Source organism: Loxodonta africana, chromosome 1, assembly GCF_030014295.1.
Source record: "Loxodonta africana isolate mLoxAfr1 chromosome 1, mLoxAfr1.hap2, whole genome shotgun sequence".
NCBI classification, from domain to species: Eukaryota; Metazoa; Chordata; class Mammalia; order Proboscidea; family Elephantidae; genus Loxodonta; species Loxodonta africana.
Genome location: NC_087342.1, coordinates 153,187,977 through 153,332,155, shown reverse-complemented (window position 1 = coordinate 153,332,155; position 144,179 = coordinate 153,187,977).

Below are 144,179 nucleotides of genomic sequence, written 5' to 3'. Positions count from 1 at the left end.
CTGTAATCTTTATGGAAGCAGACTGCCACATCTTTCCCCTGTGGAGCAACTGGTGAGTTCAAACTGCCAAACTTTCAGTTAGAGGCCAAACCTTTAGCCACTGAAGGAGACTAATCCATACTTATTTACATGGCAGGCTCAGGATAAGGATAAAGACAAGGCCTGAGTTTTGAGGCCTAGGCTCAAAATTTCTATGTTGTTACTTGTGCCAAGTCCCAAGTCCAGCTGAATTGAAAGAGGGTGGCAAGATAGAGTTCATCTTTACACGGAAAGGCTAGAAAAGCCATTTCACAAAGGAGTGGAATAGACTGATGGGAGATATTTGTGGCCATTTTTTGCAAACCACTACTATCCTCTTTGGGAAGACAGTCCTGGGTCTGAAATTCAGGAAGTGCCTGATTGTGGGCAAATCTCATGACTTCAGTATTATAACAAATTTTGAGGACCTATTACCTGCCAAACACTGTGCTAGAACTTGGACATATTAAGATGGCTGAGGCATGCTCTCTTCCCTAAAGAAACTTGACTGTAAAACTTGGGTAACATTTATCTTAAAGGATTAGTATGAATATGAAAAAGGCAAAGTATATGAAGTATTAGCATGGCACTTAGCAGTATCTGACACATAGGAGGCACTCAGCAAATGAGAGCTACCATCATTATTCAATTTTCACAAGAATGTCCACATTTCACTTATGAATGAGTATGGCAGACACGCAATCCAAGGCCTTTCATCTTTTAGGCCCATGGGGTAAAAAGCTGGGATGTGCACTCTCTGGTGGCCTGGAATTGATTTCACAGCATTGAATCAGAGCCATCTTTTAAGTAAACATTCATAATCAAAACTAAAAGTGTGTGTTCAACCTCAGATTTGTTCTATAAATACAATAGTATGCATAGGGTGCAATTACCAGAGCTATAAACACATAATGCACTAATTCAGTCTTAAACAAGGACAGGTGTTTAAATGCCTTTCACTGTCCAGGGAGTGGCAAAGCCTGGATAATAACTTCAGTCTCAGACACAGCTTATTTTTTTGTTCAAAGGCTTATTGCAAATCCTGGGTGTCAGAACCAGGCACTATGAAAAGAGAATGGAACTGGGAAGCAGACCACCTGGCTTAGAGACTCAGTATTAGCACTAACAAGCTCTGTGACCTAAAGTAAGCTATTTAACCTCTCACAGCCTCAGTCTCTTTTGTGCACAATGAGATGGAAGGATTGGCTTAGTGTCTTTGCACTGTATTCTGTAGTGCTCTAGAGTAACATGGGCCTGCAGCAGAGATGGGAGACCTGGACAGCTTGAAAGCCCTCAACATTCACATCAGTCCAGCATCCCTGCCTTGTCTAACCCTTGCAGAAATCATTTCAATGAAGGATAGACTATAGGAAAAAAATTTTAATGGGTGCAGGTCAGTGGATTAGAAAAAAGATTCCCAGGCTTATAAATCAACTGAGGATCTTGTTAAAATTTAGATTCTGAGTCAGGAGACCTGGGTTGGGGCATTTCTAAGACGCTCCCAGGTGGCTCTGGTGCTGCCAGTCCCTAGATAACATTCTGTGGAGTAACGGGACTAGGTTATACTATCAACCTTTAAGTCCAAGTTTTTCACTTAAGAGAACACTTCTAGTTCAGATGCAGGAGCATCAAACAAAATAAGTAAATGAAGCTTTATAATCTTATGGGTGCTCCCATAGATCTCGTATCCAAAAAGCTTTCCATCAGGAAAGAGCTGGTCCGAACCACATTTAGAGGAACAGGTACACCTGGATTGATGTAGGTGAGGCTTGTAGGTGCCTCAGCCTTCAGGTGGGATTCAAAGCAAATCTCTTCGAGGGTTCAGTGCAATTCTATTACCTTTTCCATTGTTCTTTTCATTTTCTCACTTCTCTGCACTGCCTGTTTCCAGGTGAGATGGGAAATAGAAGGACCAAAATACCAATAATAAGAAAGGATTTTCTTGCAGTATTTGCAGTCCAGTTGGAATTGGGAAGTAACAAAAAGTCTCACAAGCAAAGCAAATCTTGAGGCCATCCAATTTGGCAGAGTCCTGAACGGCTGACTACGAATCTAATGGGGAGGATATCTAAAGTTTCAGACCTCTAAAGGCACCCATCACTCATTTCAATGCCAGGAATTTCCAGTCCCATAGCTCTGGTTCCCCAACAAGTTGGGTAATTAGTTTGCTATCTGCCCCAACAGGGAACTACTCTTAGTGCTATTTGTGTTCAGAGGCACAAACCTCCCTGATGAACTATGTTATTAGGGGTTGCAAAGATAATCCAGAGGCGAATAGCCTGGAAATCCACATGAAAACTGCAAAGATGAATTAAATTGCATTCCGGAGACTAAAGAATAAATTGGAAATAAGGCGATTTCTTATTCAGGAAGACTTCCTCCCAGTTCTCTCTGAATGTAAACACAGGGCTCTCAGCAGAGGATGGGGTCACCCACTGCCTGGGGAAAGCAGCTTGAATTTTATTACCTTGGTGATCCCTGGCAGCATACACACTTCAGGAGGCAGAAGCCCTGCTCCCCTCTACTTTGTCTCATGTGCTGGTTTCTAGCTCTCATAACACTTTAATTAAATTTGGGCTTGTCTTTCTCTCTCACCTTACTCTCTGCATCAAAGGAGAGACTTTACACATGCCGTTTGGCTGGGGTCCCTGCAATTTTTCCATTCCAAAAGCGAGCTGCTTTGCCATACAAGGAGAGCAGCAATTAAATCAAAGCTGGGGTAACCTGGAGCTTCTCTGAGAGATAACTGCAATGTAATTTCAATGTGACTTATATATAGGGTAATGAATTCTATAATGCAAATTTACATATAGGTCAAATAAAAATGTCTTTTCATTTGATAGTACACTAGGTATTAGGCAGTTGTCACACAATAAATAATTCATCTTGCATAGCCACTTGCAATGTAAATGATAGTCTATGTATATTAATGCATTTAGCACTTTGAATAAAATGGACAGCTGGGCCAAATGAATCTCTCTCAGGACATATTACCATTACTGCTCCCCTGTGAGCTTAACTCTTCACTTCTGAGGATGGTAATGAGGATATTCATTGAATTAGGCATGGGATTCATTTTGATGAAGCCAAGTTTATACAAAAACTAGTGACTATTCTAAAACATCTGGATGGGATTGGCTTTGGCACAGTCTAGGTTAACAGAAACAACTCACAAATCAATATGGTGGAGATTTAGTGAAATTCAGGAAAATGGCAAAGGTTAGCTATTTTCACACGTCAAAACTCTGTTTACATTCACCTGCTTGAAGTACCGACTGGGCACATGAAAACACATCTAGCCTTCTGATCATCCATCCAGATTTCTTGGTTTCTCCTAAAGGAGTTATTTATGGATCTTCCACACAAGGATTTACTGTCTATTGGATACTAAATCTATGCCCAGGTTTTCAAATATTTGTGAAATTCCAACAACAACAAAAAAATGTTTCTCACCTGTGGAACTAGGCATTACTAACTGAGATTCTTTAAGATATGTATATCTCAAGGAATTTATTGTGAGGAATTAACTTATGCAATTGGCAGGGGCTGGAGGGGCTAGATAAGCAAGTACATAGGGCAGACAGTCAGGAAGCGAGTCATGAGCAAGCAGGGTCCCCCCAGGCATAAGCAGAAGCTTATTATCTATAACAGTCAGGATGGAGATCTGGGGGAAGGGAGACGAATTACAGACTCAACTACTGTTTGGAGTCTCTAAGCTCAGAGATGGCCTACCCTCTTTCAGAGGCCTTGCAGCTGATTAAGTCAGGCTCACCTTTACCCAGTGTAATCTCCCTTTTGATTACCTTAAAGTCAACTGATTGGAGACTACAATCACATTTACAGTATCACTTCATAGCAACATTTATATTGAGTTACATTGAGTTATATTGAGTAACAGGGAGAAGTGGTGTGTCTGCTACAAAACGGCCACTGCCTCCTCCCTCCAATTATCCTGAGAGAATATCTCTTGTAGCTCATGCTAACCAAAATCATACTAGAAATAGAATTCTGAGGATTGTAGTTCAGCCCAGCCAAGATGACAAATCAAAATGCCATCACACAACTGATATCAAAATTTGTCTAAATCCATCAACCCTGATAACATGTGTCTTCTGGGGAGAATTTAGCAATTGTATAAATGGAAAAGTTGTGTTACTAAATGCTATAATACTTTGGAGCTCAAACAACTTTAATCTGGAACTCTGTCCTACATTTACCTCTTGAGGATTACACAGAAGGACATTTCCTTCTACCATTGAAAGAGAAATGCCACAGAAGCAGGGCCATAAAATTTCAGCTCTCCTGCCACTGACTGAGCTTCAGTTCAGATACAGGTGATGGTAGTAGCAACAGGAGCAGGAAATGATTCTCCTCCCATCGTGGTTCCACTGAAGAACTAATTAGGCTTGAGGACTTAGCCACACTGGTGAGCAACAATGACAGGCTCGTGAGCATATGTAAGGATCTCTGAGGTATTGAGTGTACATCATAAAAGGCTGGACATGCTGGAGTCAATTACATAGGATGGCAGGTGAATCCATCAGGGTTAATGTAAAGGGGACTAGAGTTGTATTCTTCAGTATTAACACCTCAGATATGGACCTGAAAGATGCATATTCATATTTATATATCAAGTGTCTGTGGAATGGCCTAGCGATCTACCTGTTGGGTCACTATGAAACTAAGTCAGGATCCAGTCTACAGTCTGAAAGACTAGAGCTGATGCACAAGCAATCAGAATCAGGTTGTCAAGTTGGAATAAAAAAATATAATAGAAACCTCAGGAGAAGTAAACAAAGGAAACAGGAAGTTATGTCAGAGTCACAGTAATATTTTGAAACCCCATTAAGAAGTGAATACTTAGGAACAGACAAGCAACTCAACAGCCAACGAGCTGCCCCTGAAAGTCCAGAAACCATGCTACACATGCTTATATCCCTTTGGCTATAAACTAAACCCATGCCTGTCTAGTCCACCCGGTTTCCTTAGAGAATTCTAACCTCAGTTGACTATTAACCACAGGTATTCCTTATGTAAGAGGAAACAAGAGTTCTTACTGGAAATTTCAGAGATAAATAAGATGTCTTAGTTATTTAGTGCTATATAACAGAAATATCACAAGCGAATGACTTTAACAAACAGTTTATTCTCTCACAGTCTAATAGGCTAGAAGTCCGAATTCAGGGCACCAGCTCCAGGAGAAGGCTTTCTTTCTCTGTCTGCTCTGGAGAAAGGTCCTGCTTCTCAATGCAGGAATCTCAGGTCCAAAGGATGCGCTCTGCTCCTGGCACTGCTTTCTTGGTGGTATGAGGTCCCCATGTGTCTCTACTCGCTTCTCTTTTTTACGTCTCAAAAGAGATTGGCTTAAAACAGAATGTAATCTTGTAGATTGAGTCCTGCCTCATTAACATCACAGAGGTAGGATTTACAACACAAAGGAAAATCACATCAGATGACAAAACGGTGGACAATCACACAATACTGGGAATCATGGTCTAGCCAAGATGATATAGGTTTTTAGGAGACACAATTCAATCCATGACACAAGGGATAACAATAATTTCAAAAAGAAGGTAACTCTAATTTGTCATCACTTGGGGGAAAAAATATCATTTGGCTAATTTAAGTAGATTTGAAAACTACTCCAAATCTTAAAATCAACATAATGTTCCCCTCTACCCTTCCTCTGTTTAATACTATATCATGGTTAATCACAAATTCAAATCCCAAGCAATATAAAGCATCAATTAAATGAAAATAAAATAATTCACTGCTACATCATTAAGATGAGAATGAGAAATCCAGAATCCTTTAAATTTCTTTGGAGGAAAGTAGGCAGAATAGATGGAGAAACCCAAAATATAAATGAAGTTTTTATTAAAATGGGGGGTTACGAAAATTCCACTTAGAACTCAACAAAGTTATTTATGTGACATAGGCAGTCAGCATTTATTCTATATATATCAAACCAAACCCGCTACCCTCAGGTCAATTCTGACTTACAGCAACCCTATAGACAGAGTAAAACTGCCTCACAGGGTTTCTAGGAATGTAAACCTTTACAGAAGCAAACTGCCACATCTTTGTCCTACAAAGCTGCTGGTGAGTTCAAGCCACCAACCTTTTGATTGGTAGCTGAGGTCTTTAACTGCTGCTCTACCAGGGCTCCATACAATATACATGTATATATATCTCTGTATACATAAGTATGTGTGTGTTTAAGTATATATGTATGTTTAAACGTACGTAAACTTGTTATACATATATAAAACTCGTTGCCCTCGAGTCGATTCTGACTCATAGCAACCCTATAGAGCAGAGTAGAACTGCCTGTAAGGGTTTCCTATGAGCTGCTGGTGGATTCAAACTGCCAACCTTTTGGTTAGCAGCTGAACTCAACCACCGTCCTATCAGGGCTCCAATACATACATACATACGTACGTATATATATATATATATATATATATATATATATATATATATATATATATATATATATACACACAAATCTGTAGTCTGTAATATGCATTAGTTTTTTCTTTTGTTAGTTACCTCATTGGAGTCTCTAGGTGATGTAAACAGTTAATGTGCTCAACTGCTAACTGAAAGTTAGGGGGTTCAAGCCCATCCAGGGGCTCTTCAGAAGAAAGGCCTCATGATTATCCATTGATATTGAGTTGATTCTAACTAATAGTGACCCATGGCTCTTTCCAAGGCTGATGGAAGCAGCTGAGCACCTAATGATCGCACCACCAGGGCTCTTTACCTCGAGATATACTTCTGAAAAATCCGCCATTGAAAACCTTAAGGAGAAGAGTTCTCTGACACACACAGGGTTGATAAGTCAAAGTCAGTTCAGTGGCAACTGGTTTAGTTACCTCATAGCTGCAGCTGTCCCTAGAATGGGGAAAGAGAAAGCAGAAGATAGGATCAAGAGACAGAGATGGGGGAAAAAAGAAAAACAGAGAAGCTGTGAGCAAATGGGATGGAGGGAAGGGGACGAGGAAAGAGAATGAGAAGGAAAAACACATGCAGATGCCAACCAAAGCAAGTAAGAAAAAGAGAAAAATAAAAACGACAAGAGTTATAACATGGCTGAAAACATTTGCAAAGAGCTTCATTGCATGAATGACTTGCTCTGTATGCCTGAAGCAGGAACCAGAGCCTAATAAGAAAAAAAAAAAGATAAATGGGGGAGAGAAATAAAATGGATCATAATTAAGGTTAAGACACTCCAGTCATAGGCTTAATATTAATGAAAAATAATAATAGGCTCCTTACTGACCTCTTTAGATCTTTGATTTAATTAGAAAGAAGCTGAAGAAAGTTTCTTGAGTTGAACAGAGAAAATGGGAGATCTTTAGAGTTAGAAGGAGCCCTGAGTACAGTGGTTAAGAGCTCAGCCGCTAACCAAAAGCTTGGCAGTTCGAATCCACCAGCTGCTCCTTGGAAACCCTATGGGCAGTTCTACTCCATCTTATAGGGTTGCAATTATTGGAATCGAATCAATGGCAGTGGATTTCTTTTGGTTTTAGAGGTAAAATGATCTGTACCTACAGTCGTTTTCCCCTTCTTCTGCCTTGTGGCCAAAATAAACCATCCTATCTCCTATCTATAGGGTTGCTATGAGTCGGAATCGACTCCACGGCACTGGGTTTGGTTTTTTTGGTTTTATCTTCTGTCTCTAGGGAACGATTTCCTTCCTTCTCAGGGCCCTCACTTTACGGATGTTGTCTCTTTCCTGCATTTTCAACATCCCTTTCTACCAGATCCTTCGCTTCAGCTGTCAAACTTGTTCTCTCACCTTCCATTTCCCACATTGCCCTCCAGCTATTGCTATATCTCTCTACTCTTTAGCAGTAAGTAAATCAGAGGGTTTTTTTTTTTAAGTACACCTAATCATGTTACTCTTTCTCTCACAATCCCTCCTAAGTTTCCATTTTTTTCTCCATGTCTTTAATATTTCTTCTACAAAGTGTTGCCTGATCCAGCCCCCACCTACCAGTACCACTACCAGTTGTTGTCAAGTCAACTCTGACTTATTGCAATCCCATATGTGTCCGGAATATACTCAAGGTCATATTTTGGCTCTCGTGGACTTGCTATGATTTTCTTCAGTTTCAGCTTGAACTTGCATATGAGCAATTGATGGTCTGTTCCACAGTCAGCCCCTGGCCTTGTTCTGGCTGATGATATTGAGCTTTTCCATCTTCTCTTTCCACAGATGTAGTCAATTTGATTTCTGTGTGTTCCATCTGGTGAGGTCCATGTGTATAGTCGCCGTTTATGTTGGTGAAAGAAGGTATTTGCAATGAAGAAATTGTTGGTCTTGCAAAATTCTATCATTAGATCTCTGGCATTGTTTCTATCACCAAGGCCATATTTTCCAACTACCAATCCTTCTTTGTTTCCAACTTTCGCATTTCAATCGCCAGTAATTATCAATGCATTTTGATTGCATGTTCGATCAATTTCAGACTTCAGCAGCTGATAAAAATCTTCTATTCATCTTTGGCCCTAGCGGTTGGTGCGTAAATTTGAATAACAGTCATATTAACTGGTCTTCCTTGTAGGTGTATGGATATTATCCTATCACTGACAGCGCTGTACTTCAGGATAGATCTTGAAACGTTCTTTTTGACGATGAATGCAACACCATTCCTCTTCATTCAAGCCTCGAGTTGCAGTAGTGAAGGATTCCATGGGGAAAATATTAAATGATGCAGGAAACATCAAAAGAAGCTGGAAGGAATACACAGAGTCATTATACCAAAAAGAATTAGTCGATATTCAACCATTTCAAGAGGTGGCATATGATCAGGAACCGATGGTACTGAAGGAAGAAGTCCAAGCTGCTCTGAAGGCATTGGCGAAAAACAAGGCTCCAGGAATTGATGGAATATCAGTTGAGATGTTTCAACAAACAGATGCAGCGCTGGAGAGGCTCACTCGTCTATGCCAAGAAATATGGAAAGAAAGCTTCCTGGCCAACTAACTGGAAGAGATCCATATTTATGCCTATTCCCAAGAAAGGTGATCCAACCAAATGTGGAAATTATAGAACAATATCATTAACATCACACGCAAGGAAAATTCTGCTAAAGATCATTCAAAAATGGCTGCAGCAGTATATTGATTGGGAACTGCCAGGTATTCAGTCTGGTTTCAGAAGAGGACATGGAACCAGGGATATCATTACTGATGTCAGATGGATCCTGGCTGAAAGCAGAGAATACCAGAAGGATGTTTACCTGTGTTTTATTGACTATGCAAAGGCATTCGACTGTGTGGATCATAACAAACTATGGATAACACTGCGAAGAATGGGAATTCCAGAACACTTAATTGTGCTCATGAGGAACCTTTACATAGATCAAGAAGCAGTGTTCAGACAGTTTAAAGTCAGGAAAGGTGTGCATCACGGTTGTATTCTTTCACCATACCTATTTAATCTGTATGCTGAACAAATAATCTGAGAAGCTGGACTGTATGAAGAAGAACGGGGCATCAGTATTGGAGGAAGACTCATTAACAACCCGCGTTATGCAGATGACACAACCTTGCTTGCTGAAAGTGAAGAGGACTTGAAGCACTTACTAATGAAGATCAAAAACCACAGCCTTCAGTATGGGTTACACCTCAACATAAAGAGAACAAAAATCCTCACAACTGGACCAATGAGCAACATCATGATAAACAGAGAAAAGATTGAAGTTGCCAAGGATTTCATTTTACTTGGATCCACAATCAATAGCCATGGAAGCAGCAGTCAAGAAATCAAAAGACACACTACATTGGGCAAATCTGCTGCAAAGGACCTCTTCAAATTGTTGAAGAGCAAAGATGTCACCCTGAAGACTAAAGTGCACCTGACCCAGGCCATGGTATTTTCAATCGCATCATATGCATGTGAAAGCCGGACAATGAATAAGGAAGACCGAAGAAGAGTTGACGCTTTGAATTTGTGGTGTTGGCAAAGAATATTGAATATACCATGGGCTGCCAAAAGAACGAACAAATCTGTCTTGGAAGAAGTGCAGCCAGAATGCTCCTTAGAGGCAAGGATGGAGAAACTGTGTCTTACGTACTTTGGACGTGTTGTCAGGAGGGATCAGTCCCTGGAGAAAGACATCATGCTTGACAGAGCACAGGGTCAGCGGAAAAGAGGAAGACCTTCAGTGAGGTGGACTGACACAGTGGCTGCAACAATGAGCTCAAGAATAACAACGATTGTAAGGATAGCTCAGGACTGGGCAGTGTTTCGTTCTGTTATGCATAGGGTCGCTATGAGTTGGAACCGACTCAATGGCACCTAACAACAACATGTGTCAGGGTAGAACTATGACCCATATGGTTTTCATGGCTGGTTTTTCAGAAGTAGATCACCAGGCCTTTCTTCTGAGGCACCTCTAGGTAGACTCAAACCTCCAACCTTTGGGTTAGCAGCCATGAATGTTAAGTTTTTGTACGACCTAGGTTCTCTAGCCCTTACCTAGCCTCAGTCATTCACTATGCTTTAGCTACATGGCCTTCTTTAAGCTCCTTGAACATATCCAGCATCCAGTTCAGTCCTGCCTACACATGTTATTCCCTCTGTTTAAAAGTTTCACCAATATTTTCCCACCATTATTTAACTTAAATGTAATGTCTTCACAGAGGCCTTCCCTGTTGCTAGGAAATAAATTATGCTCAATCACAGCTCCCTCTACTGCTATTCTTACACTTTTTAAATATAAATTATTGTGTATATACAGATATTTGTTGAATGTATACCTTTCCCACCAGAGTGTAAGAACAGACACTGCACATTTTGCTTACCTCAGTATTTGTAAACAAATGTATCATTTAGCCAAGAAGCAGAAATTATAAGGATAGAGGTAGATGTTTCTACCCTTTGTCTAGGAGTTCTTATGTTGTGAAGTTTAGAAATATCTTCAAAATTCATTATCTGTGTGTCTTAGTCATCTAGTGCTGCTATAACAGAAATACCACAAGTGGATGGCTTTAACAAAAAGAAATTTATTTTCTCACAGTGTGGTAGGCTGGAAGTCTAAATTCAGGACATCAACTTCAGGGGAAGGCTTTCTCTCTCTGTCGCTCTAAAGGAATGTCCTTGTCATCAATCTTCCCCTGGACTATGAGCTTCTCCACGCAGGAATCCCAGGTACAAAGGACATGCTCTGATCCTGGCCCTGTTTTCTTGTTGGTATGAGGTCCCCCCTCTCTGCTTGCTTCCTTTTCCTTTTAACTCTTGTAAGATGAAAGGTGATGCAGCCCATGCTCCAGGGAAACTCCCCTTTACATTGGATCAGGGATGTGACCTTAGTAAGGGTGTTACAATCCCACTCTAATCTTCTTTAACATAAAATTACAACCACAAAATGGAGGACAATCACACAATACTGGGAATCAGGGCCTAACCAAGTTGACACATATTTTCAGGGACACAATTCAATCCATGACACTGTGTCAAACTTTTCCTATAAAAGCCCAGATAAGAAGTGTCTAAGGCTGTTCAGGCCACAAGTCTCTGTTGCAATGAATAAGTCTTTGCCTGTGGGGGCAAAAGCAGACACAGATAATACACAAACAAATGAGCATGATTGCATTCCAATAAAACTTTATTTATAGACACTGAAATTTGAGTTTCACATAATTTTCACATGCCATGAAATATTATTCTCTTTTAGATTCTTTTTCAAATTTAAAAGGGTAAAAACCATTCTTACAGTGGGAATATACAAAAACAGGCAAAGGGCCAGACCCTGATATGTTATAACCATTTGTTATCATGCACTTTTTCCTTTTCCCTTCTTTTCCTTTCTCCTGATTGTAAAACAACAAACCAAAACACCAAGAACAACAACCAAAAACTCACACATGACAAAATCTCCTTCCTAGAGAGATTAAAAATAAGTAACCTGATCATGTCTCTCATCCTCCTTAAATTCTTTCAATGGCTTTCCATTTCTCTTAGAACGAAGTCAAAAGTCCTGAAAAGGCCTTAGGAAGTCCCTGAAGAAGTGGGTTGAGCTTAAAGTCCCCCAGTCTCTGAAATAGCCATATTGCTCTTTCCCGTTGTTGCCTGCTCAGGACTGTTCCGCCTCCTGGCCTCTACTCATACTGCTTCCACTGCCCTCACTGCAGTTTTCACCCTGTGCATCTGAGACAGATGGGGTTAACTGTTCCGGTGGAACAAAAGAGCTGTTAAAAAATTACCATCTAGAAGTTGGGTAAACAGGAACCACACCTTGCCAACATGAGATAAGGCTGAAACAACTGCTGAATCACTATCTCCTTTTTTCTTAGTATTTTTCTAGTCTCTTCCCCCTTTACAGGCTCCTGCATGTGCAGAACAACGTGTGACCGCTGTTTAACCTTCCTTAGCCCTCTAAAGATGGTGATGTAGTGCCAAAGATCAGTGAGCTTACGCTATATCCCATAATAAGTGATGCCAAGGACTGCCAAGGGGACTCCATCTTGAACATCAGTGGGTTCTATCTTGGATTCCAGATGCCCACACAAGCTAATTAACATGCACCACCATCCTGAAAACTACCCGCCCCTCGAAAGAATCCCAGTAAATATTCATTACTCTATTGTCTCCGCCAAACCTATATAAGCCCTAGCCTTGCTTCCCATTTCGAGTCAGTCTTTTTTTTTATTTTATTTTATTATTTTTTTAATAATATTTATTGAGCTTTAAGTGAACCTTTACAAATCAAGTCAGTCTGTCACATATAAGCTTATATACACCTTACTCCATGCTCCCACTTACTCTCCCCCTAATGAGTCAGCCCTTCTAGTCTCTCCTTATGTGACAATTTTGCCAGCTTCTAACCCTCTCCACCCTCCCATCTCCCCTCCAGACAGGAGTTGCCAACACAGTCTCAAGTGTCCACCTGATACAAGTAGCTCACTCTTCATCAGCTTCTCTCTCCTACCCATTGTCCAGTCCCTTCCATGTCCGATGAGTTGTCTTCGGGAATGGTTCTGTCTTGGGCCAACAGAAGGTTTGGGGATCATGACCGCCGGGATTCCTCTAGTCTCAGTCAGACCATTAAGTCTGGTCTTTTTATGAGAATTTGGGGTCTGCATCCCACTGATCTCCTGCTCCCTCAGGGGTTCTCTGTTGTGCTCCCTGTCAGGGCAGTCATCGGTTGTGGCCGGGCACCATCTAGTTCTTCTGGCCTCAGGATGATGTAAGTCTCTGGTTCATGTGGCCCTTTCTGTCTCTTGGGCTCATAGTTATCATGTGACCTTGGTGTTCTTCATTCTCCTTTGATCCAGGTGGGTTGAGACCAATTGATGTATCTTAGACGGCCGCTTGTTAGCATTTAAGATCCCAGACACCACATTTCAAAGTGGGATGCAGAATGTTTTCATAATAGAATCATTTTGCCAATTGTCGAGTCAGTCTTTTGGAGAGGCTTAGATCCCCGCTGACTCCTTTTGCTTGACTCAAGCGAACTAAAGCTTGCTGAAGATAAAGTTTGTCTTTTGCGTGTATTCTTACTTGGGAAAAGACAAGGACCCTTTGTGTCAGATTGGCAATTGGTAACACTTCCATAGCTAATGATCACTAGCAACTTTGGGAAACCTTCCTTTCAGGTGAGTTGTTAGGCTCCTTTTCTATGCTCCATGGCACCTATTTTTACCATATGTGGGAGACAGCCTGGCTTACCCAGTAGCTACTGCCTCCCACCTCCTCTTACCTCTCTCTTACCTGGCAGGGGTTAGCCTCCATGGAATGGTCAGCAACTCTTCTCCCAGCCACCCTAATTACTAGTCTGTGTCCATGTGACTCAGGTGAGGCCAAGGAGGTGTGTTAAGCAAAAGCTTCCCAACTTGCAGTTTTAGTGCTACTGACTCTTATTCCTAAACTTGAAAAATTAGATGATAACACATAGAATTGATATAGTGATAAGTTTTAAAGTATCATATAACTATAGGGTTGCTATGAGTTGGAATCGACTCGATGGCACTGGATTTTGTTCTGGTTATAACATTTGAGCTTCAGAATAACCTCAAGATACAGACAGAAAAGGTAATCTTTTCCTCCCTTTGAAATTAAGAAAACATGTTCTAAAATTTTAAGTGTCTTCCGACGAATACTTAAACCAGTAAGTGATTAAAGTCTGTCTTGTAGCTTTCAACCTAGGGCCTCTCCTGGTCCCCTCTGCCCCTGACAACCACTAATTTTGACTGGCTAATGGTGAACTAAACTAGCCATTCATCTTTAGCTGTTAAATGTGATAACATATGAAGAAATTCTCTGATACATATCTATCTACCCACCTGTCTATCTATCAAGGCATTACTTTTATATCTGTTACCATATATAAAAAGGATATAAATGTAATGCTTTGATAGATAAATACATATTAGAGAGTTTCTGCAAGCGTTATCACATTATATAGAGAGAGAAACAGTGAAGAATTACTTAAAGGTAACAGATATAAATGTAATGCTATTAGTAATAGAAATAAAAATAGGCTCAAATATGCCAATGATTGTAAGGATGGTGCAGGACCTGGTGATGTTTCATTCTGTTATACATAAGACTGCCATGAGTTCGAGCACAGGCTATGGCAACTAACAACAACAAAATAACAATAATTTTTTTTAAATGTGGAGCGAAAGTATTTGTGAACCATTTAGATTTTGAGAACTGAAAATTTTGATAAGTTAGAAAGTTCCCAGAAATTCCTTGTATTTACGAAGAATTTATGTAATTCAATTTAATGAATGTTAAATCACTTTGAAACCCAACATTCATTTATTTTACTATAGATGTTATTTGCATGTGTGGGTGTAGGTGAACTAAATTTTTAGAAGACCTACATGAACATTGAAGTGAATGCTGAAGTGCTTCACCCATATCCCAGAGGTTAGGAAGATCCAGATTCCCTGCCCCTGGCACTACTGAGCCCTCACTGGGAGTTGCCCTCAGCAATCAGAGAACTTCCTCCCCAAGGGTTAGGAGCCCTCCCCAGAGGCAGTGAGTGACCTATGACTGATACTGGGACAAGGCATCACAACGTCAATTCAGGACAATTTTCCTCAATTCAGGACAATTTTTAATGTCACTCAAGCTCCAGAGCTTTCTGAAGTATTGTCTGAGCCTCAGTTGCAACCAAATTGCAGAGCAAGGCAGTTCCCCCTTCCTCACTTGCTTATAAAGGTATCTCCAGAGAGCACTCCCCAATAAGCCTCGGTATGCAGTTCTCCATCTCAAAGTGTGTTTCCAGGGCACCCAATCTAAGACAAAGGTTAATTCTGAAAAAGTAGAGCATATATACATATATATGAACTTTTTTATTTCTCAGGAGATGAATAAAACAATACAATAAGGGGGAACTATTAAACTTTTTTTTTTTTTATTAAACTTAGCTTATTTATGAATAAACTTTGAGAAAGAAACTGGTTGTTGCTGTAGAAGGTTATGAAAATGTGGAGAAATATAAGCTTCTATCAGAGATTTTAAATAGTGATTTTCAAAACAGTAATACAGAAAAGGGATGAATACATCATTTATTCTGAAAATACCCAAAAGCCAAACCCACTGCTGTCAGATCGATTCCAACCTATAGTGACCCTATAGGACAGAGTAGAACTGCCTATACGGTTCCCAAGGCTGTAAATCTTTACAGAAGCAGACTGCCACGTCCTTCTCCTGCATTGTGGCTGGTGGGCTCAAACCACTGATCTTTTAGTTAGTAGGCGAGTGCTTAACCACCCTGCCACCAGGGCTCCTAAAGTCCAGAATAGTAACAAATAATCCCCATTAAGAATAAAATGTTAAGTGAAAACAAAGTTGTTTCACAAAGAACTATGATGATTTTATCTTTATAAAATATATGTTGACAAAGAAGAGGATCATGCTCTAAAGGGACGTAAAATGAAACCAGAAAGGGCGAAGCTGAGACACATAAAAGAAAGATCAAAACAAAACAAAAACCTAAAGGTTTGTGCTTTTAATTTTTCTTACTAGCTTTGGAAACAAGAGACAGACCACTCCAGTGTTCCCTTTATCAGCTCCTTCTCCTACATTTATTCAGTCCCTGAAATCTAATAAAACTAATAATAATAATAAAAACGTCAGTTGCCTTCAAGTCAATTCCGACTCATGGCCAAGACTTTCTTCTCAGACACGTGTGGGTACGCTCAAAATTCCAACTTTTGTTTAGCAGTCGAGCGTGTTAACATTTTGTACCACTCATTGGGCAAATAAAGAAAGGATGGAAAGAGAATGAAATGGGATAAACGCTGTAATATGAAAAGACAACAAAGAGAAAGCAACATTGCTTAATTCGGTTTTGTTTTCACTTCTTCTGTTTAGGAGAATGATATTTAATATGAAACAAATAATGTTAAAGACAAATTGAAGCCCAACAGAGACAGCATAATGGGGAAAAAAAAAAATCTAGGTTTTTTTTTTTGGAGTCAAACTACATTCAAGTCATAGCTCTATCACGGAGCAAGTTGCATAAAAATATTTTACATATCTTTTCATGAATGGCTTGGTGGGTTTAAAAATTATAAAATACAAAATTATTTATAATTATTATAATATTTTAATTCTATATACTTAGCTAGGTATCTCCCATCATTTATTCATCCAGCCAGCCATTCTGTTCATTACTTAAACCAGCCTTTCTATCTGGTATGTGTCCCTCCCCATCCTTGCTTTAGAATCTGTTGTTCTTCTGTGCCATCAAGTCAATTCCAACTAATAGTGACCCGATAGGGCAGTTTTACTCTGTCCTAAAGGGTCACTGGGAACCCTGGTGACATAGTGGTTAAGAGCAATTGGAACCTACCAGGTTCTCCTTGGAAACTCTATGGAGCAGTTCTATTCTGTCCTATAAGGCTGCTATGAGTCAGTATCTACTAGACGGCAATGGGTTTATAGGACAGAGTAGAACTGCTCCAAAAGGTTTTCTAGGATGTAATCTTTATTATTATTATTTTTTAAATCTTTATGGGGAAACCCTGGTGGCATAGTGGTTAAGTGCTACGGCTGCTAACCAAAGGGTCGGCAGTTCGAATCTGCCAGGCTCTCCTTGGAAACTCTATGGGGCAGTTCTACTCTGTTCTATAAAATCGCTATGAGTTGGAATCGATTCAACGGCACTGGGTTTTTTTTTTTTTTTTTTGGTTAATCTTTATGGAAGCAGTTCACCAGGTCTTTTCTCCTGTGAAATGGCTTAACCATTGCACCACCAGGCCTCCTTTGTAGAATCTACACCCTATCAAAGTGATGTCAATTCATCAAGACAAATCCTGTCTTTCTTGATATCTTCTATTGGATATGATCCTTTCCTACTTTTACTTAAATTTTTGTTTGTATTCATGTTATAATATTTTGCCTTGTACCTAACCCCCAAAACTCTGCATCTTTTGCTTTTTGTATCTTCAAAACATCTAGAAAGTCCCTATAAATACTAGTACCTCTATAAATTTATTGATTAGGTAAACAAAAAAAAAATGTTCTGTGTACAACAGGTATATTTAGAAAGTAAAATATTCTTTCCTTAAATTTGTATAAGAAACTCATCAGAGATTGTGATATCTATGTGTTATGGACCAGCTCATGCTTATCTAAAATAATAATTTTTTTTTTTAGAGTGTTTTAGGTGAAAGTTTACAGCACAAATTTAGTTTTTCATTCAAAAGTTTATACACGAGTTGTTTTGTGATATTGCTTGTAATCCCAAAATGTGTCAGCACCTTCCCCTTTTCCCTTTCCACTCTGGGTTATCCTGGTCCATTTGTCCAGTTTTTCTGTCCCTTCCTGCCTTCTCATCTTCGCTTTTGGGAAGGTGTTGCTCATTTGGTCTGGTATACTTGACTGAACTAAGAGGCACATGCCTCATGTGTGTTATTGTTTGTTTTATAGGCCTGTCTAATCTTTGGCTGAAAGGTGGACTTTGGGAGTAGCTTCAGTTCTCACAGAGCAGGGTGTCCAGGGCCCATAGTCTTAGGGGTTCCTCCAGTCTCTGCCAGACCAGTACGTCTGGTCTTTTTTTGTGAATTGAATTTTGTTCTACATTTTTCTCCCCTCGATTGTGATCCTTGTCACTGGGGTTGGTGGTGGTAGCTCGGCACCATCCAGTTCTTCTGGGCTCAGGCTGCTGGAGGCTGTGGTTCATGCGGTCTATTAGTCCTTTGGACTAATTTTGTGTGTGTGTGTGTGTGTGTGTGTGTGTGTCTTTAGTTTTCTTTATTCTCCTTTTCTCCGAAAGGGATGGGACCAGTAGATGTATCATCAATGGCCGCTCGAAAGCTTTTAAGACCCCAGATGCTACTCACCAAAGTAGGATATAGAACATTTTCTTTATGAACTGTATTATGCCAATTGAGTTAGATATCCCCCAAGACCATGGTCCCCAGCCCTCAGCCCCAGTAACTCAGTCCCTCAAGGTGTTTGGGTATGTCCAGGGAGTTTCTATGATTTTTGTCTCAGTCAAGTTGTGCTGTCTCCCCCTACATTGTGTGTTGTCTTTCCCTTCACCAAAATTAACTTGTCTACTATATATCTAGTGATTTCCACTCCCCACCCCTCCCCGCCATTGTAAATATCAAATATTGTTTTTTTTTTCCTGTGTGTAAACCGTTTCTTGGGTTTTTATAGTAGTGGTCTCATATAATATCTGTCCTTTTGTGATTGACTTAGTTCACTCAGCATAACATCCTCTAGATTCATTAATGCTGTGAGATGTTTCATGGATTCTTCCTTGTTCTTTGTCATTGCCTAGTATTCTGTTGTGTGTATATATCATGATTCCTTTATCCATTCATCTCTTGATGAGCACTTAGGTTGTTTCCATCTTTTTGCTGTTATAAATAGTGCTGCAGCGAACTTGGGTGTGCAGATGTCTATTCGTGTGCTGGATCTTATTTCTCTAGGATATATTCCTAGGAGTGAGATTGGTGGATCATATAGTATTTTTATTTCTAGTTTTTTAAGGAGGTACCATATCATTTTCCACAGAAGTTGCACCCTTTTGCATACCCGCCTGTAGAGCATGAGTTTCAGTCTCCCCACACCTCTCCAACATTTGATATTTTCTTTTTTATTGTTGTTGTTTGTTTGTGTAATGTCAGTAATATTGGGATGAGATTGTATATCATTGTGGTTTTGATTTGCTTTTCTCTAATGGCTAATGACCATGAGCATTTCCTCATGTGTCTGTTAGCTGCCCGAATGTCTTCTTTGATGAAATATATGTTCATGTCCTTGGCCCATTTTTTAAATGGATTATTTCCCTTTTTGTTATTCACATGTGTAAGTATTCTACAGATTTTAGAGATTAGACTCTTGTTGGATACATATATCATAGCTAAAATCTTTTTCCCACTCTGTAGTTTTTCTCTCTAGCCTTTTAATGAAGTATTTAGTGAGTGTAAGTATTTAATTTTTAGAAGATCCTTGTTATCTAGTTTATCTTTTGGGGTCTGTGTATTGTTAACTATGATTTCTATCCTATTTATGCCATATATTAGGGGCCTAGCATTGACATTGTGGAGCCCTGGTGGTGAAGTGGTGAAGCGCTAGGCTGCTAACCAAAAGTTCAGCAGTTCAAATTCACCAGCCATTTGTTGGAAATCCTATAGGGGCGGTTTTACTTTGTCCTATAGGGCAAAGTCACTATGAGTCAGGATCGACCTGGCTGCAACTGATTTTTTTGGAACGATGACTATATTTTTTTTTTCCCATGATCCTTATTGTTTTTTTGTTTTGTATTTAGGTCTTTGATTCATTTTGAATTAGTTTGTGTGGTATGAGGGGTGGCTGCTATTTCATTTTTTTTACAGATAGACATCTGGTTTTGTCAGCACCATTTGTTAAAAAGACTGTCTTTTCCCCATTTGATGGACTTTGGGCCTTTGTCAAAGATCAAGCGGCCATAGATAGAGGATTTACATCTGGATTCTCAATTCTGTTCCGTGGGTCAGTGTGTCTGCCGTACCACTACCAGGCTGTTTTGACTGCTGTAGCTGTGTAGTAAGTTCTGAGGTCAGGTTTTGAGAAGCCTCCTACATCGTTCTTCTTCCATAATGCTTTACTTATCTGAGGCCTCTTTCCTTGCCCTATAAAGTTAATGATCAGTTTTTCTATCTCCTTAAAGAATGTAGTTGGTATTTGGATTGGAATTGAATTATATCCGTAGATCGTGTTTGGTAGGACTGACATTTTCACAATGTTGAGTTTTCCTACTCATGAGCATGGTATGTTTTCCCGTTTATGTAGGTCTCTTTTGGTTTCTTGCGAAAATGTTTTGTAGTTTTCTTTGTATAGGTCTTTTACATCCCTGGTTAGATTTATTCCTAAGTATTTTATTTTTTTAGGTGCTATGATGATGATCATCATCATTATAAACGATACTGTTTTTCTGATTTCCTTTTCGAAGTTCCCTTTGTTGGTACGTAGGAATCCATCTGATTTTTGTATGTTGATTTTGTGTCCTGCTACTCTGCTGAAACTCTCTATTAGTTCTAGTAGTTTTCTTGTAGAATCTTTGGGGTTCTTTATGTATAGGATCATGCTGTATGCTCATAGGGATAGTTTTACTTCTTTTCCAAATCGGATGCCCTTTATCTCTTTTTCCTGCCTTATTTGTCTAGTTAGGACTTCCAGCACAATGTTACATAGGAATGGTGATAAAGGGTATCCTTGTATTGTTCTCATTCTCTGGGGGAATGCTTTCAGCATCTCTCCAATGAGAATGATGTTGACTATTGGTTTTGTAGATCCCCTTTATTATGTTGATGAATTTCCCTTCTATACCTGTTCTATTAAGGGTTTTTATCAGGAGTGGGTGTTGGACTTTATCAAATGCCTTTTCTGCATCAGTTGATCGTGTAGTTCTTTTCTTTTGTTCTATTTATGTGGTGGATTATGTTCATTGATTTTCTAATGTCGAATCATCCTTGCGTACTTGATATGAATCCCACTTGGTTGAGATGTCTTATTTTTTTGAAATGATGAATCCTATTGGCTAGAAATTTTGTTGAGAATTTTTGCATCTATATTCATGGAAGATACTGGTCTGTAATTTTCTCTTTTTGTTGTGTTTTTGCCTGGCTTTGGTATCAAGGTTATGCTGTCTTCACAGAATGAATTCAGGAGTATTCCTTCCTTTTCTATGCTTTGAAATAACTTGAGTAGTATTGGTGCAAGCACTCCGCTGAAAGTTTGGTAGAATTCTTCAGTGAAGCTGTCTGAGCCAGGGCATTTTTTTGTTGGATTTTTTTTTTTTTTTTTTTATCTCTTCAATCTCTTCTCTTATCATGGGTCTGTTCAGATTTTCAATCTCAGCTTGTGTTAGTGTAAGTAGGTAGTGTGTTTCTAGAAATTTGTTCATTACCTTTATGTTCTCAAATTTGTTGGAGTACAATTTTTCATAGTATTCTCTTATGATCATTTTTATTTCAGTTGAGCCTGTTGTAATGTCCCCCATCTCATTTCTTACTTGAATTATTTGTTTCCTTTCCTCTTTTTCTTTTGTCATTTTGGCCAGTGATTTGTCAATTTTGTTGATCTTTTCAAAGAACCAACTTTTGGTCTTGTTGATTCTATTGTCTTTCTGTTCTCTATTTAATTTATTTCTGCTCTAATCTTTATTATTTCCTTTCTCCTGTTGCCTGTGGGCTCCTCTTTCTGTTCTCTTTCTATTTGTTTGCCTTGTACAGCTAACGTTTTGATTTTGGCCTGTACTTCTTTTTTGATGTGTGCATTTATTGCTGTAAATTGACCTCTGAGCACTACCTTTGCTGTGTCTCAAAGGTTTTGGTATGATGTGTTCTCTTTCTTATTTAATTCTAGAATTTTTTGTTTTTACTCCTTTGATTTCTTCTTTTACCCAGTTGTTTTTAAGCAAGGTGTTATTCAGTTTTCATATAATTGATTTTTTTTCCTTGCTTTTCCTGTTATTAATTTCTACTTTTATGGTATTGTGGTCAGAGAGAAAGCCTTGTATCATTTCGATGTTTGGGTTTTATTGAGGATTGCTTTGTGGCCTAAATTGTGGTCTGTTATGGAGAACATTTCCTGTGTGTTAGAAAAGAATGTATAATTTGCTGCTGTTGGGTGGCGTGTTCTATATATGTCTAGGAGGTCAAGTTAGTTGATTTTGGCCCTTAGATCTTCTGTATCTTTCTTGAATTTTTTTCTAGATGTTCTGTCCTTTACAAAGAGTGGTCTGTTGAATTCTCCTACTATTATTGTGGAATCATCTATTTTTCTTTTTTGTACTGTTATAGCTTGTTTTATGTATTTTTGAGTCATGTCATTGGGTGCTGTTTCTGATTAAATTGTGTCCCTCAAAAATGTGTGTTAACTTGGCTAAGCCATAATTCCCAGTACAACGTACTTGTCCTTCATTTTGTGATCTGATGTAATTTTTCAACGTGTTGTAAATGCTAACCTCTATGATATAAATGATGCAAGATTAGAGGCAGTTATGTTAATGAGGTATGACACAATCTAGAGGATTAAGTTGTATCTCGAGCTAATCTCTTTTGAGATATATAAGAAAGAAGAGAGCAGACAGGAGAGAGACCTCATTACAACCAAGGAAGAAGAGCCAGAATGGGAACAAATTTTTTTGGACCCAAGGTCCCTGCTCTGTGAAGCCCCTAGATCAGGGGAACCTAGACCAGGGGAAGATTGATGACATTTTCCTTCCCCAGAGTAAACAGAGAGAGAAAGCTTCCCCTGTGCCAAGTGGCACAGCATGCCACGTCAGGAAGGGGTGGGGGTTTCATATGGGATAGAGAGATGAGGGGTGGGAAGTGTGTTTCTCTGGTTACCAAATGCTCTGTCTCCTGGTGGAAGCTCTGTGAAGTTGCCTTCCAATACTCCTTGTCCGGGATACTGCTGGATCTGCTCCAAGATGATCACACTGTGCCGTATTAGTTGGCGGGGGACTTCTACTTCATATCTTTCCTTATTCTCTGTTTTCCTTTAGTTTCTTCTTCATTCAGTGTTTGATCTAATTCTGATTCTTAAAATACTAGGGCCTAAAACTTTCATAAGGCCACTAACCAAAAAAAAAAAAAGTTGCCTTCGAGTTGATTCTGACTCATAGTGACACGATAAGGCAGAGTAGAGCTGCCACAGAGGGTTTTCAGGGAGTAACTGGTGAGTTGAATCGCCGACCTTTTGGTTCACAGCCGAGCTCTTAACAACTGTGCAACCAGGGGTCCATAAAGGCCACTAATACAAAAGAAATACATTCTCTCTTTGAGAAATGTAGCTATCTTACCTGAAGATCATATGCAGACTGAAGTTATTGAATACTTATCATTAAGGAAGAATAATTATTTTTATTTCTGTTTGCACTGATACCGAAGACATATTTTTGTTTCCTAAAAACTTTAAAGTGTAATTAATACTTATAGTATAGGAGGAGAGCTCTTGTTTTTCTTTTTTTTAACAAATACGATGTTTAGAAATTCAAACTACTTGCAAAATGCAACAGACACTGGCAGACTATGGGCTCTTTATTTAATGATCAACTTTAGAATTAATAAAAAAAAAGTATATTAATTCCATAATTGTTCATTGTTAAGACATCATTAGCCAGTTGGGTCTCTAGCACAGATTTAGATTTAAAGGTCAAGAACACATCATTTAGTCCACTAGAAAGAATGATATCCTAAATGGCATCTTGATGACCTATAAGAGTTAATGTGTTTCCTAAGTAAGCACTTTAGACCATTGCTAGTGGTAGAAACAACCCTAATAATGTATAGCTAGCAGAGCATAAAAATTTTAAAGATGTGTGTTTTACTTGAAGCACTAAAGGTTAATTAAGTGAGGATCTATTGAACTAGAAGCAGGAAGCTTTCCTTTAAAAACAGTATAAAGTGTTAAATTGTTAGCATACAATTCCTAAGCAATGCCAGCAAATAATTGAGACCCCAAAACAACTTTCTGTTGAAATACCCAGCCCAGAAGAGTGATTTCTCAGGCATTTATGTTTCTTCATACAGGGATTTATGAGCTAGGGTCAGCACTTTGAATTATACTAACCAGCAATGGGGGCAGACTTCTGGATAATCTGAGGGCATAGACCTTGGTGTAATAATTACTCTGAACTTTCAACATGTAGTGAATCCAAACAAAAGACATGAAAATATGCAGCATGTAAAGAAGGCTGATGATAGCAAAATAATATAGCATAGACTCAGTGGAGTGCTAGTGTGAGAAATTTGACATAAAGAAAATTTACACAGTTCTGAACTTCAGGAGACAGAGGACCTAGTCCATTATGTTGCTGGGCCAATATTTCAGTCCCCTTGGCTATTGAATTTTGATTTGCTCTGTGTTATTAATATGTGTCTCCCATTCATTTCTTGCTTTACTTGTAATGTGTAGCTTTCATTTATCCTCTCTGTTTATCTATTTAAATCCTAGGTTTTAGACATGTTGCTCTGTATGATTTTTTTTTTTTTTATTAGTTTGGGTATAATTTTATCTCTACTTTCATGAATTCTGTTTTTATTTCATTTTCTCTAGTGTTTGTGTTCTCTACCCCAATAGCTAACTCTTCTGATGCCTTTTAAGGGCACTTCTTATCGATATAGTCTCACTGAAGTCTAGTGATAATGTTTTATTAAATGCTACACGGAGACTGAAATCCCCCACAGCAGGTAGCCCAGAATCATTACCAGTGTGAAGATTTTTTGTACCAAGATGATAATGACAAACACAAAGTCTCCGTAGGAGGCTTACCACTCATTACTTAATCCACGAACCCCCTGTGGGTATATTTTGGTGTCTTCAAATGCCCACCCAAGGGTTGTACAAAAGCCTAAAGCTAAAATACATAAAGAGTTTTCAAAAGGTCATATTATACAACATAAGCTTTTTGCTTTAGAGAGATTATCTTACTCACAAGAAGCCCAAAGTAACCCAAGTATTCAAAAAAATGTGCGCACCGTGAAGCCCCCCCTTAAGTATTTTGAAAACTCTTCCTAAAATATTTTTCTTATTTTGACTAAGAACCAACTGAAATACTTCAAATTGGCATTTAATGAAATGTTTAGATAAGGCCAATTAAAGTATTTTTGTAAGAAAAACTGTCTCCAGACACCATAAATTCCACAAGTCAAACTGGCTGAGCATTATTCAAGTCAGAACCAGGACTGCAAACTAGGCATAAAAGGCCAAAGGGCTTGAACATCACCCTAAGCAATAAAAAAAAAAATAGGATGGGCAAAACACAAAATGTATATGAGAGCAAGGCATTTGTATTCTTAGCAGCACTGGTATCTCTAAGCTGCAAAGTAACATTAAAATCCATTTCTCATAATACTGTGCAGACTTGTCAGGATTTTCTTTTGTTTAAAAAATATATATATTTGATAGGCAGATAGGCTTTAAGATCAAATCTAAGAGGTAAGAAGGTCTAACACAGATGTCCAGGGAAAGTTGCAGATTCCCAGTTCTCCTCACTGATGCCAAGGAGGATTTAAAGATAGCAATCCACAAAGTGAAAAATTTAATCGACAGAGAATTGGAAAACAAAATGCTTTCCCAATTAAATTCCATTTTCAGATTATTACACGAAGGAGGTTTCAAAAACTACCTTTTTTAAAGACAAAGCTTTAATTTCCAAGTAAAATGTTTATGCTGTTTTAGATAGGGCTTGCCTTATAATGATAGATATGCCCTTGCCCAGCTTATCCACAGGGAATCAGAGTGAGTTATGGGCAGTGACTAAGCACTTGATGCAAAATGGAACTGACCCGGACCAGGATCTGCTAGAATCATTCATTCTTACGGAAAATTCATTCAAAAATGCTAGGATGTGGCTGGTTCTGTGCTAGAGGTTATGCATGTCATAAGGAAGAATGAAATACAGTGCCTGTTCCCAAGGAACTGATGACATAAAAGGGAAGATTTTCTTGAAAAAAAAATAAATAATAAGAGTGGTTAGTTATGACTATGATGCAAACTAAAATCAACAAAAGTTCAAAGAAGAGTAAGTTCTCGAGTGACAAAAAAAGGCCAATAAGTGGAACAAATGGCATTTGATCTAGATATGGAAGCAATGAGTAAGAGATTTTTGTTTTGTTTTGTTTTTAATCTTTTTCTGTGTTTCCTAACCAAACAAATACACATTCATGGTAGGAACTTTAGAAAATATAAATAAGCAAGAAAGAAGAAAGCAAAAAATCTGACTCACATATACAGCCATTGCTAAAATTTTGGTGCATGTGCTTAGTGTGAAAGTTTAGTTAAATAAATCAGAAAACACTTGCACAGTTTAAAACATCGTACTGTTAAAACCATGAGTCACAATCAATTTGAGGGCAACTAACGATAATAACAACAACAACCATTAAAACTAGTAAGATGGGTACAGGTGCTGTAGAAAACAGTTTGCCAGTTCCTCAGAAAAGTTAAACATAGAATTACCATATGGCCCAGCAATTCCACTCCTCGGTATATACCCATGAGCCTTGAAAGCAGTCATCCAAACAGACTCATATATACCAGTGTTCATTGTAGCACTATTCACAATAGCCAGAAGGAGGAAACAACCGAAATACCCATCAACAGACGAATGGATAAACAAAATGTGGTGTATACATACAATGGAATATTACTCAGCCATAAACAGAAATGAAGTCCTGATACATGCTACAATATGAATGAGCCTTGAAAACATTATGCTAAGTAAGTCAGCCACAAAAGGACAAATATTGTATGATCTCACTTATGTAAAATATCTAGAATAGACAAATGTATAGAGATTAAAGTTTATTAGTGGTTACCAGGAGTGAGGAGGGAGAAAGGGGGGAAGCGTTGTTTGGGAATCACTGAGTTTCTGTTTATGGTGATGGAAAATTTGGCAATGGATATTAACCATAGTTACACAGCATGATTAATGTAATGTCACTACGTTGTACCTGTGAAAAATCTTGAATTTGCAAATATTGTATTATATATATCTTTACAACGATAAAAAGTTTTGTTTAGTTTTAAGAAAAGAAAAGACTAGCAATGAATTCAAAAATTCTAAAAAAAGAAAACTATGATAGGATGGAGGTTATTGACTTGGAAATATGTTCGTGAGATATTGTTGAGTGAAAAATAGATTATTGAATTGATTATACATATATGCACATAAATACATAAATACCCTTCTAGAGATATAAACAGAAACACACATACACAAATGGTATACATAGACACACATGGTCTTAAATGTAATCATATACACTGTGAAAAAATAAGATATGTGTTGTATTTTAAAATTAAAATTAAAAAATTAGAATGAAATGTCTTATTTTTTCTTCCTCTTAATAAAATACTTCATAGTGTTATATAACACTTCATACTCTATAGTTGTACCCTGACTGTTTAAATATAACATGATCAATAAAATAGTATCTGTTTGCTTATCACAAAGTTCCTAAGCAAATTTAACCACTTAGTTTAGAACCAACATGGTTTACAAATGGAAGTGGATAAGAGTACTCTACAACATTCTTACAAATGAAATTTCGTAAAAGAAATAAATGCAGTCGCAAGGTTATAAGTCAATAATTCTTGGTGAGAGGAAGCTATTAAAACAAAACTATGAATTTTACAGGAAAGTCTTTTGTCCTTTTTAGTAAACAGAAAATCAACTTTATGATAACAAAATACAGGAAAAAGTATAGATTTAACTTAATATTTATGTTACGCTAATGCAAATATTCTTTAACCTTCTTCATCTTTCTAAACAAAGGGCAGTAGCCAAGTCACTACTTTGCTTGTCAGAAACTGACAATATAAACAGATTCTTAAACCCAAAGTTTTCAAGGCCCCACTTGAAAATTGTAACACATGATTTCTGCTATAATTTTAATTAGGACTGAGTCACAGTATTTAGACTTTATAATTTTGTATTTCCATAATGCACATTATTGAATAAGCTGGTGTTCCATTTCATAATATAGCAAAATCATCAAGTGATTAACATAATATTTTTAATGGCTGCATTATAGTCCATCCTAGTGCTACATCTTAAAAAAAAAAAAAAAAAATTGTCGTCAAGTCTGCTCTGACTCAGCGACCCTGTAGGACAGAACAGAGCTCCCCCATAGAGTTTCCAAGGAGCGCCTGGTGGATTTGTACTGCCAGCCTTCTGGTTGGTAGCCATAGCTCTTAACCACTACGCCACCAGGGTTTCTACATAGAGCTGTTTAAATTAGCAATTATCATATTGTTAGACATTGTTAAGTTTTCTAATTTTTCATTAATACAAATGATACTTCTATGCCTATCTCGTTATGACATACCTTCTACACACAAACATACTTTTACTTTTTCTCATAGTTGTCTTAGGTATTCACTAAAAATGGGAATTTGGGGAACAATGGGTATACCCACCTTAAAAGTTTCATCCAAATACCTTCCGGAAAAGTTGTATAAACGTATTCATTGTAAATCCCGCCTGAAGGGTGTTATGTTGTCTATTTTTCCAAAATGACCTTTTAAACAGTAAATATTATTTTTCAAAATAGTTTCTCAACTTTTGGGTGAGAAGTGGCTTTCAATTTTGTTTTAATTTATATTTTATTTTTAATGAGGCTTCATATTTTTTGTCATTTGTATGTATATGTGACTTGCCTGTATTGGTAAATTGGATTGCAGTTGCCACATATTCAGTGTCTCTCTCTCAGGTGCTTCTCCCTGTAAAGGAGTATATATTCAACGCACCCCCCCCCAAAAGAAACCAAACCCATTGCCGTCAAGTAGATTCCTACTTATAGTGACCCTATAGGACAGAGTAGAACTGCCCCGTAGGGTTTTCAAGGAGCAGCCGGTGGATTCGAACTGCTGACCTTTTGCTTAGCAGCTTAAGGCTTAACCACTGTGCCACCATGGCTCCATATATCCCACCAGTGGGATACAATTAATATACATACACATATATATATATATTCACACACACACACACACATACATGTACATATATTACATTCACTCTGGGTGATGAAAAAGATTAAGTGCTGGAATACTAGCCAAAAGCTTGGTGGTTTGAACCCATGCAGAGACAGGCTGGTAATATACTTCTGAAAGGTCACAGCCTTGAAAACCCTACAGAGCAGTTCTACTCTGTACACATGGGGTTGCCACGAGTCTGAATTGACTCCATGGCAACAAAGGACAACGGCAACCAGGGCCAAGAAATAGCCTGAGAGTAAACTGTTATCATAGGTGAATGGCTGGTGATCCAGGTATGTTATGCTGAAGCAAAGTCAGAAATGGACCCAAGTTAAGTAAAAATGTGGCATAAGATAATGAAAGCCTTTCAAATCAGTGGGGGAGAAAGATTATTTCATAAACGGTTATCAACCACTGAGTAAGTTTCTGAATTTGCTCTTCTGCTCCACTTACCTGTCTTCCAGCTGCACAGTATTTTAATGTTTGTAAATTTATATCCATTTTTTGTATCTTGTAAAGCCAGACATCTTCACTGTTTCTATCATTACTCTGTTTTTGCAAAATTGTATTGGCCATTCTCATCCATTTATTCTTATAAATTAGCTTAATAATTATTTTTGTCAAGTTTGCTCCAAAATTCATCAAGAGGATTACTTTCCATGCAATTTATACATTAATTGGGAGAATTGACATCTTTAAATATTGAGATTTCTTGTCAAGGAAGATGGATGTCATTCTACTAACTCCTGTCATCTTTTATTGTCTTCCTTAGTAGGATGATCTATTTTTATGCATATGGGAAGTTTTCCAATGTTATTGTAAATTGGAATAATTTTGTCCATTATTTGTCAAAAAATTGAAAGAGATTTATATTTTTATATCCTATTTACTAAAATCTTCTGTGATTTTTGTAATTTTTTAACTAAATGTGTTGGATTTCCAACTAGGCAATTATATCATTTATAAATAATGATATTTTATATTAATTTATAAAGCTGATTCAACTAGAACTAACTAGAGCTTCCATGATAATGTCATATAATAGAGAGTGGACATCCTTGTTGCTATTTTAATGGTAATATTTCTTGTTTCTCAGTACTAAAAAGAACAGGGACTATTAGTTTCATATTGAAACTCCTTTTATAGTCTAAAGAAATATCTACCTAACCCTAGTATATACTGAGTTTTTATCACAAATGGATATTGAAATTTTCAACATTTGAGATGAGTATAAGATGATCATGTTATCACTCACTAAGTGATTATATTAATTTCATTAAGATATTTCCTAATGTCTTTGCATTTCAAGAATAAATCAAAGTGTTTATAACATTATTTGTTTAATATCCTACTGGATTCAATGTGCCATATTTTATTGATGATTTTTAAAAAAATTTGCTGGTGTATAAGCTCCATGAGGGCCAGGATCCACCACTGTATCTAGCATTTCTAGCAAGCAGCATTTGATAATTATTAGTAATGAATGGATAAGTTTATATCTTCACGTGATATTCTTCCTTTTTGTGTTTCCTCTCATTGTCCAGTTACATTATTCCAATAAGGGGATCTAAGGACCGTTGCTGAATCTAGTAGCTTAAGTTTACATAGATAATTCCACGTTCCACCCTTTGCTCCATAAATGAAAAAAATGATGGCTAAAATAAAACTTTTTTCTTTTTACAAAGAAATCTCATTCTGCTTAAACATATAATAATAACATCTTTGGTTCTAGGAATATGCAGAGGAGGCAAAGCCAATGTGGTAAACCTGAAAGCAAGTTACACAGCCCATCACAGAGCTTTTAAACACAGATGGAGGCCTCAGAGGCTGAGGGCTGGGCTCCGAAGCCCAATGGGATGAGGAGATTTGGCCTTTCGCCAATGAGAGCACAGGAGCCAGAAGTGATCCATTTATAAACCCAGGAGCCTACAAGTGCTGCCTCTTCTGTTACAAAAGTTTTAGAAGTAAGGAAGGGGTGAGGACACACTTCTGATATGAAGTTTTAGGTAAAAATAAAATCAAAGCCTCAGACTCACTAAGCTCATGTGTGAGGTCTGAATTTATGATACCTTTGTGACTTAACTCCAAGTAAAGAAATTAACGTTATGGACTAGCTCAGGCCCATTGTAACCTCACGAAACAAACACAAGCTAAACAGTGCTGTGAAGGCATGCTTTCACACCTCGGGGCCTGAGGAACTCCCACGGGAAAGGCAAATTAACAACATCAAAACGAAGATCTACAGATCAGGGGCTAACGAGAGAAAAGTTACAAATCACGTAAGAAAGAAATTAAAAGACAAAATCAGCAGATGCCACAAACAGGATAATTAGCATATCATGAACCTCAGATTATAGAAAAGTCAGAGAGAGACTGAAAATAATTATGACCAAAATTATAAAAATAAGAGAATTGAAACTATCATGAAGAACAGGGCACAATTAAGAAAATAAAAGGTGGATTTGTAAAATAATTACGTACAACTTCTAAAACTGGAGCTGTTGACTCTAAAAACTCAGTAGGTTGGTTAAATATCAGAATAGGCACTTCTAAAAAATAAAATTAGTAAAACTATATACATACATATGTATGTATATGTATTCTTATTATATTTTATTTCTAGATACTCTAATATTTATATTCATTTTTTATATATAAATCAATAATTCCTTTCAAAAGGATCAGCACAAAGCTGGTTCCTATGAGGCAGAGGTTAAAGATGCCCCGAACGTCCAGGTTTTCCAAACTGCTGTACCACTTCATCATCTCTGATGTCAGCTACTCCTCCTGCCATCAGTGCTCTCTGTCCAGTTTTTGGGTTCTGTCATCTGCTGCAATGTCTCACAGAATTCACAAACCGTATTGAGGAAATGGCTCACGCAGTTGTGGAGGCTCCCAAATCCATGGGTGAGGTGTAGGCTTCTCCTGACCCACATGGCTACAGGGGCTGACGAACCTAAACCGGCAGATCAGACCACAGGGTGCTGGCTCACAAGGCTGTACGTAGAAGCTGGAGAATCAGGTCAGGCCATAGGCTGCCAGCCCATGGGGCTGTGAAAGCCAATGAATCCCAGCGTAGGCAGGAAAGACAGGAGACCTCTGGCTCAAGTCCCAAGAACCAGAGGTCAGACAGTGACAAACTGGATGCAGAGTCCAAAATGAGAGAGCGCGAGAGCTCCTCCAGAGCACCTACATATATATACTAGATGCAGGCCACATCCCAGCGACGGGCGTAACTTGAATAAGGGTGGAACTTGAGTCACACCCTCCTGCAAGGCTATGACTCAAGATACACCCCACACTAATCCTGCCTCATTAACATATAAACCAAACTAAACCCATTGCCATCCAGTCAACGCCGACTCACAGCAAGCCAGTAGGACTGAGTAGAACCACTGCATACAATTTCCAAGGAGTGGCTGGTGGATTCAAACCGCTGATCTTTTGGTTAGCAGAGGAACTCTTAATCTCTGTGCCACCAGGGCTCCCATTAACATGTAGAGGTTAGGATTTACAACACTTGAAATGGAGGATAATTAGGACAAATACATCAAATCTCAAAATGGAGGACAGTCATACAATATTGGGATTTACGACCTACCAAGCTGACACGTAACCCCAACCATCACAGGTTCTGTACACCTTATTTGCATAGTCGCACTCAATCATTGTGTGTGAGTCACAAAGACCATGGCTAGAAGGGCCATATTAAGTAATTCATTGCACTGAACTATAAAAGTCACTTTAGTTAATAAAAATAGTTAACATTATGTGCCAAGTACTTAGCTAATATATGAAAAGTGCCTGACATTTGGAATGTGTTTTATAAACGTTTGCTATCATTATTTACATGAATTACCTAATTTAGTTCTCACAGCAATCTCATGAAATAGGAATAAATACTATTGCCATTTTCACAACTGAAGAACAGAAGGCACCAGAAGGCTAAGTGGCTTGCCTAAGGTCATATTGCTGGTAAGAAGTAGAGTCAGGTTCTCACCCAGGTTCCTAGATCCGGACTCCACACTCTTCACCCACCGGACAATTCTGCTCTTATTTGAGAAGAGTATTTTTTAATTACCAAGTAGCTCATGTTTTGTTATGTTTGTTTATGTTTTCCTTTAGATACTGTCTTAGTTATCTAGTGCTAATTTAACAGAAATATCACAAGTAACTGGTTTTAACAAACAAATTTATTTTCTCACAGTTCGGAAACTAGAAGTCTGAATTCAGAGTGCTGGCTCTAGTGGAAGGCTTTCTATCTCTGTCAGCTCTGAAGTAAGGTCCTTGTCTCTTTTCAGCTTCTGTTGCTTGGTGATCCTACTTCCTTAATCTGCTCTTTTATATCTCCAGAGAGATTGGTTTAAGACACAGCCTGCAACAATACTGCCTCGATAACATAACAAAGAAAACTCATTCCCGAATGGAATTATAACCTCAGATATAGAAGTTAGGATTTAAAACACATATTTTTGAGAGACATAATTCAATCCACAACAAATACTATACCCAAACTTTACCACATTGGAGTCTGAGAATACAGTTAGTTCAATTTCTACTATCGAAAATTTATTTCAATTTTTAAAATATGATTTCTATGATTATTTGGTATCAAACCCATAGCCATCAAGTCAATTTTGACCCATAGCCATCCTATAGAGCAGAGTAGAACTGGCCCATAGGGTTTCCAAGGCTGTAATCTTTACAGAAGCAGACTGCCATGTTTCTTGCATGGAGTGGCTGGTGGGTTCAAACTGCTGACCTTTTGGTTAACAGCCAAGCACTTAACCACTGTGTCACAAGGACTCTTTATTATTGGGTGTACATGCTGATATTGCTGTATTTGATTTCCTCAGGCAATTTTTCCAAAAGAACTTGTGAATGGTATGGAAAATGATTCTTTATATATCTAAAAAAAAATTTTTTGGGGTGTCATCAAGTGAATGATAATTGAGTAATGAATAGAATTTTGGGGAATCGGTCCTGTATCCTAAGAAAATCATTTGGACCACCTGTAGCTCAGAGTGCTATGTTTTTATCAAAACCCATTTCCATTCCTCCTGGGCACACCTTTACAAATTTCTCAGCAATTAATTGTGGCTATATAACAACGATCTGGGCAATGGAATGTAGGTCAAAGTGATGTATGTCACATCCATGTTTGCCCATAGAAACCTCTCACAGTTTCTCTATTCTCTCTTTCCCCATCTACAGACTGAACAGAGAGGAATCTGAGGGCCTAGAGGTGGTGGAGCCACAGAAAGGAGCCTGAGTCTCTGAATGAGCACAGGGCCCGCTGCTCAGAAACAGCCAGTGAGTGTTATATGAGCAAAAATACATTCACTTGTTAAGCTACTGACATGTGGGTTTTGTAACAGCGCCCTGTGTTATTTGCCATAACCGATCTAAGATAGTTTTCTAGGTTATAGTTTTTGGCCGAAGGTTTTCTTTCTTTTTATTGTATTTTAAGCAAAGATTTACAGAGCAAAGTAGTTTCTCATTAAACAATTAACACACATACTGTTTTGTGACATTGGTTGCCAACCCCACGACATGACCACACTCTCCCTTCTCGACCTTGGGTTCCCTATTACCAGCTTTCCTGTCTCCTCCTGCCTTCTAGTCCTTGCTCCTGGGCTGGTGTGTCCTTTTAGTCTCATTTTGTTTTATGGGTCAGTCTAATCTGTGGCTGAAGGGTGAACCTCAGGAGTGACTTCAGCGCTGAGTTGAAAGGGTGTCCAGGGCCATACTCTCCGGATTTCTCTAGTCTCTGTCAGACCATAAGTCTGGTCTTTTTTTGTGAGTTAGAATTTTGTTCTACATTTTTCTCCATCTCTGTCCAGGACCCTCTATTATGATCCCTGTCAGAGCAGTTGGTGGTAAGAGCCAGACACCATCTAGTGGTGCTGGACTCAGTCTGGTGGAGGCTGTGGTAGTGTGGCCCGTTAGTTCGTTGGATTAATCTTTCTCTTGTGCCTTTGGTTTTTTTTCATTCTCCCTTGCTCCAGACAGGGTGGGACCAGTGGAGTGTCTTAGATGGCTGGTCACAAGCTTTTAAAACCCCAGATGATACTCACTGAAGTAAGATGTAGAACATTTTCTTTATAAACTATGTTATGCCAATTGAGCTAGATGTCCCCCAAGACTATGGTCCCCAGCCCTCAGCCCAGTAATTCAGTCCGTCAGGGAGTTTGAATGTATCTATGAAGTTTCCATGACCTTGCCTTGGTCAAGTTGTGCTGACTTACCCAATAATTTTTTGTTTTTTAATTGTGCTTTTGGTGAAAGTTTACAGCTCAAGTTAATTTCTCATACAGAAATTTATATACATATTGTTACGCGACACTAGTTTCAGTCCTTATAATGTGACAGCACACTCCCCCTTTCCATCCTGGGTTTCCCGTGTTCATCCAACCAGCTGCTTTCTCTTCTTGTCTTCTCATCCTGCCTCAGGACAGGAGCAGCCCTTTTGGTCTCGTATATCTGCTTGAACTAAGAAGCACACTCCTCATGTGTATTATTTTATGTTTTATAGTCCAATCTAATCTTTGTCTGAAGAGTGGGCTTTGGGAATGGCTTTAGTGCTGGATTAACAGAGCATTTGGGGTCCATGGCTTCGGGGGTTTCTCCCATCTCAGTCAGACCATTAAGTCAGCTCATTTTACATGAGTTTGAGTTCTGTTCCATACTTTCTCCCACTCACTCAGGGACTCTCTGTTCCCTGTCAGGGCAGTCATTGGTGGTAGCCAGGCACCATCTAGTTCTTTTGGCCACAGGCTGATGGAGTCTCTGGTTTATGTGAACTTTTTGTATCTTGGGCTAATATTTTCCTTGTGTCTTTGGTGTTCTTCGTTCTCCTTTGCTCCAGACGGGTTGAGACCAATCAATGCATCTCAGATGGCTGCTCACCAAGGTGGGATGCAGACATTTTCTTAATAAACTTTGTTATGCCAATTGACCTAGATATCCCAAGAAACCATAGTCCCCAGACCCCAGCCCCAGGTACTCTGTTCCTCGAAGTGTATGGTTATGTTCAGGAAACTTCTTAGTTTTTTTTTTGGTTTAGTCCAGTTTTGCTGACTTCCACTGTATTTTGTGTTGTCCTTCTCTTCACCTAAGATAATTCTTGTCTGTTATCTAGATAGTGAATTCCGCTCTCCCTCCCTCCCCACCATCGTAACCATCAAAGAATATTTTTTTCTGTGTTTAAACCTTTTCTTGTGTTCTTACAATAGTGGTCTTATACAATGTTTGTCCTTTTGTGACTAATTTCACTCAGCATAATGCCTTCCAGATTCATCCCTGTTGTGAGATGTTTCACAGATTCGTCATTGTTCTTTATTATTGCATAGCATTCCATCGTGTGTATGTACCATTATTTGTTTATCTTTTCATCTGCTGATGGGCACCTGGATTGTTTCCATCATTTTGTTATTGTGAACATTGCTGCAGCAAACATGGGTGTGCATATGTCTACTCGTGTGAGACCTCCTATTTCTCAAGGTTATATTCCAAGGAGTGGGACTGCTGAATCATATGGCACTTCTATTTCTAGCTTTTTAAGGAAGCAACAAATCAATTTCCAAAGTGGTTTTACCATTTCACATTCCCACCAGCTGTGCATAAAAGTGTTCCAGTCTCTCCACAACCTCTCTACCATTTAATATTTTCTGTTTTTTGGATTAGTGCCAGCTTTGTTGGGATTTGCATTTCTCTAATGGTTCATGATCATGAGCATTTCCTCATGTATCTGTTAGCTGCCTGAATGTCTTCTTTGGTGAAGTGGCTGTTCATGTCCTTGCCCATTTTTTAATTGGGTTGTCTTTTTGTGGTTGAAGTTTTGCAGTAGATTTAGAGATTTAAACCCTTATCGGATATGCCGTAGCCAAATTTTTTTTTTCCCAGTTCGTAGGTTGTCTTTTTACTCTTTTGGTGAGGTCTTTTGATGAGCATTTAAGTGTTGGAATTTTAGGAGTTCTCAGTTATATAGTTTCCCTTCTGGAGTTTGTGCATTGTTAGTTATGGCTTGTATTGTTTATGCCATGTCTTAGGGCTCCCAGCATTGTCCCTATTTTTTTCTTCCATGATCTTTATTATTTTAGATTTCATATTTACATCTTTGATCCATTTTGAGTTAGTTTTTGTACATGGTGTGAGAGATGGGCCTTGTTTCTTTTTTTTTTTTTTAAGGTGGATATCCAATTACGCCAGCACCATTTGTTAAAGAGACAGTCTTTCCCCCATTTAATGGCCTTTGGGCCTTTGTCAAATATCACCTGTTCATAGGTGGATGAATTTACGGTTGGATTCTCAATTCTGTTCCTTTGGTCTATGTGTCTGTTGTTGACTACCATGGCAGTATAATAGGTTCTAAAATCAGGTAGTGTGAGGCCTCCCACTTTGTTCTTCTTCTTCAGTAATGCTTTACTTATCTGGGTCCTCTTCTCTTCTGAAGCTGGTTATTTGTTTCTCCATCTCATTAAAAAATGCTGTTGGAATTTGGATCAGGGTTGCATTGTATCTGTAGATTGCTTTAGGTAGAATTGACATTTTCACAATGTTGATTCTTCCTATCCATGAACATGGTATGTTTTTCACAAATATAGGTCTCTTGATTTCTTGCAGTAGTGACTTGTAGTTTTCTTTCTATAGGTCTTTTATGTCTCTGGTTAGATTTTTTCCTAAGTGTTTTATCTTCTTGGGGGCATTGTAAATGGTATTGATTTGGTGATTTCCTTTTCAAAGTTCTCTTTGTTGATGTAGAGGAACCCAACTGAATTTTGTATGTTTGCCTTCTACCCTGATACTTTGTGAAATCTTCTCTTAGTTCCAATTGATTTCTTGTGGATTCTTTGGGGTTTTCTTTGTATAAGATCATATCATCTGTAAATAGGGATACTTTTACTTCTTCCTTATCAACGTGCATGCCCTTTATTTCTTTTTCTTGCCTCATTGCTCTGACCGGGACCTACAGCACAATGTTGAATAAGAGCGGTGATAAAGGGCATCCTTGTCTGGTTCAAGAGGAATGCTTTCAGACTCTCTCTGTTTAGGATGAGGTTGTCTGTTGGCTTTATATAAACGCCGTTTATTATATCAAGGAATTTCCCTTCTATTCCTATTTTGCTGAGAGTTTTTATCATGAGTGCATATTGGGCTTTGTCAAATGCCTTTTCTGCATCGACTGATAAGATCATGTGGTTCTAATCCTTTGTTTTATTTATGTGATGGATTACATTGATAGTTTTCTAATGTTGAACCATCACTGTATACCTGGTGTGAATCCCACTTGGTCATGGTGAATTATTTTTTTGATATGTTGCTGAATTCTATTGTCTAGAATTTTGTTGGGGATATTTGCCCCTATGTTCTTGAGGGTATTGATCTGTAATTTTCTTAATAGGTATCTACCTGGTTTTGGTATCAGGCTTATGCTGGCTTCATAGAATGATTGCAAGAGTATTCCATCCTTTTCTATGCTCTGAAATACCTTAGTAGTACTGAAAGTTTTGTAGAATTCTTCAGTGAAGTCTCAGGGTCAGGGCTTTTGTTGTTGTTGTTGCTTCCCCAGTACTGAGTACGGTCTTACCCTTCACCAAAGTTACCACTTATCTATTCTGGCTGAAGGTTTTATGTTAATCTTATTTTCCTTTTACGGAAACCAGCTTTTAAAATCTGAATGCTCATTATGTGTTCTTTTTATCCTTGAAATTCAGGATATTTGTAGGTATGAGTGTATTTCATCAGTTCAGCCTGCCAGATGAATGTCCTTCATATGGAAATGCAGGTTATGGTAGTCAGAATAGTGGTACCTCAAAAACGTCCATATACTAATTCCCAAAACCCATGAATATGTTAACTTATATGGTAAAAAGGGACTTTGAAGATGTAATTAAGTTCTTGTTAGGTGCTCTCAAGCCAGTTCAGACACATAGCAAGCATATGTACAACAGAAAAAACACTGCCCTCTCTTTTGCCATGCTCACAATCATTGCTATGCTTTAGCCTATCGTTGCAGCCACTGTGCAGCCACAATCCGTCTCATTAAGGGTCTTCCTCTCTTTTACTGACCTGCTTTATCAAGTATGATGTCCTTCTCCAGGAATTGGTCCCTCCCAATAAAATGTCCAAAATACATGAGATGACGTATTGCATTCCTTGCTTCTAAGGAGCACTCTGGCTGTACTTCTTCCAAGACAGATTTGTTTGTTCTTCTGGCAGTCCAAGGTATATTCAATATTCTTTGTCAACACCATGATTCAAAGGTATCAATTCTTTGGTCTTTCTTATTTCTTGTCCGTCTTTCACATGCATATGAGGCAGTCGAAAATACTGGAGGGTGGGTCAGGTGCACCTCAGTCCTCCAAGTGACATATTTGCTTTTTAACACTTGAAAGGGATTTTTTGCAGCAGATTTGCTCAATGCAATACATCATTTGATTTCTTAACTGCTGCTCCCATAGGCATTGATTGTGGATGCAAATAAAATGAAATCTTAGACAATATTTTCTGTTTATCATGATTTTGTTTATCGATCCAGTTGTGAGTATCTTTGTTTTCTTTATGTTGTGATTTAATCCATATCGAAGGTTATAGTCTTTGATAATCATCAGTAAGTGCTTGAGTCCTGCTTTGCTTTCAGCAAACAAGTTTACATCGTCTGCATATGTTGTTAATGACTTTTCTTCCAATCCTGATGCTACATTCTTTTTCACATAGTCCAGCTTCTTGGACTATTTGCTCAGCATACATATTGAATAATTATTGTGAAAGGATATAACTTGACATGTCTTTCCTGATTTTAAACCACCCAGTATCCCCTTGTTCTGTTTGAATAACTGACTCTTGATCTATGTACTGGTTTCCAATAAGCATAATTAAGTGTTCTAGAATTCCCATTTTTTACAATGTTATCCATAATTTGTTATGACATACACAGTAGAGTGATTTTACATAGTCAATGAAACACAGGTAAACATTTTTCTGTTATTCTCTGCTTTCAGCCATGATACATCTGATATCAGCAATGATATTCCTCATTCCAAGCATTTTTCTCAATTCAGCCTGAATTTCTGGCAGTTCCCTGGCAACGTACTGTTGCGTTTGCTTCTGAATTACCTTCAGCAAAATTTTACCTTGTGTGATATTGATAATATTGTTTGATAATTTCCACATTCTGTTGGATTATCTTTCTTTGGAATGGTCACAGTTGGATGGCCAGGTAGCTGTCTTCCAAATTTCTTGGCATAGATGAGTGAGTGCTTCTATCATGGCATCCATTTGTTGAAACATTTCAGTTGGCATTCCATCAGTTCCAGGAGCCTTGTTTTTCACCGGTGCATTCAGTGCAGCTTGGATTTCTTCCTTCAGTGCCATTGGTTCTTAATCATATGCTACCTCCTAAAATGGTTGAATGTCAACCCATTCTTTTTTGGTACAGTGACACTGAGTATTCCTTTAATCTTCTTTTGGTGCTTTCTGTGTGGTTCAATATTTTGGCCACAGAATTTTTCAAAACTGCAACTCTAGGCTTGAATTTTTTCTTCAGTTTTTTCAGCTTGAGAATTGTTGAGCATGTTCTTCCCTTTTGGTTTTCTAACTCCAGGTCTTTGCACATGTCATCATAATACCTTACTTTGTCTTCTCAAGTTGCCCTTTGAAATCTTCTGTTCAGCTCTTCTATTCACTTTTTCTGATCTATGTTCAAGAAAAGTTTCAGAGTCTCTTCTGACATCCATTTTGGACTTTTCTTTCTTTCCTGTCTTTTTAATGACCTTTTGCTTTCTTCATGCGTGATGTCCTTTATGTCTTCACACAACTTATCTGATCTTTGTTCATTAATATTCAATGCATCAGATCTGTTCTTGAAATGGTTTCTTAATTCAGGTGGGATATACTCAAGGTCATGAATAAGTTAAGGACCTTGAAGTGGAGAGATAATCCTGAATTTTCCAAATGGCTGCAATCTAATCATACACGTTCTTAAAATTGGAGAACTTTTCCTAACCATGGTCTCACAGAAATGTGATGACCAAAGCAGTGTCAGAGAGATGTGACCTTGCTGGCCTTGGAGATGGAGGAAGGCGTCATGAGGCAAGGAATGGGTGTAGTCTTTAGAAGCTAGAAGGAACAAGGGAGTTGATTCGCCCCTATAGTTTCCAGAAAAAAATGCAGCCCTTATGATACTCTGATTTTAGCCCAGTGAGGCACATGTCAGACTTCTAATGTACATAACTGCAAAATAATAATCTGTGTTGTTTTAAGCCACTATGTTTACAGTAATTTGTTTTGACAGCAATAGAAAACCAATACATAAGACTTTTGTCATCTCAGAAAATTTTATTTTTTCTTTTATTGTTGCTTTTCTTCTGCAAATTCTATTTTCTCCTCCCAAACTCAAGTTACACATATATTGGACCATATAGAAATTTCATTAAGTTCCATCAATTTTTTTTTCTTCATCTGAGTTCTGGTCTTCTAATGTACTAAAATTTGGTTTTCCTGGTATTAAAAATGCTGTCTTTGTGATCAGTTGTTTTGGGTTTTTGTTTGTTTGTTTTTAGTTCAGCATTCACTTTTTTTTTTTTTAATTTCTAAAACTGTATCATTATATCTCTATCTTCTATTGTAAGTGCAAATTTTTTGATTCTCTCTTAGAATCTCCATAAACCAAAAAACCAAACCTGTTGCCTTTGAGTTGATTCCGATTCATAGCAACCCTATAAGAGAAAGTAAAGCTCCCTCGTAAGGTTTCCAAGGAGTGGCTGGTGGATTCAAACTGCTGACCTTTTGGTTAGCAGCTGAGCTCTTAACCACTGCACCGCCATGGCTCTGAGAATCTCCATCTGTTCTAAAAACTTATCTCCAATTTTCTGTAACAATTGTGATTCACTGGAGACCATGTATTGTGAGAGCTCAAAATGGTTCCCCTCTTTTGATCTACTAAGTGTTTTGATGTTGTTGTTAGTTGTCATTGAGTTGATTCCAACTCATGATTTTCTCTGCTTGCTCATTCTTATGAAAATGGGTATAATTATTCTTTTTAGTATCTAAACTAAATTAAAAAATGAGAAGACTGTATTAGATATATTGTGATTTTTCTTTAGTAGGGTCATTGTTGCTGTGTGCTCTCAAGTAGATTCTGATTCATAGTGGCCCTATAGGTCAGAATAGAATGGCCCCATGGGGTTTCCTAGTCTGTAATCTTTACAGGAGCAGATCACCAGGTCTTTTTGCCCACGGAGCTGCTTATTGATTTGAACCACCAATCTTTTGGTTAACAGCCTAGTGCTTAACAATTGCACAACCAGAGCTTCTTCTAACAAGGTAGTGGTCTGATATTTCCTACATGTTTGGGGTGGAGTTGTAAGCAATTGGAGGTAGCCAAGGGGGTGTGGAGATTCACCTTTGTTTAAAACCAGTTTACTCTTTTTGGCTCTCTCGACAGAATGCAGCCAAATAAACATTGCAGCACTCTTCACTGGCCACTTGGCAGGAGGTCACTTGTGTATTGCTCCATCCCTGCCCCTCAAGATCCATATGCCACCCACTCTCCTCATTTTAGTTTTAAAAATCATAAGCATTGGGTGTAATTGTATCATTTTGAACTGCAGACATTGGGGAGAAAGCATTGTCAGCAGCATGGGAAGCATAATGATTTTTGCAGCATGGAGGAGGAGCAGTAACAAGCCTGAGGTCTGATTGACATTGACGTTTCCTATCATCAACTTTGTACATCAACAGTCTATTTTAAGAAACATAAATTTTACTTTGGATTTCACAGATAACAATTATAGCAATCATTGTTGGTTAAAAAGAAAATAATACCAGTTAGTGAAATGGCATTTTAAGAAATACATCCTTTTCTCATTTACTATCTCATTATCTGACTTTTTGCATTTACGATAGTAAAATAGCTACTATCTGAATATTTTTCACATTGACAATGCACATCCGGCAATAATGAACACTGAGGTGCGAGGCGAGAGTAACATTGGCTGTGATGGTCAAGGTTATGTGTTAGCTTGGCTGGGCCATGATTCATAGTGGTTCGGCAGTTATGTAATGATGTAATTTGACAGTTATATAAAGATGAAGTCATCCTCCATTTTGTAACCTGATGTGGTCATCCTAAATTTTTGCATAATGGCAATTTTTGAATATCAACCTTGTTTTCAGAGCTCAACCATGTCAATAAGTGAGGAGAGGGTATACTTATTTCTCATAATCAAATTATATTATCAAAGACTTAGGTATTCATGGATAGAAGAATAATCACATTTAATGAACAGCAGTGTGATAAGTGCTTTTGCAAATATTATCTTATTTATTCTTGTTCAATTCTTTAAAAAATCCTACTGAATAAGCTTTATGATCCACATATTACAGAGGAGATAGCTGAAACTCAAAGGATTAAGTGCTATTTAAAACAACAGCTATAAATAACAGAGATTAGATTAGATTAGATCGGGATTCAAATGCAAATTGACCAACTTCAAATTCAGTTCTGAAATTAAAGAACAAATATATTTGTTAATAACAGTCCCAGGATTCCATGTTATGTCTGTGTATAGAGGAAACTCTATATGTCTCAACTGAGACATCAGAGGAATGAATGGCATCAATGGATCCTGACTGTCCCAGAACTTTCTAGTGGAGTGTAATGTAAGGCTATCTCTATCACAGGAGTAATGTGATCAATCAAGAATTTTTTGCACTTTTTAACATAAATTACATTTCTGTGATTTTCACAACGTAATTGCTTCTGTGTGTAGTTCTTTTTCATGCTAAATTTCACATTTCCTTGATGTGGTCAGTTTCTGTGAATTCAAATCAGTGGAATTCAAACAAGATTACATTTCTTTCATCTAAATAATTTATCTTAAGAAAATGGATGTGAAGAGAGTGGCTTAGGAATAGAAAGCATTGGATACACAGAATCTGCTTTTGGCTTCCAGGAGTATGGAGGAAATTGCACAATAAATCAATTTTTATGGATGCTATTGACTTGCAACATTTGCTGCCTTTAAAAATTAATAGGTGAAATAATGAACATTCAAAAAACTCTCTCTACTGCCAGTTTGATTAATTCCTAGATTTGAAGTACAGATGACAGACACAGTATTTATTTGACACTAGAATTTCTTGCGGTCGAATCAGAGAAAATCCAGAGAGAGACCACAGAGGCCAATACTGTCTTTTAATTTTTCTCAGTTAATTTGTGCAAAAAAAAAAAAAAAAACCCTTGCATGGACATGCACTATCTCATAGAATGAAAGCTTAATTATTTGTATAGATATTATTGTAAATGCATAGTAGCACCTCCACAGTCCAGGTGTCATCACTTACATTAATATTGCATTACAGTGAAACTGGTAATAAAATGCTGCTCTGAAGAAATTGTGCATGGGATTTTTAACATGGTGCTCAGCCAGTAGATGAGTTTATTAAAGCTACTGAATTATGTAGTGCAAAAAATGGACTTACTTAAATCCTACCCATGGAATCTGCAGCAAAACTGAGACAATGAAATGGTCACCAGAAATTAAGGGCCAAGCTTTGTAATTTTTACACTGATGTGAAATCCATGAATTGCTTCAGCTTTCTATAAACCACTCACAGCCATCCGAATTAGTTTCCAGTACATTCATGCAAACCATAAAAGCAAATGATAACATAAGGTGGAAAGTTACCAGAACAGCAAATGCAGTTGTAGCTATAGAAACAGGCAAGCAAAATACATGCAGGGCCCTCCTTGAGTATCTTAGAGAATCTCTTAGGCAGAAGGTAAAGACAAGGAAGTATGCAGTTGTCATTTGAATCTCATCAAAAGGGCACTTGTCATTCATCTCCTAGTATATAAACTTGAATGGCTGACATACCACTTTCTAAACCCTTGAACTTACAGTAAGGTTTGTATTTTGTAAATGGAAAGCATTCTTCTTAAGAGCATCCAGGCGAATGTGCATTTTATTAAAGTTAGGCTAGTATGTCATTTGGTGCATGTGAGTGCAAAGCATAGTGATTGAGAGTATGAGCCTTGGAGTCAGCCTAGCCTGGATTTGGAGAGAATTAGTGTCACTACCTTAGGGCCAGAAGTAGATGAAGTCAGTTGTGGTTTTGAAATAACGTTTGTTATTTTTTAATTCTTATAGGCAACAAAGCTACTTAATCAGGTTATTGAATTTGTTGGACTCAGTTGTGTGATAGGGAAGAGCAATGATACTTTGCCCCACAATGCCCTTCCAGTTGTGCTCATTAGAGTTGATTTTTCTCACACCTAGACAAAATCTCAAGAGGTTTTCAAAGTTTTTCTGGTCCTTTTCATAAAGAAGAATAATCTTGTTTCTAAAATTTAAAAATCTCATCGAATCTAAAATTAGAGCTTAATCTATTATTCAATTTAAATTGTCTTTGCCCAGCTGAGGCCTGCCTCAGCTGTACATCTGCAGTGAGCAAGAAGAGCTCAGTTGGTGTCTTTTTTCTTTTCAGTTCCATCCTCACCCACTGCACCTCCAAAAGAGTGAATTAAGAAAGGAGAGGTGTCAGGGATAAAAACAACTGAACCACCACCTAAATAGTATAGTTGACACATGCCTTCAGAGCTCTGTGGGCGCAGATGAACAGCTAATCTTTCTCTCTGGGGCTATTTTGGGTGCCTCTGAGATTCTCCTGTTGGAGACCCCCAACTCCAGCCACAACTCTCTTTACATAGGCAGCATCGCCTCTGGCTGGCCACACTCACGGGAGCCCATGGGCATTCAGCAGTCTGCCTTTTGCAGAATTAATATAAATATTATATTACAGCAACACTAGTGATAAAGTGCTGCTGAGGAAATTGTAGGGTGCAGCGCATTAATGGAGTGCACACCTATTATCTGGAGAAATTGATAGTCTTGTCCCATCATCGATGGATATGTAAACTGTTCTTCATGCAGGCTACTCTTGATCTCACTCCTTTGGCACCATGTAGTATGCCCCAGGTTTTAGAGAGTCATCCGTCCCTATGTCCTCAAATTCCAGGGACACTTGCAAACTTTCCAAATTATTTGATTCAAACATTCCTCTTTTGACTTGATGTCAGATACGTTCTCATGATCTCCCCCATAAGTGTCTAGAAAGGGGAAACACCTTAGCACTTCAATAAGTCTTTACAAAAGAATTTAGACTCTCTGTATTAGTTGGGGAATACCCAGATAGAGCAAACATTAATGGCTTGGCTACTAACTGAAGGGTTGGTGGTTCAAGCCCATCCAGAGGTCCCTTGGAAGAAAGGTCTGATGATTACTGTCAAAAAATCAGACACTGAAAACTCTATGCAGTACAGTTCTACTCTGACACATGACGTCACCATGAGTCAGAGCCAACTCAGTGGCAACTAGTTTTGTTTTTGGTATTAGGGAAGCTAGAAAACAATAACAAATGGAATGCCAGATTTTAATAGCTTGTGGTTGTTGTTAGATGCCGTCGAGTCAGTTCCGAATCATAGCGACACTATGCACAACAGAACGAAACACTGCCCAGTCCTGCGCCATCCTTACAATCGTTGTTATGCTTGAGCTCATCGTTGCAGCCACTGTGTCAATCCACCTCGATGAGGGTCTGCCTCTTTTCCGCTGACCCTGTACTCTGCCAAGCATGATGTCCTTCTCCAGGGACTGATCACTCCTGACAACATGTCCAAAGTATGTAAGATTCAATCTCTCCATCCTTGCCTCTAAGGAGCATTCTGGCCGCACTTCTTCCAGGACAGATTTGTTCGTTCTTTTGGCAGTCCATGGTATATTCAATATTCTTTGCCAGCACCACAAATTAAAGGCATCAACTCTTCTTCGGTCTTCCTTATTCATTGTCCAGCTTTCACATGCATATGATGCGATTGAAAATACCATGGCTTGGGTCAGGTGCACCTTAGTCTTCAGGGTGACATCTTTGCTCTTCAACAATTTGAAGAGGTCCTTTGCAGCAGGTTTGCCCAATGCAATGCGTCTTTTGATTTCTTGACTGCTGCTTCCATGGGTGTTGATTGTGGATCCAAGTAAAATGAAATCCTTGACAACTTGAATCTTTTCTCCATTTATCATGATGTTGCTCATTGGTCCAGTTGTGAGAATCTTTGTTTTCTTTATGTTGAGGTGTAATCCATACTGAAGGCTGTGGTCTTTGATCTTCATCAGTAAGTGCTTCAAGTCCTCTTCACTTTCAGCAAGCAAGGTTGTGTCATCTGCTTAGCGCAGGTTGTTAGTGAGTCTTTCTCCAATCCTGATGTCCCGTTCTTCTTCATATAGTCCAGCTTCTCGTATTATTTGTTCAGCATACAGATTGAATAAGTATGGTGAAAGAATGCAACTCTGACACACACCTTTCCTGACTTTAAACCACTCAGTATCCTCTTGTTCTGACCGAACAACTGCCTCTTGATCTATGTGACGCTTCCTCATGAGCACAATTAAGTGTTCTGGAATTCCCATTCTTCGCAGCGTTATCCATAGTTTGTTATGATCCACACAGTCAAATGTGTTTGCATAGTCAATAAAACACAGGTAAACATCCTTCTGGTATTCTCTGTTTTCAGCAAGGATCCACCTGACATCAGCAATGTTATCCCCGGTTCCACATCCTCTTCTGAAACCGGCCTGAATTTCTGGCAGTTCCCTGTTGATATACTGCTGCAGCCTTTTTTGAATGATCTTCAGGAAAATTTTGCTTGCAAGTGATATTGATGATATTGTTCTATAATTACCTTTCTTGGGAATAGGCATAAATATGGATCTCTTCCAGTCAATTGGCCAGGAAGCTGTCTCCCACATTTCTTGGCAAAGACGAGTGAGCACCTCCCGCGCTGCATCTGTTTGTTGAAACATCTCAGTTGATATTCCATCAATTCCTGGAGTCTTGTTTTTCACCAATGCCTTCAGAGCAGCTTGGACTTCTTCCTTCAGTACCATCAGTTCCTGATCATATGCCACCTCTTGAAATGGTTGAATATCGACTAATTCTTTTTTGTATAATGACTCTGTGTATTCCTTCCATTTTCTTTTGATGCTTCCTGCGTCATTTAATATTTTCCCCATGGAATCCTTCACTATTGCAACTCGAGCCTCGAATTTTTTCTTCAGTTCTTTCAGCTTGAGAAATGCTGAGTGTGTTCTTCCCTTTTGGTTTTCCATCTCCAGCTCTTTGCACATGTCATTATAATACTTTACTTTGTCTTCTCGACAGGCCCTTTGAAATCTTCGTTCAGTTCTTTTACTTCATCATTTCTTCCTTTTGCTTTAGCTGCTCAATGCTCAAGAGCAAGTTTCAGAGTCTCCTCTGACATCCATCTTCGTCTTTTCTTTCTTTTCTGTCTTTTCAGTGACCTCTTGGTTTCTTCATGGATGATGTCCTTGATGTCATTCCACAAGCCGTCTGGTCTGCAGTCACTAGTGTTAAATGCGTGAAGTCTATTCTTGAGGTGGTCTCTAAATTCGGGTAGGATATACTCAAGGTCATATTTTGGCTCTTGTGGACTTGCTCTGATTTTCTTCAGTTTCAGCTTGAACTTGCATATGAGCAATTGATGGCCTTTTCCACAGTCGGCCCCTGGCCTTGTTCTGACTGATGACATTGAGCTTTTCCATCATCTCTTTCCACAGATGTAGTCAATTTGATTTCTGTGTGTTCCATCTGGCAAGGTCCATGTGTATAGTCGCTGTTTATGTCAGTGAAAGAAGGTATTTGCAATGAAGAAGTCTTTGTTCTTGCAAAATCCTATCATTCGATCTCCAGCATTGTTTTGTATCACCAAGGCCATATTTTCCAACACCTGATCCTTCTTCTTTCTTTCCAACTTTCGCATTCCAATCGCCAGTAATTATAATGCATCTTGATTGCATGTTCGATCAATTTCAGACTGCAGCAGCTGATAAAAATCTTCTTTTTCTTCATCTTTGGCCCTAGTGGTTGGTGCTTAAATTTGAATAATAGTTGTATTAACTGGTCTTCCTTGTAGGCATATGGATATTATCCTATCACTGACAGTGTTGTACTTAAGGATAGATCTTGAAACTTTCTTTTTGACGATGAATGCAACACCATTCCTCTCTGAGTTGTCATTCCCAGCATAGTAGACTATATGATTGTCCAATTCAAAATGGCCAATACCAGTCCATTTCAGCTCACTAATGCCTAGGATATTGATTTTTATGCATTCCATTTCATTTTTGATGATTTCTAATTTTCCTAGATTCATACTTCGTACATTCCAGGTTCCAATTATTAATGGATGTTTGTAGCTGTTCCTTCTCATTTTGAGTCTTGCCACACCAGCAAATGAAGCTCCTGAAAGCTTGACTCCATCCACGTCATTAAGGTTGACTCTACTTTGAGGAGGCAGTTCTTCCCCTGTCATCTTTTAAGTGCCTTCCATCCTGGGGGGCTTATCTTCCAGCACTATATCAGACAATGCTCTGCTGCTATTCATAAGGTTTTCACTGGCTCATGCTTTTCAGAAGTAGACTGCCAGGCCCTTCTTCCTAGTCTGTCTTAGTCTGGAAGCTCAGCTGAAACCTGTCCTCCATGGGTGACCCTGCTGGTATCTGAATACCAGTGGCATAGCTTCCAGCATCACAGCAACACACAAGCCACACGCAAGCCCCCACAGTACGACAAACCGACAAACACTAGAAAAGCAAATTTGTTTATTGCTTTCATAACAGTCTTGTAATTGTTAAGGTTGTGTGTCAACTTGGCTAGGTCATGATTCTCAATGGTTTGGCAGTTATGATGCAGTTTGGCACTCATATAATGATACGATCACTTCCAGGATGATGTTTGATATAATGTGATCACCTTCATGATGGGATCTACTGTGAGTAGCCAGTCAGTTGAAAGTGGGTTTCCTTGGGGATGTGGCCTTCATCAAATATAGGTGGACTTTCTGGCAAGGCTCATGGGCTTTTGGTTTTTCTGGACACTGCAGCTGGCTCCTGTTCATCTGATCTCTGGTTCTTGGGACTTTCGCTATCAGCTTACCTGCCATCTTGCCTGCCAATCTTGGGATTCATCAGTCTTTGCAGCCTGAGAGCCAGAGCCTTGATGTCTGGCCTTCTGGTCTTGGGTTCACGGCCCCCAGAGGCTATGTAAATCAGGAGAAGCCTCCAGCCAGACCCATGGACTTAAGATGTTCCAGCCTCTCCAACCGCGTGAGCCATTTCCTTGATATAAATCCCAGCCTAAGACAAGTCCTAAGTGGGGGTTTGGTTGAGCAAGTTGATTCTCCTCCAATGGATTATTCAGTCTCAGACTCTTCCCATCTTCTACTACATGAAGACACAGATGGGCCTTATCATCATCTGCATCCAGAGAGGAAGAACCTGAAAGAGACGCATCCACTCTTTAGAAACCCTGAGCCTGAAAGTAACACAAATTTCTTCCACTAATCTTCCATTGGCTGTACCTATCTGCATGAAAGCTTAAGAAATATATTCCAGCCATGTGTCCAGCTACAGCTCTCTTTCTACAGAAGGAAAGTACAGATTGGTGTACAGCTGGAGTTCTCTGCTATAGTCGCTAGTAACTCTAATCTTCCCATGAGTCTTTTGCTTCCTCACGTAGTCTGTAAGGAAAATGGTGATAGACCAATGCTAGGAGAAATGGTTTCCTTGTGCCTTACAGTACGCCCCAAAGAAGGGTTGTGTTCCCCACTCTAGGATGTAGGGATACTTGTACTTATGTTTCTTTCTCTCTCTTTCTCAGCATTTTGAAACTCAATAGGAACTTGAGATGAAGTGTACCATTAAAACATTTTATCACTCAATTACTTATTGAACACCCACTACATACCATGTGCTTTATACGTGTCATCCCTTTTATGCTTACAATCTGTTGATATAGGTGTTAGAACTCAGAGAGGCTCTTCGTCTTCTTTTAAATTAATTAAAGCAACTAGTTAAAAAAGGAACTATGTTCAACTTCAGTTTTTCTGAAAACTTATGAGAAACTTATGATAAACTGCCTCCTGGCTACCTCTTTCAATCTTGATATTTTATAATATTTTCTTTGTCTATTTTAGCCACTTTTCATTTCTGATACATAGCCAAAATTAGACAATAGGTGTGTACACACACACATATATATGTATGCATGACTATAATTGAAGGAGCAGAGAAACAACGAATCTACTTGTGAAAACGAAATATTTTTAAGAAAAATTGTTTATTTCTAATTTATTTACTATTAATAAATATGTCTTAAATTTTACTATTGAAAGAGAAACTCTTAAAAAGGAGAACACTATCCTGAAAATATTAATTTGTCAATCAAAATAAAGCCAACTAAATCTGTATTAAAAATGTTGACCATTCAATTTTTCATATATTCAAACATTTGCAAAGCCTTTGGAATGATTTTGACTTAGAATATGACTTGGGGTTCAGCTTCCAATAACACCAGCTGGTTTAAAAAGAAGGCAATTTGAAACACAAAATTAGGTACTTCCAAAAAAATTGGAAGGTCTGGGAGAGCAGAGTGTAGACCGAACTTCAAGGAACAAATTCTAGAGCGACTCCAACAGGTCTGCAAGAGAACCACTGCCCCTGCTCTGAGGCAGAGGGACACATGGATCTGTGAGTGGCCGACATAACTCCTACCTCCAAGAAAACACCCCCGCCAGAGGGCAGAACAGAGGCCCAGGTCCCCTGACAACCATGCATTTAAGGTTGGCATTGGTACCCCTAAGAAATCCCTGGGTGGTGCAAATGGTTCTTGCGCTCGATTGATAACTGAAAGGTTGGAGATTTTAGTCCACCCAGAAGCACCTTGGAAGAAAGGCCTGGCAATCAAATTCTGAAAATCAGCCATTGAAAACTCTCTGAAGTACAGTTCAACTCTGACATGCATGGAATCACCATGAGTCAGAGTCAACTCGAAGGCAACTGTTTTGGAACTTTGGTTATTAGGACCTCTGCTGCAGCTGCTACCAAACATCCCCACCAAGGCACTTGTCAGCAGAAATAGCAGCCTCTGCCTCAGGACATTGCTATCGCCTTTCACATTTCACCATGGGTCCTTTGTTTAGCGAAAACTTGGTATGTTCAGAATCTAAGTTACAAGAGAGTCTGAAAATATAGTTTTGTTTCAACCTTTAGCCTGCATAACACTATGTTGTAAGGAATGGGAATGGAATAGGATGAATCAGTCCACTGTGTCTCCTACAAGTTGTAAGTCAGCTAGAGGAAACAACTAGTTGTAAAAATAAAAATTGGCTTGCATAGTTTTTTCATGTGGAAAAATAATAAATTATTACTAAATAATTGATAAGCAGACACTAGCATTCTGATTGTGTGTTTTAAATATGCCATCTTTCTTCGGATGACAGTATTACTCCTATTTGGAAAAGCCTTGACATGACAAATAAGGAGCTATCCAATGACTTCAATTACAGCTCTTTTCTCAAAAACCCTTGAATGAGTCAGGCTATGACTCATTATTTTTCCCATTTCAAACAAATAATGAGTTATATTCATTTGGGAATAGTATTGTCTGGGTGAATAGTATAACTGTATTCAGAAAGTCTATTTCCTCTTTTAACTGCATGTTAGGCATTAGGCTATCACTTTTAATCCTTGCAACAACTTTTAAAGGTAGGGTATATTAGCCCTATCTTACAGTTGAGAAATTGAAGCTCAGAAAGATTAATTTGTCTGGAGTTATACTGCTAGAAAAAAAAATCAGAGCTGGAATTTAAATCTGGTTTGCTGGATTCCATTATCCACACTCTTTAATATTAGGAGATTGCTATGCATGCGAAGCTACCCGATGCATTTAATAACTGATCCCTTGTGTTCTTTATGCCTGTGTACTTCACCAGCCTTCTATGTAGGCATAATCGCTTGTTATTTTCGTAGTTGGACATCTCAGCTGTTCCTGCCAGCCAATGAGGAAGAAACTCAGGGCTCTGCCATTTCATTAAGGAAACATTTAGACAGGGTGGTAACAGAGAAAGAGCTGAGAGAAGTTATCCCTAATGGTAGCATAAACTCTTGGCTGGTTGGGATCCAGGAAAACCAAGGCTGCCTGCGCGAGAGTTAGGACAGGTGTAAGCGGAGCTGCTAGAGCTAAGATCAAAAGAAATCTTGCACGGTGGCTAGAAAAAGAAGGACTTCTATGTAGAGTAGAGCTAATATTGCTATTGTTAGACGCATAAGGAGCACTGGTGGCACAGCAGTTAAAGCACTCATCCACTAACTGAAAGGTCAGCAGTTCAAACTCATCAGCAACTCCATGGTAGGAAGAGGTGTCCGTCTGCTTCCATAAAGATTTACAGCCTTGAAAACACTATGGGGCATTTCTACTCTGTCCTATAGTGTCACTATCAGTTGGAATCGACCCAACAGCAGGGATTTTGTTTGGTTAGTTAAATGCATAAGCCAGGAATATGGCCCATGTGGGTTGTGGTAAGCTTGTCCAACAGTAGAAAAAGTTAGTATGGGGAAGATAATTAAATCATGAGTTTGAATCCTTAGAGACTAATAATAATAATAAAATGGCCAAAGTCTATAATAATGTCTCAAGTTGCACATTTAATAACACTCTTAATAAAATCTATAGTTATGTAAATTTATGGAGAAACCACTTTGCATTAGGATAAGGTGAAAAACTGGGCTCTAAATGAGGCATAACTCATCCGATTTAAAGCTGCTTACAGCTTTAAATTACAGCAACTCAGGCGATCTCACAGTAGAATTTTGCTAGACCAATGACTTATTCACTGGAAATACCTTTTTCCAGCAACATAAGTGGTGGCTATACAATGTGGACCTTGCCAGATGGAATACACAGGAATCAAACTGACTACATCTGTGGAAAGAGATGATGGAGAAGCTCAATGTCATCAGTCAGAAGAAGGACGGGACTTACTGTGGAACAAATTATCAATTGCTCATTTACAGGTTCCAACTGAAGCAATTCCATGAGAGCCAAACTATAACTTTGAGTATATTCTGCCTGAATTTAGAGACCATCTCAAGAATAGATTTAACGCATTGAACACTAATGACTCTAGACCAGAGGAGTTGTGGGAAAACATCAGAATATCATACATGAAGAAAGTAAAAAGTCATGAAAAAAACAGAAGAGGAGAAAAACAAACAAACAAAAAAAGGCCAAAAGGTACATCAGAAGGGACTCCTAAACTTGCTCTTGAACATAGAACTGATAAAGCAACTGGAAGAAATGATGACATAAAAGAGGTGGACAGAAGGTTTCAAAGGGCAACTGGAGAAGACAAAGTAAAGTATTGTAATGAAATGTGCAAAGACCTGGAGTTAGAAAACCTAAAGGGAAAAACACACTTGGCATTTCTCAAGTTGAAAGCACTGAAAAAAAATCCAAGCCTCAAGTTGCAATATCGAAGGGCAAAAAATATTCTATGGGAAAAAAATTGAAGGATGCAGGAAGCAACAAAAGAAGATGGAAGAAATACACAGTCATTACACCAAAAAGAATTGGTTAATGTTTAACCATTTCAGGAGGTAACATATGATCAAGAACCAATGGTACTGAAGGAAGAAGTCCAAACTGCACTGAAGGTGTGGGCAAAAAAAACAGTTCCACGAATTGACAGAATGCCAAGGTGTGTGTCAGTGTTGTATCCTTTCACCATATTTATTCAAATAATCCTGTAAACCAGACTATATGAAGAAGAAGGTGGCATCAGAATTGAAGGAAGACTTATTAATAACCTGCAATATGCAGATTATACAACCTTGCTTGCTGAAAGTAAAGAGGACTTGAAGTACTTACTGATGAAGATCAAAGACTACAGCCTTCAGTATGGATTACACCCCAACATAAAGAAAACAAAAATCCCCACAACTGGACCAATAAGCAACATAATGATAAATGGAGAAACTTTGAAGTTGTCAAGAATTTCATTTTACTTGGATCCACAATCAATGACCGTGGAAGCAGTCATGAGGAACTCATAGGATGTATTTCATTGGGCAAATTTGCTGCAGAAGACCTCTTTCAAGTATTAAAAAGCAAAGAGGTCACCTTGAGGACTGAGGTGCACCTATCCCTAGCTGTGTTTTCAATTGCCTCATGTGCATGTGAAAGCTGGACTATGAATAAGGAAGACTGAACAAAAATTGGTGCATTTGAATTATGGTGTTGACGAAGCTTATTGAATATACCGTGGACTGCCAGAAGAAGGAATAAATCTGTTTTGGAAGAAGTGCAGCCAGCGTCCTCGTTAGAAGCAAGGTTGGTGAGACATGCTATCAGGAGGGACCATTCCCTGGAGAAGGGCATCATGCTTGGTAAAGTAGAGGGTCAGTGAAAAAAAAAGGAAGACCCTCAAGGAGATGGAGTGACACAGTGGATGCAACAATGGGCTCAAACATAGCAAGGATTGTGAGGATGGCACAGGACAGGGCATTGTTCCCTTCTGTTGTACATAGGGTTGCTATGAGTTGGAACTGACTTGACAGCACCTAACATATATGTAATAACACAGCATTCAGATTAGAAGTGATAAATGTTATCAAGCATAGAGATATTTAAAAATATTTTATAATTATAATTAATATGTATATATGTGGGGTTTTTATATGCATATTTATGAATACGTTATATATAAACATATATATACATATATTATATATATATACCCAACCCATCCCATTGCCATTGAATGGATTCTGGCTCAAAGTTACCCTACAGGACAGAGTAGAACTGCCCCCATAAGGTTTCCAAGGAGCGGCTGGTGAATTCGAAGTGTCAACGTTCTGGTTAAGTAGCCGAGCTCCTAACCACTGCACCACCATATATATATATAAATTATGTATATAATTTTTTGAGAAAATTATGGGTTTAATCTCTCCATGTTGATATTTTGACATTCTGACAACTACAGGCATTGTAAATAAGGGGAACTGTTCATCTGTTATGGTCAACAAATATATACATATATATATTTGAATTTATTAATTTCCAGTAATTTTATTTCTGGTTTCTGTTCATTGAATCAATAAATACTTATTGAATATCTTCTTTAAATAAGCCACTTTAAGTTATAGAGTAAAATCAATCAAAACATTTCAATCGGAAATTCATGCAGATCTATTCAGTCAGTGACTTTGATTTGAAAAGAGGATTTCCAGGTACTCTGGATTTTTACAATACACTTAGTATCTATGTGTAATAAAAAGTTAGAAGTGTATATCACACTAGTGTGACAGTGTAGACTTTTCAATCCACAGGGCCAAAAAATCGCACGTTCAGTACTTGAAATGCTCTTCATAGGTAGAGAGACCTGATCTTTTTTGCCTTTGTATTTTTGTTCAACATTATTAATGCAAATAAAATTATATTGCTACACTAAGCCAGTCTATCTGCATATAAACCCCAAAGGAACAAGAGATTCACCTACAGGAAGTATGAAATACTCAGTGGAGTTTAACTCTTGATTTAGTGAACAATTTGTTTAAAAAAAAAAAAAATTGGAGTGCTCGCCCTTTTACCGTGAAGCAATGAATCATTTAAAAGTTCCTTTATAACACCACAGTTTTTCAGAATCTTTTAAACTTCCTTTTTAATTTAAAATGATTTTATATTTTAAATCATTTATAATCACAAGTAATGGCAATCTTTATCTCAAATTTTCTATCAGTCTAATATCGGAATTATTCAAAGGTATTTTCTATTGACGTAGTTTTTTTAGCAAGTGTCTCATTCTATTGGTTTCTAAAATATTTGATAACTTTAGCCTCTTAATCTTTTCAGAGGAAAACAGTGAGTCCAAAATAACTACACATCTACACAGGAGTTTCTGGTGATAAACTAACCAAGACATAAACTGAAAAGATGTGAATAGTCAATCTGACTCTAGGGTGTTATTATCACGTCCCTGAAGGTCTCATCTATATGAATGCAAACTTCTTCCCAAACTATAATGAGACTCAGTGTAAACCTCTTCAGGGCCATGTTAAACAGTCTATGCCTATGGAAATCATGAGATTATCTGCAACACTGCCCTGTTTCTTTCTGTTTCTGGCTGAATTAATTCTGCTCTATTGCACAGCTGAGCATCTGAGTGATCTCTGAAACAATAAATATGGTGATTCACAGGCTCTGAGAGGCAGAATTTAACTTTCCTGAAACTTGGAAAAATAGTCTGTATTAATCAGAAGGGTAAAAATTCACTAGATATTTACTGCAATGGAAGGAAAATAAGTGAACATATTTACAAATCCTACTGTATATCCCATTGACTTGGCCTGGGTTCACAATATTCCACAAATATGAAGATTAAGAACTTAGCCATCTACAAAGCATCATTTGGCCTTTGCCTTTAGGTTGTTGTTGTTGTTAGGTGCTATCGAACGGGTTCCAACTCATAGCAACCTTATAGAACAGAGTAGAACTACCCCATAAGGTTTCTAAGGAGTAGGTGGTGGCATTTGCCATTGCCAACAAATGGAATCAGGGGTTTAAATTGTCTTCATTATTTTTTTTTCGATGAAATAATGTATTAATATCCTTATGCAGGCCATGTGTTAATATTCATAAATACACTTCTTGGAATATATCTCTCTTTTTTCTCTTAACCTTTTGGTTAACAGTCGAGCTCTCAAACGCTCTGCTACGAGGGCTTGTAGGTAAATTAAAGCTAATAAACGAGAAGGTAGAAAGTATGTTTACACCAATAATGAGATAGTGAAAGAAAGTAAATAAAAAAGGAAGGAATTATATTTTCTCCTCGAACTAAAATACAAATAGTTGTAAAGATAAAGAAATACAAAACAGGAAAGTCCTAGGTCTACCTCCTTTACTTACTATGAAAAACAGTACATGCAGTCAGCCTTAGCAGGTGACAGTGGAGAACCAAACAACTTGATTCAACATAATTAATAGAGCAAAAGAGTATATACCAGAAAGAAATATATATACATGTATGTATTAACAAGAGAAATTCAGTTAACAGAAACACAGAGGAACTATATTATGTTTAACAGAAGATCATAACTCCACACTGTGCCAATTTTTGAATAAGCAAAATTATTAATGGTATAAACATAGCATAAGAAATACATGTTAGGATTAGCTTTACAATCACTTATAACTTACTTAAATGAAACATTATAAATAGCAAAAATAACGTGCACAAATGAGAATTTTCTTTTTATTTTGTACCTTCTAAGTGGACTTATTTATGAAACATTTCAACGGACATAAGACGGAAGTAATTTCCAGAGAGGCAAAGTCTAGTTCATTCTGTAGCATGACTGTGATTCAAGTCACAACACCTCTCTTTCATGAAATACGTGCTATACTAATATCTATTTCCTCATCATGAGATTCAAAATACTACTACTGAACTTTTTCCAGCAGGTGGTCTAATGATAAACAGATGAAATGTTCTCTAAATAATGTCAAGAGGTTAAATCTAGGGTAATATAATTGCTGTATAGAAACTCATAGCTACAGTCAAGTTAGTAAAAACTGGTAGTTTTGTTTATTGATTTATTATTATTCACTTTTGGGTTTATAGTAAGGTGTAAGCTCTCACAGAAAACTATTTGGAAATATTTTAACTTTCCTTGAATATTTTATCTGATTTTTTTTTCCAACCCACTCATAGTTCTGGCACTTGTATGATACATTCATACGTTGAGTTTACAGAGAAAATGGTGGTAATTAATGACCTTGACATGAAAGGTCAGAGCAACAGGGAGGAAAGAGTGCTGGACTTGGAGCCATACTTCAAATTCACACTCTGACACCATTTGTTTGACTTTAAGCAAGTTTTTAGGTACCTGAGAGTCAGTCTTCTTTCTTGTCTCCAAAATGACAGTGCCAGTAGCTACGGCATAAAGTTGTTGTGAAGTAACTAGCACCAAAAAAACCAAAACACCAAACTCTTTGCCATAGAGTAGATCCCAATTCATGGTGAGCCCATGTGTTATGGAACAGAACTGCACTCCACAGGGTTTTCTTGGCTGTAATCTTTACTCCCACGACCGCACTGGGTGGGTCCAAACCTTTAGGTTAACAGCCACTTGCAAACCACTTGAGTCACCCAGGAACCTTGTAAAGTAGTGCAGGTGCTGAGGGTCAAGGCATTTACCATTGGCAACAAATGGAGTCAGGAGTTTAAATTTTCTTCACTATGAAAAAAAGTATTAATACCCATATGCAGGCCGTGTGTTAATATTCATAAATAGACGTCTTGGAATATATCTCTTTTTTCATCCTCCCTTCTGTTTTAAACTTTTGATAATTTTTTAATTGAAAAAATCTATGATAAAAATAGTAAATCAAAATACAATGTAAGCTAAATTACTATTCAGATAACACTTCAAATTTACATTAAGTTCTCATCTGGCAAAGTATTCTAGCTGAGATACCTATTTGTGAGCATAGCTCTCAAATAAAGAGGGGAAAGTGATGCATGAAAAGTGTGATCCAAAAGCTTTTATATTTGTTTATCAAAGAGCTTATTCATATTTAACCAGTTTTCAACGAGATGGACTATCTGGTCAGTACTAGTCTCAGGTTAATTTGCAAACATTGTAATTCTGATTTAACTGCTATTGTCCCTATGACAGTTGATAACAAATTAATAATTTCATATGGGAAAGTGTGAAAATCATGAAAGTGCAGATTGTATCTTGTGGGTGCTGCTAACCAAAAGGTCAGCAGTTCAAGTCCACCAACTGTTCCTTGGAAACCCTATGGGGCAGTTCTAATCTGTCCTCTAGGGCCACTATGGGTCAGAATTGAATGGATGGCAATGGGGTTTCCATGAAAAAACTAGGAAGATTGATCAAATAATTGTTTATTTTGGAATAAAGCAGCCAATAGTGGGGACTGGATAATATTGTCTCCAAAAAATCTTCTGATCCAAACTCTTAAATTCTTTTGCCCAGATCATTGCAAGAACCACTCAATAGATGATGTCATCTATAATCTCTGTGTCAGTTCCCTGCCCCTCCACCCTCCAGCCTCTCTGACACCAAGATACTAAAAGCTTCATTTGAAGATTCCCCCAGTGTGAATGGGTACCAAGATGAACGCATTCAAAGGCGTGATAACCAGGGGAGACCTCTAAACTGGATGGAAATTTCCCATTTACAGGCTTGCTTCTCCTGCTTCCCGTCATAACATTCCAGCTTTAATGATGGTACCGCCACCAGTTGCTATGGCGCCAGTTCTGACTCATGGCAGCCTCTTGTGTGTCGGAGGAGATCTGTGTTCCATAGGGTTTTCAATGACTGGTTTTTCAGAAGCGGATCACCAGACCTTTCTTCTGAGGCATCGCTGGATGAACTCAAACCTCCAACCTTTTGGCTAGCAGTCAAGCACACTAACCATTTGTACCACTCAGGAACTCCTAGAAAGGTTCTAGAACCAACTCTTTTTTTTTTTTTTTTGGACATTTTATTGTGGTTTGGATGAAAGTTTGCAGAGCAAATTAGTTTCCTATTCAACAATTTATACACATTTTGTTTTGTGATATTAGTTGCAATCACCTTAATGTGATAGCACCCTTTCCACTTCCTCCCTGAATTCCCAATTTCCTGCCCCTTCCTGCCTTCTGAACTTTGTTTTTTGGGCAGATGCTGCCCTTTTGGTCTGGTACAGTTGATTATTCTGGAGAGCACACTTCTCACTGGTGTTATTGTTCACTTTATAATCCTGTCTATTGTTTGGCTGAAAGGTGATCTGCAGAAGTGGGCTCAGTTCCAGGTTTGAAGCATGTCTAAGGGCCGTAGTCTCAGGGGTCCCACTAGTCTCTATCAGACCAATAAGTCTGGTCTTTTTTATGAATTTGAATTTTGTTCTACATTTTTCTCCCACTCTGTCCAGGACCTCCTACTGTGATCCCAATCAGAGTAGTCAGTAGTGGTAGCTGGGCACCATCTAGTTCTTCTGGTCTCAGCCTAGTGGAGGCAACGGTTCATGTGGTCCATTAGTCCTTTGGACTAACTGTCTCTTTGAGAGTTTGATTTTCTTTACTCGTTTTTGCTCCGAATGGGAAGGGCCAACTCTTTTATTCTAGTTGCTGTGGCAACCAGCTACAGGCAACTGCATCACTTTTTTTTTTTGCCCTGAGTCTTCTCAGGCACTGCTCCCTGACACACCTGTGGAAACATTCCACCATTCTGGTGTGTGCACAGACTGGTAGTGTGAGGGCATTAACACCCCTTGGCAAAAACCTTACCAATGGGAACAGAAGCCAATACATTAAATTCTCCCCTTTGCAATCCCTGAAGGGTGTTCTCTACTAGGGTCTTCAGATGATTCCAGGGGAATGAAGCCCCAGTTTCCCACAATGATGACTTTCTAATTAGTATACCCTTGTTTTGTTTTGTTTTTCTCTCATTTTCTGTTGTACTCCTCCCAGTTTTCCACTCGTGTCCTCTGGATTCACTTCCCAAAATAAAATCCCTCCATGAGAGACCTGGTCTCAATCTCTGCTTGTTGAGAAAAACAAGTTAGGACACCATGGTTGTAGGTCAATGGTGCCAATAGTTCCCATCTCTAGACTTTATTAAATTGTAATATCCTTGAAGTAAAGGGTACAGTTTTACTCATCTTTGCATACCCTGCAATTAGAATAATTCTCCACATCTGGAGGAGCTCAATAAAAATTATTCAACTCAACATAATTTATTCTAACTGTATTCAAATGAATTCATGGGTTTTTACAATCAGTTCAAGAAGAATACAAGACAGAATACAAAAGAATAAAACAGAAGTGGCGTAATGGTTTAGAGCAGGGACTCTGAAGTCAGATTGCCTGGGTTCCAGTCCCAGTTTTGCTACCTTCTAACTGTGTGACCTTAGGCAAAGAATGTACCTCCTCTGTGCCTCAGTGTCTTCATATGATGGTAATGGCTCATAAGGTTGTTTTGAGGATTCATGAGTTAATATTTATAAAGCTCTTAGAATAATTTCTGAACCATAATAAATGTCATTTATGTGTTTGTTAAATAAAAATGAATATTTTAAGAAACACAAAAGAAATCTCAGGATAGGCCCCAATGCTAGTCTTTAGATTAGTACCATAGTATAAAAATCCACAAAGGCGCTTGTTAAAAATAGACACTCAGGACCCACCCCAGGCTCACTAAATCAGATTTTGGGGGCGTAGGACTAGGATTCTGTACTTTTAGCAAGCCCCCTCAGTGATACTGAATATAACCAAATTTGAAGACAACTGGTTGACCAACTTCTACCTAGCTAGAATTTTTTCAAATAGTTATAGCATAAAGAATATGCATGCATGACAGATTAAAGACCAAATGTGAACTAAATAAAATGAAACATTGATCTAGAATTTTTCCACTTCATTCATTCATCTACTCATTCATTTGTCCATTTATTTACCAATTCAATAAGTCTATATTGAGGGTTCGCTGCTTTTACCTAGTGTTTATTCTTTGTTATTATTGACATCATCCTTGTTCTCAAGAAGTTTGCAGTCTTTGTTGGTGCCCACTAAAATACAATAAAAAAATCAGATATTATTAGTATATAGTTCAGAGATGCTCACCAATTTGCCCAAGAACACACAGCCTATAAAATGGCAATACAAGGATAAGAATTAGTATTCTCACTCCACAGTCTCTATTTTAAAAGACTATCAAATTACATATTAAAAAGAACAATAAATTAATGCATAAGTTTTTCTATACTTTAATTCCAAATGTAAAATGTTAGTTTTACACAAATTCTACTTTGTATGTTAATGAGAGTTGTTAGCTTTGGAAAGTGCCTCTTTGATGTGAAATAGAACATAAAATACAAAGCCAGTTTGGATATGCAAGTACAGTTTCATTTTTTAATGGCCAGTAATGGCCTGTAATCAATCCACAGCTTGTTAGGTAAATAAATGATTACCTTGTTAGTTGTAAGTTTAAACATGGGCTAACTCATTAATTTGTAAATTGTTCTCTCAGTTTCGACCAGCCCATGTTTCTTTGACTATTAGTATGTATGTGTGGGTGTAGCGAAGTGTTGGGCACATGGGCTTGTTTGTGATTCAGTTCCTGTTTGGAACTGGATTACATTATCCACTCCACACTCAGCCAGCTATGGAAGTGAGGGTAAGGGAGTAACCTAGTTCAGGACCAAGAGAAGGATCACTAGGTTACCACCCTAACTATGAAGGGTTTTTATTAAATGGGGTTAGCTCCTGGAAACATGGTCCTTTTATTTCCGAGTTACTCCTAAATTGTCATAATCAGAATATTCACTCTTAGAAACACCATGGTTGACCTGTACAAATTTGAGTGCATCTGTCAATTCGTGAGTATGCCTCTTTTTAACATATAATATTAAAAATTCACACATCTGAATATTAAATTCACATTATGTATAAAAGTCAACATTAATACCATAAGGCACCTAGAGATTAATAGATGAGATTTTTTAAATTAACATTATAGTGATATATACACAACAAACACAGCAATTCATCAATTCCTACATATACAATTCGGTGACATTTAGTACATTCTTCAAGTTGCGCAGCCATCATCACTGTCTTTTTGCAAATTACTTTACACCAGTTACCTATATTCAATGCACTGTAAGCAAACACATCCCTCTTTCACCCTTTCTTGCACCTTTTGTAAACACTAATTACTTTCGTTTTCTATATATTTGCTTATTTCATATAAATGATACCACACCGTATAGATGAGATTTTTAAAAAAGCGGATAGCATTCAGTTTAAAACTTTAAAATATTGTTTTGAAATGAAAAATTTACAGTAAGTGAAAGAAATATCTCTTGATTATTACTATTTTTAAACTTCTATTCTCATGTAGGTTTCCAATTCAAACATATAAAATCATTTTAACTATGTTTCAAGGATGCAGTAATGTCGGTGGCCATGACTTTTGATGAGACAACAGTTCTTCATACTTGCCGGGTATGTTCATGTCCTCTTATCAAGTGCGGGAATGATTTTACTTCTTGGCATTTTGAACACATTGAGCCAGAAGTAACAGGAAAAGTGGAAGCAGCCATTCACCTCCTAAAACAAAACAAAACAAAGTACCAGAGTGAGAACGGACTCACTAAAATTTAATGACTGGAAAAGCAAGCAGACGGAATCCAATCTTTTCATTGAATTGCCTAGCTTCAATTACTCTAATTGGGTTCCAAGTGCCCTAAATATATTTGAGTGGTGACTGTCAGCTCCTTGCAATCTTCTTTGTCCAAGGTAGCCAAGGTATTCCCAAACCATGTGTCTTTGTGAGAATTCTATCCAGGCCAAGTATCTCTGCAGACCAGAGGCAAGGTGAAGATAGCTCCATTTCTCTCAACTTGCCACAGGCAGCTTCGTTCACAGGAAAGGGAGACAACATTAAAAACAACAGGAGCAAAGCTATGTTTAAAAATAATAAAATGACATTTAAGCTGGATGATGATATCCACAAATGCCCTGAAGGATTTGAACACAATTGTGTATGATCTTATGCTCCTTATGATAGGAAAGATTCCTCTGCTTTGCACGAAGTGATCACTCTGTACCTAAGCAGAAGTTGTAGTAAGTAATCTGTTTATGGAGTAAGACCCTGCTTTTTCCTTTGAAAAGTTGTTTTTATCTATTAAAAAAAAGACTCATATTTTTATGTAATAAGGCTGCTGCTCTGTCCTTGTAAACTTGATTCACATGAACTTTTTATGGGCCTTCATGTTCATAGTCAAGATGCAAAACCTATTTGGTGGGAGGCACTGACATTTTGATTGTAGGAAGAAGGAAATGGCAATAATTTCTCAGAAGCTGGGCAGATTATAAAAGAGATATTGAAAATGCGACCCAGGCTGATACCATAACACCTCTAAAACACAGACAGTTGGCAGCACTCTGATAAGATATCCCCCCACTGAATAAAAGCACAAGGACTGAATAAATCAAATGCCTACCATTGTGAACCATTTCCCCTCCATTTCATTCCATGTTCTTTATGGGACACAAATTACATGACCTCAGGCAGGATGAAGAAGCTGTGTGTGATAACCCCCCAAAACTCCCTAACCTTTTCAAATTCAGTAAGGTACTTTATGATAACAGTTTTCCAGTTAGATATATACAAATTGCCTGCAGCACCAAATAATTGTTCTGACTAGCTACACACTTGCTCTATCTTTACAACTCTGACTTTTTAAAAACATAGGATATGTCAATTTTATGCAATAAACATACCCTTTGCTGTCAAGTCGATTCTAACTCATAGTGACTCTGTAGGACAGAGTAGAACTGCCCCGTAGGATTTCCAAGACTGTAATCTTTATGGAAGCAGACTGCCACATCTTTCTCCTGTGGAGAGGCTGGTGTGTTTGAATTACCGACCTTTTGATTAGCAGCCGAGTGCTTTAACCCCATAACAACTGCTAAATGTCCTCAAAGTCATCACTGAAGGTGTGATCAAAATATAGTCTAAAGCACAGGAATAAAAATGATGGACATATGGATTATTTTATTAAAATATGAGACCAAAATAACTAATAATAAATGTACTATGGTTGCCTCAAGATAATGGTTGAATGGTGCCATCCTTTGAAATTTCCTGAAACCAAAAACAAAAATACATCAATATATATCTTTCTGAGTGTCTTCTGAAAGTACTTGCACTTTGTCAGGTACCCCAAACACCAATGAGAAATGCATCCAATATATCATAGCAATCAAGACCAGGTTTCAAAGTCAAAAAGGCCTAAGTCCAAATTCTAGCACTACCACTTACTGAATGAATGTGAGCAAGTTACTTGGAATCTATTGGCTTTAATGTCTGAAAAATGCAAATAATACTAATATCTATTTCATAGGCTTGTTGTGAAGTGTGAATGAAATATTGCGAGTGAAGCCTAACACAGTCTGTCGTAGTAAACTAAGCTAAACCAAACCTGTTGCTGTCGAGTCGATTTCGACTCATAGAGACCCTACCAGACAAAGTAGAACTGCCCTGCAGGGTTTCCAAGGAGCGCCTAGTGGATTTGAACTGCCAACTTTTTGGTTAGCAGCCTTAGCTCTTAACCACTGTGTCACCAGGGTTTAACATTATTAGCTGGTTAATATATATGAAGTATATTCCTTTTTATATTCCTTTTGTCACAAATTAGGTATGTTCAGACACCAGAAAATTTACCCTACTGAAATCAGGACTGTTGAGTTAATTTTAAACATTTAGTCTTGCTATGGGAGGAAGGGAGCCTCTCATTGAAGCAGGGTTGTGTTCTAGGTCTAGCTACAGGTAAAGCTAGAAAACATTTTAAAAGAATGATAAGAGGATAAAGATACTCAATAATAAATCTTTTATATTCCTTGCTGTGAACAATTATTGGGAGCCCCGGTGGTACAGTGGTTAAGAGCTCGGCTGAAAACCAAAAAAAGGTCGGCAGTTGGAATCTGCCAGCCACTCCTTGGAAACCTATGGAGCAGTTCTACTCTGTTCTATCGGGTCACTGTGAGTCAGAATCCACTTGACAGCAAAGTTTTTTTTTTTTTTTTTTTTTCGGTAACAAATTACTACAGTAGAATACACAATTTTATGGGAACCATGCCACCATAACTTCTTAAGCACAAAATCAGGCAGCAAGTTCATTTTCAGGAATGAACTAAACACTCCTCTTTATCACATCCACCCACCATGTAAAGTGGGAATATTTCAGTAAGGTTAAGTTTCTAAAAAAGCCCGGAAGAGAAATAACCTGAAGAAAACCACGGAGTCTCCAATCAATGTGGATGCAAAAAACGAAATAGTTCCAAATACAGGTTTACATCATATTTATCCTTTCTAAAACCAAAAGTTACACAAATAATGGATTCAAGAAATAAGTAGATTGCATTTCATTATTGTAAAGACTAAGAACTTTGAAGATATTTAAGCAACGAGAAAGAGACATGTTTCTTCTATCAACTAAAAAAGAAAGAGTTGGAAACTCCAGGAGTTGGGAGAAACAATAAACTATGAACAACAACAACAACAACAAAAAATCCCGTTGCCATCGAGTAGATTCCAATTCATAGCGACCTTATAGGACAGAGTATAACTGCCCCATAGGGCTTCCAGTGATCATCTGGTGGATTTGAACTGCCGACCTTTTCGGGTAGCAGCTGTAGCTTTTAACCACTACACCACCAGGGTTTCCAGTAAGCCATGACATAAATAAAATCCAAAATATGTGTATCGTTGTTGTTAGCTGCTGTGGAGTCACACACTGAGGCTTCTCCCACCCCCCACCCTTCCCGGACTCATGGTGAACCCATGATCAGCAGGATCAGGCCATTGTGATACATAGGGTTTTCATTGGCTGATTTTCAGAAGTAGATGACCCAACTTTTCTTCCAAAACATACCATGGTCACGCTTTTATTAATTGGTAATGTTTAAGAGAAGATAAGGTTTTCACCGGCTAATGCTTTTCAGAAGTAGACTGCAGGGTCCTTCTTCCTAGTCTGTCTTAGTCTGGAAGCTCAGCTGAAACCTGTCCTTTATGGGTGACCCTGCTGGTATCTGAATACTGGTGGTATAGCTTCCAGCATCACAGCAACACACAAGCCCCCACAGCACGACAACCTGACAGGAATTGGTAAATATCAATTGAGATGTTTCAATAAACAGATGGGGCGCTGGAGGTGCTCACTTGTTTATGCCAAGAAATATGGAAGACAGCTTCCTGGCCAATAGACTGGAAGAGATCCATCTTTACACTTATTCCCAAGAAAGGTGTTCCAACCGAATGTGAAAATTATAGAACAATATCATTAATAGCAGACATAAGCAAAATTTTGCTGAGGATCCTTCAAGAATGGCTGCAGCAGTATTATCAACAAGGAACTGCCAGAAATTCAGGCCGGTTTCAGAAGAGGATGTGGAACCAGGCATATCATTGCTGATGTCAGATGGAACCTGGCTGAAAGCAGAGGATACCAGAAAGATATTTACCTGTGTTTTATTGACTATGCAATAAAATAGTCAAATATGATCAACTGTGTGGATCATAACAAATTATGGATAACATTGCGAAGAATGGGAATTCCAGAATACTTAATTGTGCTCATGAGGAAACTTTACATAGATCAAGAGGCACTGGTTCAGACGGAACAAGGGGATACTGATTGGTTTAAAGTTAGGAAAGGTGTGCATACTGATTGGTTTAAAGTTAGGAAAGGTGTGCATCAGGGTTGTATCCGTTTACCATACCTATTCAATCTGTATACTGAGCAAATAATACAAGAAGCTGGACTATAGGAAGAAGAACAGGGCAACAGGATTGGAGGAAGACTCATTAACAACCTACGTTATACAGATGACACAACCTTGCTTGCTGAAAGAGGACTTGAAGCACTTACTAATGAAGATCAAAGACCACAGCCTTCAGTATGGATTACACCTCAACATAAAGAAAACAAAAATCCTCACAACTAGACCAATAAGCAACATCATGATAAATGGAGAAAAGGCTGAAGTTGTCAAGGACTTCATTTTACTTGGATCTATAATCAACAGCCATGGAAGCAGCAGCCAAGAAATCAAAAGATGCATTGCATTGGGTAAACCTGCTGCAAAAGACATCTTTAAAGTGGTGAAAAGCAAAGATGTCACCCCGGAGATTAAGGTGCACCTGACCCAAGTCATGGTATTTCCAATCGCATCATATGCATGTGAAAGCTGGACAATGAATGAGGAAGACCAAAAAAGAATTGATGCCTTTGAATTGTGGTGTTGGTGAAGAATATTGACTATACCATGGACTGTCAAAAGAACGAATGGGCCTGTCTTAGAAGAAGTGCAACCAGAATGCTCCTTAGAAGCAAGGATGGCGAGACTGCGTCTTACATACTTTGGACATGTTATCAGGAGGGATCAGTCCCTGGAAAAGGACACCATGCTTGGCAGAGTACAGGGTTAGTGGAAAAAAGGAAGGCCCTCAATGAGATGCATTGACACAGTGGCTGCAACAACGAGCTCAAGCATAACAACAATTGTAAGGATGGCGCAGGACCAGGTAGTGTTTCTTTCTGTTGTGCATAGGGTTGCTATGAGTCGGAACTGACTCAATGGCACCTAACAACAAGAGAAGATAATTCATTTGAACTTGAACTTCACATTTGATATATGATTAAAGGTCATTTGGAAAATCTGTAATACAAAATAGGGAAAAGGATTTAAAGTGAGGCACAATATTATAGAGATCTTTTCTTTTGAAACAAAAGGTCAGTGTTTAACCATCACATCCTTCCCTCGCTTAACTCACAATCTTATTATAACACTCAGTTGTTCAATTAACCGGAACCAAGAAGTATATGCTACAGTTACAGTATTTGTCCCAATTCATTTTCAAAATGCTGTTTAAGTATGTAACCTACTCAATAAATGAGACAATAAGCCATCAGACTTTTTAAAAGGATTTTTTAAATAAATATTACTTCAATTGCCTATTTATTGATATACAATTTATGTAACTCAAGTTCAAGAATATTAGCTTTTTTTTCTGGATAGACTATTACCCATTGTTCACTCTTCCTCTTTTAGCTATTATAGTCTTAAAAGACTATTTGTCTATAGGAGAAAAAAAAATTTATTGTGGCATGCCTTTGAGTTGACAAGCGCTGCAGTATGCTGAGGACACAGTAAGTCTTCAAAGGATATGGATCAGTGTCTTTTAAAAACAGACATTTCCCAAGGCTATGGTAAGTAGCTCACATTTAAAGCGACATAAAGTCTCACCTGATTTTTAAAAATTACTATTCCTCCTAGTCATTAGTTCTCTTAAAAATACCGACTGATATTTGTATAGTATAATATTAAAAATTCACAAATAATTTCAAATATATTATCTTAGGTAATACCACAAATCGTCTATAAAATTGACATTATATCCTCATTTTATAAGTGATTAAGCTGAGACTTATCATGACAGTTTTCTACAATCCTACAGCTTTTAATGAGAGAAACAGGATTCTAAGCCAATTCTGCTGTCCTACCTGGCCCCCCAGGCTATGCTTCTTTTCCTACCACATTGACTTGAAATAAATAATTTTGCAACTCTAGTATATAGACTGTGGCGTAATTCAATCAAAGGAAGTAAAACCATACAATCTGTCCTTATAAAGCATTTACAATCTGGCAGAATTATATCCTTGAAAATATTCCATCTTGGAATGGTTTAGAAAAGCAAAATGACACTCTATTATTTATGCGAGAATATTTACCTTTCTGAGATTAAATGTAAAGTGATTTTGCCTTAGAATATTCATTAAGTAGAAACACAATTAGTGCAACAAGTATTAATTGTTGAGCACTGGCAATAAACAAAGCATTCAGCTAAATATATTTTATGGAAAAAAAAAAAAAAGGTTATCTATTGTCCCGCTAGGCGCTGTGGTGGTGCAGTTCTTAAGAGCTATGGCTGCTAACCAAAAGGTAGGCTGTTTGAATCCACCAGCCACTTCTTGGAAACCCAATGGGGCTGTTCTCTTCTATCCTATAGGGTCGCTATGAGTCGTAATCTACTCGATGGCAGTGGGAAATTGCCCTGCTTCTTCATAGGCCTCCACCCATTGAGTTTGAAACATACAGTGAGTGGGTGATTTCAATTTAAAGGTTGAACTGAAAAATGTATATTAAAAATTGTTTCAGCTGAAATAGCTGTGAAAAGCCAAATCTTTTTTTTTTTTTTTTTTTGAGCCAAGATTTCAGAGATATAAATTCTAGAAGCATTGCCAGTTGCCATGGAGTAACACGCTCAGACTCATGGTGACATCATTTGTGTCAGAGTAGAACTATGCTCCATAGGGTTTTCAATAGCTGATTTTTTGGAAGTAAATCTCCAGATCTTTTCTTCCGAGGAGCCTCTGGGTTGACTCAAATCTACAAACTTTCAATTAGCAGTCAATTGTGATAACTGCTAGCACCACCCAGAGACTCCAAATTCTAGAAAATTCCCCTTAAACAGCAAGAACCAGAGGCTGGTAACCTAAGAGAACAATGTACTGTATTCTATTTTTGTTTGCCAACAGCACCCTCCCTGCCCCCCGTGAAGTATTTTCATAAGCACGTTATGCTAATTTTTCACAGCAACGTTTAAAAAAAAAATGGCCTAGCTGCGCTTACGAAAATGCCTCATCGGGAGAGGGCACGGTTGGCAAACAAACATAGAATGCATGCTTAATTTGTGTAAAAATGTTGTAGATACACATTAAGGAAGATTCTTAATGCTAAGTTCTTGCAGCTTCATCTGTCTCGTAAGGAAGTAAAGCACCCTTCCTGGGACAGGTGGGGAGAAAACTGGTGGGAAGAGAGTGGTAGGGAGAGAGAGAAGCAAGCAAAAGAGTTATGATTTGTGACGTGGGTTTGGGACATCTCTCTGTTTCTCCTTCTTGAACCTCCAGGATGGTGATGGGATGGAAAACTAAGCCCAAATCCCAAGGCAGAGATTACTTCTTCCCAATTGCTCAGATGGGTTGCACTATCAAGGAAAGACCTGGTCAGCGCAGGGAAATAGATGGCGTTCTATGAGTAGACGAATGGCAACAGTTAAACAAGAAGAGGAGATTTCAGCAGATGATATGGGGAGGGCAGACACAGCTTGTAAACCTCCCCTTTCCCTTGGGAGAAAGAGAAAGAGAAAGAAGCATGAATTCAAATATTTATAACAACAACAACAACAAAAAAAATTCATCAAAGTTGCAGGATTAAGATATCTTTTTTTCAACTTTATATTTCCCCTGGCCAACAAGAATTAAAAAAAAAAAAAATGACTAAAGAGTAAATTGAGCTCACTTACAGAAAATAAAGTTGCAGTTCTACCCATCTAAGAAACACAGTCAGGATGATCCTTAGAAACGAAGGTGGCTAGGCTACATCTCACATACTTTGGACAAGTTATCAGGAGGGACCAGTCCCTGGAGAAGGATATTATGCTTAGTAAAGAAGAGGGTCAATGAAAAAGAGGAAGGCACTCCAGGAGATGGATTGCCACGGTGGCTACAACAAAGGACTCAAATATAGCGACTACTGTGAGGATGGCACAGGACTGGGCAGTGTTTCGCATTCTGTTGTACACAGGGTTACTAAGAGTCTTAACTGACTCCACAGTACCGAACAACAACAAAGACATGAGTGAAAATTACAACCTTACTACTTTACAAATGGGAGAAACTGTAAAACAGGTTGAGATAGGCAGCTAAGTGAAAGAATATGTAGAGGGAATCCTTAAGTTAAAAAAATGCTATTTTAATAAACTAGAGTGTGGAACATCAGAATTTAAGTATGAGGAAGTCGAAAGTATTAATGCATGTATACCAGTGAGTGTAAACATAAAACATTTGGGGCAGCATCTATCAACTCGATTTCTTGTTAGAATCTACAAAGCATTATATTCTCATATCTTTGTGAAATAAGCTATATCATAACATTAACTAGGTAATTCTAGTTTGAAAAATGATTTTCTGGCTTACCAGTGAACTTTTTATTTTAAAACATTTGATTCTCTGAATGTTTTTCTCTAATAGTTTAATAGCTAAAAGATTGATTCAAGTTAAAACTTTTGAGAAAGTACCTATAATGTTGCCTCCTATTTCTCTTCCTTTATCTTGTTTGGCAACGGTCACACTTACATCCTTGCTGCTCTTCAGAGACCCCTTGTTGAAAGCCTTTGTGCTGACTGTTCCCTCTGCCTAGAACTCTCTTCCCATAAATGTCCGTGTAACTAACATCTCTTACCTCTTTTAATCCCTTCTCAGATCATGCTTTCTCTGTGAGTACTTCTCTCACCATCCTATTTAATACAGAAAACTGAGCCCACACCTGGCATTCTCTATCCCCTTCATCTGTTTTACTTTCCTATTTTCAATACTATTTATTACCTTCTAAATACTGTGTAATTTACTTATTCATTATGTTTACTGTTTACTTGATGCTTAAGCTAGAATTTAAGCTCCAAGTAGACAAAGATTTTTGGCTTTTTTTCTTCACTGATAAATTCCAAGCACCTAGAATAGCACGTGCGCATCGAGGAGTAGCTCAATACATAAACATTGAGTAAAAAAATGTTAACATTTCACTTCCAGCACCAAATGCTTCTTATATATCATTTCCTTGTCTGAATATATCCTGTCAAGTAAGACAGGGATAGCTATTCTCTCCAGGTTTGAAGATCAAATGGTCCTAAACGGCTCAAACCAAAAAAATCCAAACCCATTACCCTTGAGTCAATTCCAACTCATAGCAACCCTATAGGACAGAGTAGAACTGCCCCATAGAGTTTCCAAGGAGCAGCTGGTAAATTTAAACTCATGCCGTTTTGGTTAAACTCCAAGCTCTTAACCACTGTGCCACCCGGGCTCAGAGACTTTCCAAATTTCTGTTGCTGTTGTTAGTTGCCATGAAGTGGATTCCTACTCATGGTGACCCCATAGGTACAGAGCAGAGTTGCTCCATAGGGTTTTCGAGGCTCTGACTTTTCAGAAGCAGATTGCCAAGCCTGTCTTTCAAGGCACCTCTGGGTGATTCAAACTGTCAATCTTTTGGCTAGTAGTCAAGTACTTAACCTTTTGCACCACCCAGGGTGCAAATTTCTAGGCTTGCCTTTTCATAGCCACTGAGTCTTCATGTTGGAACATTCGTTCTAAGCCTATACACTCAATATCAATCAACCTTGTGTTTTTCCTTAAGAAAATAAGCACTTTTGTACTTAAGGCCCTATCCTCCTTTTTCATATTTGCACAAACTCTGAGCACTGACAAGAAAATAATGTAATCCCCCAAAATTCTCATTTCTCTTAGACTTTATTGCCCATTTTCTTTTCTCACCTTTTAAAACTCTCCAGCCCCTTACCCCCTACTTCACTCTCTTTCTGGTCCACCCTCCTCCAATGATCAATTCTCTTTCATCTACACCTTATGGGTGGTAAGCTTGTCCCCTTCATTCAGCTCTTTGCATACCTAGCAGGTCTTTTTCATTCTCTGTTTTATAGGGAATAGTTTGCAAAATATATGGCCATATCCATATGACTACAGGGGTCATTGCATCCCCTATCTCTGTTTTCCCAGGAACCCTAAAATCAATCTTCTTTCATGAGCCCTAATGCTGACTACTATTTTTTCCCAAATAAAAAATACATTCATAAATAATGAGATTTATTTTATCTTATGATTATGAGGTGAGTTTTTAAAATAATTTCAACAAGCACAATTGTCTTCCAAAAGTCATTAATTAAAATCGAAATTTCAATAATTTTTCAACTTGAACTATAGGAAAATCTTATATTAACCAAAAAACTCTATGCTCATTTTCTCTTGTCTTATAGCCAATGAAGACTGTGAACTTTTTTTTTAACCTGAATTCTAACTTTCAGAAACTTAAATACTGTCTCCATTCCAACTTCTATGCCCTCAATAATCTCACTTCTGAGGACCTTTTGCCTTCAGTCCTGCTTTTCAGATGTTTAATAATCCTCCTAACTTCCCTTGACCCCACACCACAGAGCTTCATCCATGATCATTTCAATTTTGCAACTACTGTTCAGCCACTACTGGTGGCAGAGAAGTAATTTTTCACAGGAGAATGCAATTTATCAGATATCTACATTAAGGCGAAGCACATAAAAAATCTTTTTCTTTTCTCTTTTTTAGAAAATTTCTAAAATGGTCTTGATAAGAACAGAAATAACAAACTACCTCACTCTACAGAATCTGTAATATAACAAGAGTTAAACAAAAGGAATCGAATTATACTCATAGTATATATACACATAGCTGTATATGTGTGTGTGCATAGTCACATAAACACTGGTACATTAAGAGGTAGTCAGCAAAGGAGAGAGAAAAAGAGAGAAAGAGACTAGGTAGCATTCTTCACTAAAACATATTTTCATGTTATCCATGGTGAAGAATTTTTTAAGAACGAATGAAGTAGGATAGAGAAAGAGCAGGACTTTGGAGTCGTGATTCATTCCTGAGACAGAAGGATAATTGCACTCTCTAGCCCAGTAAATCTCAGTATTAGTTGTGTTATAAGCAAATACTGACAGGACAAACCAAATAGTTGAAATCAGGCGGTATATATGATACGAAAGATATTTGAATAAGAAACTCTAATGCTTAAAGATTCAAGAAAACTAACACTGCAATGTGCTGGCTCCAACATACAATCAAACCCATGAGCTTCCACAAAATTCAATTTCTTAGTTGTTACTTGACTATTTTTCATGCTGATAGATGTTTTGCCCTTAGGGTGCATAGCTTTGCACATAAAGGATGATTTTGCTTTGTTCCCATTAGTTTGAAAGACAAGACAGTGACACTGTGCTGAACAGAGTCCAGTATGAACACTGTATTCAGAACAAACCCACTTTCAAAAGGCCTATTCCGATTATAAAGAAACAGATGATTTTTTTGTGTGTCTGAATTTGTGATCCCTGCAGCATGAGAGGAAAGACATCGAAGGTGCCCCCTGAATAACAATGAAGTATTGGAAAGCAATGACATTCTAATCACTGCTTCAAATGTCAGTGCAGGGGTGCTATGGGTAGCAGCCCTAGTACATAAGTGAATGGCTTTACTGTAAAACCACAAGGGAGCAATTGATGGGAAACTGTCCCTAACCTTCATGCATTCCATTGCTCAAGTGTCTAGAGAAAAGGTCTAATTATTGTTCTAACCTTTCCCAATGGGCCTTGAATGACTCTCCAAATATGGGATGTTGTGTAAGAAAAACTATGATAAAGACATAGGATTGACATGTAGTTGAAATTTCTGATACGATGCACTCAGAGTAAAACAGCAAATCATGTTAGTAACTTGATTTTCACCAGTTTCTCGTTAAAACAAAAATATTAAACTCTCGTGGAATATATGATTGAGGAAAATACAGTAGTAAAACATAAAACTTCGTGTTACGGATATAGTAGATAGATTATAAGAATATTATATTATATCTTAACTAAAGGCAGTTATTTAATAAATATTATATATGAAGGGCAAACTAGGAACAATCAGGAATGTGAGCATTAGTAGCCTGTTAATGTGATTAAATGAAACCTGGTTGGCTAGCAAAGAATTTTCATTTCACAAAAAAGCTCAATAATTATAAACGACCAGAAAATGTTTGCGTACAACAAATCAAACACACTGCCATCGAGTTCATTGCAACTCACAGTGACACTACAGGACAGGGTAGAAGTGCCCCACATGGTTTCCAAGGCCATAAATCTTTACGGACGCAGGCTGCCATATCTTTCTCCCATGGAGCAGCTCGTGGATTCGAACCACAGACCTTTTGGTTAGCATCCAAGCTTTAACCACTGTATCACCAGGTCTCCTTGCTTATAACAGAGAAGAAACAAAATAGTACGATATCACTTTTTGGTAGGCACACATTTCAAGATGATGGCACATTCATTTTGTTCTTTGTTCTAGGTAAGATATCTCTTGCATTGTGGAAATTGAAATTTCTATAGAGTCAAGACGCCCTATTCATTTAAAAAATGTTCATTGAGTTATTCGTGCAAGGCAGACATACTGAGAAGGATCACAAAGTTACTGCCTTCAAGAGGTGTACAATGTTTGTAGAAATTTAAAACAATACTAAGTAAATGTGTAAAGCAAAAGATGTAGTGAGAACTTTATGAAAAAAAAAAAGAACTTTATGAGGGGCTGGCAAATCAAGTGATACCAAGAAGAAATGCTGTGAGTCCTGAGAGGACGGAGGTGATCGGAAAGGCTTCCTAGAGAAGCTGGGACAGATGGCCTTAATGGGCATTCAGTGATGGAGCACCATTCCCAGGGTATTCCTTACCTATTACATTCCCTGACTCTGAGAAGGAAGAATCATTGACTCCCAGTTTCACTCAAAGAAAAAGCTAAAGACCTTACAATAGTGAAAGAGACCCCCCACATGATCACCCTCTCCACTTCTCTCATTTTTCTCTCTTCTCTCCTTCCCCCACTACTTCATCTTTTACTACTTTCTGCCTTGCTCACTCTCTTTAAGGCACATTGGCCTCTTCACAAATATTCCAGAAACACGGGCACCTCATTGCCTTAGGATATTTGCACCGGCCCTTAGCTCTGCCCCGACTGCTCTTCCCCAAGACGTATGCTACTTCATGTACCTCTGCAACTCTTTGCTCAAACATCACCTTCTCAAAACAATTCTTGATGACCATGATCTTTGAAGTTACAACCTGCACTCTTACCATTCCTAATGTGCACGCACCCTCAGCCTACTCTATCTTTTTTTTTTCACAGCACTGATTACCTTCTAATGCAAGCACACACACATACACATTTTTTTTTTATTATTGTTAATTTTCTGTTTCTTGCTATAATATAAGCTTCACATGGACTGAAGTCTTTGCTGTTTTATTCACTGAACTATCTCAAATGCCTGGAACAATTCCCGGCACATGATAGGTGCTCAATAAATATTTGTTGAATTGAAGGCTTGAAAGAAGAAAAGTTGCCAATAAATAAAGGGAGGAAATCCTAAACAGAGATGGAACACTTTGTGTTCAGGTTTTAGAAAATACTGGCAAACAGAATTTACCCAAAAAGGTGAAGAAGATAGAATAACAGACACTCCTCTATTTCTCTCTAGCTCCACTGCAGCCTCCAGTCCAAGCCACCAAAATAGCCTTCATATTGATCCCAAATATCTACTTCTACCTCTTCCATCTACTTTGCAAATAACAATCAGAATAATCTTTTTCTTTTTTTTTTTTTTAATGTAGATGAGATCATGACTCTGCACTGCTTAAAATTCTTAATGGCTTCCTATTGAACATCAGATAAAATGCAAACTCCTTACCATGTTCACTATGGCCTGGCCTAATCATTTTCTGGCCCATCTCTCAATCACCCTGTTTATCGTTTTCTTTCTGCCTTTTTCCTCTGGCTCCTTTCCTACTTTTAAACATTTCCTAGATGCTTTGCTTTTTTTCTCTGAAACACCATACCCTACTATCCAGCCATCTACTTTCAACACACACACACATCAGAAATTTCGCATGACTTGTTCCTTCTCATTTCATCCTGTATGTTTCAGCTGAAAACCAGGGAGATCGTCTCTGGTGCCTTTTCTAAGCAGTCTTCTTCAGCAACATTATTCTCCATCTCTACATATTGTTTCATTTATAACACCAAAATATATTTGCTTGATGTTTTGCTTGTTTGCTTTCTTACTTGGTTATGGTCTTTTCTCTCTAAACCATTGCTGTCGAGTCGATTCCGACTCATAGCAACAGTTTTTCTCTATAAACCATGTTTGTCTTGTTCACCAGAATTAATTCCACAGTTAATACAATGCTTGACATAAGACACATTCAATAAATATTTTTGAAATGCTCGTATAAAGTATGATACATGATAATTGTATATTACTGTAAACTATATCTTATAGTATACTAAGGATATGGAAGCAAATTATAGTATTATTATATGTATTTATTAGCTATACAAAATATTTAGATTATTTTAGCAACACATGTATGAGTGGAGGAAAATTCTAGAGAAACTTTCAACCATATGATGGGATACGGCATAAAGAGTTAACTCCTCAGAATCTAGGTAGAAGGGTATTTAAATTACCCCAATGAGTTTCTAGTCATTTCTTAAAAACAGGAAATATTTATGTAAAGAAATATTCAGACAAATGTAATTTTCTGGGAAAAAAATATCCAAGGATAGAAATGAAAGTCAACTTACTATTTCATAGGAGTCTGTTCTTAGCAGAGATTTTCAACTTTGTTTTGCAGAATCAAGTGGCTCAGTTATTTTGAGTAAGCATATGCCCTTATAAGTGGTTATTCAAACTGAATTGCCTAAGTCTTTTAGGCTTTAGTGCTCACTAAATGTTATATAGAACCAGGAAGAAATAGATAGCAAAATTGCAAAGACTCACAAACTTTTTAACATTTTATTCTACAGTGAGCGAGAAAATAGCATCAAGTACATTTGTATAAGGTAGAAAGATATCTTAAGATATATAAGTCATCCACATGCCTGAAGTATGCTCAGGGAATATTGAAAACTTGGTTTAGTTTCTGTTGACTTATCATAAAATAGAAGATTAAAACAATGTTGACTGATACATCTCAACAAAGTTCTTCATTAAACAGGGGCCCAGTGCCCTAAAGGATCCTGTGTCTGCAATTTATTCCTTGGTACATCTTAAAGTTCTCCAGTAAATATAAAAACAAAAATATAAACACTTTCAAAAACATATTTTTCCACTAATCCAATGAGTAATCAGGTAGAATTTCATCCTCAAAGGGTCTTTCTTTGCAAAAAAATGAGATGGTGAGACTGGAAGACCTCTTTCTGAAGAGACCTAACTTCTGTGAAAGGAAATATGAGGCACATCCCACCCACAACTTAGTTTTGACTTAGCTATTAAAATAACATTTTCATGTTTCAATTAAAAAAAAATGGTAATATTTTTATAGAATACAATTTTTTTTTTTTAATCCATAGAAGGTTTGAGATGTTAGCCAATTAAAGGCATCTTCCTAAGGAACCAATAATCACGTCCTGTTCTCTTCATTTTAAATAATTATTTATATCACGTTTTGGTATAAACTCCTCTTAGGACAAACCCAGGGTTCTATAAACTCTTTAGGCTTATCTAAACTTTAACATAGAGATTGTATCTATTTTACTCACTACCCTGTCTCCAATTTCTAGCACATATTAGGCATTTGAGAAATATTCATCATTTAATTTGGGGGAAAAAAAAAAAAAAGAATGGGCCCCATAGGGCCTTCGTGGGAGTTATTTCATTTGCTATCAGTGAGACTTAAATAGAAAATTTTGAGATTGCTATCCCGCCCGGTCTCGCACTATTATCAAAGTCCTTTCAAAGCTACAGCCATAGAACTTTCTGGTTCTGTATTGTTGCTTCTCTATTTCAGGCAATTACACCCAAATCAAGACAGGCAAGAAAAGACTGGGGCGATCTCTGTGGTAACCTACATTTAGACCAACTATGATGGCCATCGTGTGAACTATTCCCAAGAGAGCCATTCATAAAGAGAATAGCTCTTTAGGGGTCACACAGTAAGCCTACAAGTTTAAGCCTGTCCAACCAAAAAACTAAACCCACTGCTGTCAAGTCAATTCTGTCTCATAGCGACCCTATAGGACAGAATAGAACTGCCCCATAGGTTTACCAAGGCTGTAACCCTTGTGGAAGGAGACTGCCACATATTTCTCCCTCAGAGAGGCTGGTGGATTCAAACTGCCAACCTTTTGATTAGCAACCAAGCACCTAACCACTATGCAACCAAAGCTACTTTAACCTTTTCAGGACACTCAGAAATCAAGCTACAAGTTAAAAAATGGGGGAAAAGTTAAGAAGAAATGATAATAGGAAGATAATTATAATGAAAGAAGGAGAGTAAGAGCAAAGCAGAAAGACAAAAGAGGGAAGAAATCTAATATTTAGAGGACATCTAAGTTCTAGGAGTATACTAAACATTTTTCTGTATGTCACCTCAGTTAATCCCCACAAGAAACCTACCAATTATAACCACCATTTGTGCAGATGAAGATACAGAAGTTCAGATAAGAGAAAAGAACATCTGTCAGGTAACAGTTCCAGGAAATGAATAGAAGTCTTATAGAGGCAAACTAGTGTTCTTCCACAGTTATGTCAACATCCCTACACCACAGGATGTGGTTAGAGATGTGAAAGGACTTTGAAGGTTGAAAGATCCTATGGACAAGGAATTTTTTAATTACGCAATCAGTGTTTAAAAGCATTAAATCACATATTTGCCTTGAGTGCCTTCTGTCTGTGCCTGTGTTCAGTGATCGGAACAGTGAAAAATATATTTGCAGGAAAAGCACTTCAGGCAGAGTTGCTATACTCTGCCTATGTACAAGTAGAAGTTCTAGCAAGCCTTTTTCTAGAGACCTAGTTTTACTGGGGTAGCTCAACCTTTAGCTTCAAAAATGTGGTCCCTAAAATCTGTGAGATTACACAATAATCCCTTTTAATGTATGATGCTAGGTAAGATTTCAGTTTTTTTCCTTATGTTTCATTCCTTACGAGTTTAGTTTGTCTCTCGTCTTTCTACTTCTCTTTCTATTCGATCCTCTGTACTTTTCTTTACAAAAGTAACAACTTCACCTTTACAGAACTCTAGCCTCTTTTCCCCTTACAGAGGAAGCAGCAGGCAGGTTTACCACCAAGTGAGGGGAAATTTTATAAGTCAAACAGGCTGGTGGGAAAGGCCCCTGGAGCCAGAAGATGAACGATGCCTCTCTGTGTGTATTGCCTTGCTTCACAGCAGCTCACAGAGTAAGCAGTCATTTTCTTCAGGGGCATTGCTACAAAGCACACTTCTGGAACATTCTTAAGTGTTCAAGTCAAACCTCAGTCTTCCAGCAAGTCTCTCTCAGGAGCACAGAGACAGGTTTAGCCCATGACAAGCAGAAAACTGACTTTGAAATATTTCTCACTTACGTTCCCTCCATGTCCTTATTTGTCTTTTTTGAAGTGGAAAGTAAAAGGGAAGGGACAGCAGTGAGATTATATTATGTGAGAGCCTGGAGAAAGAACACATTTAATGGAGGAGACCCTGCAGTTAGGCAAAGCAGAGAATGCAAATGTTAGCGTTCACAGATGCAGGCTTGCCTTCTGTCCTGCCCAGCCTTCTGCAATGACCTTGATTGATATACAAAGTCTTGATACTTCATTTGCCCCGTTTTGGAGGGGGCTGGCGGTATGTTGACTTTCCCAAAATACTTTCCATCTAGTTGACAGTGATGTCAGAATGATTAGTGAGATGGAGTAAACTTCAGCAAACGCTATCTCCCTGCCTCATAATGGCAGAATGAGCATAATTGAGATAGTATCCTGAGTTTTTATGAATCCTTGTAGAGTTTTAAAACTTTAAACTTCGATAACTCAGGCTGTAGGTTTGATAGACACAGATAGCAAGTAAATTTAAAAGTAAATTGATGTTTTTCTCACATATGAAAAACCTGATCTTCATTTGCCCTGGTCAAATGTAGTAATTTTTTCATTTGTTTTAGGATCCGAAATAAAGATTTTTGTGTACAATTTTGTAATGTCATTGCCCTGCACTTTAATACATTTGCTTTGAAATCTCCTTTAAAGTTTTCTATCATACCTCAATGTGGTATGAAAGGTTAGAGGCATGTATAATTTTATGAAAACCTTATCTATGAAATATATAATTTTGGAAAAATGTGTTAAATAAAATAATAGTAGAATAGTGTTTAATGGAACATTAATGCAAAATGTATCTTTAACTCATTACTATGTAATAATAATTTTGTTTAAGCTATTTAACCTATAAATTACCATAGCAATTTAGATATAGGTATTGTAAGTATGATATAAGAAATTAGCACAAATTTAGCAACTTAAAACCACATTAAATTATTGTTTTATAGCCCCATAGATTAGAAGTCTGACACAGGTCTCACTTGACTAAGGTCAAGGTGTGGGCAGACCTGCATTTGTTTCTGGAGGCTTTAAGGAAAAATCTGTTTCCTTGCCTTTTCCAGCTTCTAGAGGTCACCTGCATTCCTTGGTCCATGGCCCCCTTCCTCTATTATCAAAGTCAGCAATTACGGATCCAGTCCCTTTCATATTATTGTCTCTCCAGTTCTCTCTTCTCATTCTTATTCTTTCAGTTTTAAGGACCTACCATGCTTCATGTACTTTTCATGTGAGTTCTAGAGTCTATATTCACTAACACGATGTATGCAACATTTTATATACATAACTTTGTGTGCATAGTTTTGTCTACTCCACAGTCCTCAAGGTAGATCTTTGTCCACATTGTAGAGAAGAGGAAACTGAGGCTCAGTGAGTGGGGAAGTTAGGATGTGAGTACTGGTCCTTTTGATCCCAAAGTCCATACTCTTTCTCTTACATCACACTGAGTCACAAGTCCAAAATTATGACACATCTACAAAAACATGAAACTAAGGGAGAAATTATTATAAATTTAAAATGGATAATATGATTTATGAATATCAGTTAACTTCAAATAATACAGTTCTCATGTTCATGTAATTGGAAATTTCTCAGGAGCTAACCTCACCCCTATTTTACTTCAGGCCTCTAAGAGATAGGACTCAGTGTAGGTTTGGTAAACAAAATAAGGCATCCCCAAAGATATTCATGTTCTAATCCCCAGAACCTGTGAATATGTTATGTTATGTTATGTTATGCCATGCCATGCCATGCCATGCCATGCCATGCCATGCCATGCCATGCCAGGCTAAGCTATGCTATGCTACGTTACGTTACGTTACTTTACGTTTGTTATGTTATGTTATGTTAATCACAAAAGGAAATTAATGTTACTAATAAGTGGACCAGAAACCCTGGTGGCGTAGTGGTGAAGTACTACGGCTGCTAACCAAGAGGTCGGCAGTTCAAATCCACCAGGCACTCCTTGGAAACTCTATGGGGCAGTTCTACTCTGTCCTGTAGGGTCGCTATGAGTCAGAATTGACTCAATGGTAGTGGGTTTGGTTTTTTTTTGTAATACGTGGACCACAAAATAAGAAGACTATACCGGATTGTTAGCCATCATGCTTGGTAAGGTAGAGAGTCAATGAAAAAGAAGAAGACCCTCAATGAGATGGATTGACATGGTGGCTGCAACAGTGGGTTCAATATAGCAACAATTGTGGTAATGGCACAGAACGGGGCAATGTTTCATTCTATTATGCATAAGGTTGCTATGCGTTGAAGTTGACTTGAAAGAAGGCACCTAACAGCAACAACAACAGCAGCAGCTGGATTATCTGGGTGAGCACAAAGTAGTCATAAGGTCCTTAAATGGAGAAGAGGGATACAGAAGTCTGAATCAGAGAAATGGCAGCAGCATGAGGCAAACTCAACAAGCCATTGCTAGTTTTGAAGATGGAAGAAAGCCCTGAATCAAGGAACTTGGGTAGGCTGTGTAGAAGCTGAAAAATGCAAGAAAACAGATTCTCCCTAGAGCTTCCAGAAGGAACGCGGCCCTGCTGACACCTTGATTCTAACCTCATGAAACTCATTTCAGACTTCTGATCTCCAGAACTGTGAGATAAAAATTTGTGTTGTTTTAAGCCACTAAGGCTTTGTGGGGATTTGTTACAGCAACAATAGAAACTAATCCAGTAGGTACTAATTAAAGTCACTCAGAGGCAAAATAATCAGGCACCATAAAGGGGTCTTGGAGCCTGGTCGCTATTTCCATGGCCTAGAAGTTTATCTGTGAAGGGGAGAATGGCATATACTTGATGGTTCTAGACCTAGTGGAAGGAAGAAAAAGGACAATCGGGAGAATATCACTTAGGCATCTTGGGAGTTTAAAAAAAAAAATTACAGAATTTCTTTTTGGATTGGATAATTAAATAACTTACTTAGCATTTTCTTATTTACTAATAATCCCAATATAGAGAAAACATTTTCTTTGCATTGTAAGCCCAATCCAATAGGAAGGGATAAAAAATTACTAAAATAAAACAATGTTTGAACCTGAATGTTTCAGCTTCTGGTCTAGATGTTAATTGTACAGTGCTGGACAGTGTTGTCCAATACACTGAAGAGCAAAAATCCAAGGAAGGGTCTCTCTCTACATACTTCTCTATAAAAGTGTATTTTCTCTCCCCAGGAAGATCTTGAATTATTATTATTTTTAAAATTATCTTCAAGAGAAATTATTTCAGGAAAAATCTTTCTTCCTCTAAATAGAAAAAGAATGGACGAGCAATGTCTACATCTGAAACATGTAAAGTGACACCAGGGGTTGTCTTTACCTTAATACTTTCATCAGTGGAATTAAGGAATTATAAGACACCGAAGCCTAAGTGCTAGGGTTCAGCAATTAATATGGGGGTTCAGTTTGTCGTAGACCATTGTTGAAAATAACTGAAGACAGAAAAGGGTGAACAGTTTTAAAACAAAAGACGTTTTAATAAAAATGGGGTGCAGGGGAATATCGTCCCAGTGGAGATGAATCTGGCAGTGCTAACAAATACCTCCACAGCCCTGATTTCCCATGTGGTGATCTCAGAGGGCTAGGCCTGGGCAGCTGAACCACAATGGATGGCAATAATTAGATTCTGATGAGTGAAGGACCCACACGAGGGCCAATGTTTTTGGAAGAGTTAATGAAAGGAGAGGAAATCGCTAGAGTGCACAAAGGATGTAAAATGGATGCAGAGCCTCCAAGAGTTTTTTAGATGACTTGCTTCTTCCTACTCACCTAATGGCACATACAGAGAAGGGAAAATATCTAGCACCTAGAAAATTGATCACAACTGGAGGATTTTAATATGTGCACACTTCCAGTGGTAAGATACAGGGTCACCCAGAGCTATTATTCAAAGTCAGTATCAGACCATTTAATTTTCTGCTTCAGTTCCTTTCTGCTGCTCCCCCTCCAACCTCAGCCTAATGGCGGTGCACTATCTTCTCTTTTTTGCTGTCCTTCTGCCTCTTTTAAGCCCTATTTGTGCTCTGAATGGAGTTTTATGACTGATGTTTCCAGGTACTGTATCTATTCTCTTTAATGAAACTCTAGTTGTAGTGAGTGCTAATAGCTCAACAAGCATTTTATTGCCCTTATAAAGCAAATGTGAAGAGGGGACTTGGCTGTACTTAGCACTCAGCTTGGTAAATAGAAAAAGGGACATGGATAGTATAGTTACAGGTGGGAATAATTTGTAGTGACTTTCATGTCAGCTGGTTCTCTCTTTTGTCCCTTCCTGGAAGACCCAGAATCCGTTTTAAGTTAATTCCAAAAGCTAAGTCTGAAACAAATTGTACGGTGACAGGTGAAAAATGTAAGTGGAAAAGTGCTGCCAGGGGCTGTAGTATGCCAACGTGTTAATCCACCTGGACAAAAAAGGCAGTACAAAATGTCTGAAAATACACCCGTTTGCTTTAACCAGCTCGGGAACTTTTCTTTTTGCTTCTTTTGATAATCATAGCCTGATTCATCCGGTATCGCAATTGCTTTCTAAACGCCACCACCTCCTCGTATTTACTCTCATTCATTTCCAAGTTGAGAGGCTTTTCTTTTTTCATTTCTTTTGCTTTTCTACTGATTTAGTTTCTGTTTTAGCATTTGCATCTAAGGATCAAACTTGTTGGTTTGTAGGTGAACAGACTGGTAGGTGCAGTAACTGAACTAATAAAGACAACCAGCTGTTTCTGCTATTAGCCCAGCAGCTGTCTCTAGCTCAGTTCAGCCTAGTGGGAAAACTAATAAACCTCACAAGTTTTTTTTTTTTTTTTTTTAAAGCAGAAAGAGAGGACTGAACGTGTTTTTCAAGCTACTATTTTTTTTTTATATATACTAGAAGAGACAGAATAGAGAATGGTTCATCAAAAGAATCATCTGTTTATCATATGTCCTCTGTTGGCTTACCTTTTTAAGGACAATGTAACACCTGAAAGGGAAATTGGTTGTGTGCTCCTCAGATGCATAGGCACTTCCAGAATTCTAAATTTTGGAGGGGTTTTCAATCCTGTAAGTAGTCCATTAGCTTTTCACCTGCAAACAGCAGATCCATTTCAACACATAAATCAAGAAGGAACACGACTTTGAAGTAAATGCAGCTAATCTCATGATGTATCATCTCCTAGCAAATAAAACTGAGCTAAGGACAAGCATTTAGTATAGGTGTCAGTTAATAAAGGAGGAATTGAGACTGTGAGTCCCACACTCAAAATTACATAAAAAATGATGATGGTCACATCAGTAGTAATTAAGACAGCTTAGGCTACTTGGATTTTTCAAAAATTAATAATAGACTTTTTTTTGGTAGAATTTTATATTTTCAGAATAAATGAGAAGATAGTACAGACAGTTCTCTATATATTCTCACCCCCAAACATGGTTTTCCATTTTATTGACATTTTACATTGGTGTGATATAGTTAGTACAATTCATTAATTAATATTGATACATTAGTAACTATAGTTCATAATTTCAGTTAAGTTACATTCTTTTTGTCTTACAGTTTTATGGGTTTTGACAAATGCATGACATATATCCACCATTACGGTTTCATACAGAATAATTTCACCACCCTTAAAATCCCCTGCACTTCACCTATTTATCCCTCACTTCACTGCCCCAGAATCTACGGTCATCGCTGATCTTTGTACTGTCTCTATAGTTTTATCTTTTCTAAAATGTCACATATCTAGAATCAAATGATATGCACCTTTTCAGATTGGTTTCTTTCACTTAACAATATGCATTTAAGTTTCCTCCATGTCTTTTCATGGCTTGATAGCTCGTTTCTTTTTATCACTGAATAATACTCCATTGGATGGTTGTACTACAGTATGTTTATCCATTCACCTATTGAAGGGCATCTTGGTTGCTTCCAGTTTGGGGCAATTATGAATAAAGCTGGTATAAACGTCTGTGTTCAGGTTTTTGAATCCAGCATGCCATGGAAATTTCTAGGTGCTCAGCCACTACATAGCCCTAGGAGGAGCAGCAGCTAGATGAGAAGGCCCAGGGAGAGAATCTCTCTAAGTGGAAGATAGAATGGAGAAGTGTTCATAGGAAGTTTGTTGAGGCATGGCCTAGATGAGGAATGCTTCACTTCCTCTCACTTTTCAATCATCGGGCCACACCCTATTCCAAGGGAGTTTGGGAAATGCAGTTTGAGTGCCCTAGAAGAAGAAGAGAACATGGATTTCAGTGACCAGGTAGCTGTGTCTGCTACAAATAAATGCTGCCCCAAAATCCTAATTTCCCTAGTTCATTCCTTCTTATTTTCTCCTGGATGACATAGCTGCATCTCCTTCCTCAATCTCCAACACTTTCCTTTTAGACCTTACGTTGTCCTGATAGCCTTGCTTCCAATTTCCTTAGCTCCAACCACCACATTTGGCAACTAAATACTTCAGATTTCCAGCCTGTTACTGTAGATGATCTCTCCATGTCCCTATCTAAGGCAAACTCTTCTGGTTTCTTTCTCCTTGTAAATATAACCTGCCAATCCTTGCCTACTCAGGTATACCACTCCAGTAACTTTTCCTTTTAACTCTGTAGTGTTTTTTTTTTTTTTCTTTTTCTATTGAATCATTCCCATCATCAACCAAACATGGAATTATACCTCCCCTCCCAGAAAAATATCTATTTAACTGCCTCGTTTTCCTTCCCTTTATAGGAGTTTGCTCATAAGAGTTACTTATGCTCCCACTTGCAATCTGTTTCTTTCCATTCACTTTTGCATGTACTCCAATCACTCTTACCTCTCCACAACTCCTGTCGACGTCAAAATTTAACCCTCCATTGCTGTAACCAATGGTCAAATCTCAGTCTCTATTTTAATCAATTGACGCATTTAATTACTATCTTTTTCTTGAAACACTTTCTTAACTTCCAGAAAAAAATGCCATATTTTGTTTCTTTACCTACCCCACTGGCTGCTCCTTCTCATCTCCCTCTAAACATTGGAAAGCCATGACTAAGTTCTCAGTCCTCCTCTTTCTCCTCTCTCTACTGCTCACTCTTTCAGCATTCTTTCCTAGTCTCATAACTTTACATTCTTCTATATGCTGGCTTCACCCAAATTTCTATCTCTAGCTCAGAGCTCCTCTCTGAATTCCAAATTAATATTTTTAATTACCTACTTGGCATTTCCACCTGGAAATATAATAGGAACCTCAAACCTAACATGTTCAAAAACTAACTCCTGATTCCCATCATCCTCTAAACAAACAGATAATTGTCTCCATCTCAGTAAACGGCAAGTCCATGCTTCCAATTTCTCAGGTCAAAGAGGAGTCTGATACTATTCTTTTCTTTATCCTCAGTTTGCCAAATCTTATTGGCTCTACCTTCAAAATATGTGCAGAACACTTCACACTACTGCTATCTCTACTACCCTGGTCAAATCACCATTATCTCTCACTCCCTTGAATAAGGAAAACCTGGTGGCATAGTGGTTAAGTTCTGTGGCTGCTAACCAAAGGATCAGCAGTTCAAATCTGCCACACACTCCTTAGAAACTCTATGGGGCAGTTCTACTGTGTCCTACAGGGTCGCTATGAGTCAAAATCAACTCAGTGGCAATGGGTTTGGTTTGGGTTTGTGTTCACCTGAATAATTGCAGTAGCTCAACTGGATTCTCTTTCTACCCCTGTTCCCCAACAATCTATTCCAAATGAAGTAATCTATTTAAATTGTAAGTCAGTTCCTGACACTTCTCTGTTTCAAAATCAGACACTGGTTTCAGATCTCACTCATACTAAAAATCAGTCATGACATAGGTCAAGGAGACTCCCTGTGCTGTGCCCATGTGGCACACCTCTCCCCTTTCTACCTATTGCTCTCCCACTCACTCTGCTCCATCTTCAAGATATTTACTCTTGCTGATTCTTCAGCCTAGAAATCTTTGCCCCAGATACGTGCAGAACTTGCTTCTTAATTTCTTTCAGGTTTCTGCTTAAATGTCACCTTATCAGTGACATTCGAAGAACACAGTAGTGATGTTCTTCTTGACCTCCGAATATCAAGACCCAACCACACCAGGACTCCCAATATAAGGCTTGATCCTGCTTTCTATTTAACTCAAGAACTTATTTTTACCATCTATAACATCATGTATTTTTTATATATTCCCTCAAAAAGTAGGGATCAGGTCTTTTTCTTTAATTTCTAGTTTCCATAGCAACTATGTTACACACTGGCAACAACTACATTCTTTAACAATCTTAGATAAAGATCTATGATGAAATTCACAATTTACACCTTTTTATTTTAGACCACACTTCTTGAGGGGTAGTATTGAGAGGAGAAACCAAGAAGTTGAAATAATAATAAGTAGCAAGCAGTAAATTTACTAGAAGACGTAACTAACAGATCAATAATAAATCACAATACAGAAAATTCAGACTTTCAAAATTGAGTTGAATGTACAAAGAAATACTCTGTTTTTCTCATATTGAGAGGCCCTGGGTGGTGCAAAGGGTTCACTCACTCGGATGCTAAACAAAAGGTTAGAGGTTAGAAGTTCACTCAGAGCTCCTCAGAAGAAAGGCCCAGTGATCCACTTAAAAATTAACTGCTGAAAACACCATGGAACAAAGTTCTACTCTGACACAAGTGGGGCCACCAAGAGCCAGAGTCAACTCAAAGGCAACTGGATAGGTTTTCAAGTTTTTTTTCTCATAATGAACTCTCCAAAACCAGACCAAACCCAGTGCCGTCAAGTTGATTCCAACTCATAACGACCCTGCAGGACAGAGTATAACTGCCCCATAGAGTTTCCAAGGAGCACCTGGCAGATTCGAACTGCTGACCCTTTGGTTAGCAGCCGTAGCACTTAACCACTCTGCCACCAGGGTTTCCATAATGAACTGCACCATAAAATAATTTAAAAGAAATCTAATTTACAACACTCAGGGTCTTCTTCTGGAACAAATTACAACCAAAATCTAAATTTGCACTGTAGATAAAGTAAGTTATTCATTATTAATATTATAACATTTTAATATACTTCATAAGTTTTCCTTCCAAGAGTTACTTTAAAGAGTGAACTTACTTGCATTAAAATGATTCTATTTGTAAAAATATATTTTAACATAGACAAGAACCTATTGCATAATATTAAATTTTTGCTGTAAGATCACTCAGTGAAACAATACAATTCACATTCACAAAATATTCAAAGTGAAGCCCTTTATAAACAAAAAGTGTATCTAAATACAAAGTCTAATCTAAAATCTAAAAGAAAAAAAATCTAATTATTTTTCTAATAAGAACATTTCTCAGAGCCATAATGTTGATTGCTAATAAAATCAGAAACAAATACAGAGTTAAAATTTATAAATAAACCTAAATTTTAATATCTGATCTAAAAGTAAGTGAAAAATAATGAGATAGAAACTTATTTCTTTATTAATCAAATAATTCACAAAAGTTAAGATTCTTTTGTGTATCACATTGTCTCCTAATATTGAGTCAACATATTTGTACCCTTTCACAAGAAAGGTGATCAATCAAATACAGAAATTATTGAACAGTATTACGGATGTCACACATGAGTAAAATTATGCTGACAATCATGCAAAAGCAGTTGTAGCAATACATCAACAGGGAACTGCCAGAAATTCAATCCGGAACAAGAGTTATCATTGCTAATGTCAGATGGATCTTGACTGAAAGCAGAGAATACCAGAAATGTTTACGTGTGTTTAATTGACTGTGCAAAGGCATTTAACTCTGTGGATTATAACAAATTATGGATAACATTGAGAAGAATGGGAATTCCAGAACACTTAATTGTGCTCATGAGGAGCCTGTACATATATCAAGAGGCAGTCATTCAAGCAGAACAGGGGATACTGCATGGTTTAAAGTCAGGAAAGGTGTGCGTCAGGGTTGTATGCTTTCAGCATACTTATTCAATCTGCATGCTGAGCAAATAATCTGAGAAACTGGCTTATATGAAGAAGAACACGGCAACAGGATTGGAGGAAGACTCATTAAAAACTTGCAATATACAGATGATGCAGTCTTGCTTGCTGCAAGTGAAGAGGACTTGAAGCACTTACTGATGGGGATCAAAGATCACAGCCTTCAGTATGGATTACACCTCAACATAAATGAAACAAAAACTCTCAAAACTGGACCAATGTTCAACATTATGATGAATGGGAAGAAGATTAAGGTTGCCAAGGGTTTCATTTTACTTGGATCCACAATCAACATCCATGGAAGCAGCAGTCAAGAAATCAAACAACACATCATTTGGGCAAATCTGCTGCAAAAGACCTCTTCAAAGTGTTAAAAGCAAAGATGTCACTTTACGGGCTAAAGTGCTCGTAACCCAAGGCATGGTGTTTTTCAATCGCCTCTTATGCCTGTGAAAGCTGGAAAATTAATAAAGAAGACCAAAGGAGAATTAATGCCTTTGAATTATCCTGTTGATGAAGAATATTGACTATACCACGGAATGTGAAAAGAATGACCAAATCTGTCTTTAAAGAAGTACAACCAGAATGCTCATTAGAAGGAAGAATGGCGACACTTCATCCCACATGCTTTCGACATGTTATCAGGAGGTACCAATCCCTGGAGAAGGACACCATGCTTGGTAAAGAAGAGGGTCAGCAAAGAAGTCCTTCAACGAGGCGGATTGACACAGTGGCTGCAATAATGGGCTCAAGCACAACAATAAATACAAGGATGGCCCATGACTGAGCAGTGTTTTGTCTGGCCAGTATTTTGTTCTCTTGTACATAGAGTCTCTGTGAGATGGAACCAACTTTCGGCACCTAATAACAACAACAACCAAGTGTTATTGATTCTATTAATCATCTTCTAAAACAAAAACAAAACAAAAAAAAATTCTTTTTTTTTTTCTCTCTTTTGGTGTTAAGTGAGAAGGATAATGTTTTGTTTGTTTTTATTGCACTTCAGTTGAAGGTTTCAGAGCAAATTAGCCTCTCATTAAACAGTTGATACACACACTGTTTTGTGATATTGGTTGTCAATGCCATGATATGCCAACTCTCTCCTCTTCTCAAACTTGGGTTCCCCATTACCAGCTTTCTTGCTCTCCTGTCTTCTTGTCCTTGCCCTTGAGCTGGTGTGCCCATTTAGTCTCATTTTGTTTTAAGGGCCTGTCTAATCTTTGGCTGAAGGGCGAACCTCAGGAGTGACTTTAATACTGAGTTAAAAGGGTATCCAGGCCCATACTCAGGTTTCTAGAGTGTCTGTCAGACCTGTAAGTCTGGCCTTTTTTGTGTGAGTTAGAAATTTGTTCTACATTTTTCTCCATCTCTGACCAGAGCCCTCTATTGTAATCCCTGTCACAGCAGCTGGTGGTGTTAGCTGGGTACCATCTACTTGTGCCGGACTCAGTCTGGTGGAGGCTGTGGTAGTTATGGTCCATGAGTCCTTCGGACTAATCTTTCCCTTGTGTCTTTGATTTTCTTAATTCTCTCTTGATCCTGATGGGGTGACCAGTGGAGTATCTTAGATGGCTGCTTACAGGCTCTTAAGACCCCAGACGCTACTCACCAAAATAGGTTGTAGAACATTTTCTTTACAAACTGCATTATGCTGATTAAGCGAGATTTTCCCCGAGACCATAGTCCCCAGCCCTCAGTCCAGTAATCCAGTCCCTCAGGGAGTTTGGATGTGTCTATGAAGCTTTCATGACCTTGCCTTGGTCAAGTTGTGCTGACTTCCCCTGTACTGTGTACTGTCTTTCCGTTTACCAAAGTTACCACTTATCTATTGTCTAGTTAGTATTTTTCCCTTCTCACCCCTCCCCTCCCCAGTGACCATCAAACATTGTTTCTTTCTGTGTGTAAACCTTTATATGATTTTTTTTATAATACTGGTGTTATACAGTATTTGTCCTTTTGTGATTGACTTATTTCATTCAGCATAATGCCCTCCAGATTCATCCACGTTGTGAGATATTTCGCAGATTCACCATTGTTCTTTATTGTTGCTTAGAACTCCTATGCACTGCTGGTGGGAATGTAAAATGGTACAACCATCTGGACAATGACACGGTGCTTCCTTAAAAAGCTAAAAGTAGAAATACCAGAGGATCCAGCAATCCTATGAATATAGCCTAGAGGAATAAGAGTAGTCACATGAATAGACATATGCACACCCATGTTCACTGTAGCATTGTTCATGATAGCAAAAAGATGGAAACAACCTAAGTGCCCATCAACAAATGAATGGATAAACAAACCATGGTACATAAAAAAACATGCCGTTAAATACTACACAAAAAAATACGTTTTCTTTCCACAAACAGAATCTACTCATTACAGAAAATTTAACAATTTTATGTTTCTGAAGACAAAAAAGAAAAGAAAAATCCAGTCACTGAATGAGGATATTTCTGTGCATGTGTAGAAACAAATTTTGCCAGGTTGCACTGCTTCTGATGACCCTTCTAAAGGTAGATCCCACCACCCATTCAAGCACACACATTTTCTCTTGACATTGCTTGACAGATGCGTGGGCAAAAATTACTAAGGGAATACAGAGGATTTCTGGAATGATCAGCTAAATTTACCTTGTATTTTGAAGGGAAAGGAAACAAACAGTAAGAACAAGAGTTTCTTGCATTTTTAAGAAGCACACCCAGATCTAGCATAAGATCTAATTATTTTTCATTTCAGTTAGATTCATGAGGCATAAGATTCATGAGAAATTGATTTTAAGAGTGATTCAATGATTAGATGATGCGTTTACTGATTCTACAGAAATGTCTTCTCTGTGTTAGGCACTGTGTACGGGTGTGTGTGTAAAGCAATAAAAGACATGCAGAAGACCCCTGACTGGTAGAAGGTGGGAAAACCAGCAAGGAGATTCAATTCTATCTGATAAGGAGTGTTACAACAGAGTTAAGAATCCACAGGAGCCCTGGTGGCGCAGTGGTCAAGAGCTCGGCTGTTAACTGAAAGGTCGGTGGTTCAAATCCACCAGCTGCTCCCTGGGAGAAAGACCCGGCAATCCACTTCCATAAAGATTTCAGCCTAGGAAATCTCATGGGGCAGTTCTACCCTGTTACATGGGGTCACTATGAACTAAAGCTACTTGGCAGCACCTAAAAACAACAAAAACACCAAACCTGTTGCCATAGAGTCAATTCCGACTCAAAGAGACCCTACAGGATAGTAGGACTGTCCTTTAGGGTTTCCAAGGCTGTAATCTTTACAGAAGCAGATCTCCAGGTCTTTCTCCTGAGGAGCAGCTGGTGGATTCAAACCTCTGACCTTTTGGTTAGCAGCTGGGCATTTAACCACTGTGCCACCAGGGCTCCATACGACAACACTAAGGATGCACAGATTCAGACTTGAAGGTATGAGGATGAATTCAGGAACAACTTTGCAGGAGTTCTGTTCTGATAGTAATACCCATAATTTGTCATGAGAGGCAAACCCATTCTATGTATTTAGTAGGCTATGATATTTGTTCGATAATTATCTCTAAGGCCCATTATAGGTATATGCAATCTGTATATTCTGTAACCCAAAAAACCCAGTGCCATCGAGTTGATTCCGACTCATAGCAACCCTATAGGAGAGAGTAGAACTGCCCCGTAGAGTTTCCAAGGAGCGCCTGGTAGATTTGAACTGCTGACCCTTTGGTTAGCAGCTGTAGCACTTAACCACTACACCACCAGGGTTTCCATGTATATTCTGTAGGAAAGATAAAACCAAAGTGCAATGAAGTTTCGGAGAAGAAAGAAAAAAACAAAATGTGATATCTTAATTTGGGACGTGCTTAGAAAAATAAGATAGGATTTCAACAGGTAACAATTGGATAGGATTTTTCCTGACAAGGAAGAATCTAAGGAAAGATTCGATGACCTTTAAGAATGAAGCATAGTAACAGAGCAGTGCACAGTCCTTCCTTGCAGCAAAGAGGCTAAGTTTACAGCAGTGAGAGAGAATGTGTGAAAGGCCACTGTGAACCCATATTCCAGAGGATCGTCAATCAGCCTGGTGCTTAATTTCACAAACAATGGAGATTTATTAAAGAGAAGTAAATAATTGACAACTTTCTTTGGAAAACAGAGTCCAAATCACTTATTTTTAGTTTTATTTTCCTAAGAAAATAAACTGTGAACTAGGAACTCTATGAGGTGTTATAGTAGAATATTAGTTGAAATCCTGCCCTCAAATAGCTTATACTTTAGTAAGGGAACAATTTACAAACAAGAGTTTAAAATACAAAGCATTTTTATACAAATGAAAACACTAAATAATTAGTTACCAATGTTATTAAGTGGACTGAAGAAGAATTGATACCTGTGAATTATGGTGTTGGTGAAAAATATTGAATAGACCATGGACTGCTAGAAGAACGAACAAATCTGTCTTGGAAGAAGTACAGTCAGAATGCTCTTTGGAAGTAAGGATGGCAAGACTTCATCTCACTTACTTTGAACATGTTATCAGAAGGGATCAGTCCCTGGAGAAGGACGTTATGGTTCATAAATTAGAGGCCCAGTGAAAAAGAGAAAGACCCTCAAGGAGATAGACTGACACAGTGGTTGCAAGAATGGGCTCAAACATAGCAATGATGGTAAGGATGGTACAGGACCAGGCAGTGCTTCATTCTGCTGTACAGAGAGTCACTATGAGCAGGAACTGACTCAATGGCACCTGACAACAACAATAAACATTGGTGTATTGAAGACAAACATTCTAGAAGGTTTTTAATATAGCTTATAGTCACAATAATGCTGTATATCTCAAGGTATTCTAGGGATTTATTTATAACAAAAAATATAAGAAGAAAACTTGGTGGCTTCCCATTCATCTTAATTTACTTTCTTTTTAGTAAATTGCTCCAAAAAAAAAAAAAAACTAACATTATTTTTACATTTTTGCTGTTTTTCTAGGGTTTCATTTAAGTTATTTAACTTAATTCTGATGACAACAAAGTAGCTATACCATACCCATTTTTCATTTCAACCAGTTGAGAAAGAGAGTGGTTAAGTGACTTGCCATCAGTAGTGAAGCTGGAAATTGGAAAAGAAAGGATTTAACGTGAGACTGGACCCCCAAGCCCTTCTGCTGCACTGGTCTCTGCAATGACAAATAAGTGGAATCTAACTTTAGCCGAAGTCAGTTAACCCCACCAGAAACCTCAGAAACTTGGCTCCAAAGTCTCATCTTTTATAGTAAATAAGACTTAAATGTATACACTGTTAAGTACGTTTTACAACCCACAGGAAAAGCAAATTTTATAATATTGTACAACTCACATTATAAGTAATTTAATTTATGGTATGTAAGCCTACATTTGTTCTTCATATGTTATAATTGTCACTTTTGGGGTTTAGATATCTGCCAAAGGATTTATTTTGAACTCCCACATGTAATTTTACTGCAGTATTTCAACATTTGTGAGTTCCATTTATTTTAAAGTTGCTTAGTTTGATGCTGTCTATGGACTAGCCTTCCATTTTAAAACATACCAATCTGTCTTCAATTTTATCATGTAGCTACTTACAAGCGGTATTTTAAGAACATTAGTATTTAACTCCTTACCTGCATTTTATTCTAAACAATATCTCAAGTTTTTCTTCTATTTGCCAGTTTTCTCTTTAGAAAAAATTAAAATTTAGTAAAAGTAGATGGTCTTTTAGTAGAGTATATTTTTGCACATAATAACTAAGGCAGGTGAGAATGGGGGACTGAGGTTTAATTTCTATTGCTTTTTACACTTCTAAGATTCATGAAGTATACAGACACCATAATTTAATATGGAGAGGGAAAATAAACTAAATTTTCTTTGAAACTTGTTTGTGTAACATCTTCAATGTAACTCAGGCAGCTTGTACTCTGACTTTCAGGCAATTATAAAAATGGCATTATACTACCAGGCAGAAAAGGAAAAACAATAAATATCCATTAAAATTTCTACTATCTCAAAGTTTTCCTTTCTGTAGAATCAATTACCCTGACTAAACAAACAGAAACAGTTTCACAAAGCCAAATATGCTGGAAACACCATTTTTAGCCTGTCAATGTCTTCAGCCTAAGAATCTTAGTTTCTTCACCTGTAGTACAGAGATAGTAGTACTTACATTTCAAGGTCGCTGTGAAGATTAGAGGTGCTATCTGTAAAATATCTGGTACAAAGTCCAGCTCGTGGCATGTATTCATATAGTGTCTGCTATTACTCTTTTTATTTGTATTTTGTATACCATTATGGAGCAATCGATCCTGCTTTACCAACCTGGGTCCACAGTAAAGACACATTTCCTTTATTGTTCAACTTCATCATTGACTGTCCTACCCAGAGCAGCAAGAAGCCTATTCCTTTCCCTGACACCTCCACTCTAATGAACATACAGCAAAACTGCACATTCCACAACCATCCCTGGAAGGCCCCCCAGAGTACAGTGTTCCACTGGAACATGTGGCCCTGCACTACTCCTCCTTCAGAGGATGCCAGTTATTTGGGTTAGTTTATCAATAGGTACATTTTTCCTTAGGGCTGCTGTTATGACGCTCACATATAAACAAAAAATTTTGTCCAGTTGACTCAGACCATGGTGACTATGTATCAGAGTACAACTGTGCTCTACAGGGTTCTCAACGGATGTTTTTTCAGAAGTAGCTCACCAGGGCTTCTCTCTGAGGCACCTCTGGGTGAACGCAAACCTCCAATATTTCCAACATTTCCATTAACAGCCAAGAGTGTTAGCACCACCACTCCATTGCCTACACATAGTGGCACCATATTCTAGAATGGCTGAATATCTGCAAGAGCTGCCCCATCATGAAGAGTGAAGGTGAGGCCATAATGGGCTTTTTCATCAGTGTTTAATTCAGCCAAGGGGGCTGCTAAGGCACAGAAAATGTTTACAGCCTCAAATGACATATTCTATGTGATAAGCAGTGGAAATGGGGCAACATTAATTCTACTTCAAGCAGTGCCAGACTAATGGTAACCCCATATTTGATGAAACTAAAGCCCGTCACTTCATCTGCTTGTATTACAGCTTCTTAAATCATCATGTTCAGAAAACATTATAGAATGGCCCATCAGTACAAGTGGTGGAGAGAGCAGGGACTCTGGAGCAGGGCTTCAAACTGGTTCATTCTGGTTCAATCCCCTGCTGAGAGTTTTCATTTCCACCCCAGATATGCTGAATCAGAATTTACATTTTAACAAGATTCCTCAGGTGACTCTTATGTATACATTAAGAATCACCTGGAGATCTATAAGAATTACCTGGGGGTCTTGGTAAAATGTAGATTCTGACTCAGTATATCTGGGCTGGAAATGCAAATTCTCAGAAGGGGGTGAAACCAGAATGAATCAGTTCGAAGCCCTGCTCTGGAGTCAGACCCACACTGGAACCTGGCTTAGTTACATGTAGCTGTGTGACCTTGGCAAATTGCCTGACCTCTTTGAACCTCATTTTTCTCATTTGTAAAATTGGCATAATATACAAATTTATTGATAGATAATAAATACAATGACTGGCACAGAGTAAACAGTCAATACATAGTCACTCTTATATTTTATTGCTTTTTTTTAAAGCAGCAGCTTTCTCATCTGAAGAATGAGTATAATAATATCTATTGTGAGGCTTCTTATGAAGATTAGAAATAGCGTTTATAAAAAACCTGGAAAATACTTGATGCTGAACAAATGGTAACTATGCATATTTTCGTGACTCAGGAGAATTTAAATAGTGATTAAAAGAAATTGAATGCTGTATCTGATTTTTTGTGGCTTCAGCTCTGCATAATATAGAATAACCCATTACCCGTTGCCGTCAAGTAGATTCTGACTCATAGCAACCCTATAGGACAGAGTAGAACTGCCCTGTAGAGTTTCCAAGAAGCCTCTGGTGGATTCAAACTGCCGACATTTTGTTTAGCAGCTGTAGCTTTTAACCCCTGCACCACCAGGGTTTCCATAATATAGAATAGCACTGTCCAATAGAAACAGAGTGCAAAACACACATGTAATTTAAAAATTTTAGTGGCCACATTAAAAAATAGAAAGAAGTGAAATTAATTCATATATTTTAATCTAATATATCCAAAATATCATTCCAACATATAATCCATCAAAAATATTGTTAGTGAGATATTCACATTGTTTTTTCTTTTAATCATCAAAACATGGTGTGATTTTACACACACAGCACACCTCAGTTCAGACTAACCACATGTCAAGTGCTCAGTGAGTGGCTAGTGACAGTGCAATTTGTTGTCAGTTTACATTTGTCTTAAATATTCAGCTCTTAGATCAGCCCTGTCCTCACACAGGCAGAATTTGGAATCCCAAGTTAAATGTCTCAGGAGATTTAGCACAGTCAATCTTTCACAGTGGTTAAGCTCTGAGCTGCTATCTGAAAGGTCAGTGATTCTAATCTACACAGTGACTCTGCGGGATAAAGACCTGGCAATCTAATAGTATAAAGATTACAGCCTAGAAAACCCTATGGGGCAGTTACATGAGGTTACCGTTAGTCAAAATTGACTCTTTTGCACCTAACAATAATAATAACAATCTTTTTCTGGAATGGTTCTACCCTTCCTCTCATTCCATCAAATTTCTTTTGCTCAGACCCTCTCTTCTATGTCAGTCTACCCAGGACTGCAAGGCTTGCCTGAGAAGAAGAAAACAGAGCTAAAACATAGTCCCACTGCTGGTACCAATCACCAGCTGGTATTCCTCTCCATATGTCCTTGCTTGATCTGTCAGGCAACTGTTCCCATCTCTATTCCCTATATAAAAACCCACGTCCAAGATATTTCCTTAAAGATAAGGCATATCCTGTTGTATAAACAGAGTTCTAGAGCGAGAAGCCCTCAATGACCATGCAAGACTATACAAAATTACAAGATTATGGTGAAAGTGTGGCTTCAAAACACTCAAAGTGTAGAATTCTATCTATTCTTCAGTAAACTGAACACCCACAGTCTTGTATGGGACCTAGACTAACCAGATTTTGTGGTAAAAGTTTTAGAAATCATGACAAGTGAGAAATAAAATAAGTCTGGGAGCACTGACAGGCTAGTGGAGAAGCAGAACCTTCATATATGTCCCAATCCACAAAACCAGACCCATTGCCACTGAGTTGATTCCAACTCAAGGCGACCTCATCTTTGTCAGAGTAGAATTGTGCTACATGGGGTTTTCAATGGTTGTAATTCTAAAACTCATTAACAACTTGTGTTATGCAGATGACACAAACTTGCTTGCTGAAAGTGAAGAGGAATTGAAGCACTTGCTGGTGAAGAACAAAGACCACAGCCTTCAGTATGGATTATACCTCAACAAAAAGAAAACAAAAATCCACACAACTGGACCAATAAGCAACATCATGGTAAACGGAGAAAAGATTGAAGTGGTCAAGGATTTCATTTTACTTGGATCCACAATCAACACCCATGGAAGCAGTAGTGAAGAAATAAAAAAAAAAAAAAAAAACACTGCATTGGGAAAATCTGCTTTAAGGTGTTGAAGAGCAAAGATGTCACCTTGAGGACTAAGGTGTGCTTTTAACCCAAGCCATGGCGTTTTCAATCATCTCACATGCATATGAAAGCTGGATGATGAATAAGGGTGAAGAAGAATTGACGCCTTTGAATTGTGGTGTTGGGAAAGAATATTGAATATACCATGAACTGCCAAATGAATGAAAAAATCTGTCTCGGAGGAGGTACAACCAGACTGCTCCTTAGAAGCAAACTTCCCAAATATTTCTGATTAAGTGGTTCCATCTAGGAATAGCTGGGCCCAAACACAAGTCAAGGATCTTCTATTCCTGCGACTCCATGTCTCTGACTTTTCATCAGAGCAACCTAGGCTGCACCGAGAGCTCTTGGTGCAATCCCTAATTCTTTAAAGACAGGCTGGGAAAATCAACTGTTTTGGTCCATTCTCAGAGACCACTAAAGTGTCTTAACTACAGCGATTGGTACACCATCTGGTACACTGGAATTCTTATCTAGCTGGTTCCTAGAGTAGAATTCAGTTGAGATCTGAAGTCAACTTTCTAAGTACAGAGTAAAAAATAAATCATTACCAAAAAATACATTCGACTGTCAATTTTTTCATTGATTGATAATGGGACAGTCCATGTTTGAACATGTGCACATATTATAGAGCAATAGCAGTAGGAGTTTCATACCCTCTTTACTTATATTTTACTTTTCCCCACTTCTCAAGAATAGTAAAATAACAAATATAATAAAAAAGGAGAATTCTCAACTATTTCTATAACTTTGCTTTGTGTAATGAGAGATGAAAAAATGCATTTTTATTTATACCTATTATTCTTCCAAGCTTAAACTAATCCTGAAGGATTTGAGTAAAGAGCCAGCAATGCTAATTCTCTGGACCAACAGGTGATTTTAATTTACTTGCCATAAATTGTTAAGAAGGACCTATACTAACTTCATTCTCGTTAATTTATCTACAATCTCCCTTCCTGGAGTGAAAGTTGCTGATTGCATTGTTAGGATTCAGAACAAAAGGTTGAACTGAGCAGAATATAGAATGTCAGGGTTTTTTTTTTTTTTTTTTCCTTTTTTGACGCTATTGGGATCTTATGCCACTGGATTCAATACATTAGAAATTCCCCAGTCTGCTCTGACAGGAATCACAACAGAGGGTCCCAGACAGAGCTGGAGAAAAGTGTGGAACAAAATTCTAACTCACAAAAAAAGACCAGTCTTACTGGCTCGCAGAGACTGGAGAAACCCCGAGAGTATGGCCCCTGGACACCCTTTTAGCTCAGTAATGAAGTCACTCCTGAGGTTCACCCTTCAGCCAAAGATTAGAGAGGCCCATAAAACAAAACGAGACTAAAGTGGCACTCCAGCCCAGGGACAAGGGCTAGAAGGCAGGAGGGGACAGGAAAGCTGGCAATAGAGAGCCCAAGGTTGAGAAGAGGAGAGTGTTGACATGTCCTGAGGTTGGTAACCAATGTTATGAAACAATATGTATACTAATTGTTTAATGAGAAACTAGTTTGTTCTGTAAAGCTTCACCTAAAGTATAATAATAATAAAACTACATAAAAATTATAACCTAGAAAGAGGTACAAGAGGGTTAGAATCAGAGAAGGCACATTGGCAAACCCAGCTGAGGTATATAAGGAAGGCATCTTGGAGGCTGTAACATTAAAATGTGGCTTTCACATGGCTGAGGTAAGAGAATCGTACATCCAGGGTGCAGGCAGCGATATTAACAAACGTGCTAAAGCATAATAAACACATGAAAAATGCCAGTAGAAATAGGTAGTGCCATCTGTTTTGTTCAGAAACAATGTTTTGAAAGTACAATCCATAATCCTTAATGGGAAACCCTTGGGGCTAGGTATATTTTGGGATTCAGAGTTTTTCAAGTTTTAGAAAAGGAGTACGATTCACATAAAAAAAAAAAAAACATAGCACATATTCAAACAAACCCTGTGAGCTCTGAGGAGTACCTAGTAACCACACACAACAGTAGTATTTTAATAACAAACATGCAAATATTCACACTAAGCCACATACAAAAGGACATAAAAAGCATAGCATGCATGTCACTTCAGATCAGGTTTTGTCACCAAATAATTTATGGAAAAGAAAAACTAAGTGCTCGGAATTTTGGACAGCTCTGGATTGTGGATGAAAGATTTGGGGCCTGTAGTGGGAGCTGCAGCCTGAAAGGTGGGTTGAAATCACATTATAAGAGTTTGAGTGGTTGGCTGGGGAGTCAGTTTCCATTCAAGGGGGATGTAGTATCCTTACAAATAACTTTACGGACTCAATTAACATTTTTTTTTTTTTTTTACCATCTTATGACTTGAATTTTTTCTTTTAGCTTTTATATTAATGTGTTAATCAAGTCCCTCTTTTAATCCTATGACATGCAACAGAACTAAACTGTAACTTAATTATAACTGTTGGCAATATTAGTTTTTATTTTGTGGTTGTTAGATGTCATAGGATCAGCCCCCACTCATGGCCACTCCGTGCACAACAGAACAAAGCACTGCCTGGTCCTGCGCCATCCCCATGATTGGATGTGGATCTGACCATTGTGATCCATAGGGTTTTCGTTGGCTGATTTTTGGAAGTGGGTCAACAGGCCTTCCTCCCTAGTTCATCTTGGTCTGGAAGCTCTACTGAAACCTGTTCAGCACCACAGTAACATGCAGGCTTACTGACAGAAGGTGACTGCACATGAGGTGCATTGGATGGGAATCAAAACCTGGCCTCCTTCATGGAAAGTGAAAATTCTACCACTGAACCATCAATGCTCTCATTTTTTATTTATGCATACAGTAAACTTGATTCTTTTGGTGTGAATTTTTTTCCACAAGTCTTAACACATGTCAAGATTGGTAGAATCACCACCACAATCAGGACATAGAACAGCTCTATCACACCCCCTCCCTGCCAAAAAAAAAAAAAACACCCCTCATGCCATGACTTTTTTTTTAACTGGACTTCATTAAGAATGGTGTGAGGAATCCGTAATGTTGCCTCGCTGCATCCCTCTATAACACAAGAGAACTGTGGCTGTGGATCCCAACTATAACTGATAACTGTTGCTGGCCAGGATACGTGTGATTGTTGTTCCTATACTGTAGTAAGTCTCATTTTCGAAGGGTTGCTGTCCACTAAGTCATTTATTATTCAAAGGTTACCTTGAACTGAATTTTTCAAAAAGTCACTCAAAGTATTGATCCCTACTGTCTTTTTTGAAATGAAAATACAACTCTTCATTCACTGTGTGATTCTTCTAGCTCCTGAAGTTTCCTTACACACACCTTCCCCATCACATTCCCACAAGTATGTGTGACTTACCCTCAGATGCAGTCCCCGCATTGGAACAATTTATTTTCATTCAACCCATGCTATTAAAATAAGTAACACATTCTTTTAGGATGAATGGATACTTGATCTACACCTTAAGCTGTCAGGTAAGTAGGGTAAGTGTTAAGCATATTGTAGCTATAAAACTGAATTGTGATTGCTCTCTGGGTCTGCAAGTGCAAGAGAAAAACTCAGACATCAAAACCCTGAGCTGCTTGATACAGCATCTTAGCTGCTGCAGGCTCTCCACTGCATAAAAATAAAAAATAAAGACACTTATTTGTGTGTGCCTAAACTTACTGTGCCCCAGTCTCATATATTTCAGTCTCAAAACTGCTCTTTGCTAGACTGGCCCATCTTTGTGGCTCTTTTCTCTCATCATTTGTACTGCACTTCTTAGAAATCTGCTTAAATATAAACTTTAGAAATGAAGGTGCCCAGATCAACCTTGTGGAGTTTTGAAAAATAGCACAAACAAACCAAAGGAAAATATAACTTAAAACCTTCATTTCCCCCCAACAACAACAGCAACAAAAAAACCGGTAAGAATTTGAGAAGATTAAACATTTTTCTCTTTTTTATAAACTTGCTCAAGTTTCAGAGTTCTTTTTTTTTTCCTTTTCTGATGTAGTTAAAAATAACTTGAGGAAGAAAACATTCAGTGAATTTTTGAATTTATGTGGGAGGGTATGCGAAGGAGCCCTTTCAAGGAAGGACAGCTGAAAGGTAGGCACTGAGTTTGAATGAACTTATCTCCTGGTATGTTGACAAGGTTTTATTTCCCCAGAGCAGAACATAATGACACCAACACTATATGTTCTCTACCAGTAGAGTTCTTGTCAAAAATTTAATAATAACAACAGCAAAAAGAGGCCCACATATTTTATAGGTTGTGAAATCATTCCGTTTTACCTCTACAAGGCAACTGGGAGAGGAGTTTACAGGTGGAACACTGGACTGGAAACATCATAATTAATTCAATAATTGTTTTTTTATGAAGTGCTGTCTGAAACGACTGCTAGATTAAGTGAGCCCCAGTAGTACTGTAGAGTTAGCAATGTCATCTCCAACAGTGGGAAGAATGTAAATCTAATAACATTTTACATATGTTTTTATTTAATATCTCTAATCCTGAAGTTCTGACAAAACAAGGCCACCCTGGAATTGTTCAATGGCAGTCTCTGCACAGCAACTGTTCCATACAAGTAGCAAGTCCTCATTAATCCCTTTGGAATTCATTTTAATGGCGCTAATCATGTCAAACTCATTGGATATTAATACAAAGGTTGTGTGTAACACCATAGGAATATGGAACAAAACTCCTCAAATATCCTGCATCCATTCTCCTGAACAACAAAAATTGGTTTGTAGCCTAAGTACCCAGTTATAGTAAATAAATATGTTACTCATTTTAATAGCGTTGACTGAGTACAATTTATTTACGCCACATGTGAACATGAAATAATTAGCAATTCATTGTCCTTCAGTTAGATCAAATGGACTTAAAACAAAATGATTGGGCATTAATTCTAAGTCTAGCCACTTGTTATTCCGCATCTAAGGCACCAAGAGTAAGACTGCTGGTAACGATGAATATGCAGCAAGGATTCTTTCAGAGAAAACCCTGAGAGTATGAAACAAGAGAAATGCATTGTTTCTTCAGTAATACAGTTTACCTTGAATCTAGACCTGATTGTGACTGAGTATTGCCTTCTACTTGAGCTGCTTTAACAGCCCTGTTCCCAGTGGTTGCATCACAACAGAAGAAAAATTGTGTTTATTTTTCTTGGGGTGCCCTGAGCTTCCCACACATAGTAGAGTTGGGAAACTTGAGGGAGAAGTGCTCAAGAAATGGAGAACAGTAACAGAGAAATATGGAGAAAGACAGCAACTTTCACATCTGCGTCGGGGATCCTCAAGGCCACCCTCAGTTTGGATGACTTACAAGAAGTACTCAGAGAGCTTAAAAATGCTGTTCTATTTATAATTATGGTTTATTACAGTAAAAGAATATAGATTAAAACCAGCAAAGGAAAAAAGCACATAGGGCAAAAACTAGAGGAAATCAGACTCTGGCTTCCAGTTGTCCTCCCCCAGTGGAGTCACACAAGCAGCATGTAATTCTCCCAATAATGCTGTGTGACAACATGTATGGAGTATTGCCAACCAGGGGAGCTCACCCAAGCCTTGGCGTCCTGAGTTTTTATTAGAGATTAGTTACGTTGTCATAGAACACTCACGTGACTGACCCTAGGTAAGCAGGCCCCAGTTCCTCTAGAGGTCAAACTGACACAGCATGACCCAGGGCCCCAGGAGAACAGACATAAGCTTTCGCCATAATTCACATCATTAGCATAAACTATCTGTTGTGGTCCAAAGTCCGCAGTATACCAAGATACTCTTATCAGGCAGAATAACCCAAGGGCTTCCAGGCTCTCTCCCAGGAACCAGACAAGAGCCACTCCATTCTTTGGAACGTGCAGAGTTTGAGCACTCCAAGCCTTCTGACTTAACCCATCACTGTACAGCATCCCACTCTCATCATGTATGCATGTCCAAGAGGAGCAGTACCTTGAAGAAGTTATAATTCGTTGAATCATTTTTGAGGTGGCTTAATTCTAAAAATTGCAGTTATGTTGTGCTCTCCAGCCAGATGACATTTAAATATATTCGTATACCTACTTAGAAGTCCCTAGAAGTTGTGATATTTGCAGCTGTTTCCTCTCATTTTGAGTCTTGCCACATCAGCAAATGAAAGGTCCTGAAAGCTTTACTTCATCCATGTCATTAAGGTCTGCTGTACTTTGAGGAGGCAGCTCTTCCCCAGTCATCTTTTGAGTGCCTTCCCACCTGGGGGGCTCATCTTCCAGCACTATATCAGACAATGTTCCACTGCTATTCATAAGGTTTTCACTGGCTAATACTTTTCAGAAGTAGGCTGCTGGGTCCTTCTTCCTAGCCTGTCTTAGTCTGGAAGCTCAGCTGAAACCTGTCCTCCATGAGTGGCCATGCTGGTATCTGAACACCGGTGGCATAGTTTCCAGCACTATAGCAACACACAAGCCCCCACAGTAAAACAAACTGTGCTGATGTGGCACAACTCAAAATGAGAAGAAACAGCCACAAACATCCATTAATAATCTGAACCTGGAATGTATGAAGTATGAATCTAGGAAAATTGGAAATCGTCAAAAATGAAATGGAATGCATAAACATCGATATCCTAGGCATTAGTGAGCTGAAATGGACTGGTATTGGCCATTTTGAATCAGACAATCATATAGCCTACTATGCTGGGAATGACAACTTGAAGAGGAATGGTGTTGCATTCATCATCAAAAAGAACATTTCAAGATCTATCCTGAAGTACAACCCTGTCAGTGATAGGATAATACCCATACACCTACAAGGAAGACCAGTTAATACGACTATTATTCAAATATACGCACCAAACACTAGGACCAAAGATGAAGAAATAAAAGATTTTTATCAGCTGCTGCAGTCTGAAATTGATTAAACGTGCAATCAAGATGCATTGATAATTACTGGTGATTGAAATGTGAAAGTTGGAAACAAAGAAGGATCAGTAGTTGGAAAATATGGCCTTGATGATAGAAACAATGCCGGAGATTGAATGATAGAATTTTGCAAGACCAACAACTTCTTCATTTCAAATACCTTCTTTCACCAACATAAATGGTGACTATACACATGGAACTTACCAGATGGAACATACAGAAATCAAATTGACTACATCTGTGGAAAGAGACGGTGGAAAAGCTTAATACCATGAGTCAGAACAATGCCAAATGCAGACTGTGGAACAGACCATCAATTGCTTATATGCAATTTCAAGCTGAAACTGAAGAAAATCAGAGCAAGTCTACGAGAGTCAAAATATGACCTTGAGTATATCCCACCTGAACTTAGAGACCATCTCAAGAATAGATTTGATGCATTGAACACTAGATGAGTTGTGGAATGACATCAAGGACATCATACAGAAGGAAAGCAAGAGGTCATTGAAAAGACAGGAAAAAAAGAAAAGACCAAGACGGATGTCAGAGAGGACTCTGAAACTTGCTCTCGAACATTGAGCAGCTAAAGCAAAAGAAAGAATTGATGAAACAAAAGAACTGAACAGAAGATTTCAAAGGGCATCTCAAGAAGACAGAGTAAAGTATTATAATGACATGTGCAAAGAGCTGGAGATAGAAAACCAGAAGGGAAGAATACACTCAACGTTTCTCAAGCTGAAAGAACTGAGGAAAAAATTCAAGCCTCGAGTTGCAATAGTGAAGGATCCTATGGGGAAAATATTAAATGATGCAGGAAGCATCAAAAGAAGATGGACGGAATACACAGAATCATTATACCAAAAAAAAAAAAAATTAGTTGATGTTCAACCACTTCAAGAGGTAGCATATGATCAGGAACTGATGGTACTGAAGGAAGAAGTCCAAGTTGCTCTGGAGGCACTGGCAAAAAACAAGGCTCCAGGAATTGATGGAGTATCAATTGAGATGTTTCAACAAACAGATGCAGCGCTGGAGGTGCTCACTTATCTATGCCAAGAAATATGGAAGACAGCTTCCTGGTCAACTGACTGGAAGAGATCTATATTTATGTCTATTCCCAAGAAAGTTGATCCAACTGAACATGGAAATTATAGAACAATATCATTAATATCACACACAAGCAAAATTTTGCTGAAGATCATTCAAAAAAGGCTGCAGCAGTATATCAACAGAGAACTGCCAGAAATTCAGGCTGGTTTCAGAAGAGGACGTGGAACCAGAGATATCATTGCTAATGTCAGATGGATCCTGACTGGAAGCAGAGAATACCAGAAGGATGTTTACCTGTGTTTTATTGACATGCAAAGGCATTTGACTGTGTGGATCATAACAAATTGTGGATAACATTGCGAAGAATGGGAATTCCAGAACACTTAATTGTGCTCATGAGGAACCTGTACATAGATCAAGAGGCAGTTGTTCGGACAGAACAAGGAGATACTGATTGGTTTAAAGTCAGGAAAGGTGTGCATTAGGGTTTTATTCTTTCACCATACCTATTTAATCTGAGAAACTGGACTACATGAAGAAGAACGGGGCATTAGGATTGGAGGAAGACTCGTTACCAATCTGTGTTATGCAGATGACACAACCTTGCTTGCTGAAAGTGCAAAGGACTTGAAGCACTTACTAAGGAAGATCAAAGACCACAGCATTCAGTATGGATTACACCTCAACATAAAGAAAACAAAAATCCTCACAACTAGACCAATGAGCAACATCATGATAAATGGAGAAAAGACTGAAGTTGTCAAGGACTTCATTTTACTTGGATCCACAATCAACAGCCATGGAAGCAGCAGTCAAGAAATCAAAAGACTCTTTGCATTGGGTAAATCTGCTGCAAAGGACTTCTTTAAAGTGTTGAAGAGCAAAGATGTCACCTTGAAGACTAAGATGCGCCTAACCCAAGCTTTGGTATTTTCTATCACATTATATGCATGTGAAAGCTGAACAATGAACAAGAAGACCGATGAAGAATCGGTACCTTTGAATTGTGGTTTTGGTGAAGAATATTGAATATACCATGGACTGCCAAAAGAATGAATGAAGAAGTACAGCCTTAGAAGGAAGGAAAACATACTTACATACTTTGGACATGTTGTCAGGAGGGATCAGTCCCTGAAGAAGGACATCACGCTTGGCAAAGTAAAGGGTCAGCGGAAAAGAGGAAGACCCTGAACGAGGTGGATTGACACAGTGGCCGCAACAATGAGCTCAAGCATGACAACGATTGTAAGGATGGTGCAGGACCGGGCAGTGTTTTGTTCCGTTGTGCATAGGGTCGCTATGAGTTGGAACCGACTTGACAGCACCTAACAACAACAACAACATGGGTTGCAAAAGATTAAATGCTCAACTACTAACCAAAAGTTTGTTGGTTCAAATCCACCCAGATGTACCTCAGGGGAAAGGCCTGGCAATCTGCTTCTGAAAGGTCACATACTTGAAAATAGCTCTACTGTTCTACTCTGCAATACATGGGGTCACCATGAGTCAGAACTGACTTGACAGCAACTGATTTGGTTTTGGTATGCTAATTGCAATTAACAGAGCCCTGGTGGTGTAGTGGTTAATAGCTACAACAGTTAACCAAAAGGCTGGCAGTTTGAATCCAGCAGCTGCTCCTTGGAAACCCTATAAGGCAGTTCTATGCTGTCCTATAGGGTCTCTATGAGTCAGGATTGACTCAACAGCAACTTTTTTTTTTTATCACAAGTAACAGCAATATCATCCTAGCCACACTCTTTGGGAAAGAAAACTCAGATACCAATTATGACAAAGTAAGGGATATTAACTTGGTGACAGTCAACTCTGCTAAAGAGAATTCTATGAATTCCGCGATCGGACTTAAAGAAATTTTGGCTGGGGTAGGAGATCCATTCCATACTAAGTATCTTGACCAATTATACACTGGTCAAATTTACAGATTTATCCTATCTTAGCATGGAAGTAGAGAAGTGTTATATAAGATCTCTGACAGGAAAGTGGATACTAAGGGTATAAGTCACTGAAGACAAGCTGCAAAGCACTCTATTAGACTGATAAAATGAACCAAAATCTCTGGGTGGACACTTTTGCACTGTACCCACAATATTATTCTTGATTTGCTCAGAAGAAAGCAATTTATTCTGTCGCTTTCTGGGGACTGAGAGCTAATTGGCCTTTCATAGTTATGTGATTCTGCAAATGAGCATAAAAGTGAAAGGTGACAAAAATTCAAACAGGAAATCTGAATCTGCCTATTTTCATAAGTATCTTATAATGGTTTGTAGAAAAAAGACGAGATTTTGATTAGAATGGCAAATTTCTTCAGGCAAAGGGAAGTGCTTCAAATTACCCATCACGGTAACAAACAGAAAGATTGCACTTCATTCAGGCTCCTGGATAAAAGAAAAGGAACATTCTTTTCTAAATCCCACCCCCGCCACCCCCTTCTAGACCCTCTATTGCAGTCAGTCAGCATTGTCATCAGTGGGCGTTCCACAGTGTATATGACCTCTCATAGCTCACCATCTCATTTTTGCTTTTCCCAGCCCAATCCACTAGAAATGACATGCATAATACATCACATCTTAGAAACTAGCAAGACAGTGTGTCTACAAATGTAGCAGCAGGAGAAAAGAAAGGGAAAGAAAAATAACTGAAACCTCCACACAACCTTAATAGAAAAGAAGCTGGAAAAGATTAAGTTCAACATGTAAAAAAAGTTTTCAAAGCCCGTAAAGAATGTTAAGGCATTTTCACAGTGTCTGGCATAGGCGACAGAATGAACACCATGAAGGGAAATTGTAAACCAGGGCAAACATGAAGCACCATTTTTCATGTACAAAATATACATGGTGAATTTGCTGAGGCAAATAGACCAGGGTCATTGATGAAACTGAGTCCACCCTAGACCAGAAGCATTTCATATTTTTTGGCTTAGAATAAACCTCTCTTCCTCTAACAATCCTCTCCTCCCCTCCCCTCCCCTCCCCTCCCCTCTCCTCCCCTCCCTTCTCCTCCCCTCCCCTCTCCTCTCCTCCGCTCCCCTCCCATCATCTCCCCTCTCCTCTCCTTCTCACCCCTTCCCTTCTCTCTCTCTCTCACCCTCCCTGTCTCCTGATGAACACCTCCTCTCTCCCTAGCTATCCATGTGACTTGTCTGAAAAGCAGGGATTTACACCATGTGGTTATACATTTTGCAGAACTTTGCAGACATGGGGTAAAACTTATTTTTTAAAAAGGCAGCCTTCCTGACTGCCAGTCCTTTGGCCATATTGAGGCACTAAAACTCCTTTTTTTTTCCTCTGAGCTGGAGCTTTCAAAGTTATTTTCCACTCTGATGATTACAGACAGCTCGACAGACAAAGAAAAAGGGGATTTAAAATAGGCCGTCGCTACTAATATGTGCTTTGCTCCTTTTGACCAGGAGAAAGAATTTCAGGTGTCATTTTGCCATTTCTTAATCATCAGTGGCAAAAAAAAAAAAAAAAAAACTTCTAGAAATGCGACGTAAAGATGCATTTAGACTGATAAGATCTGCCCCCCCCAAAAAATTTAAAAAAGGTAAATCTTGCTCACAAACAGTGCCTTGTGTTCCTACATGAACATGCGGTGGGGCGGGGCGTAGGAACAAAAGAGGGAAAACATGATTATAAAATTTTGAATTTATAAAAAGAATAATGAAAATAAGAAATATATTTAAATTTGCTGTTCTAGTATGTAGATTCCAGGAACTGATTCTGCAGTCAATACTTTCTCACTCAGATCTTGCATTCTCCATCAGCTCTCTGTGTTGTAAGCTATCTGCTTCTCCATTGGTTTCCATTGTTGTACTTTAAAGTGTTACTATGCTAGTTTTGTCTTTTGTTTCTTCACTTTACACCAGCCTTGCCATAATCGAAAGTCTAAAAGAACTCCAAAAAAAAAAAAAAAAAATGTGAAAATGCATATTATCTTATTTCAGAATATTCTGGGGGACTGTTGACTAAGGACAAAGTGAAATGTCACTGGTATAGAATGTTACTGATGAAAAGGAAAATAATGGAGGTATTCTGGGCCCAAAATTTGTGAATTATTTTTAATGTTATTCATCTTTTCTCAAAAGTCTCTCATGTGCCATTGAGATGTTATTAAAAACATAATAGTTTTAAGTGTCATTTTAAAATACCAATAACAGCTATATTCATTAAATGCTTACTTTGTGTTAGGCAGTACCCTTTGCACTTTACGAAAATAATCTTTATTGTAAGTAAGAGTTCTGCAGAGTCGTTATAATTAGTGTCTGTTTACACAAGGAGAAACTGAGGCCCATGGAGGTTGCATTTTGGCGGAGGCCACCCAATTTGTGAGTGGAGGCTGGCATTCCAATCTGAGGCTCTCTGAGTCATAAATTGACACTCCTTCTCTTTCCCCTATACCAAGTCATCTTCTTCCAGTTAGCTTCCTTGGAACTAATTATTGTGCAAAATAATGACAGTTAATGGGTTTATTCCTTGTAGGAAAATCCACAGAAGGTTTCAGTGAAGTCCCCAGACTTTCCAAAAATAACTCAGCACAGAACCAGGAGGCAGTACACGGGTGCTGGACCATGTTCTAGAAACAACCCTTAAATCTTTATTGAAGATCTAAAATATTTTTAACATTGTCTTCAGTGATGTAGGCAAGTATTAGGTGAGGTACATGTCAACAAGGAACTTAAATTCTAAATGGTGAAACCAGCCAAACATAAAAAAAAAAAAAATTTTTTTTTTTTTTTTGAACATAGACATGAAAAAATAGCGTTCATTATAGGGATGCATAATGTAGCCGGCTTTGTCGAAGTGTAAGGTAATACATACAACTATAAACTAAAACTTACTTCTTTTAACATCAAAAAACATTTTTTTCTAATATTCAGTCTTTGATGGAACTCTAAACTCTATTACACACTTCCCTAACTTTACAAACATAGCTTGTTGCGCACAATTTTTCCTTTTCTTAATGAAGCAGGATCACCAACCCTAAGTGCCCCAGGCTTCAGGACTTCCAAGGTTCCTTTACTCACTTTGTACAGGGGTTTTGCATTCTTCCACCTTGTCAGACGTCATCCCTGGCTGCTCTCATTGTGAGTATGCTAATTCTAAACTGCTGTTTCCTAGCATGACAAGAAAGGCTTTTCCTGGCCACACTGGTCTGTTTAGCTTCATCTCCTGGTTTTTCTCTCCCATCAATTCTAAGGCTTGCAATTGCATTTCATCAATTTAGAGGCCCACATAGATTCCATACACAATCTGCTGTTTCACACCAGTGTGGTTATGCACTGAATGTCTTTTCCTTTACTTGCTGACTTAAAAACAAGACAACAAATGCCGTTGTCATTCTCCAAGCCCAACCTAGAAATAAGACTATTCAGAGAGAATCCCTGACACTATTTTCTCAATCCAGCAAGAATCCATCAGACTGGTTTCTGGGCTACCCCTGCACCGTACATCCAAAAAGCTAAACCCTTTGCATTCAAGTCGATTCCAACTCATAGTGACCCTATAGTACAGAGTAGAACTGCCCCATAGAGCTTCCAAGGAGTGCCTGACAGATTCGAACTGCTGACCTTTTTGGTTAGCAGCTATAGCACTTAACCACTACACCACCAGGGTTTCTGCACCATATACAGATGTGTACATACATATACACATATACATACATGGCTCAACATATCACGTTGTAGAGAAGGTCATTTTTTATTTATAAATCCATTCCCCTCACTGAACAGTGAGGTCTTTAAAAGTCTTATCCACTTTTACATCCCCAGGACTTTTGCTGTGGTATATAGTAGATGCTCAATAAATACGTGCACTGAATAAATGCTGCCTTGAGTTGTATACAATACGCACCTCTCCTCTGGAATCAAGCTACTGAGCTCTGTGAGATATGTCTTTGTGCTACAAGTCAAACCTCTGGCTGAAGGATGTGTTGCTATTTATGTTAAATTGTGGGCTACAGAAAACAAATGCGTTACCATAGGCTTTCAGTACGGGAAGAAAGCTCATGAAACAGAGAAGCCGGGGAAGACTTCAGGGAAGAAGTGAGACTTGAATAGCTCCCCTCTCCCCACCCCTGGGTTGACGTGCACAGATATCTGCTACAGCCTTAGTGGCAAATAGGTTGTTTATGGAGCCTATGGAAAGTAAGTAGCTATGTAGAGCTGTATACATGATATATTGCCTTATTGATCTACTCAAAATAGTCTACCCACAATGCTAAAGTTTCTTTGACTTGAGATGAGTCTTGAATTTGCTGAGAGGCTGGTGTAGTGTGTCCAAGCTTAGCCAGAAATGAGCTTAAGCAAAGGTATAAATAGAATCAGCTGTGGAAGAAAAAGATCATTGCAAACGCAAGGTGATTGGTTCCTGATGTCCAGTGAGGGTAGAGAGGTGGGGGGCGGGTGGGGAAGAGCCAATTATTTTTTTTTCCAAGTAGCTCCTATGCCCCTTGGTGATAAACAAGGACACTAGAAGATACCCCTTATGGTCATCTTATTTCTAAAAATGGTCAACCGATAGTACAGGATGTGAGTCTCTGACTTTGGCCTTGATGTCTAGCCAATTGCTCAGCCTCTAGTCAATGTGTATCTTTTAGGAAAGCGCACTATTCTTTTATAAGGTACAAGTTTCCATTTACTTTTTCTCAGTAGAATCTCCTTTGAACTCAGACTATTTTGCAATATTACCAAAGAAACCAGTATCTATTACCAACTGGGTTAAGAAATGTAGGAGGAAATAAAGGGTTGTTTTTTTTTTTTTTTTTCTGTATCTAACCTTAATTCAAGCCTACTTCCTTGATGCAATTTTCTGTTACAATATGCATTTAAAGAAACTTTTCATGACACAGAAAAAAAATGCATGAACTGAAAAGAAGTTCATCAAAAATGACAGTCAAAAAGTCCACTGCAGTCGTTTATAAATGAATTCCCACCAGTAAAGGCACAAATACAGAAACCACTTATGTAAAATCCAAACCAAAGAAAGGAGACCTTGGAACTGTGTGTTACAATACGCAAAGCAATTTGTCTTATGTATGCCAAAGCGTCATCCAAAATCAAGCCACAAACCACGCTTCTAAGTGATGCATTTCATAAACCCATGTTATTCAGGACCCTAATGGCGCCTTCTTTTAGTCTTTTTAATAAGATGATTTCCTCCAATATTAAATAGCAAAACCTGATCTAACAGTTTGTCTACCTTATCCCATTTTAGTCATACATTAACACTACGTTACTGACTTGCAGTGGCTGTCATTTGGAACAAACTGCAAGATGCTCTTACTTTAAGCCTCTCACCTTCAAATTCCTTTTCTATGTTTCCTCCTCGTTGCTTTTCTGAGGCAACAAATCTCCACGCCTTCTTGATCAAGACAGACAACCTAATGGCTGAGTGGGCTTTAATTTCTACGCTTCTGGCATTCAAACTTGATTTGCATTGTCATACGGAATTATTTGGTATTCTGTATAAAACACTTTTTTTTTTCCTCTTTTTAGACAGCCAACCGCTGGGAAATTATTGTCTAAATCTTAAAATGATTTCCCAGTGATTGCTTGTTAGTACAATACAATTTCTTTCTCAGCCCTGGTCTCTCTTCAGCTCTCTTCTGGAGACCAGCGAATCTCCCTGCGTCTGCAACACGCTGTGCATAACGCAGTTTGGAGACGCATTCCAAACACACGGAAGGCTCTACACTTCTCTGTAGTGGCACTTCTGTATCTCAGTGAGTGAACAGGATATTAGGAGGTGGGTGTAAAAAGATTAAAGTAAAAGAAAAAGGCTGTAAATTAAAAAAGAAAGATGATTATTCCCAGATTTTAAGGGTTTACCTCCTGTTAAGACTTTAACCACAAACATTAAGTTCAGCCCCTTTAGAGAGGATTCTCTGTGCAAAGCCCTTTGTCAGGGGTTGGAAGACAGGGAAGAAAATGTTCCCTTTGCCTTCAAGATGCTCACAGTGCAGTCAGCGGGATGGGCATGTGGACAATCAGCTGTCATTCAAGGCAGACAGTTAAGGGCTTTACATATGAAATGGGCTAAAACGAATCTTACAAGAACACAGACTATGGACGTGACACATTCTGGCTGTGGGGGCAGGGGGCAAAAATGGAATGGGGAATGTTAGCGCTAGTCACATTCCCATCGGTAGAGCATCTGAGGAAGAGAAAGAAAAAGGTGAACGGATTATAGAGAGAGAAGGAAATAAACTGGAGGTGAAAAGAGAAAAGGGGGTAGACAAAAAGAGAACGAAATGGCAAGAAACAGGGCCAAATTTAATTTCCAGAGAATTAACCTGGGAAATACTTATAACTCAGGAGGCTGTGAATCTAAGGACTTTCTTTTATGTGCCAAAGGCATAAACTAATCTATTTAATTAGAAAAATATGCTTGTATTGCATTCTGAGTAATTTCCCAAAGGAAACCTTGTTTCTCTTACAGTTAAAGTTTTTGTTTAAAGCTTCTCCCTCCCCCCAGCCCCCACTTCTCCTTGCTCTGGGGTGGAGCCCACACCTCTTCAGCAGGTATCACTCCTATGCAATTATTGTCAACCAGAATGTGAACATGACCCTTCCAATATCTCACATTTGTTTTTAGGTACTGAAATAGAAACACATTAATCGAGATATACCTGAACCCTTCCGCAGTTACATTATAGTAAGCCAAACCCATTGCCCTTGAGTCGATTCTGACTCATAGTGATCCCGTAATAAGAAAGAAAAAACTAATAACTCAAAAGGTGTTTCTTCAGTGACTCATTAAATCTTCACAATGGCAAATAATTCGATAGAATAATACATCTTAATATTTTACAGTCAAAAAAAGGAAAATACCCCTAGTCAATTCACCATTCAGAACTCTTTCAATAAATGTATACAGTTTAGATCCTTCTTTCCTATAGCAATCAGGCAAGGTACTTAGTCTTTCTCGAGCGTGTATTAAAAGAAAAATAGATTCTCATATCCTGCAAATTGAAAGAAGGCAAGCTCCTTTTTACAGGCAGCAGTAAGGGCTGCAAATAGAAATTTAAATACTTTATCACAATTTTGCTCCTGAGTAGAAAAATTTAAACATATTATTTGAGCCGATGACAATTTCTTCAAATTAAGATGAAAATGCTCTAAAAATTCAGTAGGGTTCTTACATTTTCAATGAAAGGATTAAAATGATACATGTATTCTGATCTATTCCTGCCTGGAAATTCTATACTACTAACTCTTCCTACATCCTGGGCACAGTGTAATATGATCTAAAAATCTGTTTTTAGGCTCAAGGAACTTTATTATCTGGAGACATTTTGTATACAGTCAAGCCTATAACATCATTAAGAACTGTGACCAACAATTCATTTCAGGTAAGTTCCTCACTTCCAAGTAACGTGAATTTGAACCTGTATATTGGTGGCTAAAGGCAATGTCTCATTATAAATAAAAGATGAAGTTTAAATCTCAGGCAAAGCTTTTATAATATCTATTTTTGCACCGAATACTAAATATACTTCAGGGTACTTTTATGAACATCTATGGCTTATGGTTTCAGAAACATGTGTATGTAATCGTTCTGTTTTATAGGTTATTTGAATGAATGCACGGTAATTCTTTACACATTTTGTACACATATGTGTAAGTAACTCAGACTCTCAATGAATATATTTCTAAAGGTTAACAAAGGCGTGATGAAAGTTTTATTTTTATTTGCCTTTGCTATTATTTACTGCTTCATGCAACCCATAAAATCTTTCTTATAACTCACAGCTGTATCTGTTAAAATGGTCTTACCCTAGGAATTATACAAACAACTTGCAAGTTATTCTGATATCAAGTCAACTCCAGTTGAAATGGTTTTTCCAATTACTAAAAGGCATGCTCACATAAAAGGACTGATATCCTACAAATGTGTTGCCGTGTGTTTTTCTCCTGGAAAACTCAGAATAGGATCTGTCAGGTATACCCGCTAAGGTAACAAACATGTCACCCAGATTTGCATTGGGAATTAAAACATTCTGTAGCCTGACAAAAGGCTGTGTGTTCTTAGCAACCGTGACGAGAAGAAGGCATTGCAATACCTAGATGTTGTAAGTCAAAAGTCCCTCATCAGACAGCTTGAAAAAAGCTCCATAATCCCTTGACGGAGGTTCCCTGAGTGGCAAGCTGTGCTACAGAGAACTGCGGAGACAGCCCCATCCCAGTCATCCAGGCAAATTTAATTCAGTCTCCTGCAAACCCAACAGTGTCTTTTATTCTTGCATTTACACACCATTTATACTAGAATCGTGAATGTAGGAAAATGTATGTGTAGAAGGTAAGAAATGCCTTTGATATTAAAACTCCAACCCACACGCTCTCTAATGCCAAATGTGAAACAATACTATTTATAAAATAATATGGTTAAATGTAAAACAATAATATTTATAAAATAATACTATGGTTACTATACTATAAGCAAACTATAGTATTTATAAAATAATACTGTCAGCATTAACTATGCCCAGGTTATAGGACACTACTGCAAAATTTATTCCCATTATTTTAATAAAAGAATTGCATTGCTAGTTTCAGTGAGTTTCCCCATTTATCTAATACATTATTCATAATCAATGTTAAATAATTTTACTTTATTAGTGTATTTCTTAATTTCAAAAGAAGACCCAGAAAATAATCCTCATGGTATTTTGTACACATAAAATAGAGATGTACATACCCTAATCGTAGAGGTAGTTTCTTCTACGTAAAAGAGAGAAGAAACACAGTAATTAACATGGTTTTGTTTGAAATGCCACAGACTTCTCTTGTTTTTCGGGTCATTAATGGAAAACAGGCATTAGCTTATTAGCAGCTTCATAAAGGCAGTCTTTTAGAAAAATTTCCAATCATTTAACTCCGTGTGTAACTCGGCCAGGTCATTAGCTCCACAAGCCATCGGAAGGCTTTCCCGTAGGAAGGATGTAACAGAAACCCAGTAAAGTGCCCACCACAAACAGAATTTAATTTTACAAGCAAAAAGCAGATTCCCCAGCAAATGTTCCAATACCTTTACATTTTAAAACACAATGTCCACTGAAGATATTTATTAAAAGGGTTTCTTTTATTAAGTGTAACTGACATGCTAGATTCAATTCCGATATAGGCAATACGGTTTCCACCTAAATATCTTTACTCCAAACATGAAGAAAGGCAACAAACCACATTCATCATAAAGAAATATTAGGACTCACATTCTTCAGTTTCTAAAAGGAGAAAAAAAAAATGATACAAACCATGAAGTGATATAAACTGTCAAGCTAGAATTTAGAAAATATTTTCACCACCTTATGGTGCAGTGGGTAAGTGCTACTACGGCTGCTAACCAAAAGTTTGGCAGCTGGAATCCACCAGGCACTCCTTGGGAACTCGATGAGGCAGTTCTACTCTGTCGTATAGGGTCGCTATGAGTCAGAATCGACTCAGTGGCAGTGGGTTGGGTTTTTTTTTTTTTTGGTTATTGTATAATAGTGCTATTCCCAGTTATTCCTTAATCATGCTTATTGATATGCTAAACATAATCACATTCTTAAAAACCAGAAGCTGGGCATATTCACATTCTAAGCTGAATGCATTCTCCACAAACTTACATTCATGTATTTAATCCTTTCCAACAATCCCCGTGGTAGAATTTTATTATCCCATTCCTAGATGATTAAATCAAGGCCAGAGAAGTTAAGAAACACATCCAAGTTCCCGTGGTTAATGGTAGTAGAGCTGGGATTTGAACATAGGTCTGAATGATGCCAAGTTCTGTTGCTAATGCTTGTTAGCAACGCTGTAACTCTGTCTGTCAACTATTCTCCAAAATACAAATAATGCGAAAGGTGGCTTTAAAAATAAACATTCTTTGATGTTGTATGACAAATGGTTTCTTCTGTATCTTCCTTATTTAATATATAAAATCTAAAAATGTTCTCCTCACAGACACCAGGGCCCTCAGAACAATCACCAAGGAGCACATGACTCAGGGCTTCTCCCTCTGTAGGGCAGAGAGAGGAGTCATGGAAACACATCAGGTCCCCATCTTGGAGAGGAAGCATCATTCTGTAATTATCCTGCCCAGAAGAGGCACCTTTTGCAGTTCACAGAAAGGCATTACATGTATGAGCCATGGTGCCAAGTGCCATCAATACATTTTTATTATTTTCTATAATGTTGTTGTTAGATGCCGTCAAGCTGGTTCTGACTCATAGTGACCCTATAGGACAGAGTAGAAGTGCTCCATAGGGTTTCCAAGGAGTGGCTGGTAGATTTGAGCTGCTGACCTTTTGGTTAGCAGCCGAGCTCTTAACCACTATCCCAGCAGGGTTCCGTTTTCTACAATAGGACTTAGAAATTTATCAAACGTTTTCTTTTCTTTCTGATTTCCAGTTTTCTTTCAGGCAGGGCAGACATGAGACATAGGAGATGATGCATTAGTTGTTAGACCAGTGTCTGGATGGGTATGATCCAGTTCAGTCAACGTACTTCAACACTCACGTATTCATGGAAGTTACCAAGCTGATCGATTTTGAAGAAAGAGGAATTTTCAGGATCCTATGAAAAAAGACAGACGACTGGGATGATGAATAGTGAATTGCCATTTTGGAGGAAAGAATGAACTGAGAGGTATTAAGAGCTTCTAAACCTTTTTTTTAAACCTAGTCTTGGAGTATCACAGGGAGATGTCTTATGTAATGGAAGTGAGGAGAGGTTTGTGCAATTAAAGGATGAGCTAAAAGTGCAATTTTTAGTGATATAGCTCGTCTTTCACTTAATGATTTTTAAAAATTGCTAAAAAGCCAATACTTAAAGTATAAATTTTGTATTAAATAATATCAACAGAAAATTATTTATAAAAGGCATTCTTTAGCCTTTAAAAAATCTTACTTACATCCTCTCACTTATAAATAGTAAATAGTTGTACCACTTTAAAATAGTCTCGATCTGATTTTCATTTACTCACTGACTAGCTCTGTGAACTTGGTCAGGTATCTTACCTTGTGGGAGTTTCAATTTTTTTTTTTTTTTCCATCCCTTACATACCTGTAACAGAATTTCTGTGAGGACTAAATGAGGCAATGTACATGAAACACTTAGCACAGGGCATGACATTGTGTAAACTCTTAATAAGTGGTAGATATCACTAGTTGTTTGGGTTTGTTGGTTGTCTTCCTTGCTCTCCTACCAAGAATGATATGTCCAAAATGCCTGCAGGAAATCTGACTATATGATATTTCAAATCAGCAATTTAGCCTGATCTCTTTCCTCAAGTGAACATTTTTGTCATTTACAAAGCAGTCTTATTTTAATAAAGGCATGACAGAAGCTGCCATCCGAAAGCACTTAGAAATGATGAATGAAACTAAAAAGTGTATTTTCCTAATGTTAGTACACAATCAACCTATTTCAAATCTGATCTCTACCAATTCAAACTTTGTTTGAGAAGCATCAAAGACTATCATGTTAAACCAAGATTATGTACTAAAGTTATCAAACATTCCATTCTTGAAAAAGCCTTACTATGAAAGAGAAATCACTAGGATTTTTATAAAACAGTCACAACAAATTTCTTTCTGCCTTTTTTCCTTTCCAGTAAAAATGAGAAAATAATATCATTATATTAAGAAAAGGGTTAGGATTCATAGATAGATGGGCTCGGAACAACAAAAGATAGCCAAGAGTTAAAGATAATTCAAATAATGGGCTTTGATTATCTTTTTTAGCTGTCCTTTTAAGTACATTTTCTTTTTTCACATTCCAATTATACCAAACATGAAAAGCCCATGTACAAAAGAAACAATAAAATGCTTGTTAATCTAATAACAGAATGCCCAGAACAGAAATCCTATCCTACCACAAAGCGTAACTGAGATTGCCTACACCACAGACAGTTGATGATCAGAAACCTTGAAAAAAATAAAAGAGCCATCAATAGAAATGGTGCTTCCACTGTGAGTTCCTGGTCACAGCAAGGCTACAAGACTAGAGACATAAAGCCCTATTAATTGTACTTCCCAGGGGTCACCAAAGAGCCCAGTTTGCTTGCGAGAGTCCCGATTTATGCCTTCTATCCAGCGTAATTATTAATAGAGCACCTTTAAATCCAAAAATGTCCTAGTTTGGACAATAAATTACATAGTTGCCCTAGGCTTACCCTTACTCCCTTTCACTTTCTCCTCCTCCCCTAACAAACCTAAGGGCAAGCTATTTTAACTCTTGACAGTATGTGAAAAGGAAGAAAAATATATCTATTTTTTAAGCCCAGCTACACATTTGACTACCTTTCATTTTCTTAAAGCAGAACAGACTTCAAGTCCGAATTATCTTTAACAGGTCCTATATACCTGTGAAACGTTTTGGGCAGAATTATCCCTAACTACCCCACCACCACCACCACCATTGCCCATATGAATTTCTGCCTAATACTTACGGCATAACCTTCAGTCTACTTACTGAATTCTATTTGAAATTTTTAAGAAATTCTACCTCACATTGGGACTCCTTAATATAATTGCTGTTTCTTTAAAAAAAATCAGATGTTCAAGTTAGGTTATACAGACAAGAATAGCAGTTCATATCTGCAGCAAGAAAGCCTGAGCTCCTTATAGCAAGAGGCCCTTAATCAAAAAGCAATCTTTTGGGATGAGTTAGTAGTACTTTGCCTCCAGCGCTAACCAGATCCCCTACTTTCATTGTATATATCCAGAGGACTCTAATGATGAAATGCATTAGATCTTCTCACAGGTGAAGTAGAAACATACTTAAAGCCTTGCCTTTCTAGGATCACATGGTGCTTCTCAAAACAAGGGGGAGGAGGTCAGCAGCCATAACGGCATCCAAACCAACAATGTGTCCTGCGAGTAAAAGCTTCCACGGGGACAGGAGGGAAATTCCTGATTGCCACTCTGCAATATTGTCAAGATGGGAAACACAAAACAGTCTGGTTTTGTCATGGGCGGAGTTAGGGGTACAAATAGTAGTTTAAAAATAAAAAGCTTATCTTTTAGTCATGAGAATGTCCTCGTGACTTATTCAGAAAAGCTTAACAGCTGCACGGAAAAAATAGAATTCATCTGAGGAATCGTATTCTGGCATCAGGGAATACAGATTTACACTTATCCAGTGGGCTTTATCTGCTCTACTTCTGTAAAGACACAAGCATCATGTAGTGGGTGAGGATATAGGAAAATGTAGGTCTTCATCGTTTGCCTACGTGGGGCATGGATTGCACTGAACTGGATTCTTGTATTTTATCTATTTCACACATCCATATACACATGCACACATACACTAATAAGGTATGTTTGCTCTCTTTAATGGATACTCTTACATACACACACGTTCAGCTAAACACTCTCACGGACATCAGGATTTTGTGGCACAGGCGACAGCCACAGTATCTCTTCCCAAAGTCACTGTCTCCTGATCCTCCCAGGACAGTGGGACCCCAAGAACAGGACTGAATATAGCAGCTTGATTTTGCTGTGCCTAGAAAACAGCCGCAGCTTTCAGTGTGCTTTGCAAGAAGCTTCAAGTTAAACAAGGAAAAATAAATCATGAATCAAGGTGAAAGGCTATAAGCATGCCACATTTGTTTTTGTTTTTTTAATTTTTTAATTTATTTTTTGCTGTTTTGTTTTTCACCTTCACTGATTTGGCGGAGGTTTTATTAATTAAGTGTTTTGTTATAAAAGATCTCCTGCTGGGTGATAGGCTACATGGGGAAGGGAAATTAGACAAAAGGTATTGAGTAATAACTGCAAATGACTTTATAGCCCATTCTGTCTGAATGTCAGTAGAACTGGAAAGCAAGATTTCCAGAAGATAACCAGCAAGGACTCCCCCAAGGATAATCAGGAATTGGCTCTAATTAGCCATTTGCAAACCTCTTGCCTGCCACCGTGATTTCTTATCTCAGTGGCAAAAAAAAAAAAAATGGGGGCAATGGCATAGTGACCGAAAAACTCAAAATGATTGATGGCTGAAATTCACAAGTATAAAAGGCATTTGTTATCTTCTCAAAATTTATCAGCATTGAATTAATTTGGCTGATTCTTAATGACTTTGCAAAGTGACGGAGTATGTATCACCTATTGAAGTATGTATTATTGTAAGCTGCTTCAAAGCTTTTGAAGAATGAGAGGAAGGTGAAAAAAAATAAAAGTATATATTGTTTAAAGAATGGTGGTATAAAGAAAAATTATATTGGGAATAAACGAAGAATAAAAACGTAACTTGAAGTACAACAAAAATACATAGTCTGCCGTGCAATATACTTCACATGATGAAAACTGTGTTTGGATTTGTTTCTTTAATAGTGAAGTATTCAGTTAGAGAGAGAGAATACATTGAAAGGGAAGCTGATAAGAAATAATAAATATTTATACAATATTAATTCAGTTACAATGACTTTAGCCCATAAAGCTAATGAGCTTAATCAAACAGGATACTGCTGAAAATGGACAAATAGTTTTGCGATTATAAAACTATGCCTTTGAAATTTAGATATAATTTTAAAAAAACTTAAAAAAATTCCAAATTATATAAAAGAAATGATCTTTCTGTTTATCAGAAATTACAGTTCCCAAGGAAGACTATGACACAATATTATCAATATACCTTAGTAACAGGCTTAAAAATGTAATAGTAGATTATTTCTAAATGCAGTTGCTTTTCCCAAGTGATACTTGCCACATTACAATTCCTGGGTAAGCTGAGCATTAAGAAATCCTGGGTAAGCCACCTCGATGGTTATTATGATACTATGCTAAAGAAAAGTCTCTCCCCAGAGGAGGTATTAAAAAGATAACCCACAGCATAAAAGAAGCATCAAAATGAGAACTAATGGAAAGACAGCAACTATGACCAAGCTTGATACCCCTATTTAATAACTAAAATATTGCTTAGCTACAACGATCCGTTCCTTTTTCAAGGAACAGAGTCATTGTTGTGTTGTTTCTTTTTCAAGTCCAAGGCTTTAAGCTAAGTAACTGATATAATTCCACACGCTGTTCAGTATAATTTAACAAATCCTTATTGTACACCCAAAATGTGCCGAATTACTTTCAGATGAATCTAAAAGAAGTCAATTCTAATAGGAGAGGAGTCACTCAAGCCAGGCGTTCTAGATATTTGGAAGTAGAAAGGACCAGGAACAAAAACATATAAATATATAAAAGAAATCACTGATGCTGAGTTGCAAGCCTGTTTTATGGTAAAAGGAAAAATGTATTGCTAACTATTGAGCTATTCTAAATTCCGTTATCATTCTTTGCAGTAAATCTAATGCAAGCACCCATCTCAGTAAATCATTTCTATCCCTCTTGCTAAAGCCTTGCATTATTATCTTAATTTTGTGGGTAATTTATCATTTATTCATTTTAAGTTTGGTTTCCTTTCTAGTCCTGGGACAGCTCTCTTTTTTCAAAGTATCAACATAGCAGTGTGTGTCTTCATCAAACTAGCCCTTGGCTTTTCTTATCACTCTTCAGGATGCGTTGCCAGCTGGAATCCCACACAGCCTTCTTTTTGTTCATGAGGTTAAAGGCAGCTCACATTAGCTAGTTTTCCAATGACCCACGGGGACAAAAAGATTATAAACCAATGGGTTTCCTCTAGAAGTTCTGTATCTCTTTCCTTGGGATAAAAAGAGCGTTATAGAAGCTGAGCCAGGGAACTGGAATGGTGGGGTGTGTGAGGGTTGTTAGGGAAGGAGGGTGTGAATCCTCTGCCATCAATGCAAACTTTTTCGTGTGTCTGCCACCCGCGCTTTTTCTCCTTTTTTTTTGTCACATCTCCTTCATTCTAAGCTGTGTTCTCAGGAGGATTATGATATGGCTGGGCAGATCTAGAGGACTGGCTCACAGAGCCCTTAGCTTTTTATTTACGTGAGAGACTAAGGCGCAGTCTTGAGAAAGAATTTAGTCTTGGAAAGGGGGCATCAGGCCACACAAATTATGTCCAAAGACATAATTTAGGGTCAGAAGTGAGGGTTGTATTTATTGCCTTTTCTTCTGACGGCAACAGGAGGAGATTGCACTGCCCAGGTGCCGTGGGATACGAAGGAGAAGAAACATCTCGCCAAAAACGCAGGGAGTCGTTTCCTCTGTGAGAAAGGCAGAAAAGCCAGAGCACACAGCTTCTCCGACTTGTTGCCTATGCATAGGCTGCAGCGTGACTGGCGCGGGGGGGCGGGGGGGGTCGTTTGGAGCTAACGTTGCAGCAGGCTCAAACACAGAACAAAGTGGTTTGAGCAATTCAATTCTGCAGGCTTTATTCACTGCTGAAGTGTGTGCTAGATCAATATCGGTGTCCGTCTGGGCCAGAAAGGGTGTTTTTGGTCATTTGCATAGGCAACAGCTCTAGCATGAGTCACCGCCATAGTGACTGCACCCTCGACCAACATCGGTAGTGACAACTTGGAGGCATTGCCGCTCCATGGGCAGGATCGAGAGCAAAGGGTCACAGCGTCTGAGAGAGCCGGGATGGAACAACAGAGGAGAGAAAAAGCATATGTGCCACTCTTACTGGGAAGCCCTAGATTAAGAGTGAGAGGCTTAAAGCACAAGCATTGACTTTTAGAATTCCCAGACTGAGAGTATAGGTGTTTCTCTCTTCCAAGAAGACTTGTCTGCTCTCTGTCAGGTTAGATTCCCACCCCACCCCCCCGCCCCGAATGATTTAATAGGAGTTGCTGGGTAGCACAAACAGTTAATGTGCTTGGCTGCTAACCAAAACGTTGGAGGTTTGAGTCCACTCAGAACAGCCTTGGAAGAAAGGCCTGGTTATCTAATTTTGAAAAATCACCTACTGAAAACCCTATGGAGCAGAGTTCTACTCTGGCATACCTGGGGTCACCATGAGTTGGAATGGACTGGATGGCAACTGGTAACTGGTAACGGTTTAAGAATGCCCACTACATGCCTTGATCACAGTCCTTGTCACACTCTATCTTAACTGTTTAACTTATCTTTGTCTGTCCCACTAGTCTATGATTTGCTTGCTCAGTTTAGGGGATATGGTGGTAGGTGGAGGTAGACACACCACCAGCTCTTAGCACGATGGCTACAATGTAATAATCAGGCAGACATATGTTGAACAAACCAATGACTAAACAAATAAAATATCAACTTTCCTCAGAAAACCTCTCCACTTAAACAGAAATGTCTATCTAACTTCATGCCTTCACCAGCCATAATCTCTTGGGCTTCCAGTAGAGGAAGTAGAGTCCAAGATGGGGAAACAGAGAAAACCCCATGTTGCATTATCCCTGGACCTGGTTTGCCATTGTTTTAAATTAAGTTTTTTATCTTGTTTGTCTAAGTTTGTAAAGGAGAGGAAAGAAAGGCTGTGGAATATTAGCATGGAGGGTGTCAGTAGAGGTTCACCAAGGTCCATGAAAGCGCCAGTGCTAATCAGCTGGGGCGCTCTGACAGCCTACAAATGGCTGTGATTTGATGTGTTTCTCTGGTTCATGAGAAAGAACAGTCGTCTTAACGTCTTAGAGAATTTCTCTAGGTAAATATTTGTTCTAGATTTGGAAAGCAATTAAGCATCACCACATTCTCACGAACATATTTTCCTCCTTTAAAATAAACATTCTCACACAGGGTGCATAGGGTACCCCATTCTGAAGGGGTCTTGATCAGCTCCACTTGGTTTCCCTCACAGGCCACTAACCAAATATATGATCTGTGATAGATTTTTAACTGTGTCATGTTAAATTATTTGGCACATGGACATCAAATATGAAGCTGGTCTATCTGTCTGATTAGGAATCACGATAATTATCCATCTGCCCATAAAGATGAATTATTACAACTAATGCAAAGGCTAGTGTCCGTTTAACACCATACCAGACATTTGGCTTTGCTGAACATTTTGATATTTGAAAACTTTAAACACATGCCTTATCATTGGAGTTCTTGGGAGAAAGAAACATCAGGCAGCAACTAGAGGAAGTGAGGAGGTAAGACTCTCAACAAAAGGATCTGCAGATAAAAGCAATTCCCCAGAGACTATAGATTACGCAGCTTAGTTTCTTTAGCCGCACTCACGTGGGGAGTTGATGGCAGCCTTAGTGCAATTTTGCCAAATGTAAAGATGATACAGTATAACTGCAAGAATCTGTGACCTACAGCTGGAATCGTGGACTGATATCTCAGCTTCCATGGAGCCTGCCTGCTAATTGAGCTTCATGGGTCGATCCTCAGTCATCACACCTGTAAAATGGAATCAGTGTGACCATTGCACTGGGTAGTGGTGAGATTTGGGTAAAATACAGAATATAATACTTGAAAACGTAAAGACCTCTACAAATTTTAAAGGAAGTTAATACATTTATGTCACTGCTTTATTCTAACAGATTTTAAAGTAGGTTTTAAGACAGCTAAATTAATAATTACAACACATTTGTCATTTAGAAGACAAAATATCTGGACAGTTGGCTGCATGATTTATGTCTCGTGTTTCATCCAGATGTTTTGGCACTTTGGAGCCAGAATAACTTTTTCTTCCTGATGCATTTCGTTTCTGTTAGAACTGCCAGAATTCCTGATGACTACGATAAGTCACATTAGCTTTTATCTTTTTTTCAGTTCAATTAATGTTTCCATTGGAAAATTAAGGTGCAATTATAAATTTCTCTTTCAGAGAGTTCTCCCACATGTGAGGTGGTGGCAGTGATGGGGTGGGGGTGATGAGGGTGTTCTTTTAGAGGAGCTGTCTTGGAACTAATGAAGAATGCATCAAGCATGGCAGAAAAAGTAATGAATCAACTACAGATGGAAAGAGGCACTTGTTAAAAATATAAAAATCTCGGGAGGAAAGAGAAAAAGATGTGAGTCTATGTTCATCCACAAATATGCATATAAAGTATCCTGGAAGATGGAACTACTAAGAACTCAGTTTCTGTGGCTAAAGGCCCACGTGCACAGCTGAAAGCTCTGTTTTGTGGGTGGCTTTGAGCTGGTGCTTAGATTCTGCAGTCACTTGGGGCTCTGCCTCTACTCCTCCTAAGGTACACGCCACATTTGCGCACAGAGCAAACCCACAAGCAGGGTCATCTGTGGATGGCGGTTCCACAGCCTTCTGCAGCTGTACCACTCCTCCTCTGACACGCCCTGCTCCAGGGAATTCTTTGGTTCATCCCTGCCTCCCTTGATTTGTATTTTCCCCCATTTTCAGCATCTCATGGATCCTTTGCAAATAAGAGCTCAGTATATACTTGCTGAATCAATTAGCGAGTGAATGAGTAAAAGGATCCTGCTGACATCAAGCAGGACTCAACAGTAGTATGGCAATAAGCATGATTTCTGAATAGGTAGACCTCCATTGGTGGTGATCCTGTCTTGCATTTCAATGGTAATATTCAACATGCTTTACTTCCTAAAACAACTCTGTCGTTAGCCACTGTTGAGTTGGCCCCAACTCGTGGTAACCTCACGCACAACAGGAACATACCATTGTGATCCATAGGGTTTTCACTGACTGATTTTCCGAAGTAGATCATCAGATTTTTTTTCCTAGTCTGTCTTAGTCTGGAAGCTCCCGTGAAATCTGTTCAGCACCCTAGCAACACTCAAGCCTCCACTGACGGAGGAGTGGTGGCTGTGCCCGAGGTACATTGGCTGGGAATCAAACCCAGGTCTCCTACGTGGAAGCTGAGAATTCTACCACTGAACTAGCACTAACCTCTAAAAACAACTCTATAGGTATAAAATTTAAAGAAATCTAAGCTTTTCAACATACCATATCTTCATTATTTCCTCCTTTGATAATTTGATGATGTCTTAAAATATGTTGGTGGGATTACAAGGCTCATTGAGTAGAAATCCAGGCCCCTGCCCTCGCCTGATCCCCAGAAAGGGAAGAGGCGTTTCTTGAAAGTTACTGTAGAACAGATCGGGAAACTATTGCCCACGGGCCAGATCTGGCCCGCAGTCTGTTTTGGTATGGCCTACAATCTATTAATGGTTTTTATGTTTTCAAATAGTGACATGTGAAGATTATATGAAATTCAAATTTCAGGGTTCTTAAATAAAGTTTTATTGGAACACAGCCATGCTTATTTATTTACATATTGTCTGTGGCTGCTTTTGTGCTACAAAGACAGAGCTGTAGTGGCCTCAATGACCACATGGCCTGCAAACCCTGAAATATTTACGATCCAGCTCTTTACAGAGAAATTTGCTGACCCTTGTAAAGGAATATTGCTATAGTTCATTGGCTTACATGTTGGGTTTTTGTACAAACAGTGTAAATGTTTGTTTAATACGTGTGCAAGCAAAGATAGTTTGGGCCTGCATAAGGTTATTGCAGGAGCTCGAGTATTCAAATAACCACTATAATAACAGAAAGGCTTTGATTCAAAATTCTTTTTTTTTTTTTTCTTTGAGGGAGATAAATCAGAACCTAACCGTAACCCATGTGGTACTTTTGTGCGTATTTGGCAAAGGTATCTTCTATGCCCAGTGAATTAGAAAAAGCCACCAATGCCTCCAGGCAAATCCAAACCCGTCCTAAGGTCTAAGTTCTGGTGAACCAGGTATTCTAGTTGTCGTCAACTTGATTCCAACTCATGACAGTCTCATGCGTAGCACAGCAGAACTGTACTTCAATAGGGTTTTCAAGGCTGTCACCATTTGGAAGCAGACCATCATGGCTTCCTTCCGAGGTGCCTCTAGGTAGGTTCAAACCATCAACCTCTCAATTAGTAGTCGAGTACTTAACCATCTGTGCCACTTAGGGACTCTGAACTGAGCAAGGCTGAATTTTCCTCTCCACTCACCCTTTATGTTTTTGGGCACTACAAAAAGAGTACAACATAAGCACCAGCCCTGGGCACCACCTAACAGACAACCACAACACTTCCAGTGTGACTGAGCTTATCGCTATTTCCTAAACAGTTTATCACATACTTTCTTAAAAGTGGAGCCCTGGTGGCACAGTGGTTAAAAGCTCAGCTGCTAACCAAAAGGTTGGCAGTTTTAATCCACCAACTGCAACTTGGAAACTCTGTGGGGCAGTTCTACTCTGTCCTATACAGTCACTATGAGTCAGAATTGGCTTGATGACAAAGAATTTGGTTTTTTTCTTAAAAGTATTTTGATGCGGAAATTGTGGAGACAGCATGAATATAGAAAGGACTTCCAGATTCTAGGATCAAGGCAGTTTTGTCAATGAATTCAGAAGAATAACCTTGTTATCCTCTACCATCTTGCCAAGGGCCAACCAATGCTGACTGTCCAGACTTATTCAGTCCATCCTTATGCATGTATTAGCGTGCTTACTGCATTTTTACTTTTTTTTTTTAAGAGAGCAGGGATTTAAAAAAAAACCAACACTTAGGCAAGGTGTTGTAAATATATGATTTGATCTTTCAGCTTAGCCAAATGGCTTACCAGGCAAAAAACTACTATCCAGACCTTTTCAGCAGAACCTGGTGAGAATCATCATTTCAGTCTATTATAGAAGAGCAGGACTCACCATCCTACTACTGAATGAAAACAAGAAAGTTGGCAGGTCAAAAGATTATCATAATATACAGCCTTTCAAATCACAGCTGAGATTAGAGATCTGGCCACTTGCTTTCCAGCCAATCGATAATAAACCAGTTTTCATTTTCCAAAGGGGGATTGGTTTTCTGTGTTAGCCTTGAAACAAAAACACAGTGCTTGGCAAGAAGTCCCAGATAGCACCCCACAGCCTGGCCCTGGACGGCATGTGGCTGACGCTCTCACCAGGTGCAGTCAAGTTTTATAAACTCATTTATTTCCATAAACAAGCAAATTATAACAGCTAATGAAAAGAATACCTGATCCAGGCAAAATAAAGGCAATTTGAGGGCTCTCGCGCAACTTCTCGTTGCTGAGCTGCTGTTCATAGCTTTCCTTTTCCCCCTTAGAGCCAGATAAACCTCTGTCTGTTACAATTGGCAAAGCACAGGAAAAAAGCGGTTCTAATACACAAGTGGTCAAGGAGGCAGCCTTTAAGGAAAAACACTGCTGATAAGATAAACAGCTTGTGATGTCTTTAATTATAATATTTCATACTCATTTAGCCATCTCCACATCACAGAGCTAACAAAGTGGATTTCAAACAGGAAATAAGGCTCCTTCCCACCAGCCCAGAGGCCTAATTATAAAATAGCAACCTACTTTTTCTGTAGTGAATACAGGGCTCTTTTTTTTTTCCCCCTTCTCCAACGGAATTTATTGAGCTCATTACCAGGCTGCTTATGAAGTGATTTGAAATGAGGCAACATTAAAGCATTCCACAAATCCCTTGTACTTAGTCATCCTGACACTTTATTTGAACTCAGAGCATTGATATGGAATAACTGCAGCAGCCCCACACTCCTGACTCCATTATCTGACAGGAGGTCTGGAACCCAAAAATCATCTATTATAAAACTTTCTTAATCATCACAATCGTTTGCAGGAAAGAAGCAGGTATCGTTCTGGTAACACCAGAGGGGCTTGGCTGCTAGAAACAGGGTAAGTGCGGCATGTGTTGGCCTCAAGGAACAGAGTCAGATTAATCAGGCAGCGAAAGGACCCAAGGCGGTGTATGTACGTGTGTATTTTAAGAAAAATTGACAGCTAGGCTTCAAAGCAGTGAAAACACTGAACTCCTGCATGCTATTAGTCTGACTCTAACTTCTGTTCTCTTGCAATCCAAAAGGCAGTTCCAGACCGACCCTCACTGGGTTACCACTGAAGCTAATACAACACAGTTAAAAACTGTATCTGCAAGAGTTTCAAAGAGGGGGAACAATCTCTGAAGAGGGACACAGAAGTCTATGGAAGTTGACTATCTGATATGTGAAAATGTGGCTCATTTTTGCCTTTTATTACCACTTTCCCTAACTTACTGAGCCAGCAATAAATCAGAGTCTAAAGAAACATCTCCCATTACAGAGGAATTATGTTTTATAGCTCACTGGGTCATACATGCCTCTTGATATGCAGCCTGCCTTAGAAAAATGTCGCAATTTTGAAGAGAAGATTCATCGAAGAGAGGGTATGTGTGAATCTGTGTGGGTAAAAGGGGGGAAACTCAACCTGTAAGAACGATGAATCTCGAACACAGTTGTCACTGGCAGTGAGGTGACATCATTTCTGCTGTAGCTACTACTAACCTTTGCTACATTTCTTACTATACTCCACAATCCTGCGGCTATACCTATAGGTTAAATGTGGTCATCTCATGCAGGAAACATTGGAAGACACTTCAGAGCAATAGAAAGAACAACTTGTTTTTCTAAGTTAGACCTTGAAGTAGTTCTGCAGCAAGGCAATAATTTCTAGGGGAGTTTCATTTGAATAGAATACCTGAAAGATTATTATAGAGCCTTTCAAATCACAGCAGAAAATATGCTGTCTTCTGTTACCAGTCAGATCCCAACCTTGATAGTTAAAATTGTAAACCAAATCCCTTATATATGAACTCAATACAGGTTCTTCAAGTGACTTCTTTTTTGGAAAATCATTCATCAACAGTCCTTAAGAAAATATTAATAAAGTCTAGGTCCCAAAACATTACCCCTATGTTTTCTTCTAACAGTTTCATGGTTTTAAAGGTCATACATTTAATTCTTTGTTTTTTAAATTGCCTTCTCTAAAATATTCAGGGGTTCACCATTGCCCAACAAATTAAGTCAACACTTGCAAGCCAAATATTTAATGTCTTCTCTACTCTGGCTACAATCTACCTTCAAAAATACGATCTTTAATTTGTATAACCCTTTAGAGTTTGAGGGTCATTTTACACCTATTGCTTTATTTAATAATTATAAAATGGGCCGTGATATACTTATAAAATGGCCTATCTTACTAAAACATAAAATCTCTATGTAATTAATAAATCCTAAAAGCCCTACGGATGAGGAAACTAAGAATCGAAGCAATGCAAAGTTTTTTTCAAGACACATAAGCATTTAAGAATCAAAAATTAGGCAGATTTGGCGAAAAAACATTGACCTAACAGTGCAATATACCTTGCTTCCACAAATAATAATTGTGGTAATAATAGTAATAACAATACCTCTCATTATTCCTCTTTTCAAATCCCAGAATAATAAATATCAGATGCCCTAAAAGTTGATTATAAGGAATAAAATCAGAAAACCAGGCTTAAGTTTTGACTCCTTATTAATTTAAATTTTTATTCAAGGCGTCAAGTTGATTCTGAGTCATAGTGACCCTATAGGACAGAATAGAATTGCCACATAGGGTTTGCAAGTCTGTAATCTTTACGGAAGCAAACTGCCATATCTTTCTCCCACAAAGCAGCAGGTGGGTTCAAACCTTTGACCTCTAAGTTAACAGCCAAGAACTTAACCACTGCATCACCAGAGCTCCTTTTAACAACTCTATACTTCGTTGCGTTTGGCTTCAAGACAGTCTCATGATCCTTGAGAAGGATTTGTCTCACAGAGAAAACCTGAAGAGTAATGGAAATATATGCCTTTTAAGTATTTAATTCTAAAGCATCGTATTTATTTCATTTGACGCATCAAGGCTTACATGTATATATGTATACACATATATATGCATATATATCTATGTATGTATATAAAATTTGATGCTTCAAATATGTGAATATATACCAAACCAAACCCACTGCCATCGAGTAGATTCTGACTCATAGCGACCCTATAGGACAAAGTAGAACTGCCCTGTAGAGTTTCCAAGGAGCGCCTAGCGGATTCAAACTGCCGATCTCTTGGCTAGCAGCCATAGCACTTAACCACTATGCCACCAGGGTTTCCATGTGTATATATACGTGTATATAATGTGTATATATATATGTGTGTGTGTGTATATGTATACACACACATATATATAAAATATGTATATACAGATGGATCCTTGTTGAAAGCAGAGAATATCAGAAAGATGTTTACTTGTGTTTTATTGACTATGCAAAGGCATTCAACTGTGTGGATCAGAGCAAATTATGGATGACGTTGCAAAGAATGGAAATTCCAGAACTCTTTCACTGTGCTCGTGGGGAAAATGTACACAGATTAAGAGGTAGTCATTTGAAGAGAGCAAGGGGATACTGAGTGGTTTCAAGTCAGGGAAGGTATGCGTCAGCATTGTGTCCTTTTTATTTAATCTGTATGCTGAACAAAAGAATGGGCAGGGAGTTGCATTCTCAGCTTTGGTGTCAGTAAAGTCAAGCAAAGGAATTTTGAAGAAGCAACGAAAGGCACTAGAACTACTTCATTCAGTATCAGCTGATCTTGTTCTAATCATTCAATAAAAACTGTTTCAGCTCTGAAAAAGTGCTTAGGAAAATACCTCCCCAGCTGCCTTCTTCTGATAACTCAGGACCAGCAGAAGGAAACTTACTACCTGTGTCCTCCAGGACTTTCTGACCACTAGCCCATGCAACACTGAATAAGTAAACAGTAAAAAATTATTTTAGAACATTTTCAGTTCTTTGCGCATAAAGGCATAGCCTTTATAAAGGCTTATATTGCCATGTTGTTAGTCATAGTTTGAAAGAACAAAACTGTCTCATAACTAGAAAGGAAACCAAAGTTAAAAAGAATAAACGACAAATTTCACACAAAATTAAGATAATAAAGGAAGGCTGTAGCAAGGATACAGCTGATTCATTGAGATACACTCTCACATTAGGTTTACCATCAAGAATTACTCCCTGAACTCAATATGCATGTCCATGTTTGATGTTACCATAGAGATCAATCACATGATACTTAAATTTATTAAGAGAGGGAACGTACCCACAGCACATAGAACAGCTCTGGTACTTTGTAAATACTTAACAAATCTCAATTTCTTCTCTTCATGCAATTGCTTCCAAAATTTAAAATAACAATCAGTGGTTCCAATTTTCGCTCTTTACATCAAAATTCAATAAATTTTGAGTCATCGCATATGGAACTGGTGGCAGAATAAATAATGCTTGGTTCCCACCTTTTCTCACATGCGTTATCTCTCACCTATGAGGTTTTCTACCATCATCATGAGCCAGATATGTATCAAAACTTTGGTTCCTTCTGGTTAATTGAAAAATAGGAATATTAATTAAACAGGCATTGAAGAAACATACAGAAAATCTGTTACTAGATATCTAGAAATTAGAGGCAATAAAAATTGTGTTACTGAAGAATCTTAAAATTCTTTTGTGAAACTAGTCTATTGCCCAATTGAAAATATGGGCTGTCAACATTTACAGTTAAAATACATATTTTAAAAAATAAGATGTGTCTGATAGGAACATTATTCCAATTTGACACAATAGCTAACAAGACTTCAGTCCAACTGTGACATTTTTTACCACATTTGAAAGAAAATATGTTTGCATTCAAAAGAGTCTCTTTGTTATTCACAGCTACAGCATTTGCTCAGAATGCATTTTCTATTACTACTCTTTTTCCCTCCAAGTTTTCTACTAAGAGAAGCCAGAGTCATGTATATAGATTTTGTCTTAGGCGACATAGGTTTCTCTAGTCTATTAATAAAAAAACAGAATGCAGTACCATCAAGTCGATTCCAATTCATAGCAACCTTATAGGATAGAGTAGAACTGTCCTATAGAATCTCGAAGTATCAGCTGGTGGATTCAAGCTGCCAACATTATGGTTAGCAGCTATAGCTCTTAACCACTATGCCACCAGGGCTCTGTCTGTTAGTATACGGTCATACTAAAGACATAACCAATATTTGCTAACAGATATGATTAGGAGTGGATGTTTCATAACGTCTAATAGTCATTGTGTACTGAGAAAGCATTATCTTATTTGATAAGACATAAAATTGTTTCAGCAGTTAACCTGAGTTTTAGTGAGTTTAAACGTACCCTAACCACTTTATTAACATGAATATTGTTCAATTAATGTGTGGTATATCTTGAAAGGTGTTAACACATATATATTTGTATTAATTTATAAAGTTATGATTACAACTGTCTCTAACTTTAGTACCTCTTAAAGAATATAAACTATGTAGAGCTATCAAATATGGAATTATATAACGGTTATCAATGGAGCTATTAAGTAATTTAAAAAATCAATGGATTAAAAATCCATCTACGGAGACAGGCCGTCAGTGGGATTAATGTGGTGGAATGTCCTCCTGGCAAGGAATCCACAGCTGGGTGAACAAAGGCAGGTCCTTGGGTAGCTCAATGTCACCGCAAAGATGCTGAGATGTGCAGATGTTGCTAGCATTATGGAATTGTGTATTTTTTTTATCCCAACTGCCATATATATTCTCAACTTACTGGGGGCCAGCATAGAGAAAAATGCTTACCCACTATAGTTTTTATAAAGCATAGAAGTGGGAAGAGTAAAAGAGGGATTGCGAGTTTAGCTGATGTGATAGAATAAGGAGGTAGAATGATATGCAAAGGCAATTTTTATTTCTGACAATGATAAATCACACATTGGGTAGAATTCCGTCCGGATTGCTGCACTGCCTGAACCGGTGACCCATTCACAGTCTACCTGTAAAAATAAAGATCACTTCCTCAGATTACCTTTCTTAAAGTCCCAAACTCCGTACAACCTCTCGTGGTCTGTTGAATTCCCTTATTCTTTCCCAAGACTAATTCATCCCACAAGTGACCTAGAAAGTGGTTGGAAGCACCTTCTCATTGCATCAGGCTCCCTTCTCTAAAAGGGCATGTTCAGCAAGGTCTGCAGTGAGAAGCTACAAGCCAAAGGCTCTTATCTGGAGGAAGATATCTGCAGCAACTCCTCCCTAGATCGCAAGCCTTCCCAGGGAGAGAGGGAGGAGGTAGAAGCAGAATAGGAAAGGAAAGTGAGAGTAAAGACGGCACTTCTCACATCCAGTCTACTATTCAGTCCATGGCACCAAACTCCAGCAGTCAAAACCTCAGTTCTTTGATGGAAACTGTACCCGTAGTATCATTAGCTATAGCACCAGTGTTTCCCAGGGCACTGAAGCATCCACGGCCAATTCTTTTCACTACCTTCCCATCTGTTCTCTAGCCCCCACTCCCCCAAGAACTTAGTGGCTATTTAACCAAACTCATTTCTCCAACTTGCAGGAATAGAGTAAAAAATCTATTATTGGGGAAGGAAAGGAGAATATTAGTGAACAGGGCTCAGACTCAGCTTCTAAGGGACTTTTTTATTAGTAGCACACTGAGGATAGAAGGATGCTTCTCAAGGAACACACACACAGAGCACTGGTTTGTTGTCCACCGACTGAGCCACTTACAATGTGGAAAATTAAATTTGGTGGAGGGAAGAATAAGTGTCATTTTAGAAGAGGGAGGACCAACGGCACAGTGGTTAGAACGAGATGTTTTGGAGTCAGAAAGACCTGGGTTCCAATTCGCCTCCTGCATTTACTAACTTTGTCCTTTTGGGTATGTTACCTAACCTAATTTATGAAATGAAAACAGTAGAATCTAACTCATTGAAGGATTTCGTTAAATGAATGTAAAAAGCTTAGCCCAGTTTCTGATAGCTATTTTCAATTGGAGGAAATCAGGAAGAAATAAATATAGTGCTATAAGAGGGGTTTGATAAAAGTATTTTCATTGGAAATGCATGTTGAGTGAGTTAGCAGTTTAATTACTTAGGCATTTTCTTTTCTAAAATGTGTATATCATTGCTGAGTATATGAAATATGGGCTTAGGCAAATTAGATCAGACCATATAATTTAGGTCATCTGAATTTCATTGCTTGTCACTTCCAATCACACTTCATAGTAGGAACCTTGAGAAGTGCATCCTCCGGCTTGTGTAGCACACAACTCTGAACACTGAACTGCCAAATACTGCAGACTTGTTCACGTAGCCTCAACTCTGCCTTAGAGACTGATTTTGTAATACCTGTAGAGCTGATAACACGGATTTAATGTTAATACAAAGTGCAACAGCCTTTTTCTCTTCCACCACCTAAATTTATGTACCCTTTCCCCCATAACGTCTGAAAAATGGGAAATATAGCTAAGGAAAGGAGATGAGATTCATTTTAAACCCTAACCCTGGTTTCCATGCTGTCTGCTCCTTTACTTACTATTAACTTTTACATTTGTTCTCGGATGCATGAACTAAATGTTTCCCCCTTCTGTCTAAGTTAGAAAGAACTGTGGAAACACAGATTGGTTCACCTCGATGTACTACCGCCTCCCTTTACATATGGTCTGCACAGGGCCTAACCTGCTGACAGCCTCTGTGGACAGACCCTGGTGTGTTTATTTTGTCATTCTCTCAAGGGCCAAGAGAAACAGTGGGTGATTACTACATCTTCCCTTCCACACCCAAAAGTCAGGGCTAAATTTTTAATGATAACATCTCCATCAACTATAGAACTTAAAAAAAAATTTTTTTTTTTCCCCTACTGCCTTCCTGGTATAATGTTCCTTTTTGGGAATCTGGGATTTGTATGACCCTTTTCCTACCTCATCACTCTTCAAGAGCAGGAAGCCCCCCTCCAAATGCACCCACCTCCAGCCTAGAACAGAAATCCAGTGGTGATGCTATATTTACTTGTCCTTAATATGCTTTAAATGTTAATGAAATGGGAAATGCCTTCAGCCATCTCTGAATCTAGTGTTTTGGATTAGTTTCTCAGGGTTGGCAGAATTTTCCAGCTCTGTAAGAAAACATGGCCAAATATGGAAAGACCTAGGATCTAGATTATTGATTTCTCCCACAGCTGATACATGCAGGATCCATTGCTTACAAACAAGCTTTAAGTGAGAAAGCCCAAGGTGTTTTAAAACTGTGGAAACCAGGAAATACGTGTAACTGAATTGAAATCAGAATACACAAACTAAAGTACTTGTCCAGAGTTTAGCCACTGACCCGGGAACTCTGATACCGATGCAGTTCCTCATTCACTGGGGTTTATTTATTTGTTTATTTATGTATTTGTTTTGGCCAGGACAACCAGTCCCTGAGAATCTCAGCAATTAAAAGCAAAAACTTAATTTTTCCTCATTGTAAAGGAGAGATTACAGTTTTGCCTTGCATTTTACCCCCTTATTCTGTCATCAGGCTGTTTTATATATCTTAGGCAACAAAAGTACTATTGCTCTGGGAATGGTATTCTGCATTTTAAGAAGTTTTCTTTTAATATATTACTTGTGCAGTGTTGTGGATTGAATCATGTCCCCCAAAAATGTGTGTCAATTTGACTAGGCCATTGTTCCCAGTATTGTGTGGTCGTCCACCATTTTGTTATCTGATGTGATTTTCCTATGTGTTGTAAATCATACCTCTATGATGTTAATGAGGCAGAATTAGAGGCAATTATGTTAATGAGGCAGGACTCAGTCTTCAAGATTAGGTTGTGTCTAAAGTCAATCTCTTTTGGATATAAAAGAGAGAAGCAAGCAGAGAGACTTAGGGACCTCATGCCACCAAGAAAGTAGAGCCAGGAGTGCACATCCTTTCCGCCCAGGGTACCTGTGCTGAGAAGCTCCTAGAGCAGGGGAAGATTGATGACAAGGACTTTCCCCCAGATCTCACAGAAAGAGAAAGCCTTCCCCTGGAGCTGGAACCCTGAATTCAGACTTTTAGCCTCCTAGATTGCGAGAGAATAAATTTATCTTTGTTAAAGCCACTCACCTGTGGTATTTCTGTTATAGCAGCACTAGACAAATAAAACAGGCAGTGTTATAAACAGGCCTCTTATTCCTGGGAGACTGGAAAGAGGATCAACTACAATTGCTTGAGAAAAATAGAAAAAAGTAGTACACTGATAACACTAAAAAAAAAAAAAAACTCTAAAAAAGTGGCCATTAGTTTCTGCAACAAAACAATATTTACAAGTGAAAATAGCAAGAAAGGTCCAGAGTATAGCTTGCAAAGGTGACATTTGTCATGAGCATGTGCCTCAAGAGTAATATAATCTGGACAAATTCCTTAACCTAATTGTCCCTCAAAAAAATGTTTAATGTGAAGATTCCATTGTGCAAGATACACCTCTGGCCCCATTTCTTAGATAACTTTTTGGAATGGAGTTCATGGTGTTGGGAAAAAAAAGTTACCTTTAAGTTGATTCTGACACATGGCAATGCCATGTGTGTCAGAGTAGAACTGCGCTCCACAGGGTTTTCAATGGCTGGGTTTTGTCAGAGTAGATAGCCAAGGCTTTCTTCTTGGAGGACTCAAACCACCAACCTTTCAGTTACCAGCTGAGCGCATTAACCTTGTGTATCACCCAGGGGCCATCCTTGAATTATCATTCAAAGAACCCCTATAGATGATTCAAAAAACTTGGTACCTCATGAAACAGCTTAATGACCGCTGACTCTACATATTTTTTTCTCTTCTCTTAGAAAGCATGAAGTATAGGGCCCAAATAAGACAAAATAAACTGATAGAAGGTTAACTGCTAGTTATGTCCCTTAGCTCTTCAAACAAGATCAAAAGCACTGGGCAATGAACAGTTAGAGGCTCTAGAGCAAAAGGAAAGCCAAGCGAACCCTAACTACTGACTGTAATAGAAATGTAAGATAATATTTGCTGAAACAATTCATCAATGGCACCTCTAAAGAACGAAACGGCCAATCTTAATTGTGTTTTGCTATGTTATTATGTGCCAGGATCACCTGCCATTGTAGTAAAATTTGCTTTCTCAAGAGGGGTTAGGTTGTGTGTTAAAAGAATTGAATGCCTACGGTGCATAAAGAACAAGGTTTTACAAGATCTAATCAGCCTGTTTGATCATGAGCGCAAAAGCGATGAGTGGCAAAAAAAGAGTACAAAAGGGATGGAACAAAAAAGAAGGAAAATAGTAGAAACTAGCTAAAAGTTGGAAAGTAGAAATATAAGAATACTCAAAATAATAAATTAAAGACTGCATACCTTATGAAGCCCTGATGGCATAGTGGTTAAGAGCTCAGCTGCTAACCAAAAGGTCAGCAATTCGAATCCACCAGCCACTCCTTGGAAACCCTATGGGGGCAGTTTAACTCTGTCTTATAGGGTCATTAGAGAGTTGCTATGAGTCAGAATCAACTTGGTAGCAATGTTTTTTGTTTTTTTGTTTTTGTATACTATATAAACTAAATAAGGTTGAGCAAACTACAACCTCCAGTATAAATACGGCTGGTGCCTATTTTTGTAAATAGCATTTTACTGGAACACAGCCACACTCGTTCCTTTATGTGTTGCCTACGGCTGTTTTCAAACTACAAGCGTGGAGTTGAATCCTGTGACATATTGTACTGTCCACAAAGCCTTAGTTATCATTTTATCCTTTTCAGATAATGTTTGCTGACCCCTGGACTAAATAAAAAAGGGATAATAGGCTAAGGGTGCCAGAGAAAGTGGTGAGTTACTCTACTCATAGCCACAAAATGAAAGGGAAAAAAGGACCATGTCTAATCAGTAGAACACACACTAGCAGAGGGTGACCATCGGACAATGACGATAATCCCCACAGCACAATTACTCCAAGATTACCAGGACACACTCTCAGAAGTTTGAATAAAAAACATTTCAAGGGGCAGAAGTAAAAGCTTGTTATCCCAGGAGGCTATAATGTAGAAATACGTAATTCATTTCACAAACATTTATTTAGGCCCTACTGTCTGCCTTGTGGATCAGGGATGACTATGACATTTTCTGATCTTGTAGAGCTGGGGGATAGTTGCAGAGAGGTTTAAGATGGGACTTCAGTATAGCCAATCTCCAACCTTCTAGAAATCAGTGTGAAGAGCAACTCTTCCTGTTCTTGACAAAAGTCTCCCTTCTTAATACTGTCGGAAACACCGTGCTGCCTAAGGTAGGCTTTCACAATGAGGGAAGGGAGTCATTTAAACATGAAGTCTAGGTTTTCCTTTCTAGAAATTTTTAGCGAGGACTTGCCAAGAAATGGTCCTGCACAGAGTAGGTTTTCAAACAATGCTTGTTAATTAATTAACTTTTCAACCAAATCCACTAATTGAGTTCCTATCCCTATAGCTACTGGTTTACATTTTGTTAATTCTCTAATAAAGAAATGAATACAAAAATCTTCACAACTGGACCAATGAGCAACATGATTATAGACAGAGAAAAGAGTGAAGTTGTCAAGGATTTCATTTTATTTGGATCCACAATCAACACCCATGGAAGCCGCAGTCAAGAAAATCAAAGGACACATTGCTTTGGGCAAATCTGCTGCAAAAGACCTCTTTAAATTGTTGAAAAGCAAAGATGTCACCTTGAAGACTAAGGTGAGCCTGACCCAAGCCATGGTGTTTTCAATTGCCTCATATGCATGCAAAAGCTGGACGATGAATAAGGAAGGCCAAAGGAGAATTTATGCCTTTGAATTATGG